The sequence below is a fragment of the Tachyglossus aculeatus genome, chromosome 4 (genome assembly GCF_015852505.1).
Source record: "Tachyglossus aculeatus isolate mTacAcu1 chromosome 4, mTacAcu1.pri, whole genome shotgun sequence".
NCBI classification, from domain to species: domain Eukaryota; kingdom Metazoa; phylum Chordata; class Mammalia; order Monotremata; family Tachyglossidae; genus Tachyglossus; species Tachyglossus aculeatus.
In genome coordinates, this window is record NC_052069.1 from 37,407,755 (window position 1) to 37,551,933 (window position 144,179).

The window sequence follows — 144,179 nt, forward strand, 5'->3', positions numbered from 1 at the left end:
GACCGTCTCTATATGTTGCCGACTTGTACTTCCCAAGCGCTTAGTACAGTGCTCTGCACACAGGAAGCGCTCAATAAATACGATTGAATCAATGAATGAATAAAAGTTAATGATTGATTGATACAGTCAAATGATCCATTACCAAAAACCTACTTGCTTACCTTAGCCAGATAGTACAAGCTATCCAAACTGTTTCGAGAATGGGATCTGGATAAATCACTTTAGTAAAGTGCTAAGCGCTTAGTACAGTGCTCTGCACACAGTAAGCGCTCAATAAATACGATTGAATGAATAAAATAAATGACTACAGTGGCATTTGTTAAGTTCTTACGATGTGCCAAACGCTTTTCTAAGCACTGAGGTAGATAACAGATATTCAGGCCAGATACGTCTCCATCCCACATGGGGCTCTATCAATTAATCATCCTATTATATTTATTGAGCACTTATTGTGTGCAGAGCCTTTGGGCAAGTCACTTCACTTCTGTGCCTCAGTTACCTCATCTGTAAAATGGGGATTAAGATTGCGAGCCCCACGTGGGACAACCTAATCACCTTATATCCCCCCAGCACTTAGAACAGTGCTTTGCATGTAGTAAGCGCTTAACAAATACTATCATTATTCAGCGCTTAGAACAGTGCTTTGCACATAGTAAGTGTTTAATAAATGACATCATTATTATTTCAGAATAACAGAGTTGGTAGATACATACATTCATTCATTCATTCATTCAATCATATTTATTGAGTGCTTACTGGGTGCAGAGCACTGTACTAAGCGCTTGGGAAGTACAAGTAGGTAACATAGAGAGACGATCCCTACCCAAAAACGGGCTCAGAGTCTAGAAGGGGGAGACGGACAACAAAACAAAACACATAGACAGGTATCAAAATCATCAGAATGGATTAAAGCTATCTGCACATCATTAACAAATTAAATAGTAAATATGCACAAGTAATAAATAGAGTAATAAATCTGTAAAAATTCATTCATTCATTCATTCAATCATATTTATTGAGTGCTTACTGTGTGCAGAGCACTGTACTAGGCACTTGGGAAGGACAAGTTGGCAACATCTAGAGATGGTCCCTACCCAACAACAGGCTCACAGTCTAGAAGGGGGAGACAGACAACAAAACGTATTAACAAAATAAAATAAATGGAATAAATATGTACAAATAAAATAGAGTAACAAATATGTACAAACATATATACATATATACAGGTGCTGTGGGGAGGGGAAGGAGGTAGGGCGGAGGGGTTACATGCTCTGCTCATAACGAGCCGGCTCTCAGTTGACGAGGGAGGGAGAACAAGGTATTGAATTCCCATTTTACAGATGAGGAAATGGAGGCACATAAAGAATTTACATGACTTATAAAAGGTTACACAACAGGTAAGTGGTAGAGCTAGGTTTCGATCTCAGGTCCTCTAATAGCACGGCATAGTGGATAGAGCACGGGCTTGGGAGACAGAAGGTCATGAGTTCTAATGCCGGCTCTGCCACTAGTCTACTGTGTGGCCTTGGGCAGGTCACTTCACTTCTCTGGGCCTCAGTTCCCTCATCTGTAAAATGGGGATTGAGACAGTGAGTCCCATGTGGGACAGGGACCCAATTTGCTTATAAACACCCCAGTGCTTAGTACTGTGCCTGGAACATAGTAACACATAACAAACACAATTATTATTATTATTGAAGAAATAACCAGTCAATGGTATATATTGAGCACTTACTGGGGCAGAGCACAATACTAAGGCCTCGGGAGAGTCCACAACAGTAGTGTTGGTTGTTGGCAATGTTCTAATCCCCACTTCGTCACTTGTCTGCTGTGTGATCTTGGGCAAGTCACTTCACTTCTCTGCGCCTCAGTTCCCTCACCTGTAAAATGGGGATTGAGAATGTGAGCTCCCTCTCTCTGATCATAACCTTCTCACCTGCCTCTGCCTCAATCAATCAATCAATCGTATTTATTGAGCGCTTACTGTGTGCAGAGCACTGTACTAAGCGCTTGGGAAGTACAAGCTGGCAACATACAGAGACGGTCCCTATCCAACAACGGGCTCACAGTCAAGAAGGGGGAGACAGACGACAGAACAAAACATGTGGACAGGTGTCAGGTCATCAGAATAAATAAAAATAAAGCTACATGGACATTATTACCAAAATAAATAGAATCACACTCCTCTCCCCTGTAAATCTACATTACTCCCTCACAGAGACCTCCGCTCTCTCGACCCCATCCATCTTTCTGAGCGCCTCACACCCCACCTTGCCTCCCTTTCCTCTCTACCCAATCTTGATGACCAGATTACTAGCGCTTAGTACAGTGCTCTGCACACAGTAAGCGCTCAATAAATATGATTGAATGAATGAATGAATTACTGCTCTCAACTCTACCCTCTCTACTCAGTTCAACTCGCTCGCTCCCCTTTCCCTTCGCCACTCTTGTACCATTAACCCACAGCCTTGGATCACTCCCACTGTCTGCCCCCTTCGCACTTATGCTCAAACTGCTGAACGCTGCTGGCAAAAGTCTAAACACCAAGCCAAGCTTGTTCACTGCAAGTTTATCCTTTCCTGCCTTAACTCTGCCCTCTCTACTGCCAGGCAAAACTATTTCTCCTCCGTTATTGACACCCATGCCCATCATCCCCGACAGCTCTTCCGTACATTTAACTCCCTTCTCAGGTCCCCTGTTCCTCCCTCTCCTCCATCCCTCACCCTCAACGATCTGGCCTCCTACTTCATTAGTAAAATTAACTCCATCAGGTCTGAGCTCCCCAAAGTCAATCCTTCCCCTTCTCCAAACGCCCCCCTCAACCCTCTCCACTACTCTCCCATCCTACCCAGAAGTATCTTCAGATGAGATCTCCTCCCTCCTCTCAAGTGCTTCTCCGGCCACCTGTGCTTCTGACCCCATTCCCTCTCATCTTATGAAATCTCTCGCCCCTTCCCTCCTCCCCTCCTTAACTTCCATCTTCAACCGCTCATTCTCCACTGGTTCCTTCCCCTCTGCCTTCAAACATGCCCACATCTTCCCCATCCTAAAAAACCCTCTCTTGACCCCACCTCCCCTTCTAGTAATCACCCTATCTCCCTCCTACCCTTCCTTTCCAAACTCCTAGAATGAGTCGTCTACACTCGCTGCCTCGAATTCCTCAACACCAACTCTCTCCTTGACCCCTTCCAATCTGGCTTCCATTCACTCCACTCCACCGAAACTGCCCTCTCAAAGGTCACCAATGACCTCCTTCTTGCCAAATCCAACGGCCCCTACTCTGTCCTAATCCTTCTCGACCTCTCAGCTGCCTTCGACACTGTGGACCACCCCCTTCTCCTCAACACGCTATCCGACCTTGGCTTCACAGACTCCGTCCTCTCCTGGTTCTCCTCTTATCTCTCCGGCCGTTCATTCTCAGTCTCTTCTGCAGGCTCCTCCTCCCCCTCCCATCCCCTTACTGTAGGGGTTCTTCAAGAGTCAGTTCTTGGTCCCCTTCTGTTCTCTATCTACACTCACTCCCTTGGTGAACTCATTCACTCCCACGGCTTCAACTATCATCTGTACGCTGATGACACCCAAATCTACATCTCTGTCCCTGCTCTCTCTCCCTCCCTTCAGGCTCATGTCTCCTCCTGCCTTCAGGACATCTCCATCTGGATGTCTGCCCGCCATCTAAAACTCAGTATGTCCAAGACTGAACTCCTTATCTTCCCTCCCAAACCCTGCCCTCTCCCTGACTTTCCCATCACTGTAGACAGCACTACCATCCATCCCGTCTCACAAGCCTGCAACCTTAGTGTCATCCTCGACTCCTCTCTCTCGTTCACCTCTCACATCCAATCCGTCACCAAAACCTGCCAGTCTCACCTCTGCAACATTGCCAAGATCCGCCCTTTCCTCTCCATCCAAACCACTACCTTGCTGGTTCAATCTCTCATCCCATCCCGACTGGATTACTGCATTTGCCTCCTCTCTGATCTCCCATTCTCCTGTTTGTACGCAGCTGCCCAGATCATCTCTGTGCAGAAACGCTCTGGGCATGTTACTTCCCTACTCAAAAATCTCCAGTGGCAGCCTGTCAACCTACGCATCCAGCAAAAACTCCTCACTCTTGGCTTCAAGGCTGTCCATCACCTCGCCACCTCCTACCTCACCTCCCCACCTCCTACCTCACCTCCCTTCTCTCCTTCTCCAGCCCAGCCCGCACCCTCCGCTCCTCCACTGCTGATCTCCTCACCGTACCTCGCTCTCGCCCGTCCCGCCATCGACCCCCGGCCCACGTCATCCCCTGGGCCTGGAATGCCCTGCCTCTGCACATCCGCCAAGCTAGCTCTCTTCCTCCCTTCAAAGCCCTACTGACAGCTCACCTCCTCTAAAAGGCCTTCCCAGACTAAGCCCCCTTTTTCCTCCCCTCCTCCCCATCCCCCTGCCCTACCTCTTTCCCCTCCCCACAGCACCTGTATATATGTTCGTACAGATTGATTACTCTATTTATTTTACTTGTATATATTTACTAATCTATTTTGTTAATGATGTGCATTTCACTTTAATTCTATTTGTTCCGACGACTTGCCACCCGTCCACATGTTTTGTTTTGTTGTCTGTCTCCCCTTTCTAGACTGTGAGCCTGTTGTTCAGTAGGGACCGTCTCTATATGTTGCCAACTTGTACTTCCCAAGTGCTTAGTACAGTGCTCTGCACCCAGTAAGCGCTCAATAAATACGATTGAATGAATGACAGGGACTGGGTCTAACCCAATTTGTTGGTCTCCACCCCAGAACTTAGTACAGCGCTTGGCACATAGTAGACACTCAGTAAATACCGTAATTATTAATTATTATTATTAGACCTTTTCCCTGTCTTCAGGGAGTTTACAATCTAGTGGAGGGGCTCACGTCAGCTTCTGAAGGGCAATCTCACAGGGCAGGCCTCTCCTTGTCAGTGCCACCTGACCTGAGGGCACACCTGGTTGTTTACCCGTTGTTGTGCGGAAAGTTTAGGAAATGTTAATGATTTCCTTTACAGTAGCCTCATTTGCTTTGGATGATGTAATATTTGCGCAGAGCCAGAGGGACATTTGGAAAACGATTCTGGTCACTGTGACCTCAGCTACGGGGCCATAACCTCACAGCCCATGTGCCCAAAACCTGGGCCAAAGGGGAGGCCCGGGAGAAAGAGAGTTGGGCCTTTAGGGACGGGAATGAGGTGACTTGTGAGGCCCAAGGCCTTTGGGAAGAGTTAACTCCAACGCCAAACTCCAACCCTGACTCTCACACTGGGTGGTATGGCTTTACCAGGCAACTGATCGCCGGAGAATGGCTATTAGCAGGTCAGCCCTCAAAGGATCAGTCAATCAGTCGGTGGCATTTATTGAGTGCTTCCTATGTGCAGAGCACTGTCCTAAGCACTTGGGAGAGAACGATACAACAGAACAAGCAGACTCGTTCCCTGCCCGTTACGAGCTAAAAGAAAAGTTCAAGTAGAGAAGCAGCATGGCGTAATGGACAGAGCAAGGGCTGGGAGCCAGAAGATCGTGGGTTCTAATCATCAATCATCAATCGTATTTATTGAGCGCTTACTATGTGCAGAGCACTGTACTAAGCGCTTGGGAAGTACAAATTGGCAACATGCCACGTGTCTGCTGCGTGACAACTTTGGGCAGTCACTTCACTTCTCCGGCCCTCAGTTCCCTCATCAGTGAAATGGGGATTGCCACCGTGAGCTCCATGTGGGACGGGGACTGCGTCCGACCTGATCTGCTCATATCCTCCCCCCACCTCAGCTCTTAGTACAGCGCTTGGCATATAGTAAGCGCTTAACAAATACCACAATTATTAAATCAATACAAATTCTCCAGGTGGTGCTGGGCAGCGAAGTCACAGGCCTGCCAGGAGGACAAACTCCCCCAACGCCAGAATGGTTTGGGTCATTTGGGGAAGAGGCTACCCCCCTACTAATAGCGGGAGAGCACCACCCCCATGGAGGTGGATCCAAAATCCCCCGTGGGCAGAGAAAAGAGAAATCAAGAAATGAACAGCTTCCCATTGGTCCCGAGGTGTTGCCTGCCTGCTTCTCTGAGATCCATCTGCAAGAGATCTTCATGGGGTAAATGCTTTTCTCTTTACCAAAATTATCCTCAGGGTAATTCATTCATTCATTCAATCGCATTTATTGAGCGCTTACCGTGTGTAGAGCAATGTACTAAGCGCTTGGGAAGTACAAGTTGGCAACATATAGAGACGGTCCCTACCCAACAGCGGGCATAAAGGAAGCTAGAGCAGACTAACGATGATCATTGTCATTGGGGATTCTTTTAGACTAAACCCGAGCCCACTGTTGGGTAGGGACCATCTCAATATGTTGCCAACTTGTACTTCCCAAGCGCTTAGTACAGTGCTCTGCACACAGTAAGCACTCAATAAAAACGATTGAATGAATGAATGAATCTTTTCCCCGAGACTGAGAAAATGACTAAACCCTCATTTTCCCAATCCCTTCTGCGTCGCCCTGACTTTCTCCCTTTATTCACCACTCTCCTTCCCCCAGCCCCACGTCCCTTATGTATATACAAGTAATTTATCTATATTTATTAATATCCGTCTCTCCCTCTAGACTGTAAGCTCATTGTGGGCAGGGAATGTGTCTGTTATATTGTTGTGTGGTACTCACCCAGCGTTTAGTAGAGTGCTCTGCTCACAGTAAGCGCTCAGTAAATACAACTGATTGATTGAGAAGAAAGCGCGGGGCACCTGCCTTCTGTTATTCAAATCTTCAGCTTGGCTCCAACCATCTCAACTCTTGGTAAACTTGACTTTACTACTTTCTGTCGTGATGTCTTTCCATTGGTGTGACTAATTAAATTCCGATTTTGATCATTACTTTGTTTGGAAGTCTGGTCTATTTATTTATTTATTTTATTTGTACATATTCATTCTATTTATTTTATTTTGTTAATATGTTTTGTTTTGTTGTCTGTCTCCCCCTTCTAGACTGAGCCCCCTGTTGGGTAGGGACCGTCTCTATATGTTGCCGACTTGTACTTCCCAAGCGCTTAGTACAGTGCTCTGCACACTGTAAGCGCTCAATAAATACAATTGAATGAATGAATGAACGGTGCTTTGCACATAGTAAGCGCTTAATAAATGCCATTTTTATTATTATTATCACCCTGGATGGAGTTCCCGAATTTCCTTCCTTTAGCGGTCCCAAATATAGGGCAGCTGATTCTGATCCTCGTTTTGCTTGCAACAAGAAAGAGTCCTAAATTTTGATCTCCTGAGGAAAAAGGCTTGGTGGAGTCTAATAGTTTGGGTCAGATTCCTTGCTCCTGAGATTAATCTGGATCAGGGAGGGGAATGAGATCACAAGTGCCAACAGAGGGTAGAGAATAACGCAAGAGGAGGTACAATGTGAGCCGGGGAGGGTATCCCATTCATCCTTAAACTATAGAAAGCCCTGGAAATTTAGGGATCCCACCTAAAGCGCTGACACTGGAACTGCTTTGGGGGTTCTGGTCCCAGAGATGAGAGTTTACGGTGAGTAGGGACTGTGTCTCCCCATTTTGTTGTATTCCCCAAGCGCTTAATACAGTACACTGCACACAGTAGGAACTTAGTAAATGTCACTGATGGATTGGTGAGAAGCAGCACGGCTTAGAGAAAAGAGCATGGGCCTAGGAATCAGAAGGACCTGGGTTCTAATCCCAGCTCTGCCACTGGCCTGCTGTGTGACCTTGGGTAAGTCACTTCTCTGTGTCTCAGTTCCCTCATCTGTATAATGGGGACTGAGACTGGGAGCCCCATGCGGGACAGAGACTATGTCTGACCCAATTCGCTTGTATCCATCCCAGTGCTTAGTACAGCTGGCACATAGTAAGTACTTAACAAATACCATCATTAATTAATTAACTGTTGTGGGGTGGGGGGAGTTCACTGCCTTACAAATAATGACCTTTCCAGTTTCCCCGATCACTGCTGAAAAACACCTATGGGAACCCCTGAGTTTGAAACTTTACAGATATTTATATCAGCACTTCCTCCCCCCATGTTAAAAGCCCCAAAGGAGGTTTGGGAGGGAGGGAGGAGGGAAGGATGGAAGGAGGGAAGGACAGAGGAAAGGAAGGAAGGAAGGGAGGGAGGAAGGGAGGGAGGAAGGGAGGGAAGGGACGAGGGAGGGAAGGAGGAGGGAAGGAGGGAAGGAAGGGAGGGAAGGAAGGAGGGAAGGAGGAAGGAAGGAAGGAAGGAGGGAAGGAAGGGAGGGAGGGAGGAGGGAAGGACAGGAAAGGAAGGATAGGAAAGGAAGGATAGGAAAGGAAGGAAGGAAGGAAGGAAGGAAGGAAGGAAGGGAGGGAGGAAGGGAGGGAGGAAGGGAGGGAGGAAGGGAGGGAGGAAGGGAGGGAAGGGACGAGGGAGGGAAGGAGGAGGGAAGGAGGGAAGGAAGGGAGGGAGGGAAGGAGGGAAGGAGGAAGGAAGGAAGGAAGGAGGGAAGGAAGGGAGGGAGGGAAGGAGGGAAGGAGGAAGGAAGGAAGGAGGGAGGGGGAGGGGAGGAGGGGAGGAGGAGAGGAAGAGAGGAGAGGAGGAGGAGGAGAGGAAGGGAGGAGGAGAGGAGGAGAGGAGGAGAGGAGGGAGGGAGGAAGGAAGGAAGGAAGGGAGAAAGGAAGGAAGGGAAGAAGGAAGGGAGGAGGGGAGGGAGGAGGGAGGGAGGAGGGAGGGAAGGAGGGAGAGAAGTAAGGAGGGAAGGAAGGAGGGAAGGAGGCTCTCTCTTCCCTCTTTGTCTCTCTCCATCTCTCTGCTCTCTATCTCTCATCTCTCGTCTCTCATCTTTCATCTCTCTCACCTCTTTATCCCAGACTGAGCCCCCTCCTTCCTCTCCCCCTCTTCCCGCCTTACCTCCTTCCCCTCCCCACCACACCTGTATATATGTATATATGTTTGTACAGATTTATTACTCTATTTATTTTACTTGTACATATTTATTCTATTTATTTTATTTTGTTAATATGTTTTGTTTTGCTGTCTGGCTTCCCCTTCTAGACTGTGAGCCCGCTGTTGGGTAGGGACCGTCTCTATATGTTGCCAACTTGTACTTCCCAAGCGCTTAGTACAGTGCTCTGCACACAGTAAGCGCTCTATGGAAGGAAGGAAGGAAGGAAGGAAGGAAGGAAGGAAGGAGAAAGAGAGAGACAGAAACGAAGAGGCAGCAAGGCCTAATGGAAAGAGCGTGGGCTTGGGAGTCAGAAGGACCTGGGTTCTAATACCAGTTCTGCCACACTGGTCTGCTGTGTGACCTTGGGCAAGTCACTTCTCTGTGTCTCAGTTCCCTCATCTGTAAAATGGGGACTAAGATTGGGAGCCCCATGCGGAACAGGGACTGTGTCTGACCCAATTCGCTTGTAGGACCCATGTGTGACCTGGGTATCTTGTAGCTACCCCAGTGCTTAGGGACAGTGCCTGGCACATAATAAGCACTTAACAAATACATTATTATCATTATTATCAGTTGAGCCCATTGTTGGGTAGGGATTGTCTCTATTTGTTGCCGAATTGTACTTCCTAAGAGCTGAGTCCAGTGCTCTGCACACAGTAAGCGCTCAATAAATACGATTGAATGAATGAGTGAATAGAATCACCGGGACAGGTCAGTGTGAACAAAGATGCAAAGGTCCTGCTCTGTACAAGATCATTTTTAATTATAATCCTTTAGAGAGGTTCCTCAAAATAAATCTCAATTCAACTCCTTCATTTGCCCATGCTTTACTCATACTTCACATTCTTAAGAAGTAGCGTGGCTCAATGGGAAAACCCAGGGCTTGGGAGTCAGGGGTCATGGGTTCAAATCCCGCTGTGCCACTTGTCAGCTGTGTGACTTTGGGGAAGTCATTTAAGTTCTCTGGGCCTCAGTTCCCTCATCTGTAATATGGGGATGAAGACTGAGCCCCATGTGGGACAACGTGATCACCTTGTATCCTCCCCAGTGCTTAGAATAGTGTTTTGCACATAGTAAGTGCTTAATCAATCGTATTTATTGAGCGCTTACTGTGTGCAGAGCACTGTACTAAGCGCTTGGGAAGTACAAGTTGGCAACATATAGAGACAGTTCCTACCCAACAGTGGGTTCACAGTCTAAAAGACTGTGATGGCTTAATAAACACCATCATTATTATTATTATTAAAATTTTGCTTTTAGAGCTCTCAGTAATGCAAGCAGTGACAAATACGTTTGAATTTCTTGGAACTGCATATTCACAGGTCAAAATTAACAATAATAATAATAATGATGGCATTTATTAAGCACTTACTATGTGCAAAGCACTGTTCTAAGCACTGGGGAGGTTACAAGGCAATCAGGTTGTCCCACGGGGGGCTCACAGTCTTAATCCCCATTGAACAGATGAGGGAACTGAGGCCCAGAGAAGTGAAGTGACTTGCCCAAAGTCACACAGCTGACAATTGGCGGAGCCGGATTTGAACCCATGACTTCTGACTCCAAAGCCCGGGCTCTTTCCACTGAGCCACGCTGCTTCTCAGCCCAGCGGAGACCTCCTTGTCTTTCTGACGATTGGAATTTGAAATTCGGGGTGGATTTGGGGGCACTGCGTCGTCGACACTCTCAGATAGACAAGTGAGCGTCTACGAGCAATTCGAATGAGCCTCCCTCAGCGCTCCCGTGCTCCTCTTTGTGAGCACTTCACACGGGATGCTCCTTTCACCCTCGGCCACTTTTCAAGGCGTCCAAACAGCACGCAACATACCCACCCTATCCTGGAAGCTGTTCTAAAGATTTCACATGTGGGATCCCCATACGAAGCTAGTAACACATCAATCAATCAATCAATCGTATTTATTGAGCGCTTACTGCGTGCAGAGCACTGTACTAAGCGCTTGGGAAGTACAAGTCAGCAACAGAGACGGTCCCTACCCAACAACGGGCTCGAAGTCCTTTGCACTTACGGCACCATAAATGGCAAAATTCGCCCATGAGCGAGTGTGGATGAAAAGGCCAATTATGTACTGAACACTTACAGTGAGGAGAATACAATATAACAGAGCTAGAAGACGCGCGTTCTCCGCACTGCACACGGTAAGTGCTCAAAAAATGGGATGGACCGATCGATTGCCCACAACGAGCTTACAGTCTACCACGGGGTGACAGACCTTAATATAAATAAGTAATGGATAAGTACATGTGTGCTATGGGGCTGAAGGAGGGGAGAATAAAGGGGGCCAATTCATTCAATTCATTCAATCGTATTTATTGAGCGCTTACTGTGTGCAGAGCACTGTACTAAGCGCTTGGGAAGTACAAGTCAGCAACAAATTGAGACGGTCCCTACCCAACCATGGGCTCACAATCCAAGTGCAAGGGCGACACAGAAGGGAGCGGGAGAAGAGGAAAACACTCCCGACGGCCCGGTGAATTGTGCGCCTGGTTGTGCCGATTTGCTTGTTTTCAGCATTTTTAGTTTTGCCTTCTACCCTCACGATTCTTAGGAAGGTTCTGCTCCTAAAGAGCCATTGCCATTCTTGGTTATACTGTGCCGTGCTGGTCTATCGGATGATGGACTCCCAGTTCTCAGCTGGGACGGAGCATTGTAAGAGGCTTTGTTTTACCGCTTTTGGTTTCCCAATTTCAGCTCATCGAGCTCTAATGTCCTTACCATCAGCTTTAGAGCACTGAATCGGTTCGCCTCCTCCTACCTTACCTCACCTCACTGTTTTACCACAGCCCAGCCCGCACAATTGGCTCCTCTGGCATCTGCTTGCTCACCGCTCCCCAAAATCGTCTATCTCGCCGCTGACCTTTTTCCCACGTCCTCCATCACGGGACTCCCTCCTGCTCCATATATTCCAGATCACCACCTTCAAAGCCGTAACATCGCATTTCCTTCATGAGACAGAAGTCCTGGCCCTGGGTTCTAATCCCACCTCTGCCACTTATCTGCTGTGTGAAACTTGGGCAAGTCGCTTCACTTTTCTGGGCTTCAGTCCCCTTCACTGGAGAGTGGGGATTTAGAGGAGTGTGAGCCCGTGTGGGACGGAGACTGTGTTCAACCTGATTACCTTGTATCCACCCCAGTGCTTAGAATGGTGCCTGGCCTTAAATAGCATGAAGAAAAACAAAAACCTATCCCAATTAAGTCTTCTCTTCCCAATTCCCTCTCCCTTTGGCATCATCTTTCCCTTCAAGGCCCTACTGAGAGCTCATCTCCTCCAGGAGGCCTTCCCAGACTGAGCCCCCTCCTTCTTCTCCCCCTCGTCCCCCTCTCCATCCCCCCGTCTTACTTCCTTCCCTTCCCCACAGCACCTGTATATATGTATATATGTTTGTACATATTTATTACTCTATGTATTTATTTTACTTGTACATATCTATTCTATTTATTTTATTTTGTTAATATGTTCGGTTTTGTTCTCTGTCTCCCCCTTCTAGACTGTGAGCCCATTGTTGGGTAGGGACCGTCTCTATATGTTGCCAACTTGTACTTCCCAAGCGCTTAGTACAGTGCTCTGCACACAGTAAGCGCTCAATAAATACGATTGATTGATTGATTGATCTTTGCATTTGGATCTGCCCGCTTTGAGAACTTGGGATTCACCCCACAGCACATATGTACTTAACCATAATTGATATATACTGTCTCCCCCTCTAGACTGTAAGCGCATTGTGGGCAGGGAGTATGTCTTCAAACTCTTGTGTTGTATTGTCCCAAGTGCTTAGTACAGTGCTGTGCACACAGTAAGCACATGATAAGCAGCGTGGCTTAGTGGAAAGAGCACTCATTCATTCATTCAATCGTAGTTATTGAGCGCTTACTGTGTGCAGAGCACTGGACTAAGCACTCAGGAAGTCCAAGTTGGCAACATCTAGAGACGGTCCCTACCCAACAGCGGGCTCACAGTCTAGAAGGGGGAGACAGACAACAAAACATATTAACAAAATAAAATAAATAGAATATGTACAAGTAAAATAAATAGAGTAATAAACCTGCACAAACATATATACATAAATACAGGTGCTGTGGGGAGGGGAAGGAGGTAAGGTGGGGGCATTGGGAGGGGGAGGATGGGGAGAGGAAGGAGGGGGCTCAGTCTGAGAAGGTCTCCTGGAGGAGGTGAGCTCTCAGCAGGGCCTTGAAGGGAGGAAGGGAGCTAGCTTGGCGGATGGGCAGAGGGAGGGCATTCCAGGCCCGGGGGATGACGTGGGCTGGGGGCCGACGGCGGGACAAGCGAGAACGAGGCACGGTGAGGAGGTTAGCGGTGGCAGAGGAGCGGAGGGTGCAGGTTGGGCTGGAGAAAGAGAGAAGGGAGGGGAGGTAGAAGGGGACGAGGAGATGGAGAGTCTTGAAGCCCAGGGTGAGGAGTTTTTGCCTGATGCGTAGGTTGATTGGTAGCCACTGGAGATTTTTGAAGAGGGGAGTAGCATGCCCAGAATGTTTCTGCACAAAGACGAGCCGGGCAGCAGCGTGAAGTGTAGATTGAAGTGGGGAGAGACAGGAGGATGGGAGATCAGAGAGGAGGCCGATGCAGTCATCCAGTTGGGATAGGATGAGAGATTGAACGAGCAGGGTAGCGGTTTGGATGGAGAGGAAAGGGCGGATCTTGGCGATGTTGCGGAGCTGAGACCGGCAGGTTTTGGTGACGGATTGGATGTGAGGGGTGAACGAGAGAGCGGAGTCGAGGATGACACCAAGGTTGCGGGCTTGTGAGGCGGGAAGGATGGAAGTGCCGTCAACAGTGATGGGAAAGTCAGGGAGAGGGCAGGGTTTGGGAGGGAAGATAAGGAGTTCAGTCCTTATCTGAAGATGTCCAAGATGTCCAAGAGCATGGGCTTGGGAGTCAGAGGTCGTGGGTTCTAATCCCAACTCCAACACTCGTCAGGTCTGTGACTTTGGGCAAGTCACTTCACTTCTCTGTGCCTCAGTTACCTCATCTGTAAAATGGGGATTAAGACTGTGAGTTCCCCCCCCCCCCCCAGGGGCTTAGAACAGTGCTTGGCACATAGTAAGTGCTTAATAAATGCTATCATTATTATTATTATTAATACCCTAGAGGGATCCACTCAGCACTTAATACCACAGATTGATCTATTCTTGTCACTGGTCTCAAAAATCAATCAATCATATTTATTGAGTGCTTACTATGTGCAGAGCACTGTACTAAGCGCTTGGGAAGTACAAATTGGCAACATATAGAGACAGTCCCTACCCAACATTGGGCTCACAGTCTAAAAACACTGCTGTGCTCACCCTCCTCCTCTTTCTGTGCGGCATCTTGGCCCACCAAGGCAGGGTGAGGTCCCCGGGAGACCGCGTTCCCTGACTTCAGGTTGTCCCCATCCGCAATGCGACCCACAGGGCATACGGGGCACCTAGAGAGAGTGAGGATGGCTCAGTGCGGGCCATCCCCGCTGCTGCAGCCCCCTTCCCGCATCTGCCCGGGTGCAGAGAGAGGAGCCTCGGAGCCTGTAGACTGGAAGCTCAGCGTGGGTAGGGACTGTGTCTATCGTTGTGTTGTCCTCTCCCAAGCCACTTAGTACAGCGCCCTGCACACAAAAAGCACCCAATAAATACAACTGAATGAATAAATGAGGTGACTGCAATGCTAGAAGATGGACCCTGTGGTCTGTGATTGTCTTACACTTTGCCACTGAGAATATCCCACTGGTGACACAGATGGAACCGTTCCAAGAGTCAGATGAAGCACCTGTCGGCAAGGGGGCCTGGTGCCTACATTTTCATTCATTCATTCATTCATTCATTCATTCATATTTATTGAGCGCTTACTGTGTGCAGAGCACTGTACCAAGCGCTTGGGAAGTCCAAGTTGGCAACATATAGAGACGGTCCCTACCCAACAGTGGGCTCACAGTCTAGAAGGGGGAGACAGAAAACAAAACACATTAACAAAATAAAATAGAATAAATATTTACAAATAAAATAAATAAATACAGTAATAAATACGTACAAACATATATACATTTCCCAGATTTAAGGAGGTCAGACAGCACCGCAAGCTCCACAGATCTGGTTTGGTGTGAAGCCTGATACCCCACTGCCACAGCGTTCCGAGTTTCCCACAGAATTTGATTCAACTACTTCCCAGGATTTATCTTCGGTCAGTACGTTTCCTGGGTAGTAGGACCATGGCAGCATTAACATTTAACGTGCCTGTTATATTGTTCTCTCCCAAGCGCTTAGTACAGTGCTCTCCACTTAGTAAGCGCTCAATACCATTGATTGGATTACACTCTATGTTGCCAAAACTGACTTTTGGTTGTATGAAAGGAGTCCCCTTCTAGACTGTAAGCTCATTGTGGGCAGGGAACATGTCTACCATCTCTGATATATTTGTACTCTCCCAAGTGCTTAGTACAGCGCTCTCCACTTAGTAAGCGCTCAATACCACTGATTAATTGGATTACACTCTATGTTGCCAAAACTGATTTTTGGTTGTACGAAGGGCGTTACCTTTTAGACTGTAAACTCATTGTGGGCAGGGAACATGTCTACCATCTCTGATATAGTTGTACTCTCCCAAGTGCTTAGTACAGTGCTCTCCACTTAGTAAGCGCTCAATACCATTGATTGGATTACACTCTATGTTGCCAAAACTGATTTTTGGTTGTACGAAGGGCGTCCCCTTCTAGACTGTAAGCTCGTTGCGGGCAGGGAACATGTCTACCATCTCTGATATATTTGTACTCTCCCAAGTGCTTAGTACAGTGCTCTCCACTTAGTAAGCGCTCAATACTATTGATTGGATTACACTCTATGTTGCCAAAACTGATTTTTGGTTGTATGAAAGGCATCCCCTTCTAGACTGTAAGCTTGTTGTGGGCAGGGAACATGTCTACCATCTCTGCTATATTTGTACTCTCCTAAGTGCTTAGTACAGCGCTCTCCACTTAGTAAGCACTCAATAAAAATGATTGACATTCCCCAGTGCATGCTGATTCAGCACAGCTCTTTGTAATTGGCATGTCTTGGGCATGTGCTTCTAATCAATTGTATTTATTGAGCGCTCACTGTGTTGTACTAAGTGCTAATTGGCATGTCTTGGGCGTGTGATTCTAATCAATTGTATTTATTGAGCACTCACTGTGTTGTACTAAGTGCTTGGGAGAGAACAAAACAATATAACAGACACTTTCCCTGCCCACAACGAGCCTGCAGTCTAGAGGGGGAGACAGACGTTAAAATAAATAACAGATCTGTACATAAGTACTGTGGGGCTGGGAGGAGGGATGAATAATAATAATAATGACGATGGCATTTATTAAGCACTTACTATGTGCAAAGCACTGTTCTAAGCGCTGGGGAGGTTACAGGGTGATCAGGTTGTCCCACGGGGGGCTCACAGTCTTCATCCCCATTTTCCAGATGAGGTAACTGAGGCCCAGAGAAGTTGACTTGCCCAAGGTCACCCAGCTGACAGTTGGCGGAGCCGGGATTTGAACCCACGACCTCTGACTCCCAAGCCTGGGATCTTTCCACTGAGCCACGCTGCTGATGCTAAATGCTAATGCTGCCACAGTCGAAGGGAGCAAGTCAGGGCGAAGCAGAAGGGAGTGGGAAAAGGGGAAATGAGGGTTTAGTCAGGGAAGTCCTCTCGGAGGAGGTGTGCCTTGCAAATGCTAGAAGAGCTTCTCGGGCAGAGTGGTCTCAGTACAGTGCTCTGCACATAGTAAGCGCTCAATAAATACGATTGATGATGATGATGGTCTCCATACGGTCATTCTTGAACATTTTTCACTAGTAAACGTTCCTCCCCCGCTCTATTCCCCCTGCCTTACCTCCTTCCCTTCCCCACAGCACCTGTATATATGTATATATATTTGTACATATTTATTACTTTATTTATTTTACTTGTACATATTTATTCTATTTATTTTATTCTGTTACTATGTTTTGTTTTGTTCTCTGTCTCCCCCGTCTAGACTGTCAGCCCGCTGTTGGGTAGGGACCGTCTCTATATGTTGCCAAATTGTACTTCCCAAACGCTTAGTACAGTGCTCTGCACACAGGAAGCGCTCAATAAATACGATTGAATGAATGAATAGTACTTTGGGTCGGGAGAGTTTCCCAAAGGAGCGACAAAACACACAGTTCATACAAGCATCACAAACATCTTAATTCCAAACCGCACAAATAATGTCTGCCCGGGCTTCAGTCCAGCTGCTCTGGCCTGTTTTGACAAACTCTTTTTCACCCCAGTAGCCCCTAACCTCCCCTCATCCTAAGCCCACATAATAATAATAATAATGGCATTTATTAAGCGCTTACTATGTGCAAAGCACTGTTTTAAGCGCTGGGGGGATACAAGGTCATCAGGTTGTCCCACATGGGGCTCACAGTCTTAATCCCCATTTTCCAGATGAGGGAAGTGAGGCCCAGAGAAGTTAGGTGACTTGCCCAAAGTCACACAGCTGACAAGTGGAGGAGCCGGGATTAGAACCCATGATCTCTGACTCCCAAGCCCGGGCTCTATCCACTGGGCCATGCTGCTTGGGGCATTTTCAGTTTGGATTTTGCTTTAAATGCTCAACCCGACCCCCTCGACATTTCCGTTTTCAAAATGAGATCTTGTATTACTCACGGCCCGGCCTCCAGCCATGTTGCAAATCCTCCACATATGAAAGCCAGTTGCTTAAATTCTTGGAGACGAGGCATCTGGGCCCACAGATTTCACTACAGGAGGTAAATCATCTCTTGGCCGACGGATCCGTGCTCTGGCTTGGTTTTCATTCATCATCATCATCAATCGTATTTATTGAGCGCTTACTATGTGCAGAGCACTGTACTAAGCGCTTGGGAAGTACAAATTGGCAACATATAGAGACAGTCCCTACCCAACAGTGGGCTCACAGTCTAAAAGGGGGGAGACAGGGAACAAAACCAAACATACCAACAAAATAAAATAAATAGAATAGATATGTACAAGTAAAATAAATAAATAAAGAGTAATAAATCTGTACAAACATATATACATATATACAGGTGCTGTGGGGAAGGGAAGGAGGTAAGATGGGGGGATGGAGAGCGGGACGAGGGGGAGAGGAGGGAAGGGGCTCAGTCTGGGAAGGCCTCCTGGAGGAGGTGAGCTCTCAGTAGGGCCTTGAAGGGAGGAAGAGAGCTGGCTTGGCGGATGGGCAGAGGGAGGGCATTCCGGGCCCGGGGGATGACATGGGCCGGGGGTCGATGGCGGGACAGGCGAGAGCGAGGTACGGTGAGGAGATTAGTGGTGGAGGAGCGGAGGGTGCGGGCTGGGCAGTAGAAGGAGAGAAGGGAGGTGAGGTAGGAGGGGGCGAGGGGATGGACAGCCTTGAAGCCCAGGGTGAGGAGTTTCTGCCTGATGCGCAGATTGATCGGTAGCCATTGGAGGTTTTTGAGGAGGGGAGTAACATGCCCAGAGCGTTTCTGCACAAAGACGATCCGTGCAGCGGCGTGAAGTATGGATTGAAGTAGGGAGAGACAGGAGGATGGGAGATTAGAGAGGAGGCTGATGCAGTAACCCAGTCAGGATAGGATGAGAGCTTGAATGAGCAGGGTAGCGGTTTGGATGGAGAGGAAAGGACGGATCTCGGCGAGGTTGCGGAGGTGAGACCGGCAGGTTTTGGTGACTGATTGGATGTGAGGGGTGAACAAGAGAGCGGAGTCGAGGATGACACCAAGGTTGCGGGCTAGGGCTTAGAAAAGTGCTTGACACGTAGTAAGCGCTTAAAAAGCATTAAAAACAGAAACAAAAAAACTTCAAGTCACTTCTGAGACCTTCTCTGTAAGTAAACTGACCCTAATCAATAGCCTCTGGACAGCACGGCCTAGTGGAAAAAGCCCAATGATGATGATGATGGCATTTATTAAGCCCTTACTATGTGCAAAGCACTGTTTTAAGCGCTGGGGAGGTTACAAGGTGATCAGGTTTTAGACTGTGAGCCCACTGTTGGGTAGGGACTGTCTCTATATGTTGCCAACTTGTACTTCCCAAGCGCTTAGTACAGTGCTCTGCACACAGTAAGCGCTCAATAAATACGATTGATGATGATGATGATGATGATGATCAGGTAGTCCCACGGGGGGCTCACAGTCTTCATCCCCATTTTACAGATGAGGGAACTGAGGAACAGAGAAGTTAAGCGACTTGCCCAAAGTCACACAGCTGACAACTGGTGGAGCCGGGATTTGAACCCATGACCTCTGACTCCAAAGCTCGGGCTCTTTCCACTGAGCCACGCTGCTTCTCTAACGGGCCTGGAGGTTAGGAGACCTCAGGCTCTGGTCCCGGCTGCACTGCTTGCCTGCTGTGGGACACTGGGCAAGACACATACCTTCTCTGCGCCTCCATTTCCTCATCTGTAAAATCAATCAATCATATTTATTGAGCACTTACTATGTGAAGAGCACTGTACTAAGCACTTGGGAAGTACAAATTGGCAACATATAAGATAAAATGAGAATAAAATACCAGTTCTCCCTCTCTCCTAAACGGGCATGTCTTAGAGCATGTGCTTCTAATCAATCGTATTTATTGAGCGCTTACTGTGACATCAGCAGATCAGGGAACATGTCTGCTAACTCTGCTGTATTGACTCACCCAAACGCTTAGTACAGTGCTCAGCACATAGTAAGTGCTCAATAAATAGCACTGATTGATTTGAACTCATATTGAGTTCTGTCCTATCCTTTCAACTCAGTGCTAGGCACTTAGTGGGCTGTGAATCTACAGCAACATTATTACTGACCTCCGAGCTGCAGAAGATAAAAATGGAACTAGCATAAAAATTTCCAACGGGTGAATTAGTAATACAAACATCTACCATGTTCAGTTTCGTGAATGTCTTTTGCACATTTATTGCCCATATATGTTCCCAAAGAGTTTGATCTTTGAACTGTAAATGTAGCAGAGCCCCAAACATCTGTAAACAGAATATCACCAAAGTTTAAATTGGCATTGTAAATTCTATCATTCTGGTTGCAGGAAATTATTTCATTTTACAGCATCTTACCGTGATCATGTACACCTATGTACAAACATACATAAAACCTCACCTAAGACATACGAAAGAGGTAATCTCAAACCGCACTAGACGAAATAAATAGAGCCTGTTTCGTTAAAAATCTACCGTGTACATTCAAGGCAAAACTTCCAATGCCGCTCACGCTTGACAAAATTAAACATTTACAATAATCGGTTTACTAAAAGTGCTACGTAATATATGATAAAAAGGAAACTCATTCTAGTGCTTCTGTTTCCAACTGAACTATTTCATACATTCCTTGTTTCGCAGAATCCAAGCTTCTGTTACTGAAATACCTATCCAAAAGCTTTCATTTCCCTTCAAATAGACTTTAAAGATTTGATTCTTTGGGGAGTAGGGTGGGGAAGCCGGGACAGACAACTCGCACACGACCCTCTTAGTTTACTAGAGATGACTGAGTTTATAAGACCCCGCTTCACCCTAAGCAAGCACATTTAAGAACGCCGAGACAACCAAAGAGCGTGTCATTCTAGGAGGTTTAAGGTAAGTCTTCTCTGTGCTCTCCGTGTGAATTGGCACAAAGAAGAGAATGTCGAGTACAGCAGCCTTCCTGGGATTCAAGCCTCGCAGCCACGTTCTGGATCTGGGTTGTAGACTCCCTTCGGCTTGGATTTGGTTTAGTGTCTTCGGTGGTTGCACTCAGAACACTGCTTGAGCTGTTAAAGTAAAAAAACATCAACTAAACACTTATAATGCAGACTGGATATTTCTTCTAAGCCTTTGAAATTCCTGGTCACGGTTGGCCTGTGCCCTGGCAAAAACTGGGCTGTGGAAACATTTCTGTGGGACAGGGCTGCCAACCCAATTGTTTGAATAGTACAGTGCTCTGTACTGTACTGTAGATACTGTACTCAGTATCTTTAGATGAGATCTCCTCCCTCCTCTCAAGTGTTACTCCATCCACCTGTGCTTTGGACCCCACTCCCTCTCATCTTATGAAAACTCTCGCCCCTTCCCCCCTCCCCTCAACTTCCATCTTCAACCGCTCACTCTCCACTGGTTCCTTCCCCTCTGCCTTCAAACATGCCCACGTCTCCCCCATCCTAAAAAGACCCTCTCTTGACGCCACTGCCCCTTCCAGTTATCGCCCTACCTCCCTCCTACCCTTCCTTTCCAAACTCTTAGAATGAGTCGTCTACACGCGCTGCCTCGAATTCCTCAACGCCAACTCTCTCCTCGACCCCCTCCAATCTGGCTTCCGTCCCCTACACTCCACCGAAACTGCCCTCTCGAAGGTCACCGACGACCTCCTTCTTGCCAAATCCAATTGCTCCTACTCTATCCTAATCCTCCTCGAACTCTCAGTTGCCTTCGACACTGTGGACCACCACCTTCTCCTCAACACGCTATCTGACCTTGGCTTCACAAACTCCATCGTCTCCTGGTTCTCCTCATCTCTCCTCATTTTGTCATCTCCTCCTCCTCCTCCCATCCCCTTACTGTAGGAGTTCCTCAAGGGTCAGTTCTTGGTCCCCTTCTGTTCTCTATCTACATTCACTTCCTTGGTGAACTTATTCGCTCCCACGGCTTCAACTATCATCTCTACGCTGATGACACCCAAATCTACATCACTGCCCCTGCTCTCTCTCCCTCCCTTCAGGCTCGTATCTCCTCCTGCCTTCAGGACATCTCCATCTGGATGTCTGCCCGCCATCTAAAACTCGGTATGTCCAAGACTGAGCTCCTTATCTTCCCTCCCAAACCCTGTCCTCTCCCTGACTTTCCCATCACTGCGGATGGCACTACCGTCCTTCCCGTCTCACAAGCCTGCAACCTTGGTGTCATCTTCAACTCTGCTCTCTCATTTACCCTACACATCCACTCCTTCACGAAAACCTGCCGGTCTCACCTCCGCAACTTTGCCAAGATCCACCCTTTCCTCTCCATCCAAACCGCTATTTTGCTGGTTCAATCTCTCCACCCATCCTGACTGGATTACTGCCACAGCCTCCTCTCTGATCTCCCATCCTCCTGTCTCTCCCTGTTTCAGTCTATACTTCACTCTGCTGCCCAGATATCTTTGTCCAGAAACGCTCTGGGCATGTCACTCCCCTCCTCAAAAATTTCCAGTGGCTGCCTGTCAACCTACGAATGAAGCAAAAACTCCTCCCCCTGGGCTTCAAGGCTGTCCATCCCCTCACCCCCTCCCACCTCCCCTCCCTTCTCTCCTTCTCCAGCCCAGCCCGCGCCCTCCGCTCCTCTGCCGTCGCTAACCTCCTCACTGTGCCTCGTTCTCGCCTGTCCTGCCATCAACCCCCGGTCCACATCCTTCCCCTGGCCCGGAATGCCCTCCGTCCACACATCTGCTAAGCTAGCTCTCTTCCTCCCTTCAAAGCCCTACTGAGAGCTCACCTCCTCCAAGAGGCCTTCCCAAACTGAGCCCCCTCCTTCCTTTCTTTCTCCCCATCCCCTCCACACCCTACCTCTTTCCCCTCCCCACAACACTTGTATATATTTGTACAGATTTATTATTCTCTTTATTTTACTTGAACATATTTACTACTCTAGTTTGTTAAGGATGTGCATATAGCTATAATTCCATTCATTCTGACAGTTTTGACACCTGTCTACATGTTTGGCTTTGTTGTCGGTCTCCCCCTTCTAGGCTGTGAGCCCACTGTTGGGTAGGGACCGTCTCTGTATGTTGCCGACTTGTACTTCCCAAGCGCTTAGTCCAGTGCTCTGCACACAGTAAGCGCTCAATAAATACAATTGAATGAATGAATGAATACGCAGGGAGTGCTCAATCAGTGAATCTCTTGATTTTTGTTGTCTGTCTCCCCCTTCTAGACTGTGAGCCCACTGTTGGGTAGGGACCGTCTCTATATGTTGCCAACTTGTACTTCCCAAGCGCTTAGTACAGTGCTCTGCACACAGTAAGCGCTCAATAAATACGATTGAATGAATGAATGATCCCATTCACACCACCGAAAGAGCATCTTTCAGGTTGCGAAACGGTGTAACTTTTTTGCTCTGACTGGGGAAACCTACTTAGTCATGGCTACATTCCCATTTTAAAATTTTGGAAAGAGGTGAGGAATCTTGTTAGAAAAATAATTTTCTCTAAATTCAATCCTTGGGTCACTTCTAGGTTTTAATTTTATTGCGCGATATTGTATTGCTCAAGACATGAGAATCCATAGCAACAAAAGCAAAAACAAATTCATTCATTCATTCAATCGTACTTACTGAGCGCTTACCGTGTGCAGAGCACTGTACTAAGCGCTTGGGAAGTACAGTGAGGGTTGGGGCTGAAGTATTAGAATAGGAGCCGATAGTCTAGAACATGGAATCTTGCCTTGTCATCTGATAGTTTGGTTTTATTTCTTGGCCATCATTGAGGTGGGCTTGTTTTCAATTTTTATATTACATAAGGGGCAACCGGCCATTACCCAACCCATAGTAAAATTCCTTTTTACACTTTTGAAGCGCTGTTGGAGAAAACCTCCCGAAAAGTCAGTTAGAAGAAATTAACCGAGATAGCGTTTGGCGACATTTAATGTGAACGAAGCAACAGGAGGTATTTATTTGAGGACTTATATGCCAAGCACCATACTAGATGCTTGGGATGGCGATGATGGTATTTGTTAAGCACTTACTAAGTGCCAAGCACTGTTCGAGATGCTGGGGTAGATATGAGGTTGTCCCACGTGGGGCTCGTATTTTATAGATGAGGTCCCTGAGGCCTGGGAATTAGTAGGTCATGGGTTCTAATCCCGGCTCCAGCACTCGTCTGCTGTGTGGCCTTGGACAAATCACTTCACTTCCCTGGGCCTCAGTTACCTCACCTGTAAAATGGGGCTTGAGACTGTGAGCCCAATGCGGCACAGGGACTGTGTCCAACCCGACTTGCTTGTATTCACCCCAGCGCTTAGTACAGTGTCTGGCACACAGCACGCAGAGAAGCAGCGTGGCTCAGTGGAAAGAGCCCAGGCTTTGGAGTCATAGGTCTCTGCCACTTGTCAGCTGTGTGACTTTAGGCAAGTCACTTCACTTCTCTGGGCCTCAGTTACCTCACCTGGAAAATGGGGATGAGGACTGTGAGCCCCCCGTGGGACAACCTGATCACCTTATTAACCTCCCCAGCGCTTAAACCGTGCTTTGCACAGAGTAAGCGCTTAATAAATGCTATCACTATTATTATTATTATTATAGTAAGTGCTCAACGAATACCATTATTATTATTATCAACTAAGACCTGCTTTTCTGCTTTCACTCGTTCCACCCTCACAAAAAGGACACCGGATTTTTTTTTTTTTTTTTGGAGGGAGGGGGCTATGTTTCCTTGCATCCAGGATTTTCAAAACTATTTTTAAGACCTATACGTCCACTTGCTGAATTCCCCTCATGGAAAGTCCTGCCACAGCCCCTCTGGTCAGGTGATAGTCCGTCACCTGCTTTTTCCGTGGAGATGCTACTTTGGCTCTAGGCTACGCTCCTCAATCAATCAACCAATCAATCGTATTTATTGAGCGCTTACTGTGTGCAGAGCACTGTACTAAGCGCTTGGGAAGTACAAGCTGGCAACATATAGAGACGGTCCCTACCGTCCCGATTGCTGGGCAGGCCACGCTCAGACCGGCCCGGGCCCCTTCCCGTTCACCGGGCCCCTGCATTGTACAAGGCCAGCAACCGCCAGGGCTGGGGTCGCTCCCTTTATTACAGGGAAATCATTACAATCAACATCATCATCATCATTGGTACTTATTGAGCACAACTTCTGGGGGCCACTTTCCTCATCTGGAAAATGGGCGACTCCAAACCTGCTCTCCCACCTCCTTAACCTGCAAGCCCAACGAGAGGCAGGGACTGGGCCCCGTCTGATTGCCTTGAATATACCCCACTGCTCAGCACAGTACTGAACGCTTAAATACCACAATAATAATAATGATGATGGTATTTGTTAAGCGCTTACTATGTGCCAAGCACTGTTCTAAGCACTGTGGGGAAACAAGGTGATCAGGTTGGGGCTCACAGCTGTCATCCCCATTTTACAGATGAGGGCCCAGAGAAGTTAAGTGACTCGCCCAAAGTCACACAGCTAATTGTTAGTCACAACTGTTACTAACCCCCTCACTGTTATCGTTCATTCATTCAATGAATGAAGCAGAGAAGCAGCGCGGCTCAGTGGAAAGAGCCCGAGCTTTGGAGTCAGAGGTTGGGGGTTCAAATCCCGGCTCCGCCACTTGTCAGCTGTGTGACCTTGGGTAAGTCACTTCGCTTCTCTGGGCCTCAGTTCCCTCATCTGTAAAATGAGGATGAAGACTGTGAGCCCCTCGTGGGACAACCTGATTACCTTGTATCTAGCCCAGCACTTAGAATAGTGCTTGGCACATAGTAAGCGTTTAACAAATACCAACATTATTATTATTATTCAATCATATTTATTGCGCGCTTACTGTGTGCAGAGCACTGGACTAAGCGCTTGGGAAGTGCAAGTCGGCAACATATAGAGACGGTCCCTACCCAACAACGGGCTCACAGTCTAAAAGGGGGAGACAGACAACAAAACAACAAAACACGTGGATGGATGTCAAGTCGTCGGAACACATAGAATTAAAGCTAGATGCACAACTAACAAAATAAACAGAATAGTAAATATGGACAAGTAAAATAGAGTAATAAATCTGTACAGCCATAGATACAGGTGCTGTGGGGAGGGGAAGGAGGTAGGGCAGAAGGGGGTGAGGGGGAGGAGGAGAAAGAAAACGGGGCTCAGTTTGGGAGGGCCTCTTGGAGGAGGAGAGCTCTCAATAGGGCTTTGAAGGGAGGAAGACAGCTAGTTTGGTGGATGTGTGGAGGGAGGGCATTCCGGGCCAGGGGGAGGACGTGGGCCGGGGGTCAACGGTGGGACAGGCGAGAACGAGGTACAGTGAGGGGGTTAGCGGTGGCAGAGGAGCGGAGGGTGCCGGCTGGGCTGGAGAAGGAGAGAACCCGTCTTGGCTCCTGGGCTGTTTTTCAAGTTCGTGATGGGACAGTCCAACCCTGAACAAAGTACATCTTTGTCTTGTCAAGCTGGCGATTCCATGGACACATCTCCCCAAGAAGACCCCACTCTCCATGGGCAATCGGTCTGGTAGGTTTTAAGGTAATCTCTCTCAATCTCAATCTCCCTCTCTCCCTTCCCCCAGCCACCCGGCCCCTGATTTGTCCACTCTTTTCTCCCATTAAAACCCAGATCACGCTCTTTGTTCTCTCAAGCTAACCTACTTACTAGGCTTCTTTCTTGTCTCTTCCACCCTGATCCGGTCCACTGCCTGTGAGCCCACTGTTGGATAGGGACCGTCTCTATATGTTGCCAACTTGTACTTCCCGAGCGCTTAGTACAGTGCTCTGCACACAGTAAGCGCTCAATAAATACGATTGATGATGATGATGTTGCCAACTTGTAGTTCCCAAGCGCTTAGTACAGTGCTCTGCACACAGTAAGTGCTCAATAAATATGAGTGAGTGAATGAATGTATCCACAGAGTTTTCTTGGTAAAAATACGGAAGCTCACCACAGTACGTACCCAAAGGAAATGTCTGACAAGAAACTCTCAGGTACTACTGATGGATTTTTGTCGAGGATTAGTGTGCGGAACTCAATGCTCACGATAAATGGGCAACTCTGGGGCCCGAAGCAAGCTGCATCACACCTCGAGGATTGAAATTCACAGCCCAGGGCCTTCTGCCCCTTCCTTCAATTTACACAGCTCACCGTCTCCTCTTTACATCACTTCAATCACTCCATCGGTGGATTTTACTAAGCGCTTACTGTGTGCAGAACACGGTACTAAGCTCCTCGTGGGCCGGGGACGTGTCTACCCACTCTGCTCTGCACACGATAAGTGCTCAATAAATATTATCGATTGATAAGTGCTTGAGAGAATAGAGTAAGGAGACAAGACACCAGCCCTCGAGGGGCTTACGATTTTCTCCGCAGAATGAAAGATGTGTATCTGACACTGAAGGACTCACTTCAAAAAGTGAAAATGTTTTTAACTCAATGGTTACGGTTCTACTGGAGTTCATTCAAAATTATTTTGAAACGGCTCTTAATGGTTACTCTCCAAAACCTTCCTTTGTGGTGAAGGTCAACTTGTCAACGACATTGAGGAAGTGTCATTTCTCGCAAGTACCTATTTTCCGTTGCGTGGTGGTGTGTCTGGAAAAGCTCGGAAGCAAGGGATGTAGTGAGGAGAGGCTTTGTGGGTTTCGATGTGCACGTCGGAGATCCACTGGGCACGCAGTGAAATTTCTTTTGCCGGGACCTGTAGCACACTGTTTGATTGTCCTGATCGGGACCTGTGAGCACAAACGACAATAAAAAAAAAAAAAGAGGCAGTAAGAAATGATAATCTCTTGAAAAGATTTCCAGGTGTCTCTATATGTTGCCATCTTGTACTTCCCAAGCGCTTAGTACAGTGCTCTGCACACAGTAAGCGCTCAATAAATATGATTGATTGATTGAGGTTAGGATAGATGCTCTCTCTCCAGACTGGCTTAGCTGTTTGTTGAGAAGCAGCACGTCGCAGTTGTATAGCATGGGTCAAAGGGTCATGAGTTCTAATCCCGGCTTGGCCACTTGTCTGCTGGGTGGCCTTGGGCAAGTCGCTTCACTTCTCTGTGCCTCGGTTACCTCATCTATAAAATGGGGATTATTATTAATAATAATAATAGTAATAATGATGGCATTTTACTCTATTTATTTATTTTACTTGTACCTATCTATTCTATTTATTTTATTTTGTTAGTATGCTTGGTTTTGTTCTCTGTCTCCCCCTTCTAGAATGTGAGCCCACTGTTGGGTAGGGATTGTCTCTATATGTTGCCAGCTTGTACTTCCCAAGCGCTTAGTACAGTGCTCTGCACACAGTAAGCGCTCAATAAATACAATTGATTAAGCGCTTACTATGTGCAAAGCACTGTTCTAAGCGCTGGGGGGGGATACAACGTGATCAGGTTGTCCCACGTGGGGCTCACAGTCAATCCCCACTTTCCAGATGAGGTAACTGAGGCTCGGAGAAGTTAAGTGACTTGCCCAAGGTCACACAGCAGGCATGTGGCGGAGCCGGGATTCGAACCCATGACCCCTGACTCCAAAGCCCGGGCTCTTTCCACTGAGTCACGCTGCTTCTCTAAACACCCCACGTGGGACAGGGACTGAGTCCAACCTGATTTGTTTGTATCCACCCCAGAGCTTACTACAGTGACTGGCACATAGTAAGTGCCTGACAAACACCACAATCATTATTATTATTATTATTGCTATTATCCCCCCTTTTAGACTGTGAGCCCACTGTTGGGTAGGGACTGTCTCTATATGTTGCCAATTTGTACTTCCCAAGCGCTTAGTACAGTGCTCTGCACACAGTAAGCGCTCAATAAATACGACTGATGATGATGATTATCCTCCTTCCTGGAAACAGGGGGGCTACAACATTTCTTCTGGCCCATGCCACTCTTGAGTTTTATTTTACTTTCCGTTGATTCTAGATCATGGGACCTGGAAGCTAAGAGACGCTCCTACCCCAGTTCTGCTGTGTGACAACCCCCTCTCTGGTTCTCGGCCTCCTTAAATATAAAATGGGGGGGAAACACGGTGAGATCTCTCTGGCTCTCAGCCTCTTGAAATATAAAATGGGGGGAACGCAGTGAGATCACTGACGTGAAAGCTCTTCGGAAGAACAGGAGCACTTCACAAATAAACTCACGTTACTACCAGTGTTTACGGTCTTCCATCGTGGACTGTTTCTTTTTGGGACGGAAGAACTCAATAACGACCAACTTTAAAAGCCTATTTAAATTGCATTTTTCAAGGGAGGTATGGAAAAACAATTCATTTCTTGGATCAAAGAGGAAAAACTGGGCAAGATATCTTTTCCATTTCAATAAAGTGCCTTTAGTAACATACTGCCGGCAGTATCTCTGAGATGCCGGGATAGATTAGGAATGCCAACAAGCATAATTACATATATTGAAAAATGAATCGGACCATTTCCGTTCAACAGACCGTAACCAAGTTTAAAAAAATATATACAGGCCTCATCATACCTAAGAGGGAATGGATTTTTAAGATTTACAAAAACCCATGATTTGGAGGACGATCACTGGGCTCTATTATTGTTGGGCTTTTGTTTTTAATTAGGTAGAGAAAGTTTAAATTCTCCAAATGTTCACGTTTGTTTGTGCCTACCTTGAGGCGTCTCTCATTTAGGAACCCCTGGAAAAATGGCCTGCAGAGGAGAGAACCAACGCCACTTTGCTGAGGGATGGGAGGATGCAAGAGGGGAACGGGGAAATCAATCAATCAATCGTATTTATTGAGCACTTACTGTGTGCAGAGCACTGTACTAAACACTTGGGAAGTACAAGTTGGCAACATATAGAGACAGTCCTTACCCAACAAAGGGCAGCTCTCATTCATTCATTCATTTATTCATTCATTCAATCGTACTTATTGAACGCTTACTGTGTGCAGAGCACTGTACTAAGCGGTTGGGAAGTACAAGCTAGAAGGGAGCATTACAGGAGGTGGGGAGGGAACATCAGGAAGTTCTTCACTCCACAGAAGTCCCTTCATCAAACTCAAAGTTATTTATTATAATGATAGCATTTGTTAAACGCTTACTATGTGCAAAGCACTGTTCTAAGCACTGGGGAGGTTACAAGGTGATCAGGTTGTCCCATGGGGGGGCTCACAGTCTTAATCCCCATTTTACAGATGAGGTAACCGAGTGACTTGCCCAAAATCACACGGCTGGCAATTGGCGGAGTCGGGATTTGAACCCATGACCTCTGACTCCAAAGCCCGGGCTCTTTCCACTGAGCTAGAGCACTTACTGGGTCCAGAGCACTGTTCCAACCACTTGGGAGAGTAAAATATATCTGAGTCAGTAGACATGTTCCCTGCCCACAAGGAGCTTCATCTCTCAACTTCTTAATAATCATCAATCGTATTTATTGAGCGCTTACTATGTGCAGAGCACTGTACTAAGCGCTTGGGAAGTACAAATTGGCAACATATAGAGACAGTCCCTACCCAACAGTGGGCTCACAGTCTTAAGCACTTATTAGGTGCCAGTGTTTTAAGCACTGGGGTGGATATAAAAAAATTGGGCTGGACACAACCCCGGCCTGTCCCACCAAGGGCTCACAATCTTCACCCCCATTTTACAGATGAGGTGACTGAGGCACAGAGAAGTGATACGGTGCCCAAGGTTGCACAGCGAACATGTGGCAGAGGCAGGATTAGAACCCAGATCCTTCTGACTCCCAGCCCGTGCCCTACCCACTAGGCAACGCTCTCCCCACTCCCCCAACCCTTTTAGGGACATGCTTATGGTTTTACCTTTGGAGAGGGGAAGAAGACTGTGAGCCCACTGTTGGGTAGGGACCGTCTCTATGTGTTGCCAACTTGGACTTCCCAAGCGCTTAGTACAGTGCTCTGCACACAGTCAGCGCTCAATAAATACGACTGAATGAATGAAGAGGAAGGGGGCATTGGGGCAGGGCTGCTGGAGGGGAGGGAGGAGGAGAAAGAAGCAGGGAGTGGCAAGGGAGGGCGATGAGCAGCCGACTCAGAGGACCACAGGGGCCTTGGGGCGAAACAAACATAATTCTGGGACTTTGTGGGATTAGTCTGAAATACGAGAAAAGCAATCATTCATTCATTCAATCGTATTTATTGAGCGCTTACTGTGTGCAGAGCACTGTACTAAGTGCTTGGGAAGTCCAAGCTGGCAACATCTAGAGACGGTCCCTACCCAACAGCGGGCTCACAGTCTAGAAGGGGGAGACAGACAACAAAACGAAACATATAAACCAAATAAAATAAATAGAATATGTACAAATAAAATAGAGTAATAAATACGTACAAACATATATACAGGTGCTGTGGGGAAGGGAAGGAGGGAAAGCGAGGGGGATGGGGAGGGCGAGGATGGGGAGAGGAAGGAGGGGGCTCAGTCTGGGAAGGCCTCGGATAGAAGTCAGGGAAAAATTTTGATAAACAGCAACATAAAAACGCACACTCCCTGCATTAATCTACCTGCTGACCAGGTAGTGACTTTCCTTTTTTATTTTGTTAAATAGCTCCTGTACTGAATCACTATTATCTTTTCCCAGTCTTTTCCACAATGAGCTAGACCATCGAGTTGAACCCTTTTTGTTCCTGCTCATCTTGTGTTATTCCATTTTCCATTACTCAATCTTAGTTAAGAAATCTTCTTGGAAACTAACCCTTCATTCATTTGGGGTTTTGACTTAAACTCCCTTCCCATTTTATTCATTCATTCAATCATATTTATTGAGCGCTTACTGTGTGCAGAGCACTGGACTAAGCACTTGGGAAGTCCAAGCTGGTAACATATAGGGACGGTCCCTACCCAAACAGCGGGCTCACAGTCTAGAAGGGGGAGACGGACAACAAAACAAAACATATTAACAAAATAAAATAAATGGAATAAATATTAACAACAAAATAAATAATCTGAAGACATAGAATTGTTACGGAAAGTTATCCTTGGGGGAATGCACTTTTCTTTATTACTTTTGGCACACATGGATGCTCCTGTTAGCAGATTCTCTTGTTCAAAGTGTACAGTTTGGGCAAGTGAAAATTAGGAGAGTGCGCACATAAATAAATAATAAATAGATAAATAAATAAATAAATAATGGAATAAATAAATAAATAGTACGTATTTATTACTCTATTTTATTTGTACATACAAATAAAATAAATAGAGTAATAAATACTTACAAACATATATACAGGTGCTGTGGGAAGGGGAAGGAGGTAGGGCAGGAGGGATGGGGAGGGCGAGGAGGGGGAGAGAAAGGAGGGGGCTCAGTTTGGGAAGGCCTCGGGTAGAAGTCAGGGAAAAATTTTAATAAACAACAACACAAAAATGCACACTCCCTGCATTAATCTACCTGCTGACCAGGTAATGACTTTCTTTTTTTTTTTTAAATAGCTCCTGTACTGAATCACTTTTCCCAGTCTTTTCCACAATGAGCTAGACCATAGAGTTGAACCCTTTCTGTTCCTACTCATCTTGCATTACTCCATTTTCCATTATTCAGTCTTGGTTAAGAAATCTCCTTGGAAACTAACCCTTCGTTCATGTGGGGTTTTGACTTAAGCTCCCTTCCCATTTTATACACGCACTCTCCTAATTTTCACTTGCCCAAACTGTACACTTTGAACAAGAGACTCTGCTTACACGAGCATTCGTCTGTGCCAAAAGTAATAAAGAAAAGTGCATCCCCCAAGGATGACTTTCCATAACAATTCTATGGCTTCAGATTATTTATTTTGTTGTATAATGGCCTTGGCTTGGATGAGATTTGCTAATGCATTCTGCTTTTCTAAAATATAAATTACAATAGTTTGGACTTTAAAAACAAATGATAATAATAATAATAACATTTGTTAAGCGCTATGTGCAGAGCACTGTTCTAAGCGCTGGGGGTGGATACAAGGTGATCAAGTTGTCCCACATGGGGCTCACAGTCTTAATCCCCATTTTACAGATGAGGGAACTGAGGCTCAGAGAAGTGAAGTGACTTGCCCAAGGTCACACAGCAGACATGTGGCGGAGCTGGGATTCGAACCCATGACCTCTGACTCCAAAGCCCGTGCTCTTCTCCACTGAGCCACGCTGCTCCTCGAATGAGTGCTACACCAAGCACTGGGAGTCAGAAGGACCTGGGTTCTAGTCCCAGCTCCGCCAGTGCCTGCTGTGTGACGTTAGGCAAGTCATTTAACTTCTCTGTGCCTCAGTTTCCTCATCGGTAAAATGGGGATTAAGACCGAGCCCCATGTGGGACAGGGACTGTGTCCAACCCGGCTATCTTCTATCTACCCCAGTGCTTAGAAGAGTGTCTGGTAATAATAATAATAATAATAATAATAATAATAATAATAATGATAAAGGAATTTTTTAAGCGCTTACTATGTGCAAAGCACTGTTCTAAGCGCTGAGGAGGTTACAAGGTGATCAGGTTGTCCCACGGGGGGCTCACGGTCTTAATCCCCATTTTACAGATGAGGGAACTGAGGCACAGAAAAGTTAAATGACTTGTCCAAAGTCACACAGCTGACTAGGCCCTCTCACCCTCCCTTTAACCTCCCCCCCTTAAACAGCTGATCCGTACCCCAGGCTCATAACTCTTTTGTACATATCCTAATTCTCCCCCATTCCGCTAACAGTAATTTATTTTTAAAGTCTGTCTTCCCCTCTAGATTGTGAGCTCCTTGTGGGGAGGGTTTACCAAATGCAGAAGGAGCCTGGGCTTGGGCGTTAGCGGTCGTGGGTTCTAATCCTGGCTCCGCCACTTATCAGCTGTGTGATTTGGGGCAAGTCACTTCACTTCTCTGGGCCTCAGGGACCTCATCTATAAAACATGGGATTAAGACCGTGAGCCCCATGTGGGACAACCTCATATCTACCCCAACATCTCGAACAGTGCTTGGCACTTAGTAAGTGCTTAACAAATACCATCATCATCATCCCAAGCATCTAGTATGGTGCTCGGCACTTAAGTCCTCAAATAAATACCTCTTATTGCTTCGTTCACATTAAATGTTGCCAAACGCTATCTCAGTTAATTTCTTCTGACTTTTTGGGAGGTTTTCTCCAACAGCACTTCAAAAGTGTAAAAAGGAATTTTACTATGTGTTGGGTAATGGCTGGTTGCCCCTTATGTAATATAAATTTTATCTGTACATATTTATTCTATTTATTTTATTTTGTTAATATGTTTTGTTGTCTGTCTCCCCCTTCTAGACTGTGAGCCCACTGTTGGGTAGGGACCATCTCTCTATGTTGCCAACTTGGACTTCCCAAGCGCTTAGTACAGTGCTCTGCACACAGTAAGCGCTCAATAAATACGATTGAATGAATGAAAACAAGCCCACCTCAATGATGGCCAAGAAATAAAGCCAAACTATCAGATGGCAAGGCGAGATTCCATGTTCTAGACTATCGGCTCCTATTCTAATACTTCAGCCCCAACCCTCACTGTACTTCCCAAGTGCTTAGTACAGTGCTCTGCACACAGTAAGTGCTCAATAAGTACGATTGAATGAATGAATGAATTTGGTTTTGCTTTTGTTGCTATGGATTCTCATGTCGTGAGCAATACAATATCACGCAATAGAATTAAAACCTAAAAGTGACCCAAGGATTGAATTTAGAGAAAATTGCTTTTCTAACAAGATTCCTCACCTCTTTCCAAAATTTTAAAATGGGAATGTAGCCATGACTAAGTAGGTTTCCCCAGACAGAGCAAAGAAGTTACACCGTTTCGCAACCTGAAAGATACTGTGGATTGGCAACAGTTTCCACTAAAATAGACACATGCATGTAAATGAAGCATAACAACTTACTAAAGGACTGAGATTGTGCGGTACTCACTTCCTGAGAAGGCACTTTGAGGTTTCATATTTTCTACGTTTCTGAAGTCAAAGGCGGTCATATGTAAGAACTGTTGCTTCAGCCAACCTGCTCTATCATCTTCAAATGCTTTTCTCTACAAAAGGATACACGGACATTGGAAACGAGACAAGAGATCAGGACGTTAAGGCAGTTCATACTGACTATCCATCTTGTTCTGAAGACCCCTCAAAGACTCCCAAATAATAATAATAATAATCATAATGGTATTTGTTAAGCATTTACTAAGTGCAAAGCACTGTTCTTAAGCGCTCGGGGGATACAAGGTAATCAGGATGTCCCATGAGGGGCTCACAGTCTTAATCCCCATTTTACAGATGAGGGAACTGAGGCCCAGAGAAGTTAAGTGGCTTGCCCAAGGTCACACAGCTGACAAGTGGAGAAGCAGCATGGCTCAGTGGAAAGAGCTCGGGCTTTGGAGTCAGAGGTCATGGGTTCAAATCCCGGCTCCGCCAACTGTCAGCTGTGTGACTTTGGGCAAGGCACTTCACTTCTCTGGGCCTCAGTTACCTCATCTGGAAAATGGGGATTAAAGCAGTGAGCCCCCCGTGGGACAACCTGATCACCTTGTAACCTCCCCAGCGCTTAGAACAGTGCTTTGCACGTAGTAAGCGCTTAACAAATGCCATTATTATTATTAAGTGGTGGAGCCGGGATTCGAACCCATGACCTCTGACTCCCAAGCCCGGGGTCTTTCCACTGAGCCACACTGCTTCTCCCAAAGGTCTTAAATTCACTGGAGTTCGGCCTGCGTTTATCCTTACCGTCAAAAGTTTGCCAGCCTGCCACTAACCCTACAAGCTAGCGTAACGCAAGTTAAATTCCCAGAAAAGGGAAAAATCCATTGCCCCATTCGAAGGCTTATCTCTTCTCCGAGCTCAGACTAGTTTAAAGTCTTCGGCACGTTTCAACTTGACAGTTTTGCTTCCCAGACCGAGTAATTACGACCATCAGTATGGCGGAGGATTATCGGAACTAAGTGGTTTAGAGCGGGAGCGTTTTCCGAGAAGACAACGGTTAGTAACGGGAAGTCGCATCAGTTACAGTGAAATACACGGATTGGCTTCGGCAGCTGAGCCGCTCTATATTTCAAGATACAAGATGAAATTAAGCTCTTCGAAAGCAGAAACGTTATCTCTCCCTTGCTGGACTTCTGAGGTTCCCCGGGTGGGAGAAAAGGAGAGGACAATGAAGTCGATCCTTAAAGTTGCTCTTCGGGTCATCCATGATGGGCCGAGCAGCTTCGAAGAAGGAGATGGGGAAGCAGTGTGGCTTTCGGTGGTTTTCTGGTTTCTTCTGAGCAGTGCTGCCTTTCCAACCAGGCTCCATTTCCAGGAGGAGTGGAGGTGGTGAATAATAATAATAATAATAATAATAATGATGGCATTTGTTAAGCGCTTACTATGTGCAAAGCACTGTTCTAAGCGCTGGGGGGGGGATACAATGTGATCGAGTTGCCCCACGTTGGGGCTCACAGTCTTAATCCCCATTTTTACAGATGAGGTAACTGAGGCTCAGAGAAGTTAAGTGACTTGCCCAAGGTCACACGGCAGACTTGTGGTGGAGCCAGGATTCGAACCCATGACCTCTGACTCCAAAGCCCGTGCTCTTTCCACTGAAACAATTTGAAAGCCAGTACTTTCTAACGTGTTCAGCTTTTACGTAGAATTTTACGAGGAAACGACTGTTCCGCAGTTTAGAATTCAAGCATGAATATTTCCGAATTGGAGAGGAAAGTGCTGTCACGTAAGTACTAGTACTTACTGAGTGTATCCACTCCCCTGCCCGCGAGGTCGCCAAGGCTTGGAAGTCCTCCTCCCCTCACCTCCGGCGCTTAGAACAGTGCTTGGCACATAGTAAGCGCTTAACAAATGCCATCATTATTATTATATACCAGATTGCAGTCCTCACCTTTGAACCCTCATGAAATTCACCTCCAATAAACCTTTCCTTAATGATCAGAACCTGAATCTTAACTCCTCAGTGACCTCTCCCACCCCTATATTTATTTCTACCTACCCAGTCAGTCATTGGAATTGATTGATATATATGTATACATGTTTGTACGTATTTATTACTCTATTTATTTGTACATATTTATTCTATTTATTTTATTTCATTAATATGTTTTGTTTTGTTGTCCGTCTCCCCCTTCTGGACTGTGAGCCCGCTGTTGGGTAGGGACTGTCTCTACATGTTGCCGACTTGTACTTCCCAAGCGCTCAGTACAGTGCTCTGCACACAGTAAGCGCTCAATAAATACAACTGAATGAATGAATGAAAGTGCAAAACACTTTACAACACGCTTTGGAAAACAACATAGTTAAATGTTGCATTTCCTGCCCTTAAAGAGGCCTATACTCTAATCCGAATTACAGTAGACAAAACTACTCACTGTGGATCATTTCAACTTGCCTATCTACAGAGGCTAATAAACTTAAAAATGTGTAGATTAAACGCACGCTACTTTTGAATCACAAGATTCAGAGCTGGTGAGCGGAGATTACACAAAGCGCAATGCGTGAAATCATACAAACGAGTAACTTAAACCTATCTTTCCGATAATAATAGTAATAATGATGGTATTTGTAAGCGCTTACTACGTGCAAAGCACTGTTCCGATCACCGACGGTGTGCATATTAGAAATTTCTGGATTGTAAAGTCCTTGAGCGTGTGGATCACTTCTATTAATTCGACTGTACAACCCCAAATGTTCACTCAAATACTGATTAAAATCCTTCCCCTCCGAATACCTCCATTCCTAGCTGAATGGCAGCTTCGGTGAAATTCCTTCGCTCTCTCTCGAAATTCTTTTTTTGTTCCTTAAACAGCATCCACTCTTCTTGGAGACGTTCTTTCTCCTCCAGCAAATAACAGTCTTGAAAAAGTGAAGATGTGTCATCGTCGATAGTGAGCTGCTGCTACAAATGGAGGCAGAAGATCTATTTAAGGCATAAACCACAAAGTCCTGCTGTTTTTCCGCAAATTGTTTTAGAAGGAGAAACCGGACTAATTTGGTCACTAACAGAGGGCTAGCGCTTAGAAATGATCAAAGCTGGAAATAATTCATGTGACTGCTCTCTCCAATCCTGCCGCACCATGCTTTATAGCCATTAAGGAGCAAAAGGAAGCATCATCAAGGGGGGTTTAATCATTTTTTTTAATTTTTTAATGGTAGCCGTTCAGTGATTACTAAGTGCCAGACACTGAACTAAGTATTGGGGTAGACAAGCTAACCAGGCCGGACACAATCCATGACCCGCATGGAGCTCACACTCTTAATATCCACTTTACAGATAAAGTAGCTGAGGCACAGAGAACTGAAGTGACTTGTCCACACAGCAGGCCAGTGGCAGAGCTGGGATTAGAAACCAGTTCTTTCTGACTCCCAAACCCGTGCTCTATCCACCAGTCCTCAAGACTTTAAGTTCATTAGGAGCGATTCTGCTGTACTGTAATCAATAACAACAATGGTATTTGTTAAGCGCTTACCATGTGCCCAGAACTGTTCTGAGCGCTGGGGGACGACGACAAGATAATCAGGTTGTCCTAAATGGGGTTCACAGTCTTCATCCCCATTTTACAGATGAGGCAACTGAGGCCCAGAGAAGTTAAGGGACCTGCCCAAAGTCACACAGCTGACAAGTGGCGGAGCCGGGATTAGAACCCATGACCTCCGACTCCTGAGCCCGGGCTCTTTCCACTGAGCCATGCTGCTTAGAATAGCGCTCTGTACGTAGTAAGCACTCAACAAACGCCACTGATTGATAATAATAACACAAGTGCGGTGTTGGCGGAGACACGAAGCGCGTCTGCAGTCAACGCCTCCTCTGGACCAGCCATGGTGAGTAAGGGACCCCCGGGTCTTATAATAATAACAATAATAATTCATAATAATGATGGTATTTCTTAAGCGCTTACTACGTGCCAAGCACTGTTCTAAGCGCTGGGGGAGATCCAAGGTCAGTGAGCCCGCTGTTGGGTAGGGACCGTCCCTATTTGTACATATTTGTATTTATTTGTACCTATTTATTCTATTTATTTTATTAATATCTTTTGTTGTCTGTCTCCCCCTTCTAGACTGTGAACCCACTGTTGGGTAGGGACCGTCTCTACATGTTGCGTGGCTCAATGGAAAGAGCCCGGGCTTTGGAGTCAGAGGTCATGGGTTCAAATCCAGACTCCGCCAATTGTCAGCTGTGTGACTTTGAGCAAGTCACTTCACTTCTCTGTGCCTCAGTTCCCTCATCTGTAAAATGGGGATGAAGACTGTGAGCTCCACATGGGACAATCTGATCACCTTGTATCCTCCCCAGTGCTTAGAACAGTGCTCCAGCGCTTAGAACAGTGCTTTGCACATAGTAAGCACTTAACAAATGCCATTATTATAAATGCAATTGAATGAATGAATAATAATAATAATGATGGCATTCTATTTATTTTATTTTGTTAATATGTTTTGTTTTGTTGTCTGTCTCCCCCTTCTAGACTGTGAACCCGCTGTTGGGTAGGGACTGTCTGTATATGCTGCCAACGTGTACTTCCCAAGCGCTTAGTACAGTGCTCTGCACACAGTAAGCGCTCAATGAATACGACTGGATGAATGAATGAATGAATTTATTAAGCGCTTACTATGTGCAAAGCACTGTTCTAAGCGCTGGGGAGTTTACAAGGTGATCAGGTTGTCCCACGGGGGGCTCACAGTCTTCATCCCCATTTTACAGATGAGGTAACTGAGGCCCAGAGAAGTGAAGTGACTTGCCCAAAGTCACACAGCTGACAAGTGGCAGAGCGGGGATTTGAACCCGTGACCTCTGACTCCAAAGCCCGGGCTCTTTCCACTGAGCCACGCTGCTTCTCTGCTTGATTGATAAGGCCAAGCTGCTTTACTGAGCGCTTACTGTGCATGGAGCACTGTACTAAGCGTTTGTGAGAGCACATAACAGAGGTGGTAGCTCTATTCCCTGCCCACAACGAGCTCTCAGTCTAGAGGTGAATGAATTTATTTTATTTGTACATATTTATTCTATTTATTTTATTTTGTTAATATGTTTTGTTGTCCGTCTCCCCCTTCTAGTCTGTGAGCCCGCTGTTGGTGGGTAGGGACTGTCTCTATATGTTGCCAACTTATACTTCCCAAGCGCTTAGTACAGTGCTCTGCACACAGTAAGCGCTCAATAAATATGACAATGAATGAATGAATGAATGAGCAGTCATCCAAGCAACTTGCCCCATTTCCTGCAGAGCTGAAGACCTAAACCAATGTTTTCCGACACCATAGTGCACAAAAAGGAAGAGAAAAAACAGGTGGCAGGCGCAGTAAAACTCAAGGTTTTGACAGCACGAGTAACTCAATAGCAATCGGACACCTACCTGTAAAAGCTGTTGCTGATTTTTAATCATTTCTTTGCACTGCTGAATTTCTAACTCCAGCTTTTCCGTTTCTTGTTCATGGTCCTGTCTTGAGATCACATCCTCATCGTTAAAAGCTCCTAAATGTACCTGTGACACTAAATTCAAAAACAAATACACTTTAACACGGGGGTATCACATGCGTATCTAAAATTCCTGCAGTTTCGAAAGACTCAAAAACTTCTTAAGGGCAATTTTCCGGAATCTAAAAGGATCTATAGTGCATCGAAGAATATTTAAAAATATGTACTGATTTGATTGTTCGACTTTTACCTTAAAGTTCAGCTTCTGAACTTGATAAAGGGGGAAGAAAAAGAAATCAACATCTTCAGGGTCGCATACATACACCATGAGTTACTTGGCAAGGATCAATGCAAAAAATTGGCTGCTTTGCCAAGTAATTACATCAGAACGTCTGCAATGTGCTACAGCTATAAAGTCTGATGTAACTGTCTAAATTGTACATTCAATGTGCTACAGCTACAAAGTCTGATGTAACTAAATTGTACACTCAACGAATCGATGTCTGCGCATTTTTCCCGCATGAATTATTTTTACGGTGACGTCTTCTGTAGGCAATTTTATCTTCCAGGACATTGGCATACCGAGCCTAAAAAAGTTGGCAAATGAACCATAAGCAGACTGTGGCCTCTTATTATTTTATTCAATCAATCAGTGGTGCTTACTGAGCACTTACTATGAGCAAAGCACTGCAGTAACCACTTGGGAGAGTACAAATACAATAAAGTTGGCAGACAGGATCCCTGCCCGCGACGAGCTTACAGTCCAGAGTGATTTGTTTCGATTACTACTTTCAACTCAATCAACAGTAAAATCAATGCCTACTATGTGCAGAGTGGTGTAGAAAGCATTTGGGAGAGTACAACGGATGTAATCAATCGATGCTATTTATTGAGCACTTACTGGGTAAGAGACACGATTCCGGCACAAAAGGATCTTACAATCTAAGGGGAGAGACAATGATTGATTATGTGAAGACTTCCTCTCCTAACGAGCGTGCAAGTTGAGATGCCCAGAAGGTTGTAAACACAAGACGCTGCAGCCAACTTTGGGAGGAGAAAAAGCTTTAAGGAGGTGGCTTTTCAGAAGGCTTTGAAGATGGAGAGCTGAACCTTGGTGGAAGTGAAGAAGGAGGGACTTGCAGGCAGGAGCAAGGCTGTAAACCAGTCCATCATATTTACTGAGCGCTTACTGTGTGCCAAGCACTGTACTAAGCACTTGGGAGGGTGCAAAATTAACTGTATAACAGGCGCATTCCCTGCCCAAAGCAAGTTCATTCATTCATTATTCATTCAGTCGTATTTGTTGAGCGCTTACTGAGTGCAGAGCGCTGTGCTAAGCGCTTGGGAAATACAAGTCGGTAACATATTTAGCTAGCTCTCTTCCTCCCTTCAAGGCCCTGCTGAGAGCTCACCTCCTCCAGGAGGCCTTCCCAGACTGAGCCCCTTCCTTCCTCTCCCCCTTGTCCCCCTCTCCATCCCCCCATCTTACCTCCTTCCCTTCCCCACAGCACCTGTATATATGTTTGTACATATTTATTACTCTATCTATTTATTTTACTTGTACATATCTATTCTATTTATTTTATTTTGTTAGTATGTTTGGTTTTGTTCTCTGTCTCCCCCTTTCAGACTGTGAGCCCACTATTGGGTAGGGACTGTCTCTATATGTTGCCAACTTGTACTTCCCAAGCGCTTAGTACAGTGCTCTGCACACAGTAAGCGCTCAATAAATACGATTGATGATGATATTTAGACGGTCCCTACCCAACAACAAAGGGCTCACGGTCTAGAAGGGGGAGACTGACACCAAAACATGTAAACAGGTGTCAAAATTGTCAGAACAAATAGAATTATAGCTAGATGCACATCATTAACAAATTAAATAGAATAGTAAATATGTACAAGTAAAATAATACACTTCTCCCTTCCTCTACTGTTTCTTAATCTTCTGTGTTTCTAATTTCCTTGCAGAGCAAAACAAAAATTTTAGAGATGCCTTCCTGAAATAGTTTTGTGACCCACCTTGCCCAGTATTCTGTTCTCGAAAGTGGAGAAACCATGTGAAGGTTGCCCTTTTGAAGTCGACACCACAGATGCACCATTGAATGTCCTGTGTAAACCTGCTGCCCTGCTGCCCATGAATTTACCAAAATTCTTCTCGACCACAGTCAGTGTTTTCTTGCCTGTGTACCTAATCAGTCATTAATCCCATATCCTTATTTTATGCTGTCCCTCTGCCCCCATCTCCTTTAATTCCAGGAATGGATTCACTGAAGGCAAATCCACCATAGTTATTCCAGAGTTTGATACGATCTGATAGCCGGACCCTTGAGTCAAGGTGACGCAAGTGAGAATGAGAGAGCAAGGTCAGGTCCTATTTGCTCCTGATCTTGATGCCCGATGTTTCCCCAAACAAATATTGCAAACTATAAGTTTGCAGTCTAGAGGGACCAGAGGTAATAATGATAATGGTATTTGTTAAGCGCTTACTACGTGCCAAGCACTGCTTTGGGAGAGGCGGAAACAAGGTACAGGGAGGTGAGTCGGGAGAAACGGAGAATGCGAGCTCGGGTGGAAGAGAAGAGTGAGGTTGGACACCCAAAGGTAAGAGGGAGAAACCCAATGGAGCCAAAAGATAAGAGTATCATGTTATGTTGCCATCTTGTACTTCCCAAGTGCTTAGTCCAGTGCTCTGCACACAGTAAGCGCTCAATAAATACGATTGATTGATTGACTGATGCGACGATGAATGGGAAATCACTGGAGGTTTTTGAGGAGTGGAGAGATTTGCGCAGACCGTTTAGAATATCCACGCAACAGGATGAATTACAGAATGGAGAGGAGCGAGGCCGGAGACGGGGAAACCAGGAAGGAGACTGAGGCGGAGGTCCAGCTGGGCCGTGACAAGGGGGTAGATGGGCGGGCAGGGGAGGATTCAGGAAGAGAGGCGGAAAAACCGACAGGATTTAGCAAAAATTAAAGGTGAAGGTTGAGAGAGGGCAAGAGCAGCGTGGCCTAGGGAGAAGAGCGTGGGCTTCAGAGTCAGAGGACCTGGGCTCTAATCATGATTTGATTAGAGGAAGTTAGGATGGAAGATAATAATAATAATCTTGGTATTTGTTAAGCGCTTAGTGCAAAGCACTGTTCTAAGCTCTGCCACTTGACTGCTGTGCGACCTCGGGCACGTCATTTCACTTCTGCGTGCCCCAGTTACCTCATCTGTAAAACAGCGATTAAATCCTCCTCCTGTGGTTGGACTGTGTCCAACCTGAGTCTCTCGTATCTAACCCGGAGCTTACTACAGTTCCTGGCACATAGTAAGTGCTTTTAAGAGAAGCAGCGTGGCTCAGTGGAAAGAGCCCGGGCTTTGGAGTCAGAGGTCATGGGTTCAAATCCCAGCTCCACCAACTGTCAGCTGTGTGACTTTGGGCAGCTCACTTAACTTCTTAAGTTAACTTAACAAATACCATCATCATTATTATTATTATTATTATTTTAAGTACCATTAAAAGGGAAAAAAAGAAAGAAACAAGAGCAAGGTCAGAGTGGTACGCTTTGGGAACAGAGAGGACGGTGATGAGGGGAAACAAGGGGAGAGGAAGTTAGAATGGAAGATAATAATAATTTCGGTATTTGTTAAGCGCTTACTATGTGCAAAGCACTGTTCTACGCTCTGGGGAGGATACAAGGTGATCAGGTTGTCCCATGTGGGGCTCACAATCTTCATCCCCATTTTACAGATGAGGTAACTGAGGCCCAGAGAAGTGAAGTGACTTGTCCAAAGTCACACAGCTGACAAGTGGCGGAGCTGGGATTAGAACCCATGACCTCTGACTCCCGAGCCCGGGCTCTTTCCACTGAGCCACGCTGCTTCTCGAAGGTGAACTCAGGTTGTGGGGAGTCCAGATCTCATAGCCACAGAGAGGATTTTCACTGTACAGCACTGCCAATTGCCGGTGGGAAACCTAATATCAGAGGGCCTCCACACTCTGAGAAGCTCCCAAATAATTTTGCTTCTATGGTATTTGCTAAGTGCTCTGCTGTATGTTAAGCACTGTTCTACACACTGAGGAAGATAATCACGGTGAATGTAGTCCCTGTCCCACTTGGGGCTTGCATTCTAAGTAGGAGGGAGAACGGACATTGAATCCCCATTTTAAAAATGAGGAATCTGAGGCATAGAGAAATTAAGTGACTTGCTCAAGGTCACACAGCAGAGCCACGATCGGAACCCAGGTCCTCTGACTCCCAAGGCCATTTCTAGACTGTGAGCCCGCTATTGGGTAGGGACCGTCTCTATATGTTGCCGACTTGTACTTCCCAAGCGCTTAGTACAGTGCTCTGCACACAGTAAGCGCTCAATAAATACGATTGAATGAATGAATGAACATGTACTTCCCAGGTGCTTAGTACAGTGCTCTGCCCACAGTAAGCGCTCAATAAATACGACTGAATGAATGAACATGTACTTCCCAAGTGCTTAGTACAGTGCTCTCCCCACAGTAAGCGCTCAATAAATACGATTGAATGAATGAATGATCTAGCCATTTGGCCATGCTGTTTCTCACTGGCCTTCGTGACCTACTAGTTTTGATTTTCCTTGTGGGCAGGGAACGTGTCTACCGATTCGGCTGTCTTGTACTCTCCCAAGAGCTCAGTACGGTCTTCTGCACACAGTAAGCCATAAGTACAAATCGATTGATTGATGATCTATTCCCTTACCTATTGCTGGCCGGCGCTGCTTAGGTAACCAAATTCCATGACCACACTCTGGCCTGGTGGCCACTCTAGCTTTTTGGTTCTCTGTCTACGCTTTCCTAATGCAGACCGCTACATTTCTTGAGTTATATCAGCCTGCGATGCCTGTTCGCTGCATGATTTCTTGGCTGTGGTCTTCCAGGGGGCAGCCAGTCCCCCCGCGTACAGCAATCCTGGCATGACTTCCGATCGATCCTCCTAATCAACTCTAAGGGCCTCTACTTTAATCCTCTTCCTTGACCTCTTCGCCCCTCCTTTCCCCTAGAAATGCTCTCTGCTCTTCATTCCTCCGACACAATGGACTGCTGATTTTCCTCCTTACCATTCTGCCTGCTGTTTCTTTGGCTGGTTCGTCGTATTTCTCACCCCAAGCCGTGGGTTCCTCTCAGATTCTGTTCCGAGTCCCCCACTCATTTCGCTTTGTAGTCAATCATATTTATTGAGCGCTTACTATGTGCAGAGCACCGTACTAAGTGCTTGGGAAGTACAAATTGGCAACATATAGAGACGGTCCCTACCCAACACTGGGCTCACAGTCTAAATGGATTCGGCTACCACCTCGACGCATGACTCCCAACTTATCGGGCTAGTTTGATCGTCGCTCTGCAGTCTTGCGTTTCCTCTCGCCTGCGGGATATGGCTACGAGGATGTCCTGCTGGCATCTTATCCTCGATCTGTCACCTGAAGTCTCACAAGTCTGACAGTTTCTCCCTCTACAGCACTGCCTAATACCCATCAGAAGGGCCACCCCCCAATCATCATCATCAATCGTATTTATTGAGCGCTTACTATGTGCAGAGCACTGTACTAAGCGCTTGGGAAGTACAAATTGGCAACATATAGAGACAGTCCCTACCCAACAGTGGGCTCACAGTCTAAAAGATCATAGCTCAGCTTGACTCCTCCATGAGCCACCTTCACTTGTCTCCCTTCTTCGGCCTGGGCTTCCCTCGTATACTCAGATCATCTTTCCAAAATGTTGTTCTATCCATCTCTCCGCCCCTCAAAATCCTCAATAGCCGCCCGTTTCCCTCTACCTCTTAAAAAAAAGATTCCTTACCATTGTCTCCAAGAATCTATTCCAGCTCCACAGTAAATAATAATAATAATGGCATTTAAGCGCTTTCTACGTGCCACGCGCTACACTAAGCTCTAAGATAAACAAAGATATTTAGGTCAAACACAGTCGTTGCCCCAACTAGGGTTTGTATTCTAAATCTGTGGGAGAACAGGTATTGAAACTCCAGTTTTAGATGATAAGCCCGCTCTGGGCAAGGATTGTCTCTATTGCTGAATTGTACTTTCCAAGCGGTCCCCTCCCCACAGCACTTGTGGGTATTTGTACATATTTATTACTCTATTTTATTAATGATGTGTATATAGCTATAATTCTATTTATTCTGATGGTATTCACACCTGCCTAATTGTTTTGTGGTGTTGTCTGTCTCCCCTTCTAGACTGTGACCCCACTGTTGGGTAGGGACCGTCTCTATATGATGCCGATTTGTACTTCCCAAGTGCTTAGTACAGTGCTCTGCACATAGTAAGCACTCAATTAATACAATTGAATGAATGAATGAATACAGTGCTCTGCACACAGTAAGCGCTCAAAAAATATGACTGAATGAATGAATTTTACAGATGAGGAAACTGGGGCACAGACAAGTTAAGTGGCTTGCTTAGAGTTACATAGGAGGCAAGTGGCAGAGTCAGGATTAGAACCCAGGCCCACACTCTTTCCCCGAGGCCATGTAAGTGCTCAGTCGAATACCACTGATTGATTGCTATTAGTTGTAATGCTTGTATATATTGGTATTTCTGTCTACCCATTAGTCTGTAAACTCCTTATAGGATTGGTACATGAATTGTGCTTTTATGGTAGTTTCTCAATAATGCCACCAATCAATGGCATTTGTTGAGCACTTACTAAGTGTAGAGCAATGTACTGAGCACTTGGGAAAGTACAACGGTTAGTAGACACATTCCACGCCAACCGAGAGTTCATAGTACAGAGAGGGAGAGAGACGTTAGAATATACTATACATAGGGACATGTGCTTTGGTACAATTTTCAAATCATTCATTCATTCAGTCGTATTTACTGAGCGCTTACTGTGTGCAGAGCACTGTACTAAGCGCTTGGGAAGTACAAGTCGGCAATATATAGAGACGGTCCCTACCCAACAGCGGGCTTACAGCCTAGAAGGGGGAAGACAGACAACAAAACAAAACAGGTGGTCAGGTGTCAAGTCATCAGAATAAATAGAAGTAAAGCTAGATGCACATCACTGACAAAATTCATTCATTCATTCAATTGTATTTATTGAGCGCTTACTGTGTGCAGAGCACTGTACTAAGCACTTGGGAAGTACAAGTTGGCAACATACAGAGACGGTCCCTACCCAACAGTGGGCTCACAGTCTAGAAGGGGGAGACGGACAACAAAACAAAGCATATTAACAAAATAAAATAAATAGAATAAATATGTACAACTAAAATAGAGTAATAAATACGTACAAACATATATACATATATACAGGTGCTGTGGGGAGGGGAAGGAGGTAAAGCGGGAGGGATGGGGAGAGGAAGAAGGGGGCTCAGTCTGGGAGCACTGTATGCACAGCACTGTACTCGTGGCTCAGTGGAAAGAGCCCGGGCTTTGGAGTCAGGGGTCATGGGTTCGAATCCTGGCACCGCCAATTGTCAGCTGGGTGACTTTGGGCAAGTCACTTCACTTCTCTGGGCCTCAGTTCCTTCATCTGGAAAATGGGGATTACGACTGTGAGCCCCCCGTGGGACAACCTGATCACCTTGCAACCTCCCCAGTGCTTAGAACAGTGCTTTGCACATAGTAAGTGCTTAATAAATGCCATTATTATTATTATTATTATTATTATTATTATTATACTAAGCGCTTGGGAGAGTACAATACGAAAGAGTTGGTAGAACGATCCAACAAACCACAAACATGGCAGCTCGGCAAGGGACAGAAAGCCTTTGTGTGAGCACAGTGGGGTCAGAATTGTGGAATTTGGATTGCCTTTTATAGCTACACCTGCTCCCAGAAGGGTCTTTCACTTTCATCTTTTGTGAGTATGACGAAAACAGTTAACGCACATTAAAGTACTCAGGAAAAAAAACTAACCTGGAACTCATCCACCTATGGCAGATTAGACAAAAACCCACCTTTCCAAAAATGGCAAAAATTCACGCAAATTTCGGCTTTGATGCGGCTTTAAATATTTACCTAGTTGGGCAGAAGAAAAGAGGCCCCGACAAAGTACTTGAAATATCACTCAAGATAGTTTTTCTAGGAGTTTGACAGAAAGGAGCTACTAAAATTTGTGGTGGACAGTGACCACTGGCACGCATTGTCACTTTAATATTTATCTACAGGAATAATTTCAGGTTTCCAAAACCTTACGTTCCCAGAAATTGAGCAGGGATCATAGTCACCTTGGTTGTCAAGCTTTTCCACGTGGCTTTTGAGAATCCTCCATTGTTTCCTAATGCTGTTGGTGAGCTGCTCTCGTGCGGTTTCACAAGAAAGTTCCCACATATTACTGTCCTTGCTTAGGTCTCCGGCATCTTCTTCCATATCTGATAGGACCTGCAAGGGGTAAAAAGTGAAACAACGAGGAAGAACCGGCACCCAAAATTGGTTTTTAACTAATTCGGACGGATAAAACCTGCGTCTGGTGGCGGGCACGCTGGATCATCTGTCTGACCTTGTTACAGAATTTATGTTCTGCCTCGCAACAGCTCTGGACATGCCCTAGTGTTTCATGACATGTCAAGCCCATTGTGGGCAGGGACTATCCCTCCTTATTGCTGAATTGTACTTTCTGAGCACTTAGCAGAGTGCTCCGCACACAGTAAGTGCTCAATAAATACAATGGAATGAATGCATCTATTATCTCCAATGCTTCCCCTCTACATTTCTATTTTTTTTATTTAAATGGTATTTGTTAACAATAATAATAATAATAATGGCATTTACTAAGCACTTACTATGTGCAAATCAATCAATCGTATTTATTGAGCGCTTCCTGTGTGCAGAGCACTGTACTAAGTGCTTGGGAAGTACAAGTTGGCAACTTATAGAGACAGTCCCTACCCAACAGTGGGCTCACAGTCGCACTGTTCTAAGTGATGGGGAGGCTACAGAGTGATCGGGTTGTCCCACGGAGGGCTCACGTTCAATCCCCATTTTACAGATGAGGTAACTGAGGCCCAGAGAAGTTAAGTGACTTGCCCAAAGTCACACAGCTGACAAGTGGTGGAGCCGGGATTTGACCCCATGACCACCGACTCCAAAGCCCGGGCTCTTTCCATTGAGCCACGTTAAGCGCTTACTATGTGCCAGACACTGTTCTAAGTGCTGGGATAGATACAAAATCATCGGATTAGACAGAGTCCACGACCCACATGGGGTTCACTGTCTATTTTTATTTAATGGTATTTGTTAAGCGCTTACTATGTGCCAGACACTGTTCTCAGGGCTGGGATAGATACAAAATCATCAGGTTGGACAGAGTCCACGACCCACATGGGGTTCACTGTCTATTTTTATTTAATGGTATTTGTTAAGCCCTTACTATGTGCCAGACACTGTTCTAAGTGCTGGGATAGATACAAAATCATCAGGTTGGACAGAGTCCACGACCCACATGGGGCTCACTGTCTATTTTTATTTAATGGTATTTGTTATGCACTTATTATGTGCCAGACACTGTTCTAAGTGCTGGGATAGATACAAAATCATCAGGTTGGACAGAGTCCACGACCCACATGGGGCTCACTGTCTATTTTTATTTAATGGTATTTGTTATGCACTTATGTGCCAGACACTGTTCTAAGTGCTGGGATAGATAAAAAATCATCAGATTGGACAGAGTCCATGACCCACATGGGGTTCACTGTCTGTTTTTATTTAATGGTATTTGTTAAGCGCTTACTATGTGCCAGACACTGTTCTCAGTGCTGAGATAGATATAAAATCATCGGATTAGACAGAGTCCACGACCCACATGGGGTTCACTGTTTTTTTTTTTATTTAATGGTATTTGTTAAGCGCTTACTATGTGCCAGACACTGTTCTAAGTGCTGGGATAGATACAAAATCATCAGGTTGGACAGAGTCCACGACCCACATGGGGTTAACTGTCTACTTTTATTTAATGGTATTTATATATGTTTGCACGTATTTATTACTCTATTTTACTTGTACATATTCTATTCATTTTATTTTGTTAATATGTTTTGTTTTGTTCTCTGTCTCCCCCTTCTAGACTGTGAGCCCACTGTTGGGTAGGGACCATCTTTATATGTTGCCAACCTGTACTTCCCAAGTGCTTAGTCCAGTGCTCTGCACACGGTAAGCGCTCAATAAATACGACTGAATGAATGAATGTTAAGCACTTACTACGTGCACTGTTCTCAGTGCTGGGATAGATACAAAATCATCAGGTTGGACAGAGTCCACGACCCACATGGGGTTAACTGTCTACTTTTATTTAATGGTATTTATATATGTTTGCACGTATTTATTACTCTATTTTACTTGTACATATTCTATTCATTTTATTTTGTTAATATGTTTTGTTTTGTTCTCTGTCTCCCCCTTCTAGACTGTGAGCCCACTGTTGAGTAGGGACCACCTTTATATGTTGCCAACCTGTACTTCCCAAGTGCTTAGTCCAGTGCTCTGCACACGGTAAGCGCTCAATAAATATGACTGAATGAATGAATGTTAAGCACTTACTACGTGCCAGGCACTGTTCTCAGTGCTGGGATAGATACAAAATCATCAGGTTGGACAGAGTAGGGACCATCTCTATATGTTGCCAACCTGTACTTCCCAAGTGCTTAGTCCAGTGCTCTGCACACGGTAAGCGCTCAATAAATACGATTGAATGAATGAATGTTAAGCGCTTACTACGTGCCAGACACTGTTCTCAGTGCTGGGATAGATACCAAATCATCAGGTTGGACAGAGTAGGGACCATCTCTATATGCTGCCAACCTGTACTTCCCAAGTGCTTAGTCCAGTGCTCTGCACACGGTAAGCGCTCAATAAATATGATTGAATGAATGAATGTTAAGCACTTACTACGTGCCAGACACTGTTCTCAGTGATGGGATAGATATAAAATCATCAGGTTGGACAGAGTAGGGACCATCTCTATATGTTGCCAACCTGTACTTCCCAAGTGCTTAGTACAGTGCTCTGCATCATCATCAATCGTATTTATTGAGCGCTTACTATGTGCACAGCACTGTACTAAGTGCTTGGGAAGTACAAATTGGCAACATATAGAGACAGTCCCTACCCAACAGTGGGCTCACAGTCTAAAAGACTGTGCACACAGTACTCTGTGTGCACTTACTCTGCACACAGTAAGTGCTCAATAAATACGATTGATTGATTGTTCACTGTCTTAATCCCCATTTTATAGGTGAGGTAACTGAGTCCCAGAGAAGTGCAGTGACTTGCCCATAGTCACAGACAGGTGGCCGAGCCGGGATTAGAACCCAGATCCTCTGATTCCGAGGTCCACTTGGCCCTGCTACTTCTCGTTTGGTTCATTTGCTTCGTCTGCATCGTTCCTCTGACCTTCTTGCTATTGAAATGAATAATCAAACGAACTCAAGTCTGGGCCTCTCCCGCACGTTCCCGAGCCCAGAACAAAGCGAAGAAGGAGCCTCTCGGCTGTTCTCCCTCCGCAACCGTTCCAAATTTCCCTTCCCCTCTCCAGCCATCCAAGAGTGCTGACCGCTTCCCAGCTTGTCCCGCTACTTTGAAGAGTCTTCCTCTAACGGCAAGGTGCCCCTCAAACCTCTCCTTCATCTGCCCAACGCCCCCATCCAGTTCTTGCCTACCGCTTTTTGGGATTCTCCATTCTCAATCTCCATTCTCAGTTACCTCACCTATAAAATGGGGATTAAGACAGTGAACAATCAATCAATCGATCGTATTGATTGAGCGCTTACTGTGTGCAGGGCACTGTACTAAGCGCTTGGGAAGTTGGCAACATATAGAGACGGTCCCTACCCAACAGTGGGCTCACAGTCTAGAAGTCTCCTCATCCAAGTGGGTCGTCGGCCCTTTAGAAGAGGGCTTCTTCCGCCCATCTGGCGATTTCTCTTCCTCCGCCAACTAACCGGGAGGGCAGTTGCTCTGGGATTTCACTCCCCTCTACAGCACCGACGTAATGATTCCTTCAATCGTATTTATTGAGCGCTTACTGTGTGCAGAGCACTGTACTAATCAATCAATCAATCGTATTTATTGAGCGCTTACTGTGTGCAGAGCACTGGACTAATCAATCAATCAATCGTATTTATTGAGCGCTTACTGTGTGCAGAGCACTGGACTAAGTGCTTGGGAAGTACAAGTTGGCAACATATAAAGACGGTCCAATGATGTGCACACAGCTTTAATTCTATTTGTTCTGACGATTTTGACACCCGCCTCCATGTTTTGTTTTGTTGTCTGTCTCCCGCTTCTCGACTGTGAGCCCGCTGTTGGGTAGGAACCGTTTCTATATGTTGCCAATTTATACTTCCCAAGCGCTTAGTCCAGTGCTGTGCACACAGTAAGCGCTCAATAAATACGATTGAATTAATTCCCTTCAACTTCAACTTGTTGGGTAGGGACCGTCTCCCTATGCTGCCAACTTGTACTTCCCAAGAGCTTAGTCCAGTGCTCGGCACACAGTAAGCACTCAATAAATACGACTGAATAAATGAATGAATCCAGGCCACTAAAAAATCAATCGTATTTACTGAGCGCTTACTGTGTGCAGAGCACTGTACTAAGCGCTTGGGAAGTAAAAGAGAGACGGTCCAATGATGTGCACCTACCTTTAATTCTATTTGTAAAAAGTGAGACTGTCTCACTTTTAGACTGTGAGCCCGCTGTTGGGTAGGGACTGTCTCTATATGTTGCCAACTTGTACTTCCCAAGCGCTTAGTACAGTGCTCTACACACAGTAAGCGCTCAATAAATACGATTGATGATGATGATGAAGAAAAGGGTGTCCTCTAACAGCCCCCAGGCAACCCAACCCTAGTGTCCCTCCCCCTCGGCCCCCACAAACACACACATCCTCCCACAACCTCAAGAAAATTCCTCACTCATTTCCTTTTCCAAAACTGGCTTCATTTCCTGTCTCTTCCCCCACCAAGAACACTAATTTCCCTCAAGATGCTGCCACCACCAAAGACTCTCTCGCACAGAAGCAGCCTGGCTCAGTGGAAAGAGCCCGGGCTTTGGAGTCAGAGGTCACGGGTTCAAATCCCGGCTCCGCCACTTGTCAGCGGTGTGACTTTGGGCAAGTCACTTCACTTCTCTGGGCCTCAGTTCCCTCATCTGGAAAATGGGGATGAAGACTGTGAGCCCCCGAGGGACAACCTGATCACACTGTAACCTCCCCAGCGCTTAGAACAGTGCTTTGCACATAGTAAGCGCTTAATAAATATCATCACCCTTCACGCCTCACACTCCCTTTAAAAAAAAAAAATGGTACTTGTGAAATGACACATGCCAAGCACTGTACTCCCAAACTAATCAGGATAGACCCACTCCCTGTTCCACATGGGGTTTACAGTTTTAATCCCCATTTTACACTCTTAATCCCCTCCTCCCCCTCTCCATCCCCCCCGCCTTACCTCCTTCCCTTCCCCACAGCCCCTGTATACATGTTTGTTCGTATTTATTACTCTATTTATTGACTTATTTTACTCATACATATCTATTCTATTTATTTTCTTTTATCAATATGTTTGGTTTTGTTCTCCCTCTCCCCCTTCTAGACTGTGAGCCCACCGTTGGGTAGGGCCCGTCTCTAGGTGTTGCCAACTTGGACTTCCCAAGCGCTTAGTACAGGGCTCCGCACACAGTAAGCGCTCAATAAATACGATTGATTGATAGATTGATTGGACAGATGAGCCAACTGAGTCACAGAGAAGCAGAGTGGCTTGCCCCCACTGTTGGGTAGGGACCGTCTCTATATGTTGCCAACTTGAACTTCCCAAGCGCTTAGCACAGTGCTCTGCACAAAGTAAGCGCTCAATAAATACGACTGATTGATTGCCCGAGGTCACACGGCAGACGAGTGGCGGAGCCGGGATTAGAGCCCAGGTTCTTCCCTCACCCGGGCCCCATGATCCATCCACTAGACTACGCTGCTTCCCTCTCCCCACTAACGTACTGGTTCCACCCATTCCCCGGAATCGTTATTCCTTTAGGCCAACACCAAATCACAATAGGAATTTAATACGCGCTTAGTACAGTGCTCTGCACACAGTAAGCGCTCAATAAATACGATCGATTGATTCATAAATTCCTCCTGTTACCTCTCTAGCAATCAGTGAGTGGGCTCGCAAGAGGAGCACACAATCACTTATTCTGCCCCGAATCCCACGAGTCTCTCAGCAAACCCACACGACGACAACGGAAGCCCCCTCACCACCACCACCACCACCACCCAACCCAGCCTTACCAGCTTTTAATTTAATTTTATGATCTGTCCGGCAGAATCTCCGTTAGCTTGAGCCCACTATTTGGCCAACATTTAACCACATAAAGTGCTTCCAGTTACACAGCCGTCAAGCCCCGGGGCTCTATAACTCTATAAAATTAAATTAATTTAATTTTATGATTTGTCCGGCAGAACCTCCGTTAGCTTGAGCCCACTATTCGGCCAACATTTAACCACATAAAGTGCTTCCAGTTATAGAACCGTCAATTCCCGGGGATCTATAACCCGAGGGCTGCATTCTCGCTGTATTAAGGAACGTTTGTGCTGTAATTCATTCATTCATTCAATCGTATTTATTGAGCGCTTACTGTGTGCAGAGCACTGTACTAAGCGCTTGGGAAGTACAAGTTGGAATAGAAGATGGATCGTGTGCCAGCACGCAGCATATAACGGACGCCACGCAGCTCCGTATCCGCACAAGCCCGGGATTGTCGGAAGACCGTTCCCTAATTCCCCCCGGTGCTCTTGCCAAAAACCCGTCCGGCGGGTCAGAATATCCCGAAAATAAACTCAATGTCCTCTACTATCTTTCCAACTACCACATTCTTGGTACATGGGTCCCTTGACCTTTATTTTGGGGCCAAAAATCACAGCAGGGATTTAATTAATAATTCAATAAATTCCTCCTGTTACCTCTCTAGCAATAAGTGGGTGGGCTCACAGGAGTAGCACGCTAAATGTGTCGCGCCAAGGTTTTCATTTATTTTTTGATGCCCAGGTCTAATGGCTGAAATATTCACAGTGAGGTATCGGTACTGTACTTTAATAATAACAATCAATCAATCAATCGTATTTATTGAGCGCTTGCTGTGTGCAAAGCACTGTACTAAGTGCTTGGGAAGTACAAGTTGGCAACATATAAAAATAATAATAATAATGATGGCATTTATTAAGCGCTTATTAGGTGCAAAGCACTGTTCTAAGCGCTGGGGAGGTTACAAGCCGATCAGGTTGTCCTACGGGGGGCTCACAGTCTTAATCCCCACTTTACAGATGAGGGAACTGAGGCACAGAGAAGTGACTTGCCCACAGCTGACAATTGGCGGAGCCGGGATTTGAACCCATGACCTCTGACTCCAAAGCCCGAGTTCTTTCCACTGAGCCACGCTGCTTCTTTAGCACCACTCGGCAGGCCTGGCAAGCCCCTGTGGTTTTCCGAGTCTTTTTTAGGCTTCCTGTTGAGTCTTTCCCATGTCACAGGATGCCCTAGCTGGCTATTTGGTCAGAAAGTCCGCTAGACTTCAATGAACTGTATCATCATCACTGGTTTATGGGAAGCAGCGTGGCTCAGTGGAAAGAGCCCGGGCTTTGGAGTCAGGGGTCATGGGTTCGAATCCCGACTCTACCAACTGTCAGCTGGGTGACTTTGGGCAAGTCACTTCACTTCCCTGGGCCTCAGTTCCCTCATCTGGAAAATGGGGATGGAGACTTTGAGCCCCACGTGGGACAACCTGATCACCTTGTATCTACCCCAGCACTTAGAACGGTGCTTTTCACATAGTAAGCGCTTAACAAATATCAACATTATTATTATTATTATTTATTGAGCGCTGCGCTGGAGAAGCAGTGTGGCCCAGTGAAAAGAGCCCAGGTTTGGGAGTCAGAGGTCGTGGATTCTAATCCCGGCTCCCTTTTTCCTCGTCTCCTCCCCTTCCCCCCCTGCACTACCTTAGAACAGTGCTTTGCACATAGTAAGCGCTTAATAAATGCCATCATCATTATTATTTTTATTATTACCTCCTTCCCCTCCCCACAGCAACTGTATATGTTTGTACAGATTTATTACTCTATTTTACTCATACATATTTACTATTCTGTTTATTTTGTTAATGATGTGCATCTAGCTTTATTTGTTCTGATGACTGGACACCTGTCCACATGTTTTATTTTGTTGTCTGTCTCCCCCTTCTAGACTGTGAGCCCGTTGTTGGGTAGGGACCGTCTCTATATGTTGCCGACTTGTACTTCCCAAGCGCTTAGTCCAGTGCTCTGCACACAGTAAGCGCTCAATAAATACGATTGAATGAATGAAGTCACAACTTGTATATATGTTTCTACATATTTATTACTCTATTTATTTATTTTACTTGTACATACCTATTCTATTTATTTTGTTAATATGTTTTGTTTTGTTCTCTGTCTCCCCCTTCTAGACTGTGAGCCCACTGTTGGGTAGGGACCGTCTCTATGTGTTGCCAACTTGTACTTCCCAAGCGCTTAGTACAGTGCTCTGCACACAGTAAGCGCTCAATAAATACGACTGATTGATTGATTAACTTGTCTGGGCCTCAGTTACCTCATCTGTAAAACGGCGGTTAAGACTGCGAGCCCCAAGTGGGACAACCTGATTACCTTGTAGAGCTTAGAACAGTACTTGGCACATAGTAAGCGCTTAACAAATGCCATCATTTCCATCACCGAAATTTGGCACTTGAGAGTGGACCGTCTCTATATGTTGCCAACTTGTACTTCCCAAGCGCTTAGTACAGTGCTCTGCGCACAGTAAGTGCTCAGTAAATATGACTGATGATTGATTACAGTGCTTTGCACACAGTAAGCGCTCAGTAAATACGATCGAATGAATGAATGAACTGAATCGGTAGACAAGTTCCCTGCTTTACAATGAGCTGTCTGTCCAAAGGGAGAGGTAGACATTACTTTAAATGAATAATTTAAAGATTTATACGTCAGTGCTGTGGCAAATACTCTCCCAAGTGTTTAGTGCAGAGCTCCTACACAAAAAGCGCTCAATAAATACTACACCCGACAGGTGTTATGTAAACAACTGGGATTAGAACGCAGGCCTCCAGGTTCCTACTGTCCTGCTCTTTCAATGGGGCCAAAAGTCATATATGTATTAAATTGCTACAGTTTCTACAGATTACTGTGTTCTGTAGCAAAAAAAAAAAAATTACAATGGCAGTATTAAGGTGAGTGGGTTCCTTCACACTTTGCACAGACACATTTAACGCAGAGATCTGTATCAATCAATCATATTTATTGAGCCCTTACTGTGTGCGGAGCACTGTACTAAGCGCTTGGGAAGTACAAGTTGGCATGGCCTAGATCATCAAGTATTCACTTTAAAACAATAACTTTTCCGAAAGGTAATAACAAATAACCATTCGCTACGGGCAATCTCACCTACAATATAGTGATTCGTGTAACAGAAAAGTAATTAAGTAGCAGAGTTTCATCCCAATATCCTTAATCCCAATATTGATGATAATGATGATGGCATCTGTTAAGCGCATACTATGTGCAAAGCACTGTTCTAAGCGCTGGGGGGGCTACAAGGTGATGAGGTTGTCCCACGGGGGGCTCACAGTCTTAATCCCCATTTTACAGATGAGGTAACTGAGGCTCAGAGAAGTGAAGTGACTTGCCCAAGGTCACACAACACATGTGGCAGAGCCAGGATTCGAACCCATGACCTCTGACTCCAAAGCCCGGGCTCTTTCCATTGAGCCACGCTGCTTCTTTGAAGGAGGTGAAATTAGATGTTACTGAATGTAGCCATGAAACTGCAGTGCCGTTTTTTTTTATTTTAAGTACTAAAAATACATTTGTAGCACCCTTCGCCCACACTGAGCATAACACAGATACCGTGACAAAGCTTTTTCTGATATTTTCTTTTCCATTTTCAACCTTGAAAATTGAACATTTCCCTTTTACAACTGACTCAAAAGTAACTGAACAGAAGTTACTAGACCGTGAGCCCACTGTTGGGTAGGGACCGTCTCTCTATGTTGCCAACTTGTACCTCCCAAGCACTTAGTACAGTGCTCTGCACACAGTAAGCACTCAATAAATATGACGATGAATGAAAGTTCACAGGACCTGAATTTATTACTCTATTAATTTATTTTATTTGTACATATTTATTCTATTTATTTTATTTGGTTAATATGTTTTTAGACTGTGAGCCCACTGTTGGGTAGGGACTGTCTCTATATGTTGCCAATTTGTACTTCCCAAGCGCTTAGTACAGTGCTCTGCACATAGTAAGCGCTCAATAAATACGATTGATGATGATGATGATGTTCTGTTTTGCTCTCCGTCTCCCCCTTCTAGACTGTGAGCCCGCTGTTGGGTAGGGACCATCTCTAGATTTTGCCAACTTGTATGTCCCAAGCGCTTAGTCCAGTGCTCTGCACACAGTAAGCACTCAATAAATATGATTGAATGAATGAATGAATTTATTACTCTATTTATTTATTTTATTTCTGCATATTTATTCTATTTATTTTATTTGGTTAATATGTTTTGTTTTGTTGTCCGTCTCCCCCTTCTAGACTGTGAGCCCGCTGTTGGGTAGGAACCGTCTCTAGATGTTGCCGACTTGTCCTTCCCAAGCGCTTAGTCCAGTGCTCTGCATGCAGTAAGTGCTCAATAAATACCATTGAATGAATGAATGAATGAATTTATTTCTCAATTTATTTTATCTGTACATATTTATTCTATTTTATTTGGTTAATATGTTTTGTTTTGTTCTCCGTCTCCCCCTTCTAGACTGTGAGCCCACTGTTGGGTAGGGACCGTCTCTATATGTTGCCAACTTGGACTTCCCAGTAGTTTAGTCCAGTGCTCTGCACACAGTAAGTGCTCAATATGATTGAATGAATGAATTTATTACTCTATTTATTTATTTTATTTGTACATATTTATTCTATTTATTTTATTTTGTTAATATGTTTTGTTTTGTTCTCCGTCTCCCCCTTCTAGACTGTGAGCCCGCTGTTGGGTAGGGACTGTCTCTATATGTTGCCAACTTGTACTTCCCAAGCGCTTAGTACAGTGCTCTGCACACAGTAAGTGCTCAATAAATACGATTGAATGAATGAATATACGAGAGAGGAACAAAGATGTTCCGAGACTGATAACATTTTTGCTTTACCTCTTCCTTGGTTGTACAATTCAAAGTCTAAAGAGCCAAGTCATCTAAAATTCATTTCATTCATTCATTCAATCGTATTTACTGAGCACTTACTGTGTGCAGAGCACTGTACTAAGCGCTTGGGAAGTACAAGTTGGCAACATCTAGAGACGGTCCCTACCCAACAGTGGGCTCACAGTCTAGAAGGGGGAGACGGAGAACAAAACAAAACATATTAACCAAATAAAATAAATAGAATAAATATGTACAAATAAAATAAATTAATAGAGTAATAAATTCAGTCATTCATTCAATCGTATTTATTGAGCGCTTACTGTGTGCAGAGCACTGTACTAAGTGCTTGGGAAGTACAAGTTGGCAACATATAGAGAAGGCCAAATTCTACAACTAGGCTTGGGCTGGGCCAGGTTAACCTCTGGCTTCGGAGGCTTTCGATGCGAGAGGTCAGAGAGCATTAGGGGTCTGACTTCAAACAAACCCGGGGCTGCCATTTGGTGGTCTCGGACTACCGGCCATCTCATTCATTCATTCATTCATTCAATCGTATTTATTGAGCGCTTACTGTGTGCAGAGCACTGGTCTAAGCGCCTGGGAAGTCCAAGTTGGCAACATCTAGAGACGGTCCCTACCCAACAGCGGGCTCACAGTCTAGAAGGGGGAGACGGAGAACAAAACATATTAACCAAATAAAATAAATAGAATAAATATGTACAAATAAAATAAATACATTAATAGAGTAATAAATTCATTCATTCATTCAATCGTATTTATTGAGCGCTTACTGTGTGCAGAGCACTGGACTAAGCGCTTGGGAAGTCCAAGTTGGCAACATCTAGAGACGGTCCCTACCCGACAGTGGGCTCACAGTCTAGAAGGGGGAGACCGACAACAAAACAAAACATATTAACCAAAGGCCTAGGAATCAGATGATCACGGGCTCTAATTCCGACTCCGCCACTTGTCTGCTGTGTGACCTGGGGCAAGTCACTTCACTTCTCTGGGCCTCAGTTACCTCATCTGGAAAATGGGGATTGAGACCGTGAGCCTCATGTGGGACAGGGGCTGCATCCAACCTGATTTGCTTGTCTCCACCCCAGCACTTAACGTGCCTGGCTCATAGTAAGTCCTTAACAAATACTAATTATTATTATAATAATGTGTGTTGTGCACTTAAAGAACCCAACGGAAAGAACTGCCACTGCTGTCAAAAATCCTTGTGTTAACCCTCTTCTGCTGGCTCAGTGGAAAGAGCCCGGGCTTTGGAGTCCGGGGTCATGGGTTCAAATTCTGGTTCTGCCACCTGTCAGCTGTGTGACATTGGGCAAGTCACTTCACTTCTCTGGGCCTCAGTTCCCTCATCTGGAAAATGGGGATTAAGACTATGAGCCCCCCATGGGACAGCCTGATCACCTTGTAACCTCCCCAATGCTTAGAACAGTGCTTTGCACATAGTAAGTGCTTAATAAATGCCATTATTATTATTATTATTATTATTATTCATTGAGTGCTTACTGTGTGCAGAGCCCTGTACTAAGCACTTGGGAAGTCCAAGGTTTTTTTTTTTTAATGGCATTTACTAAGCGCTTAGTATGTGCAAAGAACTGTTCTAAGCGCTGGGGAGGTTACAAGGTGATCAGGTTGTCCCACGGGGGGCTCACAGTCTTCATCCCCATTTTCCAGATGAGGGAACTGAGGCCCAGAGAAGTGAAGTGACTGGCCCAAAGTCACCCAGCTGACAAGTGGTGGAGCCGGGATTTGAACCCATGACCTCTGACTCCAAACCCTGGGCTCTTTCCACTGAGCCACGCTGCTTCTCAAGTTGGCAACATCTAGAGACGGTCTCTACCCAACAGCGGGCTCACGGTCTAGAAGGGGGAGATGGACAACAAAACACATTAACAAAATAAAATAAATAGAATAAATAGGTACAAATATGATAAATAAATAATGATGGCGCCAAGAAGCCACCATGCTAGTGTCCAAACCCTGCTCTGGGCTGAGTCCAGGCAAGAAACGGTTGAATGAGAGGAGCTAATATGCCCCCAGAAAGCTCGGCTCCCCAAATCTCTCCACTTGGAACCTGGAGCTCTAGACTCCAGTCTTACAGCCTCTGGACTTGTAAGCTCACTGTGGGCAGGCAATGTGTCTGTTTATTGTTACACTGTACTCTCCCAAGTGCTTAGTACAGTGCTCTGAACACAGTAAGTGCTCAATAAATACCCCTGACTGACTGGGGCTGCGGGCTAATGATGGCCCTGGTCTGAGCTAGCCAGCCTAATGTCCGGGCTATCAGGACGGAAGGATCCCCCCCTTCTGTGAGCCCGATGTTGGATAGGGACTGAGAAGCTGCTGTGGCTCACTGGAAAGAGCCCGGGCTTTGGAGTCAGGGGTCATGGGTTCAAATCCCGGCTCTGCCGCGCAGACTGAGCCCCCTCTTTCCTCTCCCCCTCCCCCCCGCCTTACCTCCTTCCCCTCCCCACAGCACCTGTATATATGTACATACGTTTGCACGGATTTATTACTCTATTTTATTTGTACATATTTATTCTATTTATTTTATTTTGTTAAAATGTTTTGTTTTGTTCTCCATCTCCCCCTTCTAGATTGTGAGCCCGCTGCTGGGTAGGGACCGTCTCTAGATGTTGCCAGCTTGGACTTCCCAAGTGGTTAGTACAGTGCTCTGCACACAGTGAGCGCTCAATAAATACGATTGATTGAATGAATGAATGAACTGTCAGCTGTGTGACTTTGGGCAAGGCACTTCACTTCTCTGGGCCTCAGTTCCCTCATCTGTAAATGGGGATTAAGACTGTGAGCCCCACGTGGGACATCCTGGTCACCTTGTATCCCCCCCAGTGTACTTCCCAAGAGGGAAGGGAAGGGAAGGGGAAAGGGAAGGGGAAGGGAAAGGGGAAGGGGAAGGGGAAGGGGAAGGGGAAGGGGAAGGGGAAGGGGAAGGGGAAAGGGAAGGGGAAAGGGAAGGGGAAAGGGAAGGGGAAAGGGAAGGGGAAAGGGAAGGGGAAAGGGAAGGGGAAAGGGAAAGGGAAAGGGAAAGGGAAGGGGAAAGGGAAGGGGAAAGGGAAGGGGAAAGGGAAGGGGAAAGGGAAGGGGAAAGGGAAAGGGAAGGGGAAAGGGAAGGGGAAAGGGAAAGGGAAAGGGAAAGGGAAGGGAAGGGACAGAGGGATTGCCAGAGAGGAGGAGGCAGAGAGACACCTCTCCAGGGTCATCCCCCTCCAAGAGATCTCTCACAAAAAAAAAAAATCAGTGGTATTAATGGATCACTAACTGTAGGCAGAGCACTGTACTAAGTGTTTGGGAGAGTACAATACAATAATAATGATAATAATGATGGCATTTATTAAGCACTTACTATGTGCAAAGCACTGTTCTAAGCATTGGGGTAGATACATAGTAATCAAGTTGTCCCACATAGGGCTCACAGACTAAATCCCCATTTTACAGATGAGGGAACTGAGGCACAGAGAAGTGAAGTGACTTGCCCAAAGTCACCCAGCTGACAAGTGGCGGAGCTGGGATTTGAACCCGTGACCTCTGACTCCAAAGCCCCGGTTCTTTCCACCGAGCCACGCTGCTTCTTTTAGAATAACATAATTAGTGAAATTAGAATTAGAGAATAGAATAGAAAATAACAGAATTAGTGGATGTGTTCCCTGCCCGTAACAATCCTACAGCCTAGCTTATACGCCAGTGAGAAGGAGCATGGTAGGAAAGAGTAGCCATCATCACCATCATCAATCGTATTTATTGAGCACTTACTGTGTGCAGAGCACTGTACTAAGCGCTTGGGAAGTACAAGTTGGCAACATATAGAGACAGTCCCTACCCAGCAGTGGGCTCACTTTTCCTGCTCCCAAAACCAGGTCCAAGTGACTGTGCGTTCCAACAGGAAAAACAAATTTTCCAAGGTTTCATGGCAGAATAACCCTGCACCGTAAAGTGGAGGGAAACGGAATCATGCTTTGTATTGCAGGCCACCCCACTAATATTTGGAAGAAACGCATATTTAGTTTTAGACACCGTCAACTAAAGGTCCTATGGCAAAGCATGTCTGAGCTAATCATGAAAAGAATTGTTTCGAGAACTGGAAAATTCACACAAGATCTGGTCAAATCAAAGAATGAACTTGAGTCTTAGTCCAGATTTCCCTCTCGTCTGTCTTCGTACAAATCCCCAGTTAAAACTAGGAAAAATGCAACTCTTCCCAAAATCTGAGACCGCTAACCAAAGACGCCCCTAAAGTATATACTGGTGACTATATACGCCTTTCGGTATCATGGGACCCTCTGAGTACTTTGAGTTCTTCAGGACTGGTGGAAAAAAGATAGCGAATGATTGTTTAAAATAAAATAAATCAAGCCAATTAAAACACTTACTGCTCCACAGCTCTCTTCAACTTTCCCTTTAGGTTTCTGCTTTTGTGGTGTGAGGACAGAAATCATTTCCTTTTTCATTTGCTGAAGAACTTTCTTGAGTTCGGCATTTTCCAGCAGAATTTGTTTCTGACGTTGCTCATAGTCGCTCAGCAGAACTTTATACATTTCATCTTCATTCCTAAAACAACCAGCCATCATGAAGTGCTGTACGGCTTGGAATGAAGTTGATAAATACCTAGATTCATTAACATCCAGTAAGTATTACCTGGCTTCGGTTTTGTCAGTTCTCCAGGCGCCTCTCTTTCCATCTGCTCTACCTACGTAATTGAGAACATCCATCGCTACCAAGAAAAGAAATAGATATATAAAAAATTGTCACCCTAGGTATGAAACCCAAATGGCAAACCAAATGTTGGCGAACGCAACTCTTAAGGAAATTTGCAAAAAAATTAACAGCATTCACTGAGCGGCTCCGTTGTACCTACGGTGCATCTTGCCTCCTTCCCTTCCCCACAGCACCTGTATATATGTATATATGTTTGTACGTATTTATTACTCTACTTATTTATTTTACTTGTGCATATCTATTCTATTTTATTTTGTTAGTATGTTTGGTTTTGTTCTCTGTCTCCCCCTTTTAGACTGTGAGCCCACTGTTGGGTAGGGACCGTCTCTATATGTTGCCAATTTGTACTTCCCAAGCGCTTAGTACAGTGCTCTGCACATAGTAAGCGCTCAATAAATACGATTGATGATGATGATGATTTGGTAATCCGTGTCTTTTTGTGTGCCTCATTAGACTTTGAGCTGCAAGACGGGGATTGGATTTTATTTGGTGATCCGTGTCTTTTTGTGTGCCTCATTAGACTTTGAGCTTCGAGACGGGGATTGGGTTTTATATTTTACTTTCCTCTCAAGAGCCTAGTACCCCACTTTCCGCTCAAATGATGCTGATCAAGGCAGAGAGAACAACTGAAATGTTCGGAGGGAGGCTGGAGCAAGTTGTGATGGTGAAGGTGCACGGCCTAGATTGGAACACTTTGGTCTGGATAAGTGAAGGTTCAGGGGAGATACGATTACGGTTCACCTCCCCCGGAAAAAAGGAAAAAAGGACAACTCATGAGAAGCATGAACGGAGCTCATCCCACACGCTAGGATTTAGAAGACACCTCGTGCAGCTCGAAAGGTTAGGTTCAAGGCAAACAAAAGAAAAATCATCCAGTGGGTAGAAGAAGTTGGAACGTACCAAAGAAAACTCTGCCTGCTGAAAAAAGTTTTCGTATTTTGAGGATGCAGCTGGATAAACTCATAGAAGAGTCCAGAGTGGGGGTTTTTTTTGAGAGGGGAAAGCTAGCTGTTTTAGAAGGTTAAGTTGAGGTGTTAAGGTGAATGTACATATACATTGTACATTTGTACGTCTCTATTCTATTTATTTTATTTTGTTAATATGTTTTGTTTTGTTCTCTGTCTCCTCTTTCTAGACTGTGAGCCCACTGTTGGGTAGGGACCATCTCTATACGTTGCCAACTTGGACTTCCCAAGCGCTTAGTACACTGCTCTGCACACAGTCAGTGCTCAATAAATACGATTGAATGAATGAATATCTGACGTGCGTATTTATTTGTCTGTATTTTTTTCTCTATTTTATTTGTACATATTCTATTTATTTTATTTTGTTAATATGTTTTGTTCTCTGTCTCCCCCTTCTAGACTGTGAGCCCACTGTTGGGTAGGGACCGTCTCTAGATGTTGCCAACTTGGACTTCCCAAGCGCTTATTACACTGCTCTCTGCACACAGTCAGCGCTCAATAAATACAATTGAATGAATGAATGAATATCTGACATGTGCGTATTTATTTGTATGTATTTTTTACTCTATTTTATTTGTACATATTCTATTTATTTTATTTTGTTAATATGTTTTGTTTTGTTCTCTGTCTCCCCCTTCTAGACTGTGAACCCACTGTTGGGTAGGGACCGTCCTAGATGTTGCCAACTTGGACTTCCCAAGCACTTAGTACACTGCTCTCTGCACAGTCAGCGCTCAATAAATACGACTGAATGAATGAATATCTGACGTGCGTATTTATTTGTACGTATTCTTTACTCTATTTTATTTGTACATATTCTATTTATTTTATTTTGTTAATGGGTTTTGTTTTGTTCTCTGTCTCCCCCTTCTAGACTGTGAGCCCGCTGTTAGAGACGGTCCCTACCCATGTCGCCAACTTGGACTTCCCAAGCACTCAGTGCAGTGCTCTGCACAGGGTAAGCGCTCAATAAATACGATTGAATGAATGAATGAATACAATTGATTGATTGGCACGGGAGACAACTTGTTGCCATGGTAGCGCCACCGACCTATAAATGTATACACAAACGCTACCTGTAAAAATTATATATTATAAATCATTTATTTATATTCACAACTGTCTTCCCCGCTAGAGTGTCAGCTCGTTGTGGGCTGAGAACGTGCTTACCAACTCTTTCGTTCTCGCCCAAGCGCTTCATACAGCGCTCTGTACACAAGCAGGCGTTCAACAAATACCACCGCTTGATGTTTTTTGCTGGGTTTTGGGCTGCCGCTTCAGCGGCTGAACCCAGACAGGCTGGCTGGGCAGAACACTGCCTGTGTACCCACAAAAATGAAAGACCACCAGAGGATAGTGCCCAGCAGCTGATAACCTCTTCATCATGGTTCTCTCCAGCACTTAGAACAGTGCTTGGCACATAGTAAGCGCTTAAATACCATCATTATTTTATTATTATTATTATTATTGCACTTTACCTGTTTTTTTATCCTTCTTGCTCATTACCAGTTGATGAAGCCGTTCCTTTAGCCTGTTGTATTCTCGCTCTTTTCTCTTCATGTCGTGATTATACTGAGTGGCCCGGCTTGCGATGATATTTTGTAATTTTTGTACCTGAAGCAGTTTTGCGGTTAGTACAGATTAAAATTCCCGAATTTACAGTGGAAAGAATAAGTACCAGTGCACTGTCACTCCAACGGTGCCCAACCTTAAGCCCATTCTACCGTCACAATAGATGGTATGGATGAGTACTTCCCAAGCGCTTAGTACAGTGCTCTGCACACAGTAAGTGCTAAATAAATACGACAATGAATGAATGAGTGATCCCATAGATCAATCGTATTTATTGAGCGCTTCCTGTGTGCAGAGCACTGTACTAAGCGCTTGGGAAGTACAAGTTGGCAACATATAGAGACAGTCCCTACCCAACAGCAGGCTCCCTGTCTAGAAGGGGGAGACAGAGAACAAAACCAAACATACTAACAAAATAAAATAAATAGAATAGATATGTACAAGATAAATAGAGTAATAAATATGTACAAACATATATACATATGTATACATATATATATATATATATATACACACACACACACATATATATAGATAAGCATAGAGAAGCAGCGTGGCTCAGTGGAAAGAGCACAGGTTTGGGAGTCAGAGGTCATGGGTTCAAATCCCGGCTCCGCCACTTGTCAGCTGTGTGACTTTGGGCAAGTCACTTCACTTCTCTGGGCCTCAGTTCCCTCATCTGGAAAATGGGGATTAAGACTATGAGCCCCACATGGGACAACCTGTTCACCTTATAACCTCCCCAGTGCTTAGAACATAGTAAGAGCTTAACAAATGCTATCATGATTACTATAATAAATAAAAGGCTTTCTGGAATACCTCAGTATAATAAAATAACTGCGTACGTAGTGACTAAACAACTGCAAACTAGAGAACAGAATAAAGTACACTAATCAAAAAGAATCTAAGTATAGAGCGATTACTAGGAATATTGTTTCCCAAATTGCCAGTTGAGCATTGATTAAAAAAAGCATCCAAGACACCCGGTGTTCAGGTTGTAGATGCTTTTAGTCAACAACTTAACCCATTTCTACTTCTAATTTCTTTCAGTAAGATGGCCAGGCTATAGGTCCGCCTAAAGCAACGCATTATTAGCAACAGGATGAGGTTATTTATAATTTGAGAGGCCAATTAAATAACTCAGGCCTCTTTTGAGTGTACTCCTGATGTTTTCAAAAGGGCTATGAAGTTACATGCCCCCCCAGACTAGCCGTTTTCCATAGTTAAGGTATTGTGGGCAAGCTGTAACTGGAGATAAGCACAGCGGCCTAACATTCATCCAGGGTCTTGCCTTACTGTTCCAGAGTAAGAGACCAAGCCAGCTTCATTGTATTGTAATCGAAGGTCAAAATAATAATAATAATAATAATAATAATGGCATTTATTAAGCGCTTACTATGTGCAAAGCACTGTTCTAAGCGCTGGGGAGGTTACAAGGTGATGAGGTTGTCCCACGGGGGGCTCACAGTCTTAATCCCCATTTGACAGATGAGGGAACTGAGGCCCAGAGAAGTGAAGTGACTTGCCCCAAGTCACACAGCTGACAATTGGAGGAGCCGGGACTGGAACCCATGACCTCTGACTCCAAAGCCCGGGCTCTTTCCACTGAGCCACGCTGCTTCCCTTTAGGATCCAATAATTTGGCTTGCCTGAATTCCAGCTAATCCCCGCCACGGGGAAGGTGTCAGGTTAGCAATTATAAAGCTTTTTGTTCAGGATTCATTGCTCTTCCAACCAGCTGTTACTAACAATAATAATATTAATGATGGCATTCGGTAAGCGCTTACTATGTGTCAAGCACCTAAGCGCTGGGGTAGATACAGGGTAATCAGGTTGCCTCATATTCATCAGTCAATCGTATTTACCTCCTTCCCCTCCCCACGGCACCTGTGTTATGTTTGTACATATTTATTACTCTGTTTTTTTTATTCGTACATATTTATTCTATTTATTTTCTTTCGTTAAATATGTTTTGTTTTGTTCTCTGTCTCCCCTGTCTAGACTGTGAGCCCGCTGTCGGGTAGGGACCGTCTCTATGTGTTGCCAACTTGTACTTCCCAAGCGCTTAGTCCAGTGCTCTGCACACAGTAAACCTCAATAGATACGATTGAATGAATGAATGAATTTATTGAGCGCTTACTGTGTGCAGAGCCCTGTACTAAGCGCTTGGGAAGTACAAGTTGGCCACATATAGAGACGGTCCCTACCCAACAGCGGGCTCACAGTCGGGAGCCTCATATGGGGCTCACAGTCTTAATCCTCACTTTACAGATGAGGTAACTGAGGCCCAGAGAAGTGACGTGACTTGCCCAAAGTCACACAGCTGACAAGCGGCGGAGGTGGAATTAGAACCCACGACCTCCGACTCCCAAGCCAGTGCTCTTTCCACTAAGCCACGTGTGCTAAGCATTGGGAACAAAACAGACTGGACTGTGAGCCCGCTGTTGGGTAGGGACCGTCTCTATATGTTGCCAACTTGGACTTCCCAAGCGCTTAGTCCAGTGCTCTGCACACAGTAAGCGCTCAATAAATACGATTGAATGAATGAATGAATTGGGAACAAAAACCGTAGGAAATGAAAAACTTTAGCAGTGGACACTGACAATCCAAAGTGGCTGCATGGTTACCGGTTTGGCTAACTCTCGTAGCCTTACTCCTCTGAAAAGAGAACTGGTTATCATTCTACAACTCACCTCATCCTTCTCGTTCTTAAGTAATTGGTGTAAATTTCTGTTCTTGCACTGTAGCTGTCTGTCCCGTTCTTGAAGTCCAATCATTTCCCTTCTTGAGGTTTCCAGCTGCTCCTAAAAAGACACAAATTCATGCTCAAACCCCGATGAAATTTCCCGTGGATAAGGCCATGCTGTTGTTTTTAGGAGATCCCGAAACTGGGTTTTTGCTATCTCAAATGCAAAATGACTGATAAAGCACTTGATATTCATCAAAATCCTTTTAAGATTCAAATCTCCTCCCAGAGGCCTTTCTCAGCCCTCTGTTGGGTAGGGACCATCTCTATATGTTGCCAACTTGTATTTCCCAAGCGCTTAGTACAGTGCTCTGCACACAGTAAGTGCTCAATAAGTACGAATGATGATGATGATGATTAGGCCCTCTTTTCCCCACCTCCCTCTCCCTTCTGTTTTAATAATAATAATTATGGTACCTGTTAAGCGCTTAACTATGTGCCAGGCACTGTACTGGCCCGCTGTTGGGTAGGGACCATCTCTATTTGTTGCCAACTTGTCCTTCCCAAGCGCTTAGTACAGTGATCTGCACATAGTAAGCGCTCAATAAATACAATTGAATGAATGAATGAATGAATAAGCGCTGGGGTGGATACAAGCATTCATTCATTCAATCGTATTTATTGAGCGCTTACTGTGTGCAGAGCACTGTACTAAGCACTTGGAAAGTACAATTCGGCAACAGAGACAACCCCTGTGTCGGGAACATTGTAAGCCCTTAACAAATCCTGCCTTTCCAATGCATCTGGCAAAAAAAACAATCAATCACATTTACTGAGCGCGTACTGTGTGCCGAGCACTGTACTAAGCACTTGGGAAGTACAAATTGGCAACATATAGAGACGGTCCCTACCCAACAGTGGGCTCACAGTCTAGAAGGGGGAGACAGAGAACAAAACAAAACATATTAACAAAATAAAATAGAAATGGACAAGTACATATGTATGTACAACAACCAAAAAACAAAATAATAATAATAATAATAATGTTGGTATTTGTTAAGCGCTTACTACGTGCCAAGCACTGTTCTAAGCGCTGGGGTAGGTACAAGGTAATCAGATTGTCCCACATGGGGCTCATAGTCTTCATCTCCACTTTACAGAGGAGGGAACTGAGGCCCAGAGAAGTGAAGTGACTTGCCCAAGGTCACCCAGCTGACAAGTGGCGGAGCCGGGATTTGAACCCATGACCTCTGACTCCAAAGCCCGGGCTCTTTCCAATGAGCCACGCAGCTTCCCCAAGTTTACTCCACCCTGGCCCCTAAACCATGGTGAAGTAGGAGACGGCCTCCCTTCAGACTGTCTCAGCCCAAGGAAAGGGTAATGAGAGTAGATATTACTCTATTTATTTATTTCACTTGTACGTATCTATTCTATTTATTTTATTTTGTTAATATGTTTGGTTTTGTTGTCTGTCTCCCCCTTCTAGACTGTGAGCCCGCCGTTGGGTGGGGACCGTCTCTAGATGTTGCCAACTTGGACTTCCCAAGCACTTAGTATGGTGCTCTGCACACAGTAAGCGCTCAATAAATACGATTGATTGATTGACTGATTGATAGATATCTCAGTGCATTTTTTGGTCAATCTGATGAAATTGCTCTTCAACCCCAAACGTTCATGTTATGGTCTTCTTTTAGCAGCATTTATGCATAATAAGGGAGTTTGTTAGGGAGTAGGTTTAAAATCACTTGAAAGTGTTGAGCCACTTGATAGCATATTTATTTGCTATTTATTTACAGCATATTTGTACATATTTATTACTCTATTTCATTTGTACATATTTATTCTATTTATTTTACTTCGTTAATACGTTTTGTTTTGTTCTCTGTCTCCCCCTTCTAGACTGTGAGCCCACTGTTGGGTAGGGACCATCTCTATATTCATTCATGCATTCAATTGTATTTATTGAGCGCTTACTGTGTGCAGAGCACTGTACTAAGCGCTTGAATGTTGCCAACTTGTACTTCCCAAGCGCTTAGCCCAGTGCTCTGCACACACTAAGTGCTCAGTAAGTACGATTGAATGAATGAATGAGAGAAGTGGGGAAGTGAGCAGAGAACTGCATGACATCATGACACTGCAAGCTGATGGGGTCAATCCCCATTTTACAGCTGAGGTAACTGAGGCCCAGAGAAGTGAAGTGACTTGCCCAAGGTCACACAGCAGACAAGTGGAGGAGCCGGGACTATGCACTGGGATCTGTACCCTTTGGGAACTTAACATTCACCTCATCCTCAGCCCCGTAACTCTTCGGCACATATCCGTAACTTATTTAAGGCAATGCCTTAAGTAGAGAAGCAGCGTGGCTCAGTGGGAAGAGCCCGGGCTTTGGAGTCAGAGGTCACGGGTTCAAATCCCAGCTCCGCCAATTGTCAGCTCTGTGACTTTGGGCAAGTTACTTCACTTCTCTGGGCCTCAGTTCCCTCATCTGTAAAATGATTAAGACTGTGAGCCCCCCATGGGACAACCTGATCACCCTGCAACCTCCCCAGCGCCTAGAACAGTGCTTTGCACATAGTAAGTTCTTAATAAATATCATTAAGTACAGCGTTTTGTACACTGTAAGCGCTCAATAAAAATTAGTATTTATTGAGTGCTTACTGGGTGCAGAGCACTGTACTATAATAATAATAATAATAATAATAATGGCATTTATTAAGCGCTTACTATGTGCAAAGCACAGTTCTAAGTGCTGGGGAGGTTACAAGGTGATCAAGTTGTCCCACGGGGGGCTCACAGTTAAATCCCCATTTTCCAGATGAGGTCACTGAGGCCCAGAGAAGTGAAGTGACTTGCCCAAAGTCACACAGCTGACAAGTGGCGGAGCCGGGATTTGAACCCATGACCTCTGACTCCAAAGCCCAGGCTCTTTCCGCTGAGCCATTCGTCTCTATATGTTGCCAACTTGTTCTTCCCAAGCACTTAGTACAGTGCTCTGCACACAGCAGACGCTCAATAAATACAATTGAATTGAATGAATGAATGCTGCTTCTCCAAAAGATTTCTCCAGCGAAGCCCTCATTTCCTCTTCTCCCACTCATCATCATCATCATCAATCATATTTATTGAGCGCTTACTGTGTGCAGAGCACTGTACTGAGCGCTTGGGAAGTACAAGTTGGCAACATATAGAGACAGTCCCTACCCAACAGTGGGCTCACAATCTAAAAGTGTCACCCTTGCACTACGATGTGCCCCCTCTACTCACCTCTCCCTCAGCCCCGTAGCACTTACATACTTAACCATAAATTAATTCAATTATATTAATGTCTGTTTCTCCCTCCAGACCGGAGCTCAGTGTGGGCAGAAAGATGTCTACCGACGCTGTTGTACTGTACTCCTCAAGCGCTTAGTACACAGCACTCAGTAAGAGTACGTATTTATTACTCTATTTTATCTGTACATGTTTATTCTACTTATTTTATTTTGTTAATATGTTTTGTTTTGTTGTCTGTCTCCCCCTTCTAGTCTGTGAGCCCGCTGTTGGGTAGGGACTGTCTCTATATGTTGCCAACTTGTACCTCCCAAGGGCTTAGTACAGTGCTCTGCACACAGTAAGCGCTCAATAAATACGACCAAATGAATGAATATAATGAATAAATAACTGAGTGATTAAGCAGCCAGAGAGATAGGAGGAGAACCGCCAATCTGTCTGTTGTGTAACTCTGGGCAACTTCTCTGGGCCTCAGTTACCTCATCTGTATAATAGGGAGTAAGTATTCAAGAGAAGCAGCATGGCTCAATGGAACGAGCACGGGTTTTGGAGTCAGAGGTCATGGGTTCAAATCCCGGCTCCTCCAATTGTCAGCTGTGTGGCTTTGGGCAAGTCACTTCACTTCTCTGGGCCTCAGTTCCCTCATCTGGAAAATGGGGATTAAGACTGTGAGCCCCCTGTGGGACAACCTGATCACTCTGTAACCTCCCCAGCGCTTAGAACAGTGCTTTGCACATAGTAAGCGCTTAATAAATGCCATCATTATTATTATTATTATTAAGACTGTGAGCCCCATATGAGACAACCTGATTAGCCTGTTATTATTATTATTAAGACAGTGAGCCCCATATGAGACAACCTGATTACCCTGTTAATCATAATAATAATAATAATAATAATAATAATAATAATAATAATAACAGGGTAATCAGGTAGTCTCATATGGGGCTCACAGTCTTAATAATAATAATAATAAAAATAACAGGGTAATCAGGTTGTCTCATATGGGGCTCACAGTCTTAATAATAATAATAATAATAATAACAGGGTAATCAGGTTGTCTCATATGGGGCTCACAGTCTTAACAACAATAATAATAATAATAAGACTGTGAGCCCCATATGAGACAACCTGATTACCCTGTATCTACCCCAGCACTTAGAACCGTGCTTGGCACATAGTAAGCGCTTAACAAATGCCATCGTTATTATTAGCGTAGTACAGTGCACGCGGTAAGTGCTCAATAAATACGACTGAATGAATGGACAGGGAGGCAGATATTAATATAAATAATTTACAGATATGTACCTAAGAGCTGCGGGGGCTGAGGGCGGGGTGAATACCAAATGCCCAAAGAGTACAAATCCAACTGCATGGGTGACAGACAAGGGAGAAGGAGTGGAGGAAATGAGGGCTTAGTCAGGGCAGGCCACATTATCTCAAAGGTCCCGAAAGGTGGTGGAAACAGACGATCAAACCACTCGGGGTTTTGGCTAGTTGAGTGAGAGTAGTTTGTGCGAGCAACCACTGCTTCTCTGCAAAAGACGTTCAAAAGATAGCTGATCCAGCGGGGAGCAGAAGGAAACAAGACATTTCAGCCCATACCACACCGAGGGAGGTGGTGGTCCCAAGGAGGGATAGAAGGGGTCAGAGAAGCAGCATCTGGGGCCTGATTACATCCATCAACCTGATACTACACATGGAAGAGACGCGGGGCACCCACGATATGCTGCATTTAAAGGGAATTTTTCCACGGAAGAGACACCAGCCAAGAAAAAGCTCTGTTTTGAGGTAGCAGACTGACAGTCCTAAGGAAAGTATTTCCTTTGATCACAGAAATAAGTCTACCTCACGTTTACCCTCACATTCTGGTCCCGGTTTCACGCTGAGAAGCAGCGTGGCTCAGTGGAAAGAGCCCGGGCTTTGGAGTCAGAGGTCATGGGTTCGAATCCTGGCTCCACCACAAGTCTGCTGTGTGACCTTGGGCAAGTCACTTAACTGCTCTGAGCCTCAGTTACCTCATCTGTAAAAATGGGGATTAAGACTGTGAGCCCCACATGGGACAACTTGATGACACTGTATCCCCCCCAGTGCTTAGAACAGTGCTTTGCACACAGTAAACGCTTAACAAATGCCATCATTATTATTATTATTATCTGAGGATCATCTGAAGGAAGTAGTTAATCTTGAAGAGCTGTCGCAACTTCTTTGCATGTTCTAATTACAGCTTTAGTTCCTTTGACTTGGATACCTTTTTCTCTTAAGATTGTTGGTCTATTGTCCCAAGAGCTGTATCTGTTTGTGGGGTATCTTATTTAAGAAAATATATTCCCTTTAAGATTATGATTTAATTATCCATTTGCCCTGCCCCCTGAAATTTCTTTCATTCATTCAGTCACATTTATTTGACGCTTACTCTGTGCAGAGCACTGTACTAAGCACTTGGGAAAGTACCACACAATAAAGAATAGAGAAGCAGCGTGGCTCAGTGGAAAAGAGCATGGGCTTTGGAGTCAGAGGTCATGGGTTCAAATCCCGCCTCCGCCACTTGTCAGCTGTGTGACTTTGGGCAAGTCACTTCACTTCTCTGGGCCTCAGTTACCTCAACTGTAAAGTGGGGATGAAGACTGTGAGCCCCCCATGGGACAACCTGATCACCTTGTAACCTCCCCAGTGCTTAGAACAGTGCTTGGCACATAGTAAGCGCTTAATAAATGCCATTATTATTATTATTATTAATAAACGCTGCCCACAACAAGCTCACAGTTTACAGTGAAGGAGACAGACATCAAAACAAGTAAATAAAGTTACAGATATATACCTAAGTGCTTTGGGGCTGGGAGAGGGACCAAAGGGAGCAAGTCAGGGAGACACAAAAGGGAGTGGGAGATAGTGGGGAAAAAAGTGGGGAAAAGTGGGGAAAAGTGGGGCCTTTTGGAGGAGATGTGCCTTCAAAAAGACTTTAAAGCGGGGAAGAGTGATTGTCGGATTAGGGGAAGGAGGGCACGCTTAGTACAGTGCTCTGCACACAGTAAGCGCTCAATAAATACAATTGATTGATTCCAGGCCAGAGACAGGACTTGAGATAGGGGCCGGGGGCGAGACAGGTGGAGATCGAGGCACAGAGAGGTTAGGACTAGAGGAGGTGAGGTAATAATAATGATAATGACGGCATTTGTTAAGCGCTTACTATGTGCCAAGCACTGTTCTAAGCGCTGGGGAGGATACAAGGTGATCAGGTTGTCCCATGTGGGGCTCACGGTCGCAATCCTCATTTTACAGATAACGTAACTGGGGCACAGAGAAGTTAAATGACTTGCCCAAAGTCACAGAACGGACAAGCGGTGGAGTTGGGATTTGAACCCATGACCTCTGACTCCCAAGTCCGTGCTCTTTCCTCTAAGCCACGCTGCTTCTCTGTGCTAATATAACAATAATAATAATAACAATAATGGCATTTGTTAAGCGCTTACTATGTGCAAAGCACTGTTCTAAGCGCTGGTGAAGATACAAGGTGATCAGGTTGTCCCACAGGGGCTCACAGTCTTAATCCCCATTTTACAGTTGGGGTAACTGAGGCACAGAGAAGTTAAGTCAATCAATCAATCATATTTGTTGCGTGCTTACTGTGTGCAAAGCACTGTACTAAGCACTTGGGAAGTACAAGTTGGCAACATATAGAGACAGTCCCTACCCAACAGTGGGCTCACAGTCTAAAAGGGGAAGACAGAGAACAAAACCAAACATGCCAACAAAATAAAATAAATAGAAAAGATATGTACAAGTAAAATAAATAAATAGAGTAATAAATATGTACAAACATATATACATATATACAGGTGCTGTGGGGAAGGGAAGGAGGTAAGATGGTGGGGATGGAGAGGGGGACGAGGGGGAGAGGAAGGAAGGGGCTCAGTCTGGGAAGGCCTCCTGGAGGAGGTGAGCTCTCAGCAGGGCCTTGAAGAGAGGAAGAGAGCTAGCTTGGCAGAGGGGCAGAGGGAGGGCATTCCAGGCCCGGGGGAGGACGTGGGCCGGGGGTCGATGGCGGGACAGGCGAGAACGAGGTACAGTGAGGAGATGAGCGGCGGAGGAGCGGAGGGTGCGGGCTGGGCTGGAGAAGGAGAGAAGGGAGGGGAGGTAGGAGGGGGCGAGGGGATGGACAGCCTGGAAGCCCAGGGTGAGGAGTTTCTGCCTGATATATATATATATATATATATATATATATATATACATATATATATATATATATATATATACACACACACACACACACACACACACACACACACACACACACACACAATAATCGAGCACATATATACTATAGTACACTTACTATAATCAGTTGTATATATACTGATTAGCTTCAATAAATTTCAAGTAAAAAGTTGAATATCCAGGTGCTGTGGGGAAGGGAAGGAGGTAAGATGAGGGGGATGGAGAGGGGGACAAGGGAGAGAGGAAGGAAGGGGCTCAGTCTGGGGAGGCCTCCCGCCCTTTGGTTCCCACCCTTGCCCCCTGCTTGCCCCCGGGCGGGGGTCCTCCCCGAGCCCCCCTCGGCTGGTCCAACAGGTCCCCGGTGCCGCCGGCCCCGCTCCACCAGGCACCGAAACCTGCCAACGTCGCCGCCGCTGCACCGCCTCCTCGCCCGCTTTTGCCCAGCGCCGGTGCCCTTCTCTGCCCATCGCTCCCTTCTAAACGCGCGGTCCGAGCTGCCACCCTTGAGGGGCGGGGACGTGGAGAGAGGGCAGCCCAGGAGGGTGGGGATGGATGTGTGGGGGGGGGGAACCGCCGCTTTGTTGGATGGGCAGGATGATCGCCATTCCTCCCCTCGCCATCCCATCACCGTGCCTGCTCGTTTCGGGCAAACTTTAAGTGACTTGCTCAAAGTCACACAGCCGACAACTGGCAGAGCCGGGATTTGAACCCATGACCTCTGACTCCCAAGCCCATGCTCCTTTCCATTGAGCCACGCTGCTTCTCTAATATGGAGTGCTTAGTATAGAGCCTGGCACACAGTATGCACTTAACAAATACCACAGTTGTTATTATTGTATTCCAGGAGTATCTAGATTCCACAGGGTTCCCTCTCCGCTCCTGCTGTTCCCCGTTCTCAATTTATCCCCCCCAAATTCTTCGGAATTATTAGAAACAGGAGAGCAGGTGTCAGATGTGTGTTCCCTTGTCTTTTTGAAATGCACAGAAGTGTCATTACCTAGTTATGAAACAAACAGATCATAAGGAAAATAACCTGTCAACACAAAAGCACATTAAATTAGCATTAAGGGCCGAGAAAAGGAATACAAGTGAATTTCTAAAACTTTATAAAAATCACCACATTAGCCTAAACGAAGAATATTTATTTCGAATTTCTGCAGTTCCTTGTGGTAGAATAAGTGGCGAGATTAAGGAAAATATGGACAGAGAGAGAGAGAGAGAGTGACCTTATTTTGCTGTTTTGGATTGCCCGGCGAAAGCCAAGCAGAGTGGATAGAGCACGCGCCTGGGAATCAGAAGGATTAGAAAATCCTGGCGACACCACTTGTCTGCTGTGTGACCTTGGGCAAGTCACTTCACTTCTCTGTGCCTCAATTACCTTATCTGTAAAATGGGGATTTAAGACTGTGAGCCCCATGGGGGACAGGGACTGTACCCAATCTGGTTGGCCTGTATCTACACCGGCACATAGTACAGTGCCTGGTTCATAGTAAGTGCTTAACAAATATCTTTTTTTTTTTTAAAGAAGGCTGAACTAAACTCGCATTCAGAAGATTTTCTTTTTAAATTAATTCAGGACCCTACCTCTCCTTATATAAGACACTGAGTCCCTTTTAGACTGTGAGCCCACTGTTGGGTAGGGACTGTCTCTATATGTTGCCAATTTGTACTTCCCAAGCGCTTAGTACAGTGCTCTGCACATAGTAAGCGCTCAATAAATACGACTGATTGATTGATTCAGTAATTTAATCTAAACAAGGAGCAAATTATAGCAGAAAAAGTGGTTCTTGAGGGCTTCAAGGAAAAGATTAAAGCTATCCATTCGGATATTCATGAAGGGTGCTTGATTTTTCTTTTCTACTTTCAAAAGCCCCTTTTTGAAATGAATATAGTAAGCAGATGTATGAGAGAAAAATAGAGGACAAAAGGTAGGAGGGGGCAAGGTGATAGGGTGCCTTAAAGCCAACGGAGAGGGGTTTTTGTTTGCTCTGGAGGTGGATGAGCAACAATGGGAGATTTCTGAGGAGAAGGGTGACATGTCCCGAGCGTTTCCGTAGAAAAATGACGCGGGCAGCAGAGTGAAGTATGCAGTGGTGTGGGGAAAGACAGGAAAGCGCTCAATAAATACGATTGAATGAATGAATGACTGAGGCTGATGCAGTAATCCATCATCATCATCATCATCAATCGTATTTATTGAGCGCTTACTATGTGCACAGCACTGTGCTAAGCGCTTGGAAAGTACAAATTGGCAACATATAGAGACAGTCCCTACCCAACAGTGGGCTCACAGTCTAAAAGGGGGAGACAGAGAACAAAACCAAACATACTAACAAAATAAAATAAATAGAATAGATATGTACAAATAAAATAAATAAATAGAGTAAAAAATATGTACAAACATATATACATATATACAGGCGGGATAGGGTGAGTGACTGTATTACCATAGCAGCAGTATGGGTGGAGAGGAAAGGGTGGATTTTAGTAACGTCGTGAAGGTGGGACCGACGGGATTGGGTGACGGATTGAATATGTGGGTTAAGTGAGAGAGAGGAGTCAAGGATAACTCCAAGGTTATGGGCTTCGGAGACGAGAAGGACGGTGGTGCCGTCTACAGTGATTTTACTTGGACATATTTACTATTCTATTTTGTTAATGATTCATTCAATCGTGTTTATTGAGCGCTTACTGTGTGCAGAGCACTGTACTCAGCGCTTGGGAAGTCCAAGTTGGCAACACATAGAGACGGTCCCTATCCTGGGCTCACAGTTTAGAAGGGGGAGACAGGCAACAAAATAATAATAATAATAATAGGCATTTATTAAGCGCTTACTAAGTGCAAAGCACTGTTCTAAGCGCTGGGGAGGATACAGGGTGATCAGGTTGTCCCATGTGGGGCTCAGTCTTAATCCCCATTTTACAGATGAGGTAACTGAGGCCCAGAGAAGTTAAGTGACTTGCCCAAGATCACACAGCAGACATGTGGCGGAGTCGGGATTCGAACTCATGACCTCTGACTCCAAAGCCCGTGCTCTTTCCACTGAGCCACGCTGCCAAACATATTAACAAAATAAAATAAATAGAATAAACATGTACAAGTAAAATAAAGAGTAGAGTAATAAATATGTACAAACATATATACAGGTGCTGTGGGGAGGGGAAGGAGGTAAGGCGGGGGGGAGAGGAAGGAGGGAGCTCATTCATTCATACGTATTTATTGAGCACTTACAGTGTGCAAAGCACTGTACTAAGCGCTTGGGAAGTCCAAGTTGGCAACACATAGAGACGGTCCCTACCCAACAGCGGGCTCACAGTTTAGAAGGGGGAGACAGGCAACAAAACATATTAACAAAATAAATAGAATATGTACAAGTAAAATAGAAAAGAGTAATATGTACAAACATATATACACATATACAGGTGCTGATGTGCATCTAGCTTTATTTCTGTTTATTCTGATGACTTGACACCTGTCCACGTGTTTTGTTTTGTTGCCTGTCTCCCCCTTCTAGATTGTGAGCCCATTGTTGGGTAGGGACCGTCTCTATATGTTGCCAACTTGTACTTCCCAAGCGCTTAGTACAGTGCTCTGCACACAGTAAGCGCTCAATAAATACGACTGAATGGATGAATGAATGAAAGAAAGTCAGGGGGAGGACAGGGTTTGGGTGGGAAGATAAGGAGTTCCGATTTGAACATGTTAAGTTTGAGGTGGCAGGATGATTGGCTTAATCTTTTAGACTGTGAGCCCACTGTTGGGTAGGGACTGTCTCTATATGTTGCCAACTTGTACTTCCCAAGCGCTTAGTACAGTGCTCTGCACACAGTAAGCGCTCAATAAATACGATTGATTGATTAATCAAGAGTATTTGAGCACCTACTGTGTGCAAGGCACTGTGCTAAGTAAGCACGGGAGTACAACAGAAGCAAAAAGGAATGGTCTCTGCCCTCAAGGAGTTTACAAACCATGATGTTCAGAAAATACATGCCTCAGTCTAAACATTAATGGAGAAACTATTACTTTACATAGTTTTTCAGAGAGCCTTAAAGAACGATCGAACTAATTATGCCAAGTCACCTGGTACGGTAAAACAAAAACTGAAAGTGGAAAGAACTGAATTTTACAGAACACAATTCGGAAGCAAACACAAAAATTCCTACCTTAAGTTTGGAATAGCAGTTTTGCAGGTGGTCCATGTCACTTCCTAGTTTCAAATTCTGGGTTTCGACATCTTCCTGAGTTCGGAGGTTCTTGTGTTGAAGTAAAAGCAGCTCATTTATACAATTTAAAACTGCAATTATACTTAATTCTCTCTTGGTCTCTTTACCTTTGGACTCTTCATATAACGAAGGAAAACCTAAAGTGGTCAACTCCTGGAAAGAGAGAGCCAACTGTTAACGAGAATTACTTGACGACGAAAATAAAGCTATTTTGCCATTATCATAAAGCTTGTTCAGAGCAAATCCATGATTTTAGCAAGGGGCTGTCTTTTCACCATTATTTCACACCAAAGAACTAAAAAGTTACCTGATTCAGATAAGAAACACTCTGTTCAACATTCTCCTCTGTGCAGAAGGCACTGAAAAAATTATGCACACTTTTTGCCAAAGGTATTGAAGAACACAGCACTTGTTGCGTATATGAACTCGACGGAGACATCTTTGTTTCTGAGGTATATTGAGAAATGCTTTTGCTATCTGAAACTTAATATCAAAATACAAAACCTTAGAAATGGTCATTACAACAGTGTAAGTGACATCACGACAATACAGAGCGTACTTAAAAAAAGGTTATGAAATCAATAGTACTTAACGAACGCTGTGCGGAGCGCTGTTCTAAACGATGAATCGATGATATTTATTGGGCACTTAATAGAGCACTGTACTGAGCGCTTGGGAGACTACAGTATAATGAAATTAGCAGGCACGTTCCCTGTCCATAATGAGCTTTCAATGTAGAGGGGGAGAAAGACACTTGGAAGAGGACAACAGAATTAGAATCTAGTGCTTAGAACAGTGCTTTGCACATAGTAAGCGCTTAACAAATACCATCAATCGTATTTATTGAGTGCTTACTGTGTGCAGAGCACTGTACTAAGTGCTTGGGAAGTACAAGTTGGAAACATATATCATTATTATTAATACCATGTTACTATGTGTCAAACACTCTTCTAAGCACTGGGATAGATACAAGATAAGTTGAACTCAGCCCCTGACCTGCCTGGGGCGTGCAGTCTAAACAGGAGAGAGGACAGATATCGAATCCCCATTTTACAGATGAGGAAACTGAGGCTCAGAGAAGTTCACTGACTTGCCCCAGTTCACACCGCTGGCAAGTGGCAGAAGTGGGATCAGAACCTACTGAGTTCTTACCGGCCTTGCTGAGCTTTTAATATAGTGGGCACTAAAATAAATTACAGATCGGGGGAAGGAATAGCGTGTAACGTGGAAGGGCTCGAGATATTTAAGCGCTTAGGGGAGGTAGGAGTGCTGAATCAATCAATCGTATTTATTGAGCGCTTACTATGTGCAGAGCACTGTACTAAGCGCTTGGGAAGTACAAATTGGCAACACATAGAGACAGTCCCTACCCAACAGTGGGCTCACAGTCTAAAAGGGGGAGACAGAGAACAGAACCAAACATACCAACAAAATAAAATAAATAGGATAGAAATGTACAAGTAAAATAAATAAATTAATAGAGTAATAAATATGTACAACCATATATACATATATACAGGTGCTGTGGGGAAGGGAAGGAGGTAAGATGGTAAGATGGCTGAAGTGGCAATGTGGGGGAATATACAGGTGTGAAGACACTACATGAATCAGGGAAGGCCTCTTGGAGGAAGAGCGACTTCAGAAGGGGGTTGAGGTTAGGGAGAGCAGTGGTCTGCCTGATGGGAAGGGACTGAATTAAAGCAGAAGGAAGAGCGTGAGCAGGAGAGACAGGAACAAGACACAGTGAGTAGGTTAGCTAGAGGAGAAAGACGAGTGAGAGCCACTGTTGGGTAGGGACTGTCTCTATATGTTGCCAATTTGTCTTCCCAAGCGCTTAGTACAGTGCTCTGCACACAGTAAGCGCTCAATAAATACGATTGATGATGATGATGAGAGGAGATGAGTGACTTAAAGACAACAATCAGAAATCTCTTTTTGATGCAGAGAGGACTGGGGAGTGATGGGGAGGCTTTCGATGAGCGTTGAGCGGTGTCCCGAAAGACGTTTTAGAAAAAGGACGCGGGCAGTGGACTGGGGAATTGACTGGAGAGGAGATAAGTGACTTAAAGACAACAGTCGGAAATCTCTTTTTGATGCAGAGAGGACTGGGGAGTGATGAGAGGCTTTCGACGAGCGTTGAGACGTGTCCCGAAAGACGTTTTAGAAAAAGGATGCGGGCAGTGGACTGGGGAATTGACTGGAGACGAGATAAGTGACTTAAAGACAACAGTCGGAGATCTCTTTTTGATGCAGAGAGGATTGGGGAGTGATGAGAGGCTTTCGACAAGCGTTGAGACGTGTCCCGAAAGACGTTTTAGAAAAAGGATGCGGGCGGTGGACTGGGGAACTGACTGGAGAGGAGATAAGTGACTTAAAGACAACAGTCGGCGATCTCTTTTTGATGCAGAGAGGATTGGGGAGTGATGGGAGGCTTTCGATGAGCCTTGAGACGTGTCCCAAAAGACGTTTTAAGAAAAAGGATGCGGGCAGTGGGCGGGGGAATTGACTGGAGAGGAGAGCTCACCTCCTCCAGGAGGCCTTCCCAGACTGAGCCCCTTCCTTCCTCTCCCCCTCGTCCCCCTCTCTATCCCCCCATCTTACCTGCTTCCCTTCCCCACAGCACCTGTATATATGTATATATGTTTGTACATATTTATTACTCTATTTATTTATTTATTTTACTTGTACATATCTATTCTATTTATTTTATTTTGTTAGTATGTTTGGTTTTGTTCTCTGTCTCCCCCTTTTAGACTGTGAGCCCACTGTTGGGTAGGGACTGTCTCTATATGTTGCCAATTTGTACTTCCCAAGCGCTTAGTACAGTGCTCTGCACATAGTAAGCGCTCAATAAATACGATTGATGATGATGATGATGATGAGAGGGGCTGCAGCCACAGAGGTCAGTGAAGAGGCTGAAGCAGTAATCAAGTAATTTCAAATAACTATCCAATCCTTTTCCTATGACTATGCACTCTCAACCCCACAATTTTCCCTCGCATCCACCCAGAGAAAGGGCAGGCTATCGAGAAGTGCTCTCATTTTCCCAAAAACCAAAATCTAAGTTACAAGGTTGAGCCGTAGTCTAAATCCTCTTCTCAGTTTAGGCCATGACAAATTTCAAAATCATGGGATTTTGTTGTAATTCAGGGTTCGAATCAAAGATGACAAAAACGGGGAAATCGCTAAATTCTCAAAAGGCACAATATGTCTTTCAAGCACAGTTGAGTAATTTTTACAAGTAACATTAATTCCACCACTTAGGAGAAGCGGCGTGACTCAGTGGAAAGAGCCCGGGCTTTGGAGTCAGGGGTCATGGGTTCAAATCCCAGCTCTGCCAATTGTCGGCTGTGTGACTTTGGTCAAGTCACTTCACTTCTCTGGGTCTCAGTTCCCTCATCTGTAAAATGGGGACGAAGACTGTGAAACCCCCTGTGGGACAACCTGATCACTCTATAACTTCCCCAGCACTTAGAACAGTGCTTTGCGCATAGTAAGCACTTAATAAATGCCATGATTATTATTACCAATCAAGCCTAACAATTATGGCCTTCTATAATACTGTCAGTAAGGTCCATGTAACATGACAAGTCAATCAATCTCTCTGCCAAGTTTTCAAATGATTATAAAAAGTTTAATGCAGCCAGTTATTTATTTATGGTACGCTTTAAGCATGATAGAGGAAATTTAAATCGGACACAATCCCTGTAACACATAGGGCTCTCAATCTAGAAGCTGGTTTAATGAGATTACTTATCTGCTTAATGTAATGCCAAGCACTGTGACAAATATTATTATTATTATGGTAACAAATACCATGTTACTGTGTGTTAAACACCGTTCTAAACAAGATAATCAATTGTATTTATTGAGCGCTTACTGTGTGCAGAGCACTGTACTAAGCGCTTGGGAAGTACAAGTTGGCAACACATAGAGACGGTCCCTACCCAACAGTAGGCTCACAGTCTGGGGGGGAGACAGAGAACAAAACAAAACATATTAACAAAATAAAATAAATAGAATAGATATGTACAAGTAAAATAAATAGAGTAATAAATACAGGTCGAACACAGCCCCTGCGTGCAGTCTCAGTAGGAGAGAGGACAGATACTGAATCCCCATTTTACAGATGAGGAAACTGAGGCTCAGAGAACTTTAAGTGACTTACCCCAGGTCACACCACAGGTAAGTGGAAGAGGTGGAATCAGAACCCAGGTCCTCCGAGTTCTTTCCATTAAAACATGCTGCTTCCTCTATAGATCCAAATATCCCCAATGTCTAACAAGCCTTCAAACCCCCAAATTAAGATCAGATAGAGACCACCCAAATGGCTTTAAGGAAATACACCATAGTCATTTCATCTCCATTTTATGACACAGCGACTGTTAAGTGGGAATTCAGCAGCAGGTTAGTGGGAATGCGGTAATTTAGTTCTTTTCCATAATTACCTGATGACAGTACTGGCACTGTAATAGTCTTCCAATCTCCCATAGCAACAAAGAATTCCAGGATCCCTGAGCAACTAATTCAGCGGTGAAGCATTCGGTTGAACTGCTGTTCAAAATCTCCACAGAGGCATAATCTGAAGGGGGAACACAGTAACTTTTTCAACTTACACCAAGACAGCAGAGGTAGGAAAGGAAGTTTCAAAATAAGCTACGTGGTATTAAAATAGGCGATAGGAAAGAAACATTTCCATATCCTGGAAATCACATTAAAGGACATCATGGTCTTTTAAAATTGAAAACAGCAGCGCCTGGCACATCTACACTCACTCCCTTGGTGACCTCATTCGCTCCCACGGCTTCAACTATCACCTCTACGCTGATGACACCCAGATCTCCATCTCTGCCCCTGCTCTCTCCCCCTCCCTCCAGGCTCGCATCTCCTCCTGCCTTCAGGACATCTCCATCTGGATGTCCGCCCGCCACCTAAAGCTCAACATGTCGAAGACTGAGCTCCTTGTCTTCCCTCCCAAACCTTGTCCTCTCCCTGACTTTCCCATCTCTGTTGACGGCACTACCATCCTTCCCGTCTCACAAGCCCGCAACCTTGGTGTCATCCTCGACTCCGCTCTCTCATTCACCCCTCACATCCAAGCCGTCACCAAAACCTGCCGGTCTCAGCTCCGCAACATTGCCAAGATCCGCCCTTTCCTCTCCATCCAAACCGCTACCCTGCTAATTCAAGCTCTCATCCTATCCCGTCTGGACTACTGCACTAGCCTTCTCTCTGATCTCCCATCCTCGTGTCTCTCTCCACTTCAATCCATACTTCATGCTGCTGCCCGGATTATCTTTGTCCAGAAACGCTCTGGACATATCACTCCCCTCCTCAAAAACCTCCAATGGCTACCGATCAATCTGCGCATCAGGCAGAAACTCCTCACCCTGGGCTTCAAGGCTGTCCATCACCTCGCCCCCTCCTACCTCACCTCCCTTCTCTCCTTCTACTGCCCAGCCCGCACCCTCCGCTCCTCCACCACTAATCTCCTCACTGTACCTCGCTCTCGCCTGTCCCGCCATCGACCCCCGGCCCACGTCATCCCCCGGGCCTGGAATGCCCTCCCTCTGCCCATCCGCCAAGCTAGCTCTCTTCCTCCCTTCAAGGCCCTGCTGAGAGCTCACCTCCTCCAGGAGGCCTTCCCAGACTGAGCCCCCTTCTTTCCTCTCCCCCCTCGTCCCCCTCTCCATCCCCCCGTCTTACCTCCTTCCCTTCCCCACAGCACCTGTATATATGTATATATGGTTGTACATATTTATTACTCTGTTTATTTATTTATTTATTTTACTTGTACATTTCTATCCTACTTATTTTATTTTGTTGGTATGTTTGGTTCTGTTCTCTGTCTCCCCCTTTTAGACTGTGAGCTCACTATCGGGTAGGGACTGTCTCTATGTGATGCCAATTTGTACTTCCCAAGCGCTTAGTACAGTGCTCTGCACATAGTAAGGGCTCAATAAATACGATTGATTGATTGATTGATTGATAATAAGCATTTAAATACCATAAAACTCCTCACCCTCGGCTTCAAGGCTGTCCATCACCTCGCCCCCTCCTACCTCACCTCCCTTCCCTCCTTCTCCAGCCCAGCCCGCACCCTCCGCTCCTCCACCGCTAATCTCCTCACCGTACCTCGCTCTCGCCTGTCCCGCCGTCGACCCCCAGCCCATGTCCTCCCCCGGGCCTGGAATGCCCTCCCTCTGCCCATCCGCCAAGCTAGCTCTCTTCCTCCCTTCAAAGCCCTACTGAGAGCTCACCTCCTCCAGGAAGCCTTCCCAGACTGAGCCCCCTTTTTCCTCTCCTCCTCCCCATCCCCCCGCCCTACCTCCTTCCCCTCCCCTCAGCACCTGTATACATATTTGTACAGATTTATTACTCTATTTATTTTACTTGTACATATTTACTATTTATTTTGTTAATGATGTGCATACAGCTTTAATTCTATTTCTTCTGACGATTTTGACACCTGTCCACATGTTTTGTTTTGTTGTCCGTCTCCCCCTTCTAGACTGTGAGCCCATTGTTGGGTAGGGACCGTCTCTACATGTTGCCGACTTGTACTTCCCAAGCGCTTAGTACAGTGCTCTGCGCTCAGTAAGCGCTCAATAAATACAATTGAATGAATGAATGAAAACATCAAATCCGCACATCTTCATCATCAACATCAATCGTATTTATTGAGCGCTTACTATGTGCAGAGCACTGTGCTAAGCGCTTGGGAAGTACAAATTGGCAACATATAGAGACAGTCCCTACCCAACAGTGGGCTCACAGTCTAAAAGGGGGAGACAGAGAACAAAACCAAACATACTAACAAAATAAAATAGAATAGATATGTACAAATAAAATAAATAAATAAATAGAGTAAAAAAAAATATGTACAAACATATATACATATATACAAGTGCTGTGGGGAAGGGAAGGAGGTAAGATGGGGGGATGGAGAGGGGGACGAGGGGGAGAGGAAGGAAGGGGCTCAGTCTGGGAGCGCACATAGCAAGCGCTTAACAAATACCTTAAAAAAAAATCCCTTATGTTTCTCTTAAATTAAACCATGGCACAAAAGTCAATTGGCATGAGAAGACACCTGTCATTTTTCCATATCAGAATGGCTTAAAGGAAAGTAGTGCGGATAAGTGGCAAGGAGAGTTTATTTTTGGCATTATGCTCCAAAAGGTGAGGATTTTTCTTTTCATGTGAATTTAGCTTCTGACGGATCCACAGTTCAGAAAAGGAGTAGTTCCCTCAGAAGCCCTGAGCGAGAAAAAGGGGCAAGATTCAATGACTGAACTCAGAGCAACCGACGTCCCCGGATATAAAAAAAAAAAAAGCGTCTCCACAAATGCCCACAATACAACGTTCTCAATTTCTGCAGAAAAGAGTTTTTATTATCAGTGACAGTTCAAGCCACTGCAAAGTTTCTACAGGAAACTTTATACAGCAATCCATCACGCTGTACACCGTGTCCAAAGGAAAATAAGAGTATCAGAGCTAGTTTTCATGAAAGGCAGAAGACATTGTGATATAAACAAGTATATGCTGATCTGTGCCTCAGTTACCTCATCTGTAAAATGGGAATTAAGACTGTGAGCCCCATGTGGGACACCCCCCAGTGCTTAGAACAGTGCTTGGCACATAGTAAGCATTTAACAAATACCATCATCATCATAGCATGAGCCCGTTGTTGGGTAGGGACCGTCTCTGTAGGTGGCCGACTTGTACTTCCCAAGCGCTTAGTACAGTGCTCTGCACACAGTAAGCGCTCCATAAATACGATTGAATGAATGAATGAATAGTGTTCTAGCCAGAGGGACACTGTCGGAAGAATTTTCCCAAGTTCTCCGGAGACAGTCAATCCAAAATGTATAGTCAGAACATCTTACTGGAAGAACAGAGTGAACTTCTACAGCCCAGTTAATGCTCCCACATGGCTCCATATTATCAATCAGTAGTGCTTATTCTGTGCAGAGCACTGTACTAGACGCTTGGGAGAATACTCAGTGTTAAGCAAGAGAGGGCTTAATAAAGCACAGGGTTTTGTTTTGGACTTTTGGGGGCGAGGGGTTGCTTTTTTATGGTATCTGTTAAGTGCTTACTAGGTGCCAGCTCTTCTGTGTGACCAGGGCAAATGGCTTTTTTTAAAAAAATGGCATTTATTAAGCACTAGCTATGTGCAAAGCACTGTTCTAAGCGCTGGGGAGGTTACAAGGTGATCAGGTTGTCCCACGGGGGGACTCGCAGTCTTCATCCCCATTTTACGGATGAGGGTACGGAGGCACAGAGAAGTTAAGTGACTTGCCCAAAAGTCACCCAGCTGACAATTGGCGGAGTCGGGATTTGAACCCATGACCTCTGACTCCAAAGCCCGGGCTCTTTCCACTGAGCCACGCTGCTTCTCTGAAGCTTCGGCTTAACGTCTGTATGCCTCAGTTTCCTCACTTAACTTCTCTGTGCCTCAGTTCCCTCATCTGTAAAACGGGGATTAAGACTGTGAGCCCCCCGTGGGACAACCTGATCTCCCTGTAACCTCCTCAGCGCTTAGAACAGTGCTTTGCACATAGCAAGCGCTTAATAAGTGCCATCATTATTATTATTATTATTAAGACTGTGAGCCCCACATGGGACAGGGGCTGTGTCCAACCCGATTACTTTATATCTACCCCAGAGCTTAACAGAGTGCCTTGTCGCATAGTAAAAGTTTAGTACTATTATTATTTCTATTAATAATTATTAATATAATTATGCATTGTACTTATATAATATATTATAATATAATTAATAATATTACTAGTTATTACTTCCGTCTAATCAAAGTCGGTCAAAACTTAAAGGAGGGAGGAAAGACGCTTAAAGCAGAGTAAAACTTTGCAGCCCTATTTGAGGGGAGAGCACCACGAAATACCAGCATGAGAATTCAAGTTACCTCAATAATAATGGCATTTGTTAAACACTTACTATGTGCAAAGCACTGTTCTAAGCGCTGGGGAGGGGGGGGGATACAAGGTGATCAGGTTGACCCGCATGGGGCTCACAGTCATAATCCCCATTTTACAGATGAGGTAACCGAGGCTCAGAGAAGTTAAGTGACTTGCCCAAGGTCACACAGCAGACATGTGGCGGAGCCGGGATTTGAACCCATGACCTCTGACTCCAAAGCCCAGGCTCTTTCCACTGAGCCAGGCTGCTTCTCCCGTGATCTCAAGAGAGCACTATAATGGGGGAAACTTTGAATAGTATTTCACAACTACCGCTTCAATTTCTTTCAGAAAAGCAGACTGCCATTCTGCTAGAGCTTGTCACTTTAACCAGAGTAAGTATAAATTGGGCACAGAACAATTCACTATGGGGCTTAGACTACAGAATCAATTAATCAATCAATCAATCGTATTTATTGAGCGCTTACTATGTGCAGAGCACTGTACTAAGCGCTTGGGAAGTACAAATTGGCAACATATAGAGACAGTCCCTACCCAACAGTGGGCTCACAGTCTAAATCCGGTCTTGATGGAATTTACATTCTAATGCGGGGGCGACAGGCAGATTACACATGTATAGAGGAATTAAAAGGGAAAGACACAAATACACAATAAGAACAAATTCCCTCCTGGCCAGTAACAACAATAGTGGCTTTTGTTAAGCACTTACTATGTGCCAAATACTGTACCAAGTGCCGGGGTTGATAAAAATCATCAGGTCAGACCCACATGAGCTCACTGGCTAAAGCCACCCATTGTGAGGAAATCAACATTTCTACATTACCTAATGTTACTTCTTCCAAAGGTTGAGTCTGTTTTGGGACTTCGGACACCACGGAAAAGCAGCGTGGCCCCGTGGAAAGAGCCCGGGCTTTGGAGTCAGAGGTCATGGGTTCAAATCCCGGCTCCGCCAATTGTCAGCTGTGTGACTTTGGGCGAGTCACTTCACTTCTTTGGGCCTCAGTTCCCTCATCTGGAAAATGGGGATTAAGACTGTAAGCCCCCCGTGGGACAACCTGATCACCTTGTAACAGTGGTAAGCGCTTAATAAATGTCATCATCATTATTATTATTATAATTTTTTTCAATTGGCCAAAGCAGCTCAAACTAACCTCTAGGCAGCTACTAATACTGAAACAGACTCCAGACGAATAGAAGAGAATAATATTTGTTAAGCGCTTACTATGTGCCAAGCACTGTCCTAAGTGCTGGGGAGGTTACAAGGTGATCAGGTTGTCCCACGGGGGGCTCACAGTCTCCATCCCTGTTTTACAGATGAGGTAACTGAGGCCCAAAGAAGGTAAGTGACTTGCCCAAAGTCACACAGCTGACCGTTAGCGGAGCCGGGATTCGAACCCATGACCTCTGACTCCAAAGCCCGGGCTCTTTCCATTGATCCACGCTGCTTCTCAGCCACGCTGCTTCTCAGAAAAACTGCTATTTATTGAGTGCCCGCTAAGTACAATTCGGTGTGCTTGGCAATCAATCCAACAGAAGTACAATGCACATTCATTCATTCAACTGAATTTATTGAGCGCTTACTGTGTGCAGAACACTGGACTAAGCGCTTGGGAAGTACAAGTTGGCAACATCTAGAGACGGTCCCTACCCAACAGCGAGCTTACAGTCTAGAAGGGGGAGACAGAGAACAAAACAAAACATATTAACAAAATAAAATAAATAGAAAATATGTACAAATAAAATGAATAAATAAATAGAGTAATAAATACGTACAAACATATATACAGGTCGGCCGGAGGCTCGGCCCCGGAGCCTTAGTCACATAGCCCCTTCTAGACTGTGAGCCCACTGTTGGGTAGGGACCATCTCTATATGCTGCCAACTTGGACTTCCCAAGAGCTTAGTACAGTGCTCTGCACACAGTAAGCGCTCAATAAATACGATTGAATGAATGAATGAATGAACAGGCCTTAGGCCTTAGCCCGGGCATTCCCTTAGTCACCTTACACTTTCGAGGGAAGATGCAGAAATGTTCAGGGAAGCAGCGTGGTGTAGTTCATAAAGCACAGGTTTGGGAGTCATCATCATCATCAATCGTATTTATTGAGTGCTTACTGTGTGCAGAGCACTGTACTAAGCGCTTGGGAAGTACAAATTGGCAACATATAGAGACAGTCCCTACCCAACAGTGGGCTCACAGTCTAAAAGGGGGAGACAAAACCAAACATACTAACAAAATAAAATAAATAGAATAGATATGTACAAGTAAAATAAATAAATAAATAAATAAATAGCGTAATGAATCTGTACAAACATATATACGTATATACAGGTGCTGTGGGGAAGGGAATGAGGTAAGATGAGGGGGATGGAGAGGGGGGCGAGGGGGAGAGGAAGGAAGGGACTCAGTCTGGGAAGGCCTCCTGGAGGAGGTAAGCTCTCAGTAGGGCCTTGAAGGGAGGAAGAGAGCTCCAGGTCATGGGTTCTAATTCCAGCTCCGCCACTACTGTGTGACCTTGGGCAAGTCCCTTCGCATTATCTCTGGGCCTCACCTCCTCTGTGAAATGAGGATTGAGCCCGTGAGCCCCGCGTGGGACAGGGACTGTGTCCGACCCAATTTCCGTTCATCCACCCCGGTGCTTAGCACAGTGCCTAGCACATAAGAAGTGCTTACGACAGACCACAATTATTATCATTCAGAAAGCGGAATCAAAATAACATTGAAAGTTTAAATATGGTTCCTCTCCCCGACCCCTGCAATCAGATTTCCACCCTCTTCACTCCATGGACCCTTTGAGTCCCCTCTCAAAGGTCACCAATGACCTCCTCCTTGTCAACTCCTAAAGTTGACCTCTCCTAAAATTTAATCCACGTGGCCCTCTCAGCGGCTTTCAACGCCGGGGCCACAGTAGCTGACCTTGGCTTCACCGCCAATCAATCAATCAATCACATTTATTGAGCGCTTACTATGTGCAGAGCACTGTACTAAGCTAACCGCCACTATCCTCATCTCTCTGGCCGCTCCTTCTCAATCTCTTTCGCCAGCTCCTCCTCTGCCTCCCACTCCCTCATGGGGGAGACCCTCATTCATTCATTCAATCGTATTTATTGAGCACTTACGGTGCGCAGAGCACTGTTCTAAGCGCTCGGGAAGTCCAAGTCGGCAACATCTAGAGACGGTCCCCACCCAACAGCGGGCTCACAGTCTAGAAGGGGGAGGCAGACAACAGAACAAAACATGTGGACAGGTGTCAAGTCGTCAGAACAAACAGAATTACACCTAATGCTCATCATTAACAAAATACATAGTAAATACGTACAAGTATTTATTTTACTTGTACATATCTATTCTATTTATTTTATTTTGTTAGTATGTTTGGTTTTGTTCTCTGTCTCCCCCTTCTAGACTGGGAGCCCACTGTTGGGTAGGGACTGTCTCTATATGTTGCCAACTTGGACTTCCCAAGCGCTTAGTACAGTGCTCTGCACACAGTAAGCACTCAATACGATTGATTGATTGAAGTAAAATAGAGTAATAAATCTGTACAAACATGTACAATACATATTTATTCTATTTTATTTTGTTGATATGTTTTGTTTTGTTGTCTGTCTCCCCCTTCTAGACTGTGAGCCCGCTGTTGGGTAGGGACTGTCTCTAGATGCTGCAGACTTGGACTTCCCAAGTGCTTAGTACAGTGCTCTGCACACAGTAAGCGCTCAATAAATATGACAATGAATGAATGAACTTAACTTCTCTGAGCCTCAGTTTCCTCAACTGCACAAAAGGGATTCACTACCTGTTCCCCCGCCTACTTAAGACTGTGAGTCCCACGTGAGACAGGGACTGTGACCGAACTGATTAACTTGTATCTACCCCAGCACTTGAAACACGGTAGACACTTGTCTGTTTGTTTTGTGGTATTTGTTAAGGCGCTTACTATGTTTCAGGCCCTATACTACGCACTGGGGTAGAAATAATAATAATAATAATAATAATGGCATTTGTTAAGCGCTTACTATGTGCAAAGCACTGTTCTAAGTGCTGGGGGAATACAAGGTGATCAGGTTGTCCCATGTGGGGCTCACAGTCATCATTCCCATTTTACAGATGAGGTAACTGAGGCTCCGAGAAGTTAAGTGACTTGCCCAAGGTCACACAGCAGACATGTGGCAGAGCCGGGATTCGAACCCATGACCTCTGACTCCAAAGCCCAGGCTCCTTCCACTGAGCCACGCTGCTTCTCTACTTGGCAAGCTAGTCAAGTTGGACACCGTCCATATCCCACATGGACTCATATTCTTAAACCCCATTTTACAGACTGCATAGTTGAGGCACAGAGAAGTGAAGTGACTTGCCCAAGTTTACTTAGGTGTAAGCTCTTTATGAGAAGGAACAGATCCACTAATCTTGTTGTACTGTTCTCTCTCAAGCGCTTAGTACAGCGTTCTGCATATAGTAAGTGCTCAAATTCATTCACTCATATTTATTGAGCGCTTACTGTGTGCAGAGCACTGTACTAAGCGCTTGGGAAGTACAAGCTGGTGACATACAGAGATGGTCCCTACCCAAAAACGGGCTCACAGGCTAGAAGGGATACGACTGATTGACTGAAGTGGTGGAGTTGGGACTAGAAGCCAGGCATTTAACAAATACCATTTAAAAAAAAAATGGAGAGAGTGGACTGTCGGAAATAAAGGGTGAAGGAATTTCAGGCAGGAGGAAGGAAGTGTACAAGATACAGGTAGAAGAGAAATCAGATCGAGACAAAGTGAGTAGTTCTCGTTTCCTTCTCGAGGCGGGCTGGATTGGAGTGAGAGAGGTAAGTGGGAAAATCCTCAAAAATCTCAAAAATCCTCAAAACTCTCCAGTGGCTACCAATCAATCTGCGCATCAGGCAGAAACTCCTCACCCTGGGCTTCCAGGCCGTCCATCCCCTCGCCCCCTCCTACCTCCCCTCCCTTCTCTCCTTCTCCAGCCCAGCCCGCGTCCTCCGCTCCTCTGCCGCTAATCTCCCCACTGTACCTCGTTCTTGCCCGTCCTGCCATCGACCCCCGGCCCACATCCTATGCCCTCCCTCTGCCCCTCCGCCCAGCTAGCTCTCTTCCTCCCTTCAAGGCCCTACTGAGAGCTCACCTCCTCCAGGAGGCCTTCCCACACTGAGCCCCTTCCTTCCTCTCCCCCTCGTCCCCCTCATCTTACCTCCTTCCCTTTTCCACAGCACCTGTATATATGTATATATGTTTATACATATTTATTACTCTATTTTACTTGTACATATCTATTCTATTTATTTTATTTTGTTAGTATGTTTGGTTTAGTTCTCTGTCTCCCCCTTTTAGACTGCGAGCCCACTGTTGGGTAGGGACTGTCTCTATATGTTGCCAACTTATACTTCCCAAGCGCTTAGTACAGTGCTCTGCACACAGTAAGCGCTCAATAAATACGATTGATGATGATGATGAAGTGGGAGACAGCTAATTGAGTGCCTTTAAGCAGCGTGGCTCAGTGGAAAGATGATGGGCTCTGGAGTCCGAGGTCATGGGTTCAAATCCCGGCTCCGCCAATTGTCAGCTGTGTGACTTTGGGGAAGTCACTTCACTTCTCTGTGCCTCAGTTACCTCATCTGTAAAAAGGGAATTAAGACTGTGAGCCCCCCGTGGGACAACCTGATCTCCTTGTAACCTCCCCAGTGCTTAGAACAGTGCTTTGCACATAGTAAGCACTTAATAAATGCCATTTTTATTATTATTATTAACTTGTACCTTCCCCAGCCCTTAGAACAGTGTTTGAGACATAGTAAGCACTTAAATACAATAAAAAAGGCAACCTCTTACCCCTTTAAACTTTCTCCCCATTGTGGGTTTTTCATTCATCCATTCCATCATATTTATTGAGCGCTTACTGTGTGCACAGCACTGTACTAAGCAGTTGGGAAGTACAAGTCGGAGAAATATAGAGACAGTCAATCAATCATATTTATTGAATGCTTACTGTGTGCAGAGCACTGTACTACGCGGTTGGGAAGTACATGTTGGCGAAATATAGAGACATTCCCTACCCAACAATGGGCTCAAAGTCTAGAAGGGCCAGAAGGGACAATTTTTAAATTATCTCATTTCCCCTCGCCTCTTCCAAATTTAGAACTGTCAAAAAATGCTGCTGAAACATCTTAAGATGTGGATTACCTACGTGTATGTTCTTCACGAGTCTCAAAAAAGAAAACATCTGGTCTAGTGGGAGTCAGTTGACCTGGTTTCTAGTCCCAACTCTGCCACAGTTGCTGTGTGACTCTGGGCAAGTCCCTTAACTTCTCTGTGCCTCCGTTTCATCATCATAACATAATGGGGATTCAATACCTGTTGTCCCTCCTACTTAGACTGTGAGCCCCACGTGGGACAGGGACTGTGTCCGACACCTCGCATCTCCCCCAGTGTGTGCTTAAATATCACACTTATTATCTTTAAGTCTAATTCACCTCATATGCACTAACACATCTGAACCTCTCTTCTTGAGTTATTACGAGATCCATAACAGTTGCAACAAGTTTTACAATCAAATATATAAACTGCATTACTTATTAAGAGAACCAAAGTTCAGCTTAATTGATTTTGCCTTCCCAAATTCCCTGGTGGTTTTAGAATGAGTATGTTATTCCTCTCAAGGTCCTGAACTATTCTCTCTCATATTCATTCAATCATATTTATTAATAATAATAATGATGGCATTTATTAAGCACTTACTATGTGCAAAGCACTGTTCTAAGCGCTGGGGGATACAAGGTGATCAGGTTGTCCCACGTGGGGCTCACAGTCTTAATCCCCATTTTACAGATGAGGTAACTGAGGCTCAGAGAAGTGACTTGCCCAAGGTCACACTGCAGACAGGTGGCGGAGCCGGGATTCAAACCCATGACCTCTGACTCCAAAGCCCAGGCTCTTTCCACTGAGCCACGCTGAAGCGCTTACTGTGTGCAGAGCACGGTATTAAGCGCTTGGGAAGGACAAGTCGGCAAAATATAGAGACGGTCCCTACCGAACAGCAGGCTCACATTCATTCAATCGTATTTATTGAGCGCTTACTGTGCGCTGAGCACTGTACTAAGCGCTTGGGAAGTACAAGTGGGCAACATATAGAGTCGGTCCCTACCCAACAGCGGGCTCACCGTCTAGAAGGGGGAGACCGACAACAAAACAAAACATGTGGACAGGTGTCGAGTCATCAGAATAAACAGAAATAAGGCTAGATGCACATCATTATCAAAATAAATAGAATAGTAAATATGTACAAGTAAATAGAGTAATAAATCTGTACAAACATATATACAGGTGCTGTGGGGAGGGGAACGAGGTAGGGCGGAGGGATGGGGAGGAGGAGAGGAAAAAGGGGGCTCAGCATTTGTCCAAAAACAGAACGCAAATCCAGACCAACACTAAACCTTTTGAAATCCTGTGGATATAAGTCAGTAATTAATCTCATTCATATACCACAAGGAGAATGGCCCAGTTACTGGAACACAAGTCTGGAGGTCAAGATTTCAGACACCTGCAATCTCGGCTTTGAGTCTGAGCCCATGTAACCTTGGGCAAATCAGTTAAACCCTTAATATGCTTTGGTTTACTCATTTACTTCCATTTCATATTTAAGATACAAGGGCCCAGACCAACTATCACAATTCTGCCCTCCCCAGACATTGAATTCTTGGGGAAGAAAAGAATAACGTTACTTGTATGGTTATCTTTCAAGAACACCTCAGTTATTTAATCCCCCTAACGGAAGACACTAGCTCTGCTGTACAGGTGGGAAAACAAAGAGGGAAGGGGTGTCGAGTGACTAAATATCTAGTGAGGAATCTAAAATATACATCCTATCCGTTTTGTATATAACACACAGCTTTGAAGGTCAAGTTACTATACACTTTACTCCTTGTTGGTCTACTTCTGTAAAAAAAAAATAAAAATCCCTGGAAATTTACCAGCTCTCGGGTTTGGTGTAGTGTCCCATCACACCGAACATCCAGGGTCTTTTTGCTTAATTCACTTAATCTACTCTTTGCTTCCTAAGCTTTACTTGGACAATACCCTGACAGATGCTAAAGACTTTAAATCTGTTCTTCCTGTCTGGTAGTCTAAAGGTTTCAAAATACATCATTCACTTTCGATCAGGATCACGTCCGAAACAGAACTCTGAATGTTCCCACCCTGTCCTCCTGACTTTCCCATCACTGTAGACGGCACCACCGTGCTTCCACTCTCACAAGCCCGTGGACTTGGCGTTATCCTCAACTCACCTTTCTCACAATCTATCGCCAATTCCGTCGGTTCAACCTTTACAGTGCTGCTAAAATCTGCCTTTTCCTCTCCATCCAAACTGCTACCACAGTAATCAACCATATTTACTGAGCGGGTTCTGGGCACACTGTACTAAGCACTTGGGACAGTACATTATAATAAAGTTGGTAGATATATTCCCTGCCCCCAAGGAGCTAGCAGTCTAGAGAGGGAGACAGATATTAATATAAACGAAATTACGGCTATGGACGAAAGTGCCTAGGGAGGGGTGAATAAAGATAAAAATCCTACCGCAAGGGCAATGGTCTAGTGGATGGAGCCCGGGCTTGGGAATCGGAAGGACCTGAGTTTTAATCCCGGCTCCGCCACTTGTCTGCTGTCTGTCCCTGGGCAAGTCACTTCACTTCTCTAGGCCTCCCCTGTAAAATGGCAGTGAAGACTGTGAACCGCACGTGGGACGTGGACTGTGTCCAACCTGATTACCTTGCGCTTAGTACGGTGTCTACCACATAGTAAGCACTTAAATACCATTTAAAAAAAAAAAAGAGGGAGAAGAGAAAATGAGGGCTTAGGGAAGGCCTCGTGGAGGAGGTTTTTTAATAAGGCTTTGAAAGAGGTGACTGTCAGACGTGGGCAAAGGGTCGGCTGTAGGAGAGACGAGATCGAAGTAGGGGGAGCAGGTGAAGTGTGTGGGCTGGGTGGCAGATTTTATTATTCATTTATTTATTTATTATTTATTATTAATAATAATAATAATGGAAGTACAGTGCTCTGCACACAGTAAGCGCTCAATACGATTGATGATGATGATGTATTAAGCACTTACTATGTGCAAAGCACTGGGGAGGTTACAAGGTGATCAGTTTGTCCCACGGGGGGCTCACGGTTTTAATCCCCATTTTACAGATGAGGTAACAGGCACAGAGAATAGTAATAAATAATGTTGGCATTTGTTAAGCGCTTACTATGTGCAAAGCACTGTTCTAAGCACTTGGGGGGGATACAAGGTGATCAGGTTGTCCCCCAGGGGGCTCACAGTCTTAATCCCCATTTTACAGATGGGGTAACAGGCACAGAGACGTTAAGTGACTTGACCAAAGTCACCCAGCTGACAAGTGGCGGAGCCGAGGTTGGAACCCATGACCTCTGACTCCAAAGCCCGGGCTCTTTCCACTGAGCCACGCTGCTTCTCAGTAGGCAATCAGGGAGGTAAAATACGAGGGAACGGTTCTATAAAGCCTTGGCGTTTCTGTTTGCAAAAGCGGATGGGCAACCACTGGAAGTTCTTGAGGAGAGGGGAAACGTGGACGGAACGGTTTTGTAAGAAAATGATCTGGGCAGTAGAGTGAAGTATGGACTGAAATGGGAAGAGACAGAGGTAGGGAGATCCGTAAGAAGGCTGACACAGTACTCAAGGCAGGATAGGAGAAGTAGCTTGGATTAACACAGCAGCAGTTTGGATGGAGAGGAAAAGGAGGATTCTAGTGAAGTTGTGAAGGTTGAACCAACGGGATTTAGTGATAGATTAAATATGTGGGTTGAGAGAGAGCAAAGTTGAGGATAATGCCAAGGTTGTGGGCTTAAGAGACAGAAAGGACGGTAGTGCTGTCTAGAGTGATGGAAAAGTCAGGGGGAAGACAGGGTTTGGGTGGGAAGGTAAGGAATTCTATCTCGGACATGTGGAATTTGAGGCGTCACATCCAAGTTGAAATGTCCTGAAGGGAGGAGGAAATATGAGGCTGTGAGAAGGGGAGAAATCAGGGCACCCAAGCACTTAATATATCTCGCTTTGATTACTGTATCAGCCTCACTGCTGACAGACCTCGCAGCCTCTTGTCCCTCGGCACTTCGGTCCGTACTTTGTTGCCTGGATCATTTTTCCTACAAAACCGTTCAGTCCACGTTTTCCCATTCCTCAAGAACCTCCAGTGGTTACTCATCCGCTTCCACATTAAATTCCTTACCACAGGCTTTAAAGCACTCAATCGCCTTGCCACCTAGCCTAGTTTAACTCCCTGACTTCCTGCTACATCCCAGCCCACATAGTTTGCCCGTCTAATGCCAACCAAGTCACCGTACCTCCATCTCGTCTGCCGGCGACCTCCCACCCACGTTCTGGAATGCCCTCCTTCTTCATCTCCAACGGGCCATCATTCTCCACACCTCCAAAGCTTTATTAAAAATAAAAACCACATTCCCAAGCGTCTTTCTCAACTAAATCCTCATTTCCTCTCCTCCCACTCCCTTCTGCATCGCCCTCGCAATTGGATTTGCTCTCTTTACCCACCCTCCCCTCAGCCCCATAGCACTAATACAGGCCCCTGAATTTATATATATTAATGTCTGTCTCTCCCCGCCACCCCAACTTCCCCCAGACTGTAAGCTCATTATGGGCAGGGAGCGTGTCTACCACCTGTTACACTGTACTCTCCCAAGTGCTCAGTACAGTGTTCTGCACAGACTAGGCGCTCAATACAACCGATCAACGTTTTCTCCCCATTTAAGATTACTTCGATTCTGTCCACAACGCTAGTACAACATCTACTACAAAATCCCCTTCCAGTCTCCCTACCATGTTCTTTCCAAAACTAGAATGCTTTCTGGAACATGAAACTCCTCACACTGAATTTATAACTTGAAGTTGCCGACAATCGGCTGTTTTCTCACACCCTTGACATCGACAGCCTGGCAATGGGCACGTTGGGCACGGAGGAGTTGGCCCGCTCTCTCCGACTCAAATATCCCTATTTGTATTTGAGGAAGGAATCGACTTGCACCCTTTTTTTACCATGCCAAATTACAGGGATGGGAATCGAGGAGAAAATGTGGAGGAACTGCACCTCAGAGTTGCAGGAACGAGAATCCCTCCGTAGGTCTCATTTTCCTGGGTCTCTCCTTTGAATGGTTGCATTGTTGGTCAGGCCCCCCTTTTCAGGGAGGAGAGTGAAGTGTGGAGAAAGCAGTTGTTATTAGGGCCATTCATTTGCAAATAAATTCCCTGTCAGGCAGGCTGTTCTCCCTCTGGCCCTTTCACTTTCTCCAAAGAAACCCCCGAGAGGACCCAACTCCTGCCCTAGTTAAATCTCCCGGGACAATGCACTTTACCCTCAGCAAAGACCACCACACTATCTCTGACAACGCAGCTCTCTGGCCCCTAATAACAACAACTGCGGTACTTGTTAAGCGCTCACTATGTGCCAAGCACTGGTCCTGGGGTAGATAAAAGATCCCTAGATCCCATATGGGGTTCGGTTTAAGTAGAAGGGAGAATAGGGATAGAATTCCCATTTTGCAGAGGAGGTACAGAGAGATTTAGAGCTCGCCCAGCGTCACATGGAGGACCAGTTTGGGGAGGTGGGATTTGAATCCAGGCCTTCTGACTCTCAGGCGCGTGCTCTTTCCATTACGCCGTGGTGCTTCCCTAACTCACTTCCAGTTCCAGATGCCAGGAACCCCAAAAACGCCCCCGTCGCCGCATCGATCTCACATCCACACCCAAGGGTGCCCTCCTTGCTTAGCGGGAGAAGCAGAAGTCCGGCCGGGGGAAAAGAGCAGAAGACGGGGAGTGGAAACATCATTTTGCCGCTGTGCGGAGGCCACCTGACTTCTGTTGTGCCTCTGTTTCCTCATCTGCAAAATGGGGATTAAATACCTAGTTTCCCTCCCCCACGCAACTAGTATCTATCCGTTCATTCATTCAATCGTATTTATTGAGCGCTTAGTGTGTGCGGAGCACTGCACTAAGCACTTGGGAAGTACAAGTTGGCAACGTATAGAGACGGTCCCTACCCAACAGTGGGCTCACAGTCTAGAAGGGGGAGACAGACAACAAAACATATTAACAAAATAAAATGAATAGAATAAATATGTGCAAATAAAATAGAGTAATACATACAAACATATATACATATAAACAGGAGCTGTGGGGAGGGGAAGGAGGTAAGGCGGGGGGGATGGAGAGGGGGATGACTGGAGCTCAACGAAAACACAATTACAAATTAATCGACGGTTTTTCACAGCATGTGTTAAACGCTTACTACATACCGCACACTGTACTAAGTGCTGGGGCAGATACAAACTCAAGAGTCTTGATCCCCATTTTACAGATGAAGAAACTGAGGCACGGAGAACGGTGACATAGCAGACGAGCGGCGGAGCTGAGAATCAGAACCCAGGTCCTACTGACTCCCGGGCCTGTGCTCCGTTCGTTCATTCGGTCATATTTACTGAGCGCTTACGGCATGCAGAGCAACGTATTAAGTGCTTATTCATCCATTCATTCAATTGTATTTATTGAGCGCTTACTGTGTGCAGAGCACGGTACTAAGCACTTGGGAAGTCCAAGTTGGCAACATAGAGAGATGGTCCCTACCCAACAGTGGGCTCACAGTCTAGAAGTTGCTTAGAACAGGGCTTTGCACATAGTAAGCGCTTAAAATATGCCATCATCATTGCAAAGTACAATTCAGCAGTGGAGAGAGACTCACACACCATTTTAAACACACAACCTCTCACACACACAGTTTCATAACGGTCTCATACACACACAGTCTCTCCCATACACACAGTCCTGTACACACACACACACAGTCTCTCCCATACACACAGTCCTGTACACACACACACACACACACACACACACACACACAGTGTCTCTCTCTCTCTCTCTCTCTCTCTCTCTCTCTCTCTCATACACACAGTCTCATATACACACAGTCCCATACACGCACAAGGTCTCATACACACGAGGCCTCATACACACACACACACACAGTTTCTCTCACACACACACACAGTCTCTCACGCACACACACAGTCTCTCTTGCACGCACATAGTCTCTCACACAAACAGTCTCTATCTCACAGTCTCTCACAGTCTCTCAGTCTCTCTCACACACGCAGTCTCTCACACACGCACAGTCTCTCACAGTCTCTCATGCACGCACAGTCTCTCAGTCTCTCATGCAGTCTCGCACGCACAGTCTCTCGCACAGTCTTGCACGCACAGTCTCTCTCATGCACACAGTCTCTCTAACAGTCTCACATGCAGTCTCACGCACACAGTCGCTCACACAGTCTCTCTCTCACACACTCTCACGCACACACAGTCTCTCTCGCACAGTCTCAGTCTCTCACACAGTCTCAGTCTCTCACACAGTCTCTCTCACGCACACTCTCACGCACACACAGTCTCTCAGCACGGTCTCTCTTGCACACTCTCACGCACGCACACTCTCTCATGCACGCACAGTCTCTCACACACACACAGTCTCTCTCACACACAGTCTCTCACGCCCACACAGTCTCTCAGCACGGTCTCTCTCGCACACTCTCTCACGCACGCAGTCTCTCACGCGCAGTCTCTCACACACGCACAGTCTCTCAGTCTCTGACGCACACAATCTCTCTCATGCACACAGTCTCTCTCGCGCAGTCTCGCACGCACAGTCTCTCCCATGCACACAGTCTCTCACACACAGTCTCTCTCTCACGCACAGTCTCTCTCTCCCACACTCTCTCACGCACACACAGTCTCTCAGCACGGTCTCTCTCGCACACTCTCACGCACGCACACTCTCACGCACGCACACTCTCACACACAGTCTCTCACACACACAGTCTCTCACGCACACACAGTCTCTCAGCACGGTCTCTCTCGCACACTCTCTCATGCACGCACAGTCTCTCACGCGCACAGTCTCTCACACACACACAGTCTCTCAGTCTCTCACGCACGCCGTCTCTCACGCAGTCTCACACGCACACAGTCTCTCTCATGCACACAGTCTCTCTCGCGCACAGTCTCTCACACACACAGTCTCTCTCACACACAGTCTCTCTCACAGTCTCTCAGCACGGTCTCTCTCGCACAGTCTCAGTCTCTCACACAGTCTCTCTCTCTCACGCACAGTCTCTCACGCACACTCTCACGCACACACAGTCTCTCAGTACGGTCTCTCTCGCACAGTCTCAGTCTCTCACACAGTCTCTCTCTCACGCACAGTCTCTCACGCACACTCTCACGCACACACAGTCTCTCAGTACGGTCTCTCTCGCACAGTCTCAGTCTCTCACACAGTCTCTCTCTCACGCACAGTCTCTCACGCCCACACAGTCTCTCAGCACGGTCTCTCTCGCAAACTCTCTCACGCACGCACAGTCTCTCGCGCACAGTCTCTCACACACGCAGTCTCTCACACACGCACACAGTCTCTCAGTCTCTCACGCAGTCTCGCACGCACACAATCTCTCTCATGCACACAGTCTCTCTCGCGCACAGTCTCTCCCATGCACACAGTCTCTCGCACACAGTCTCTCTCTCACGCACACACAGTCTCTCAGCACGGTCTCTCTCTCACACACACACTCTCTCACGCACACACAGTCTCTCAGCACGGTCTCTCTCGCACAGTCTCACGCACGCACAGTCTCTCTCACACACAGTCTCTCACACACACAGCCTCTCACGCGCACAGTCTCTCTCACGCGCGCACAGACACACACACACACACACACACACAGTCCCTCCTATACACCCACTCCCCCCCCCACACACAGTCCCTCACACAGGCTCTCTCTCTCTCTCGCGCGCGCGCACACACACACACACACAGTCCCTCTTATACATCCAGTCTCTCTCTCACACACACACACACACACACACACACAGTGTCCCGTCCCCCCCCCCCCCCGCGCGCACGCGCACACACACACACAGACGGCGCGGGGCGTGGCCCGGACAGGTGCGGCCGGGGGGGGGCGCGCGCGCGCTCTCCCATACCCAGCCGGGGGCGCGCGCTGGCGCTGGCGCTTGCGCGGACTGACCTCCCTCCCCCCGCGGCGCCCCCTGCCCCCCGGCCCCCGTCACAACCGGGGGCTGAGTGGGGACTGTCCGCCCGCTCCCTCCCTCCCTCCCTGACTCACCCTGCCTGCCGGCCGTCCGGCCAACCCTCCACCAAACAGGAGAGGGAGGAGGAGCCGAAGCCGGCCCTTCGGCCGCAGGTTTAAAGTCTCTCCGCCCCCCTCCCACCCCCGGCGGCCGGGCCCACCTCCCATTGGCTCCGGCGGTTGCTAGGAGACGAAGAACGGCGGCCCGCATTGGCTCGCTCCCCGCCCCGCCGCCGCGGCGGCCGGACTCGCCTCCCATTGGCCCGCGCGGTTGCTAGGAGACGCCGAACGGCGGCCCTCATTGGTCGCTCTATCCCCCTCCCCCCCCCATCGGGAGCGGAGTGCGCCTGCGCCCGCCGCACCTGTTCCGCCCGAGCCCCGCCCCCGGCCCCACCCAATTCCGTGCCCTAATCATTCATTCATTCATTCAATCGTCTTGATTAATAATAATAATAATAATAATAGCATTTATTAAGCGCTTACTATGTGCAAAGCACTGTTCTAAGCGCTGGGGAGATTACAAGGAGATCAGGTTGTCCCAGGGGGCGCTCACAGTTTTAATCCCCGTTTTACAGATGAGGTCACTGAGGCCCAGAGAAGTCAAGTGACTTGCCCAAAGTCACACAGCTGACAACTGGCAGAGCCGGGATTCGAACCCATGACCTCTGAGGCTCTTTCCACTGAGCCACGCTGCTTGATTGAGCGCTTACTGTGTGCAGAGCACTGTGCTAAGCGCTTGGGAAGGACAAGTTGGCAACATCTAGAGACGGCGGGCTCAGTCTAGAAGGGGGAGACGGACAACAAAACTGAACAGATTAATAAAATAAAATAAATGGAATAAATATGTACAGGTAAAATAAAAAGAGAAATGTGTACATATATACATTCATTCATTCAATCGTATTTATTGAGCGCCTACTGTGTGCAGGGCACTGTACTAAGCGCTTGGGAAGGACAAGTTGGCAACATAGAGAGGCGGTCCCTACCCAACAGCGGGCTCACAGTCTAGAAGGGGCAGACGGACAACAAAACTAAACAGCTTAACAAAATAAAATAAAATAAATGGAATAAATATGTACAAATAAAATAAAAAGAGAAATATGTGCAAGCATACATTCATTCATTCAATCATATTTATTGAGCGCCTACTGTGTGCAGGGCACTGCACTAAGCACTTGGGAAGGACAAGTTGGCAACATCTACAGACGGTCCCTACCCAACAGCGGGCTCACAGTCTAGTAGGGGGAGACAGACAACAAAACAAAACATATCAACAAAATAAAATAAATGGAGTAAATATGTACAAGTAAAATAAATAGAGTACGAAATATGTACAAACATATATACATATATGCATTCATTTATTCATTCAATCGTGTTTATTGAGTGCTGACTGTGTGCAGAGCACTGGACTAAGCGCTTGGGAAGTACAAGTTGGCAACATACAGAGACGGTCCCTACCCAACAACAACAATAATCATCATCATCATCATCAATCATATTTATTGAGCGCTTACTATGTGCAGAACACTGTACTAAGCGCTTGGGAAGTACAAATTGGCAACATATAGAGACAGTCCCTACCCAACAGTGGGCTCACAGTCTAATAATAATGGTATTTGTTAAGCACTTACTATGTGCAAAGCACTGTTCGAAGCGCTGGGAGGATACAAGGTGATCAGGTTGTCCCATGTGGGGCTCACAGTCTTAATCCCCATTTTACAGATGCGGGAACTGAGGCACAGAGAAGTGAAGTGACTTGCCCAAAGTCACCCAGCTGACAATTGGCGGAGCCAGGATTTGAACCCATGACCTCTGACTCCAAACCCCGGGCTCTTTCCAACAACGGGCTCACAGTCTAGAAGAGGGGGACAGAGAATAAAACAAAACATATAAACCAAATAAAATAAAAAAAATAAATACGTACAAATAAAATAGAGTAATAAATATGTACAAACATATATACATATATGGATTCATTCATTCATTCAATCGTATTTATTGAGCGCTTACTGTGTGCAGAGCACTGGACTAAGCACTTGGGAAGTACAAGTTGGCAACATATAGAGACGGTCCCTACCCAACAGTGGGCTCAGTCTAGAATGGGGGATGGACAACAAAACAAAACATATAAACCAAATAAAATAAATAGAATAAATAAGTACAAGTAAAATAAATAAATAAATAGAGAAATACGTACAAAAATATATACATTCATTCATTCATTCAATCGTATTTACTGAGCGCTCACTGTGTGCACAGCGCTGGACTAAGCGCTTGGAAAGTCCAAGTTGGCAACATATAGAGACGGTCCCTACCCAACAGTGGGCTCAGTCTAGAATGGGGGATGGACAACAAAACAAAACATATAAACCAAATAAAATAAATAGAATAAATAAGTACAAGTAAAATAAATAAATAAATAGAGAAATATGTACAAAAATATATACATTCATTCATTCATTCAATCGTATTTACTGAGCGCTTACTGTGTGCAGAGCACTGGACTAAGCGCTTGGAAAGTCCAAGTTGGCAATAGACAGAGATGGTCCCTACCCAGCAGCGGGCTCACAGTCTAGAAGGGGGGCACAGACAACAGAACAAAACATATTAACAAAATAAAATAAATAGAATAAATATGTACAAGTAAAATAAATAGAGTAATAAATGTGTACAAACATATATATATATATATATATATGTACATTCATTCAATTGTATTTATTGAACGCTTACTGTGTGCAGAGCACTGTACTAAGCGCTTGGGAAGTACAAGTTGGCAACATATAGAGACGGTCCCTACCCAACAGCAGGCTCACAGTCTAGAAGGGGGAGAGTGTCAATGACTCATAATCACTGATTATGAGTTTAATTCATTCATTCATTCAATGGTATTTATTGAGCGCTTACTGTATGCAGAGCACTGTACTAAGCGCTTGGGATGTACAAGTTGGCAACATATAGAGACGGTCCCTACCCAACAGTGGGCTCACAGGCTACTCATAACTCATTGAGAAGAGTTGTTATCGGTAGAGTACATTTGAAGACTTCATTTGCTTTGCACATAGTAAGCACTTAATAAATGCCATTATTATTATTATTATTCATTTGAAGTTTTTATTTTTTACTTATTACTGCTCATCTCGTTTATTCATTTTCTACTAGGAGTCATTACTCTGTTTGGGAAGCAGACTTCTAGGCGTATTATTGCTTAACTTCCATTTTCAGAAGATATATATTTTACTTCTTGTTATATGGCTCGAAGTCAACTTCCTGCAAATTTAAAATATAAAAAAATTACATTTGGAGAATTCCAAAGAAACTTGGAATTCTAGCAACAAAAACAAGTGTTTGTAGCTCCATCTGCACAGGAAGTCTTAACTGCGTCATTTATTCCTTCCAAGAACAATTGTACCTTTGAGGAGAAAAGTTTCTTGATCCACACGGTTGTACTTACTGGCCACCACATCGCAAAGAAAAAAACTTCAGAAAAACGAATCCCTGTAGATATTTCAAGACCGAAATTTCTAGTGCTATCAAAACTTGCATGTTATTTTTTTTATAAACAAGTTGCAGTTTGGCCCTCATGGGCATTGGCCAAGGGAAGTGAAGCCAAAACCGGTATGAAAGAACTCTCTTGTGATTTCGAACATTCATCTCTCCCCGTTTCTTGAAAAACGGGATAAACAGGAAAAAAGTTGGGATTAAATGGGGACTTAATACCCGTTTGCCCTCTTAAACTGTGAGCCCCATGTAGGACGACCTGATTAACATGTGTCTCGCCCAGTGCTTAGTCCACAGTAAGCGCTTAGCTACACAGTAAGTTCTTAACTAATATCATCATCATCATCATCATCAATCGTATTTATTGAGTGCTTACTATGTGCAGAGCACTGTACTAAGCGCTTGGGAAGTACAAATTGGCAACACATAGAGACAGTCCCTACCCAACAGTGGGCTCACAGTCTAAAAGGGGGAGACAGAGAACAAAACCAAACATACCAACAAAATAAAATAAATAGGATAGATATGTACAAGTAAAATAAATAAATAAATAGAGTAATAAATATGTACAACCATAATAAATATGTACAACCATAAATCATTATCCATACCATAACCATATCCAAACCATAAACCAATATCATTATTATTATTAATAAGATGTGTATCAGCAGTAGGTTCTTTGAAGTCCCTCTCATTCATTCATTCATTCAATCGTATTTATTGATCACTTACTGTATGCAGAGCACTGTAGTAAGCGCTTGGGAAGTACAAGTCGGCAACCGATAGAGACGGTCCCTACCCAACAACGGGCTTGCGGTCTATAAGGGGGAGACTGACAACAAAACAAAACATGTAGACAAGTATCAAAATCGTCAGAACAAATAGAATAAAAGAATTAAAGCTCTAGCCCCAGAATTGATAGCATTTTTGGAATATTCTACATGGGTGTGTGCACATATAGATATCCCCCCACCCCCCAGCCTCTACTGTTTCATTTTTTTTTCCCTCTCAGGTATTTTTTTTGTTTTTTGTTTTGTCTTTATGATATTTGTTAAGCGCTTCCCTTTGAATCAAGCACTGTTCTAAGCGTTGGGGTAGATACCTTCGCTTAGAACAGTGCTTGGCACCTAGTAAGCGCTTCACAAATACCATCTTCTAGACTGTGAGCCCGTTGTTGGGTAGGGATTGTCTCTATCTGTTGCCAAAGTGTACTTTCCAAGTGCTTAGGACAGGGCTCTGCACCCGATAAGCGCTCAATAAATACGATTGAATGAATGGACGAGTCATTATTATAGCGGATAATCAGTTGGACACAGTCCTTGCCCCACATGGGTTCATGCCAAGTCAGAGGGAGGTTGTTACCATACACGGCCAAGCCTCAAAGTTGGAAGAGGGAGAGAAACATTTGTGTGATTATCCTGTCTACCTTGTTCACGAAACTGTTGAAACCACTCTGCCTCACATTCTCGACCCTCGCTGAAACATTTGTCGTGAATAGGGAAGATGATGGCTGCAGACCAATCCATCGGTGGCATTTATTGAAAACTTACGGTGTGCAGAGCATTGTTCTAAGCACTTGGGAGAGTCCAACAGAGTTAAGACATTCTCTAAAAACAAGGCATTATTTCCACTTGCTCGTCCACCTAACTTCTAAGAGGTCATTTGAGTTTTCTCATTTATTTTATCCTCTTTCTTTTAGGCACTGTCATATCTTTGAATTTTTCCCTTATAAGAATGATGATGATGATGATAATAATAACGTGTTAAATGATTACCATATGCCGACTGCTGTTCTAAGCGCTAGGGTCAATAAAATACAAGCATATCTGACACAGGGCTCACAGTCTAATGGGGAGGGAGAACAGGTATCTTATCCCCGTTTTTACGAATGAGGAAACTGAGACCCAGAGAAAGTAAGTGACTTGCCCAAGGGCACACAGTAGGCAAGTGACAGAGATGGGATCTCTGATTATGATAATAATATGATGATAATAATAATAATAACATGTGTTAAATGATTATCATATGCTGACTGCTGGTCTAAGCACTAGGGTCAATAAAATACAAGCGTATCTGACACAGGGCTCGCGGTCTAATGGGGAGGGAGAACAGGTATCTTATCCCCATTTTTACAAATGAGGAAACTGAGACCCAGAGAAAGTAAGTGACTTGCCCAAGGGCACACAGCAGGCAAGTGGCAGAGGTGGGATCTCTGATTATGATAATAATATGATAATAATAATAATAGAATATGTTAGATGATTACCATATGCCAACTTCTGTTCTAAGTGCTAGGGTCAATAAAATACAAGCATATCTGACACCGGGCTCACAGTCTAATGGGGAGGGAGAACAGGTATCTTATCCCCATTTTTACGAATCAGAAAACTGAGACCCAGAGAAAATAAGTGACTTGCTCAAGGGCATACAGCAGGCAAGTGGCAGAGGTGGGATCTCTGATAATAATAATATGATAATGATAATAATAATAATAGCATGTGTTAAATGATTACCATATGGCGACTTCTATTCTAAGTGGTAGGGTCAATAAAATACAAGCATATCTGACACCGGGCTCACAGTCTAATGGGGAGGGATAACAGGTATCTTATCCCCATTTTTACAAATGAGGAAACTGAGACCCAGAGAAAGTAAATGACTTGCCCAAGGGCACACAGCAGGCAAGTGACAGAGGTGGGATCTCTGATTATGATAATAATATGATAATAATAATAATAGCGTATGTTAGATGATTACCATATGCCAACTTCTGTTCTAAGTGCTAGGGTCAATAAAATACAAGCATATCTGACACCGGGCTCACAGTCTAATGGGGAGGGAGAACAGGTATCTTATCCCCATTTTTACGAATGAGGAAACTGAGACCCAAGAGAAAGTAAATGACTTGCCCAAGGGCACACAGCAGGTAAGTGGCAGAGGTGGGATCTCTGATAATAATAATATGATAATAATAATAATAACGTGTTAAATGATTATCATATTCCAACTTCTGTTCGAAACGCTAGGGTCAATAAAATACAAGCATATCTGACACCGGGCTCACAGTCTAATGGGGAGGGAGAACAGGTATCTTATCCCCATTTTTACAAATGAGGAAACTGAGACCCAGAGAAAGTAAGTGACTTGCCCAAGGGCACACAGCAGGCAAGTGGCAGAGGTGGGATCTCTGATAATAATAATATGATAATAATATGATAATAGTAATAATAACATGTGTTAAATGATTACCATATGCCGACTTCTGTTCGAAATGCTAGGGTCAATAAAATACAAGCATATCTGACACAGGGCTCACAGTCTAATGGGGAGGGAGAACAGGTATCTTATCCCCATTTTTACAAATGAGGAAACTGAGTCCCAGAGAAAGTAAGTGACTTGCCCAAGGGCACACAGCAGGCAAGTGACAGAGCTGGGATCTGAATTCAGGTCTCCTGCCACCCCAGCCTGGCTCTTTCCACTAGGCCACGCTACTTCTCTAATGCTTCTTTAATTATTAATTCCATTTTGTTAAACTTCAATATTTTATACTGCAATAAAGAAAAACAACCTTCTTTTCTTCTCATCGTTTTTTTTCAATCTATCAATCGGTGGTATTTACTGAGTGCTTATTCATTCATTCAATCGTATTTATTGAGCGCTTATGTGTGCAGAGCACTGTTCTAAGCACTTGGGTGGGTAAAATACAGCAGTTAGCAAACACATTCTCTGCCCATAAGGAGTTTCATGTGTCACGTACCAACTACTGTACTAAGCGCTCGGGACAATAAAATACAAGCAGATCTCACACAGCCCCTGTCCCACACAGGGCTCACAGTCTAATGGCGAAGGAAAACAGGTATCATATGCCCATTTTTACGATTCATTCAACTCCATTTATTGAGTGCTTACTGTGTGCAAAGTACTGTACTAAGCACGTGGGGGAGTCCAATACAACAATATAGTGGAAAAAGCACAGGTTTGGGGGTCAGAGGACTTGGGTTCTAATCCCGGCTCTGCCACTTGTCAGCTGTGTGACCTTGGGCAAGCCACTTAACTTCTCTGTGCCTCAGTGACCTCATCTGTCAAATGCGGATTAAGACTGTGAGCACCACGTGGGACAACCTGATTACCTTGTAACTACCCCAGTGCTTAGAACAGTGCTTGGCACATAGTAAGTGCTTAACAAATGCCATTATTATCATTATTAATCAATCAATCAATCGTATTTATTGAGCTCTTACTGTGTGCAGAGCACTGTACTAATAATAATGTTAATAATAACAACAGACACATTCCCTGCCCACAAATAGCAGAGCAGTGCTTTGCACATAGTAAGCGCTTAATAAATGCCATTATTATTATTATTACTAAATCAATCAATCGTATTTATTGAGCACTTACTGTGTGCGGAGCACTGTACTAAGCGCTTGGGAAGTACAAGTTGGCAACATATAGAGACAGTCCCTACCCAACAGTGGGCTCACAGTCTATTAAAGGGGGAGACAGACATGAACGAATATATTGTTGCCCACTTGTACTTCCCAAGCACTTAGTACAGTGCTCTGCACATAGTAAGCACTCAATAAATACGATTGAATGAATAAATGAATGACTATAAATAAATAAATAACGGTAGTTTACAATCTTGAAGTGACTAAACCCTTACTGCCATTTGAGCCACGTAAATGGCAGGAGGCACCCCCTGACAAGAGAGGAGTGGGAAGCGAGAAGCAGCGTGGCTCAGTGGAAAGAGCACGCGCTTGGGAGTCAGAGGTCATGGGTTCAGATCCCAGCTCTGCCACTTGCTAGCTGTGTGACTTTGGGCAAGTCACTTCACTTCTCTGGGCCTCAGTTACCTCATCATCATCATCAATCGTATTTATTGAGCGCTTACTATGTGCAGAGCACTGTACTAAGCGCTTGGGAAGTACAAATTGGCAACACATAGAGACAGTCCCTACCCAACAATGGGGTTTAAGACAGTGAGCCCCACGGTGGACAACCTGATCACCTTGTAACCTCCCCAGCGCTTAGAACAGTGCTTTGCACATAGTAAGCGCTTAATAAATGCCATTATTATTATTATTAGAAGCAGATTTTGCCATTTTTTTCAGGGCTTTGAAAATCCAGTGGGTCTCATACCCCGCTGTACTTCCTATTTTGGGATTTCAGGCTTTTCCTCCCGTCCTGGGTTTTCCTCTGAGGAGGCAAGCTGGGCTCTCCCCTTCCTTGGAGACGGGGCGGGTTGGAATCCGGGGAGGGAGAGATGACCCTGAGTGGGCCTCCTGATCGGTTCTGAGCTGTTACACAAGCCAAATCCACCATCTGCTCCGAAGCTTTTCCCGGCAGCTGCTCCCGGGAGAAGCGGGCTGGGGCTGGGGTGAGGGAAAACTAGTGCTCACACACCCAGGAAGTATGGGACAAGGAAGATTCAGATGCTGGCGCTATCAAATATTTCTTTCTGCATCAGATATTTAAGAGACATCTATAAGACTGTGTTGAAAATACAATTGAGACTTTCTCCTCTCGGCTGGGTCAGCGCAACACTGTGTTAGGAAATATTTGGACAGTGTTAGCCTTTGGAAAATGTTTAGTACATATTTACCATTCTTTTTATTTTGTTAACGATGCACATCTAGCTTTAATTCTGTTTGTTCTGACGATTTTGACACCTGTCTACATGTTTTGTTTTGTTGTCTGTCTCCCCCTTCTAGACTGTGAGCCCGCTGTTGGGTAGGGACCGTCTCTATATGTTGCCAACTTATACTTCCCAAGCGCTTAGTCCAGTGCTGTGCACACAATAAGCGCCCAATAAATACGATTGATTGAATGATTGATTGATTGGGCCAGGGACCTTTAGCTTACGGGCCAGGAAACAAACAGCGTTGTTTGGAGGAAATAATAGAGTATAAGAACTTGTACTTCCCAAGCGCTTAGTACAGTGTTCTGCACATAGTAAGTGCTCGATAAATACGATTGAATGAATGAATGAATGGTGATTCTCTCTCCCGGGAGTCAGAACCCTCTCTTTGAAGGGCGAGGAGCTGGGGGGTACGATCCCAGATGCCATCCTACATCCTCGGGAGTCTCTCATCGCGGGTAGGGAATGTGTCCGTTTATCGTTATGTTGTACTCTCCCAAGCGCTTAGTACAGTTAATAATAGTTAATAATAATTTTGGTACTTGTTAAACGCTTACTCTGTGCCAAACGCTGTTCTAAGCACTGGGGTAGATAATAATAATAATGATGGCATTTGTTAAGTGCTTACTATATACAAAGCACTGTTCTAAGCACTGGGGGGGATACAAGGTGATCAGTTTGTCCCACGTGGGGCTCACAGTCTTAATCCCCATTTGACAGATGAGGTAACTGAGGCTTAGAGAATAATAATAATAATAATGATGGTATTTGTTAAGCACTTACTATGTGCAAAGCACTGTTCTAAGCGCTGGGGAGGATACAAGGTGATCAGTTTGTCCCACGTGGGGCTCACAGTCTTAATCCCCATTTGACAGATGAGGTAACTGAGGCTTAGAGAATAATAATAATAATAATGATGGTATTTGTTAAGCGCTTACTATGTGCAAAGCACTGTTCTAAGATCTGGGGAGGTTACAAGGTGATCAGGTTGTCCCACGGTGGGCTCACAGTTTTAATCCCCATTTTGCAGATGAGGTAACTGAGGCACAGAGAAGTTAAGTGACTTGCCCAAGGTCACACATCAGACATGTGGCGGAGCCGGGATTAGAACCCACGACCTCTGACTCCCAAACCCGGGCTCTTTCCACTGAGCCACACTGCTTCTCTATAAGATCATCAGGTTGGACACTTTCCCCATCCCATACGGGGCTCATGCTCTTAATCCCCATTTTACAGATGAGGTAAATTTTACAGATGAGTACCAGGACCCCCTCTCCCCCCACCATCCTTTCCCCCCTGGGCCTCTGTCCCCTCTCTCCCGCCCGACTTGTACTTCCCAAGCGCTTAGTACAGTGCTCTGCATGCAGTAAGCGCTCAATAAATACAATTGATTGATTGATTGGTTCTCCCATCTCTCTCCCCTCGTTTTTTCCCCCCGCTTAGTTTCCCCATCTCTCTCCTCCCCCTCCCCGTTCCCCACCCTTGTGATAATAGCTTATATAGTATTTGCCAAGTGCTTTCTAAGCGAAGCAGCGTGGCTCGGTGGAAAGGGCCCTGGCTTTGGAGTCAGAGGTCATGGGTTCAAATCCTGACTCCACCACTTGTCAGCTGTGTGACTTTGGGCAAGTCACTTCGCTTCTCTGGGCCTCAGTTCCCTCACCTGGAAAATGGGGATTAAGTCTGTGAGCCCCAAGTGGGACAATTTGATTACCTTGTATCTACCCCAGCACTTAGAACAGTGCTTTGCACATAGTAAGCACTTAATAAATGCTATTATTATTATTATTATTAACTAAGGCACAGAGGAGTGCCACGGGTCATACAGCAGACAAGTGGCGGAGCGGGATTAGAACCCAGCTCCTTCTGATTCTCAGGCCCGTGCTCTGTCCACTAAGCCACTCTGCTCTCTGAGCGCTCGACGAATACGATTGACTGATTGCCACTCCCCAGAGGGAGCCCAGACTAGACTGTGAGCCCACTGGTGGGTAGGGACCGTCTCTATATGTTGCCAACTTGGACTTCCCAAGCGCTTAGTACAGTGCTGTGCACACAGTAAGCGCTCAATAAATACGATTGATTGATTGATTGATTGATTGGGCCAGGAAACAAACAGCGTCGTCGTTACACCTGTTGCTCACAGAGGGACACGGAGTTCACAAATCATAGATGCTCAGGGAAGGGACTCTTAGAAACCCCCCAGTCCATCCTCTGGTCTCCTGTCAGAACACTACAAACATGATCTAGTACAGTGCTCAAGCGCTTAGTACAGTGCTCTGCACACAGTAAGCGCTCAATAAATACGATTGATGATGATGATCTCACATCTACCACACTCTCTCTTGTTTTTTGTTAAGTGTTTGTACGTGCCGGGCACTGTACTAAAAGCTGGGATGGAAACAATCAATCAATCAATCAATCAATCGTATTTATTGAGCGCTTACTGTGTGCAGAGCACTGGACTAAGCGCTTGGGAAGTACAAGTTGGCAACACATAGAGACGGTCCCTACCCAACAGTGGGCTCACAGTCTAAAAGGACTCAGTCTAAAAGGAATCAGGTTGGGCAGAGACCGTGACCCCCATGGGGTTCACAGTTTCAATCCTCATTTTACAGATGAGGTAACTGAGGCCCACAGAAGTTAAGTGACTTACCCAAAGTCACCCAGCAGACCCGTGGCAGATTAGAACCCAGGTCCTTAATAATCTTACCTCCTTCCCTTCCTCACAGCACCTGTATGTATGTATATATGTTTGTACATATTTATTACTCTATTTATTTATTTATTTTACTTGTACATATATATTCTATTTATTTTATTTTGTTAATATGTTTGGTTTTGTTCTCTCTCTGCCCCTTTTAGACTGTGAGCCCACTGTTGGGTAGGGACTGTCTCTATATGTTGCCAACTTGTACTTCCCAAGCGCTTAGTACAGTGCTCTGCACACAGTAAGCGCTCAATAAATACGATTGATGATGATGATGATGATATGTACAATATGTAATATGCAATAATATGTACAATAAATATGTACAAACATATATACCTGTATATATGTATATATGTTTGTACATATTTATTACTCTATTTATTTTATTTGTACATATTTATTCTATTTATTTTATTTTGTTAATATGTTTTGTTTTGTTCTCTGTTCTCCCCCTTCTAGACTGTGAGCCCACTGTTGGGTAGGGACTGTCTCTATATGTTGCCAACTTGTACTTCCCAAGCGCTTAGTACAGTGCTCTGTACACAGTAAGTGCTCAGTAAATATGATTGAATGAATGAATGAATAATAACAATAATAATAATAATAATGGCATGTATTAAGCACTTACTAGTAAGCGCTTAAGTAATGCCATCATTAACCAGACTATCCCTATTTCAGCATATCAGTGTCAGCCTCAGCAGCCATTCCAGTCCCAGTGGCCACAACCTGTGACCTCTGACCCCCAAGCCCGGGCTCTTAACAATAATAATAATAATAATAATAATAATAATAATAATGGCATTTATTAAGCCCTTACTATGTGCAAAGCACTGTTCTAAGCGCTGGGGAGGTTACAAGGTGATCAGGTTGTCCCACGGGGAGCTTACAGTCTTAATAAGAGAAGTAGCGTGGCTCAATGGAAAGGAGCATGGGCTTTGGAGTCAGAGGTCATGGGTTCAAATCCCAGCTCCGCCAATTGTCAACTGTGTGACAATAGTCCTTAACCAGACTATCCCTATTTCAGCATATCAGTATCAGCCTCAGCAGCCATTCCAGTCCCAGTGGCCACAACGCCCTTATTCATTCTTTACCCAAGACCAACCAGGCCGCTTCCCCTGTCTGTCAGAATGCCGATTCTCCAGATGGGAAAAAATCTGCAGCTTCATTTCCCGGACAATTTATCTGAAAATGAAGAGCTTCCTTTTTCAGGTATGAACCATGAGGTCCTGACTCTAGGCTTTGAGGAATGGAATCACGGTGAAGCCAATTCAGAGCTCAGTATACCCTTTTAGAGTCTTAATCTTTCGCGTGGTTGGTTTTTGGTGAGGTGGTGGGGGCCCTAAACTGTGAAGAATAATAATAATTACAATCTTGGTATTTAAGTGCTTACTATGTGCCAGGCACTGTTCTAAGCGCTGGGGTAGATACAAGGTTGTCCCACGTGGGGCTCACGGTCTTCATCCCCATTTTACAGATGAGGGAACCGAGGCCCAGAGAAGTTAAGTGACTTGCCCACAGTCACACAGATGAGAAGTGGCGGAACTGGGATTAGAACCCACGACCTCTGACTCCCAAGTCCGGGCTCTTTCCACTGAGCCACGCTGCTTCTCCAGTAGCCCATTGCAAGGGGCCGAAAGCCCCCGAAGCCATTTGGGCTGGACGTCTTGCCTCAGTCATCCCTTAACTGACTGGAACTGACAATTTCCGATCGGACAGACATCCACCCTCTAGACTGTGAGCTCGTTGTGGGCAGGAAATGTCATTGTTTATCATCAATCGTATTTGTTGAGCGCTTACTGTGTGCAGAGCACTGTACTAAGCGCTTGGGAAGTACAAGTTGGCAACATATAGAGACAGTCCCTACCCAACAGTGGGCTTACAGTCTAAAAGGACTCAGTCTAAAAGGAATCAGGTTGGACAGAGACCGTGATCCCCATGGGTTGCACAGTTTCAATCCTCATTTTTTAATCCTCGTTTATTGCTGTACTGTACTTTCTCAGGTGCTTAGTACAATGCTCTGCACACAGGAAGTGTTTAATAAATAATAAATAAATACTCTTAATCAATCAATTTATCTCTGGACATTTTCTCAGGCTTTGCAGGAGGCGAGGAGCAGTGCGCTGCCTCAGGGTACTGACTTTCCCATCCCCCGGCGGCCTATCCAGCAGATTCATCTTTCTAAACAACCTTTCTTCCAAAACCGCTCCACGGCCAAAAATAATAAGCCCTCATGCTCATGACGCACAATTACAAGGCGATAACCACGGCAGCCTCCTCTCCTCGCTCCCCGACTATGGCACATCATCTTGTTGGTAGCTTTTAGGGCAATTAAACTGCTAATATCCGCAATAGATGCAGCTGTCATCCTCGTTCATTTAAAGAAGTCTCAGCTGCAAGTGTTTGCAAATGCTGTTTCGAGTCAGGGGTCCCTTGGGAGGGTCTCTCTCAGACCCCTCAACTAAAGGCAGAGCGATAATGAGCGAGTTACCCGATCAAATGAAGACACCCCCTGACCCCCGGTTCCCTTAGGAATGACCTCAAGCAAAGGAGCTAATGGGGAATGGATGAATATAGCCATGATCCTATAATACTTAGCCCGTCCTGGGAAACAACAGGTCTTATTAGATCACAAAATCCAGGTCAAATGAATGATTCATGAGAATTTACGACATTTATCTTTGCTTAAATAAAGGTTTTTAAGATGGGAGATGAGTCACTCTGTCAACAACGGGAACAATCACACCGAAGACATCCATTACACAAACAGATGAGGTCTGGCTTTGGAAGGTTAAAGATTCAGAAAATATCCTGACAGCTAATATGAAGCACGGAGTGATCCTTCTAAAAAAAATCACTTAATACATGTTTTCAGAAATAGATCAGTATTTTACTCTGAATGATTTGGCGACCGCATATATATGCCACTAAAATCCATTTACGGCTCAGTTTAGCAAAGCGTATTTTCAAAAATCAAAGCTAAGTGGTTTCTCACCAGAAAGCAGAATGTTGCATTTTAGAGAAGCAGCGTGGCTCAGTGGAAAGAGCACGGGCTTGGGAGTCAGAGGTTGTGGGTTCTAATTCCGGCTCCGCCACTTGTCAGCTGTGTGACTTTGGGCAAGTCACTTCACTTCTCTGGGCCTCGGTCCCTTCATCTGTAAAAAATATCCTGACAGCTAATATGAAGCATGGAGTGATCCTTCTAAAAACCAGATCTGATTTAAAATGCAATAAGCCATTAAATAGACGCTTAGAATGGCGTTCTGCTGCATTCTGCTTTCTGGTGAGAAACAATTAGCTTTGATTTTTGAAAATACACTTTGCTAAACTGAGCCGTAAATGGATTTTAGTGGTGTATATGTGCAGTCGCCAAATCATTCAGAGGAAAATAATGATCTATTTCTGAGAACTTGTATTAAGTGGTTATTGTACACTTAACTCTGCTATAACACGTGATTCCATTACACACGATGGGGATATAACACATTTAGGAGCATTTTCTCACAAAAGGTGTCTCTCTGATATGGTTCACTCCTTTGATAGCTCAGTGTGGAGGCAGGGGACTGGACCATAACATTTCTTGAAGTTCCTTTCGATTCCATTATTCTATGTGCAGTTGTTGCATTGCCGGTAATGAGATTGGTTTTTCTCATAAGCAGTTCAGAAGGGAAGCATTTATTTCATGATTAAACCTAGTTGACAAATCCCTGGGGGGTAAAAAAAAAAAATAAATCCCTCTGGAGATTAGAGGTGGGAGCTAAGTACTTTGTGGTTGAGAGATGGTTGGATTAAAGAAACATTAATAATGATTTTCATGAGGGCCAGATGACACAACCAGTTGATTTAGTAATTTGACACAAGGTTCAGTGGGGAGGAGGGAATGCTTTGAATTAGGTTACTAAAGAACCATGTGCTCAGCACCAGTAAATCTATGGAAAATCAGATATTTCTTCCTTAAAATCAGAAATGATGAATTTCTGCTGCCTGGCAGAAATCTGTATATACCTGTAATTTATTTATCTATTTATTTATTTATATTAATGTCTGCCTCTCCCTCTGGACTGTGAGCTCATTGTGGGCAGGAATGTGTCTGTCTGTTGTTATATCATACTCTCCCAAGCTCTTAGTACAGTGTTTTGCACATAGTAAGTGCTCAATAAATACGATTGAATGAATGAATAAGGGAAGGATTTCAAGAAGGAAACTGTAAGTTTGTTGTGGGAAGGGAACATGCTTACTATCTGTTATACCATACTCTCCCAAGCACTTAGTACAATGCTCTGCCCACAGTAAGTGCTCAATAAATACAACTGATTGGTTGAGTGATTGAAACTCAAGTGTAGGGGAATAGATTGTGCTCTGAGGAGCAGAGTGGCCTATTGGAAAGAGCACAGAGGACCTTTGTCCTCATTCTGATCCTGCCAGTTGCCTGCTGTGGCACTTTGGAGAAGTCACTTAACTTCTCTGTGCCTCAGTTTCCTCATCTGCAAAATCCGGGTTCAGTGCCCGTTCTCCCTCCTATTTAGAAGGTGAGCCCTATTTGGTACGGGGACTGTGTCTGACCTGGTTAAGTTTTTTATCTGCTCCAGAGCTTAGAACAGTGCTTGACACCTAGTACGTACATAACAAATATAATAATAATAATAAAAATGATGATATTAAAAAGAATTTGAGCGGACTTGTTAATTCACTTCCCTCTGATAGCAAACACACTCTCGTGAATGAGCAGTTGACACTGACCTAAAGAACCACAGTGATGGCCTCTAAAGACTCCGCCTTCATACGTTGCTTTAATATGAAAACAAAAGCTGCTAATTCACCGTCCACGACCGTTCATTCATTCAATTGTATTTATTGAGCACTTACTGTGTGCAGAGCCCTGGACTAAGCACTTGGGAAGGACAAGTCGGCAACAACTGGTAAACTGTGTACAAGTTGCATGCAGGTGTGTTACATAAAGCTAGAGAGTCAAGCTTACTATTATAACTTCACAAAATCCATTGCCAGAGAGACACAGTCAATGCGGGGAATAAGCGGTAGTGGGGGGATTTTGATCAATTAATCATTCGATCAATCAATGGTGTTTATTGAGTGCTTGCTATGTGCAGAGCACTGAACTAAGCACTTGGGAGAGTGTGATAATAATAATAATAATGGCATTTATTAAGCGCTTACTATGTGCAAAGCACTGTTCTAAGCGCTGGGGAGGTTACAAAGTGATCAGGTTGTCCCACGGGGGGCTCAATCCCCATTTTCCAGATGAGGTACCTGAGGCCCAGAGAAGTGAAGTGACTTGGCCAAAGTCACACAGCTGACAACCGGCAGAGCCGTAATTCAAACCCATGACCTTGGACCTCAAAGCCCACGCTCTTCCCACTCAGCCACGCGGCTTCTCCGGATGAAATGGAGGCACGGTGCGTGGGTCAGTGTTAGCTGAGGGAAAGGGGAGGGATGGGCTGCTCTCGGGGAAGCGTGCAGATAGGTAAGAGGGTGAGAGGAGTTTGTTTAATGCCAAGAAGGATGGGCAACCTTCGGAGGTTTTTCAAGAGTGCGGAGATCAATCAATCAATCAATCGTATTTATTGAGCGCTTACTGTGTGCAGAGCACTGCACTAAGCGCCTGGGAAGTACAAGTTGGCAACATATAGAGACAGTCCCTACCCAACTGTGATGTAACAGAATTAGTAGACACGTTCCCTGCCCACTCTAAAGGATCATGGAGGGCCTTATTTTCCAACGGCCTCTATCGCCCTGTAACAGCCAGCTAACAGACAAACCACTTTTTGCCCCTTTTCTTCTTCACCCACCCTGTCCTCCCTCCCACCCTCATCCCTACGGCCATTTGCTTGCCTGCTGTGTGACCTTGGGCAAGTCACTTCACCACTCTGTGCCTCAGTTCCCTCATTATGTCCAATGGGGATGGAGACTTACATTCCCAGGCTGAGCCCTCCCTCCTTTTCCCTCTCCTCCTCCTCCCCTCCCCATCCCCTCCCTCCCTCTGCCCTTCCCCCTTCCCTTCCTCTCAGCCCTTGTGTATATTTGTACATCTTAATTTATTTATTGTATTAACTATGTGTCTATAGCTATAATTCTATTTATTCTGTTGGTATTGACGCCTGTCTACTTGTTTTGGTTTAATTTATTTATTTTATTAACTATGTGCATATAGCTATAATTCTATTTATTCTGTTGGTATTGACACCTGTCTACTTGTTTTGGGTTTTTTTGTCCGTCTCCCCCTTCTAGACTGTGAGCCCGTTGTTGGGCAGGGACTGTGTATGTTGCCGATTTGTACTTCCCTAGCGCTTAGTACAGTGCTCTGCACGCAGTAAGCGCTCAATAAATACGATTGAATGAATGAATGACAGGGACTGTGTCCAACCCAATCTGCTAGTACCCACCCCAGAGCTCAGTACAGTGCCTGGCATATAGTAAGCGCTTAATACCACAATTATTATTAATTATTATTTACTGCCCTAGAGAGACCCCACAACACTCTCAAAACCCCTTTTTTTAAGCTTGCCTCATCCTCCTCTTTTTGTCGCTGGCACACTGATTCCAACCTCATCGTTATTATCCTTATTAGCCTTTTAGACTGTGAGCCCACTGTTGGGTAGGGACTGTCTCTATATGTTGCCAATTTGTACTTCCCAAGCGCTTAGTACAGTGCTGTGCACATAGTAAGCGCTCAATAAATACGATTGATGATGATTAAGCGTATTTATTGAGGGCTTACTGTGTGCAAAGCACTGTACTAAGCGCTTGGGAGAGTACAATATAGCAGCAAGCACATTCCCTGCCCACAAGGAGCTTACAGTTCCTCTCCTCCTCCTCCCCATCTCCTCCACCTTATCTCCTTCCCTTCCCCACAGCACCTGTATATATGTATATATGTTTGTGCATATTTATTACTCTATTTATTTATTTTATCAGTACATATTTATTCTATTCATTTTATTTTGTTAATATGTTTTGTTCTGTTCTCTATCTCCCCCTTCTAGAGAAGCAGTGTGGCACAGTGGAAGGAGCCCGGGCTTTGGAGTCAGAGGTCATGAGTTCGAATCCCGGCTCCACCACACGTCTGCTGTGTGACTGTGGGCAAGTCACTTCACTTCTCTGGGCCTCAGTTCCCTCATCTGTCAAATGGGGATTAAGACTGTGAGCCCCACGAGGGGCAACTTGATCACCTTGTATCCCTCCCAGTGCTTAGAACAGTGCTTTGCACATAGTAAGCGCTTAACAAATGCCATCAATCAATCAATTGTATTTATTGAGCGCTTACTGTGTGCAGAGCACTGTGCTAAGCGCTTGAGAAGTACAAGTTGGCAACATATCATCATTACCATCATTATCATTATTATTATTATTATTCTAGACTGCGAGCCCACTGTTGGGTAGGGACCGTCTCTAGATGTTGCCAGCTTGTACTTCCCAAGCGCTTAGTACAGTGCTCTGCACACAGTAAGCGCTCAATAAATGCGATTGAATGAATTGTTCTGCAGCCTGGGAGCAGGAGCAGGAGATTGGGAATGTACTTGATCGGAAAAGAGGAATGCGTGACGATTTGCACAAACCACTAGCTGCTCCATGGGGTGACACGTTGACTGTTGAGGGAAAACCTTGGATAAAGAAGCGGCACGGCATAGTGGAAAAGGGAATGGGACAGGAAGTTGGGAGTCCTGTGTTCGAATCCCCTCTCTGCTCATGGTTTACCGTGTGACCTTGGGCCCTAGTCGTAATGTTGCCAACTTGTACTTCCCAAGCGCTTAGTACAGTGCTCGGCACACAGTAAGCGCTCAATAAATACGATTGAATGAATGAATGAATAGTAGTGGACATTATAGAATGTACTAAGCACTTCCTGGGTGCAGGGCACTGTACTAAGCACTGAGAAAAACTCCGCGGCAGAAAGGAATTAGAAACTGTCCCTGATCCCAGGATTTCCCCACCTAAGCCCTCTGTTTCACCAATCCACCCCCATTTCTGTGTCAACTGTGAGAAATAGCATGGCGCGTAGTGGACAGAGCACGGGCCTGGGAATCAGAAGGTCATGGGTTCTAATCCCGCCTCGGCCACTTGTCTGCTGTGTGATCTTGGGGAAATCGCTTCACTTCTCTTTGCCTCAGTTACCTCATCTGTAAAATGGGGATTGAAGATTGTGAGCTCCACGTGGGGGCAAATGGCTTCGCTTCTCTTTGCCTCAGTTACCTCATCTGTAAAATGGGGATTGAAGATTGGGAGTCCCACGTGGGGGCAAATCTCTTTGCTTCTCTTTGCCTCAGTTACCTCATCTGTAAAATGGGGATTTAAGATTGTGAGTCCCATGTGGGGGCAAATCCCTTCACTTCTCTTTGCCTCAGTTACCTCATCTGTAAAATGGGGATTGAAGATTGTGAGTCCCACGTGGGGGCAAATCGCTTTGCTTCTTTTTGCCTCAGTTACCTCATCTGTAAAATGGGGATTGAAGATTGTGAGTCCCACGTGGGGGCAAATCGCTTCGCTTCTCTTTGCCTCAGTTACCTCATCTGTAAAATGGGGATTGAAGAAGATTGTGAGCCCCACGTGGGGGCAAATCGCTTCGCTTCTCTTTGCCTCAGTTACCTCATCTGTAAAATGGGGACTTAAGATTGTGAGTCCCACGTGGGGGCAAATTGCTTCGCTTCTCTTTGCCTCAGTTACCTCATCTGTAAAATGGGGATTGAAGATCGTGAGTCCCACGTGGGGGCAAATGGCTTCGCTTCTCTTTGCCTCAGTTACCTCATCTGTAAAATGGGGATTGAAGATTGTGAGTCCCACGTGGGGGCAAATGGCTTCGCTTCTCTTTGCCTCAGTTACATCATCTGTAAAATGGGGATTGAAGATTGTGAGCCCCACGTGGGACAGGGACTGTGTCCAGCCCGATTTGCTTGTATCTACCCCAGCGCTTAGTACAGGACCTGGTGCATAGAAAGCGCTTAACAAATATCATAATAATAATTAAGAACTGTACACTTGGTTGTGTAACCCTTAGCACGACAATATTTATTTATTTTATTTGTACATATTTATTCTATTTATTTTATTTTGTTAATATGTTTGGTTTTGTTCTCTGTCTCCCCCTTCTAGACTGTGAGCCTGCTGTTGGGTAGGGCCTGTCTCTAGATGTTGCCAACTTGTACTTCCCAAGCGCTTAGTAGAGTGCTCTGCACACAGTAAGCGCTCAATAAATACGATTGATTGATTGATTGTACTTCCCAGTGCTTAGTACAGTGCTCTGCAGACAGTAAGCGCTCAATAAATACGATTGAATGAATGAATGAATGAATTCATCCCAGCTCCATAGTACTTATGTAAATGTTCATTCATTCATTCATTCATTCAATCGTATTTATGATGATGATGGCATTTGTTAAGCGCTTACTATGTGCCAAGCACTGTTCTAAGCACTGGGGGGATACAAGGTGCTCAGGTTGTCCCACATGGGGCTCACAGTCTTCATCCCCATTTTACAGATGAGGGAACTGAGGCCCAGAGAGGTGAAGTGACTTGCCCAAAGTCACACAGCTGACAAGGGGCAGAGGCGGGATTTGAACCCACGCCCTCTGACTCCCAAGCCCGGGCTCTTTCCACCGAGCCATGCTGCTTACTGCATGCAGAGCACTGTACTAAGCGCTTGGGAAGTACAAGTTCTTATACTCTATTATTTCCTCCATCCATAATCTATTTTACAGTCTATCTCTCTCTGTAGACTGTGAACTCCTTGTGAACAGGGATTACTTCTACCAATTCTATTGTATTGGACTTTCCCAAGCACTTAGTACAGCATTCTGCACAGAGTAAGTGCTCAATAAATACCACTGATTATTTGATAGTGGAAAGAGCACAGCCTTGGGAGTCAGAGGATCTGATTCTAATAATAATAATAATAATGATGGCATTTATTAGGCGCTTACTATGTGCAAAGCGCTGTTCTAAGCGCTGGGGAGGTTACAAGGTGATCAGGTTGTCCCACGGGGGGCTCACAGTCTTAACCCCCATTTTCCAGATGAGGTAACTGAGGCCCAGAGAAGTGAAGTGACTTGCCCAAAGTCACACAGCTGACAAGTGGCGGAGCTGGGATTCGAACCCATGACCTCTGACACCAAAGCCCAGGCTCTTTCCACTGAGCCACGCTGCTTCTCTGCTAATCTCCACTCTGCCACTGAGCTGCTGTCTCTTTCACCCCTTGTGTGCTGTGTGGCCTTGGGTAAGTCACTTCACTTCTCTGGGCCTCAGTTACTTCATCTGTAAAATGGGGATTGAGACTGTGAGCGCCATGTGGGACAGGGACTGTGTCCAACCTGATTTTCTTGTATCCACCCCGGCGCTTAGTACAGTGCCTGGCACATAATAAGAGCTTAACAAATACCACAATTATTATCATTATTATTTTTATTTTTATTTGAGCAAGTCACCAACATAGTCTAGTGGAAAGAGCACTGGCCTGGGATTCAGAAGGCCAGGGACTGTGTCCGACCTGATTCCTTTGTGATTACCCCAGTGCTCAAGACAGTGCTTAGCACATAGTAAGCTCTTAACAATTGACACAATTATTATTGTTATCCTCTGAGCCTCACTTTCCTCATCTGTAAAATGGAGATTCAATACCTGTCCTTATCCTACTTAGAGAGTGAGCCCCACGTGGGACCGGGACTGTGTCCAACCTGATTATCCTGTGTCCATCCCAGTGTTTAGTACAGTGCCTGGCACATAATAAGAGCTTAACAAATACCACAATTATTATCATTATTATTTTTATTTTTATTTGAGCAAGTCACCAACATAGTCTAGTGGAAAGAGCACTGGCCTGGGATTCAGAAGGCCAGGGACTGTGTCCGACCTGATTCCTTTGTGATTACCCCAGTGCTCAAGACAGTGCTTAGCACATAGTAAGCTCTTAACAATTGACACAATTATTATTGTTATCCTCTGAGCCTCACTTTCCTCATCTGTAAAATGGAGCTTCAATACCTGTCCTTATCCTACTTAGACTGTGAGCCCCACGTGGGACCGGGACTGTGTCCAACCTGATTATCCTGTGTCCATCCCAGTGCTTAGTGGAGGGTTTGACACAGAGTAAGCAGTTAACAAATACTACAATTATTATTAGTCCCAGCTCTTAGCTAATCAGAAATTGTAAATGTCTCAGTCATGCAAGGCTCAAAAAGTCAACAGGTTTATTAGCAGGGATATAACCTGAAAAAGTCAAGAATAATTATGGTGTTTGTTAAGCACTTACTACGTGACAAGCACTGTTCTAAGCACTGGGGTGAATGAAAGCTTATCAGGTTGAACACAGACCCTGCCTCACATTGGGCTCTCAGTCTTAGTCTCCATTTTACAGATGAAGGAACTGAGGCACAGAGAAGTTAAGTGACTTGCCTAAGGTCACACAGTGGACAAGTGCCAGCGCTTAGAACAGTGCTTTGCACATAGTAAGTGCTTAATAAATGCCATCAAAAAAAAAAAGTGGCAGAGTCAGGATTAGAATCTAGGTCCTTTTGACTCCCAATCAATCAATCAATCGTATTTATTGAGCGCTTACTGTGTGCAGAGCACTGGACTAAGCACTTGGGAAGTACAAGTTGAGCACGTGCTCTATCCTCTAGGCCATGTTACTTCCTGGTCAGAAGATTGTAGATAACTTAAGATGAATGTCAGAAACACAATTTATTTATAAACATCTAGCTCTTTGAATTTCTCTATTTCTCCCCCATCACCTAGTTCCATTTTTTTCCAACCTTCTGTTGCAAGCAGGCCTTGCCCCAGCCAACTGCTCACAAATGATGATTTTGTTAAAAGCAGAAATGAGAAGGAAAGGAAAGGAAAAGGAAAAGGAAAAAGGAAAGGAGAGGAGAGGAAAAGGAAAAGAAAAGGAACTATTAAAAGGCTTCATCTTTTCAGGTATCAGTCATCAATCAGCTTCTCATTCATAGTTATATTAAGGGACACCTTTGTCCCTGTCCTCTATCTTTCATCCAAAAAGAGTAATTCTTTTTAGAAAACTGGATCCTTAGGAAAAGTATTAAAAATAAAAGAAAAAGTATAACTTTATCATCTTGTAAAAAACATTCCACACCTGTTTTCCTGCATGTTATCAGATTCCTGTATCGTAAAGCACTTGAAAACCACAACTACAAAGAAGGGAGACTAAGTGAGCATGAGAGAAGAAACAGGTTTGACAGGAGGATAATCTGAAAAGATCGGAAATCTTCAGTCAGGACAGGTGAAATTGAGAGGGGAAATGAGTCAAGTTTACGAAATATAAAGGACAAAAATGAGTTTTTGTTCAACAAACCCCACAGTACCAGAATTAGAGGTACTAAGCTGGAAATGAATAGGTTCCAGACAAACAAAAGGAAACAGTTCTTCGATCTCCAGGTAGCAAACAAATAGAAATTCACTCTTCAGGAGACAGAAAATAGAAACAAGTTCAAGAAACTTGCGATAAATTCCTGGCTCTCAGACTCATATTGAGTTATCAAAGGAAAAAAAATTGAGTCCTACCCATGATTGACAGAGCCAGGATCGACTATTAAAAAGAAAAGGTAGAGATGTGAAAATATAAATCCTTACACATGTTGAAAGTGGATGTTCACTTCTTGAGGAAGCTTCTTGAGGAAGGGGATGGTTTTTCACTTAGCTTATTGTGGGCAGGGAACGTGTCTGTTATATTGTTAAATTAAACTCTCCCGAGCACTTAGTACAGTGCTTTACACGGAGAAAGCACTCAATAAATGACTGAATGAAAGCATTTTAAATTAATAGAACTTGGCTTAAATTTCCTTAAAATCCATTTTCAGAGACAGGAGAAAAAAGGAGAGGCGAGGAAACTCAAAATCATTCAATTCTGTTACTATAAATTCTTGTAAAGATTCATTCGGGAGGAGATTGCAATTAGTGACTAATAGGGCTTTATTTATGCTCTCCCTTCTCCTTTTAACCCAGTTAATCATTGAGCTGCATGTACATTTCCCAAACTGAAAGTTTAACACCAACTTGAACAGCTTGGCACATAGTAAGCGCTTAAAAAATACCAACATCATCATCATCATACCAAAATTATTATTATTATTATTATCTGGCCTATGTAATTTGGATAAAAGAACATCCCTGGAAAAAAATGAAAAGCACGTTCGCTCCATCATTCTCTCACAATAGCTTTTACAAGTTCCCTCTGTTCAACAAAGAGCTACGTGAAATCCTGTTACAATCAATCAATCAATCAATCAATCGTATTTATTGAGTGCTTACTGTGTGCAGAGCACTGTACTAAGCGCTTGGGAAGTACAAGTTGGCAACATATAGAGACGGTCCCTACCCAACAGTGGGCTCACAGTCTAAAAACTACATGTGGGTTAAAGGCAGAGAAGCCTTAAACTGAGTGAAATTTTTTTTAATACTATGTTTAATTAATAGCACGAGAAGAATTAATTTAAACTAAGTTTCCCCTTGTGTTTCTCAGTCCCACTACAGCAGACCGTTTCTCCTATCCGCGGAAGTCTGTAATCGACTCACTGTGGATAATACACATCTTTCTATCATGGGCACGGAATGAAGATTAACACGAATCCTAATGACTCACAGTTGGAAAACCCATTTTGCATTATCATCATCAATCGTATTTATTGAGCGCTTACTATGTGCAGAGCACTGTACTAAGCGCTTGGGAAGTACAAATTGGCAACACATAGAGACAGTCCCTACCCAACAGTGGGCTCACAGTCTAAAAGGGGGACGGCTTAGCCATGGAAGGCCTCTTGGAGGAGGTGTGATTTTTAGTAAGGCTTTGAAGGTGGGGAGAGTGGTGGTCGGTTGGATATTCATTCATTCATTCATTCAATCGCATTTATTGAGCGCTTACTGTGTGCAGAACACTGTACTAAGCGCTTGGGAAGTACAGGTTGGCAACATAATAATAATAATAATAATCATCAATCGTATTTATTGAGCGCTTACTATGTGCAGAGCACTGTACTAAGCGCTTGGGAAGTACAAATTGGCAACATATAGAGACAGTCCCTACCCAACAGTGGGCTCACAGTCTAAAAGGGGGAGACAGAGACCAAACCTGCTAACAAAATAAAATAAATAGAATAGATATGTACAAATAAATTAAATAAATAAATAAATAAATAGAGTCAAAAAATATGTACAAACATATATACATATATACAGGTGCTGTGGGGAAGGGAGGGAGGTAAGATGGGGGGATGGAGAGGGGGACGAGGGGGAGAGGAAGGAAGGGGCTCAGTCTGGGAAGGCCTCCTATAATAATAATACTAATGGCATTTATTAAGCACTTACTATGTGCAAAGCACCATTCCAAGCGCTGGGGAGGTTACAAGGTAATCGGGGTGTCCCTCTGGGGGTTCACAGTCTTGCACAGAGGTTAATACTAATTCACCTCTTAGAAATGGTTCTTTCCATTGCTCACTGCTCCATTTAGCTGTCCCCTCCGGAGAGTTTCCTGTGTGTATCATCACCCTCCGCCTCACTCGCTGACAGTAACCACAACTCGCTCCTCTCCGTAAACAGCCGTGAGTTTTGGAGAAATTATTTCCCTTTCTCAAAACGGTGGCCTTGAACTTGACGAACTCAACTCCGCTCATGACTGACACGTCCATCCGCTCATTGTAGAGCCCGCCCTGGGAGTCAGAGGACCCGGGTTCTAATCCTGGCTCCGCCACTTGCCTGGTGTGTGACCTTGGGCCGGTCATTTTACTTCTCTGTGCCTCAGCTACCTCATCTGTGAAATGGGGGTTAAGACTGCGAATCCCCCGTGTCCAACCTGATTAGGTGGTATCTACCTCAGAGCTTAGTACAGCGCCTGGAAACTTCATTTCACCTTAAACTCTATTCGAATTGTTCATGAGCAGGGTTTTAGAGGTACTCCATTGGTAGGGGATGGGTTAGGTAGTGTTGAATTTGGTATCCATCGAGCAATAGTATTTATTTACTGAACGTTTACTTCATCATCATTAGTGGAATTTATTGAGCACTTACCGTGTGCAGAGCACTGTGCTAAGCACTTGAGAGTGTACAATGCACCAGAGTTAGTAGACAGGTTCCTTGCCCATAAATGAGCTTATAGTCTAGAGAACAAGTTTTACATCATCATCATCAATCGTATTTATTGAGCGCTTACTGTGTGCAGAGCACTGTACTAAGCGCTTGGGAAGTACAAATTGGCAACATATAGAGACAGTCCCTACCCAACAGTGGGCTCACAGTCTAAAATGGGGAGACAAAAGCAAACATACTAACAAAATAAAATAAATAGAATAGATATGTACAAGTAAAATAAATAAATAAATAGTGTAATAAATATGTACAAACATATATACATATTTACAGTCTAGTGGAGCTTACAGTCTAGAAGAGCTTAAAGTCTAGAGGACTTACTCTATAATAATAATAATGATGGCATTTATTAAGTACTTACTATGTGCAAAGCACTGTTCTAAGTGCTGGCGGGGGGGGTACAAGGTAATCAGGTTGTCCCACGGGGGGCTCACAGGCTTCATCCCCATTTTACAGAGAAGTGAAGTGACTTGCCCAAAGTCACACAGCTGACAATTGGCGGAGCCGGGATTTGAACCCATGACCTCTGACTCCAAAGCCCCGGCTCTTTCCACTGAGCCACGCTGCTTCTACTCTATGTAGAAAGGGCTGTACTAAGTGCTTGGGAAAGTATGATGGAGTAAATAATAATAATAATAATAATTCTAGACTGTGAGCCCACTTCTAGACTGTGAGCCCACTGTTGGGTAGGGACCGTCTCTATATGTTGCCAACTTGTACTTCCCAAGCGCGTAGTCCAGTGCTCTGCACACAGTAAGCGCTCAATAAATACGATTGAATGCATGAATAATGATGGTATTTGGTAAGCGCTTACTATGTGCCAAGCACTGTTTGAAGAGCCGGGGTAGATACAAGGTAATCAGGTTGTCCCACGTGGGGCTCACAGTCTTAATCCCCATTTTACAGATGAGGGAACTGAGGTCCAGAGAAGTGAAGTGACTTGACCAAAGTCACACACCTGACAAGTGGAGGAGCCAGGATTAGAACCCACGACCCCTGACTCCCGAGCCCGTGCTCTTTCCCCTAAGCCATGCTGCTTCTCCTACATAGACTTGACCCTTGCCCTCAAGGAGCTTACAATCTAGCGAGGGAAGACAGACATTAAAAATAAATTCAAGGTAGAGAGAAGCGATAGTGCATGAAGATAGGCACCTAAATGCAATGAGCCTATCTCCCTCTTTTAGACTGTAAGCTCACTGTTGGGTAGGGACTGTCTCTATATGTTGCCAACTTGTACTTCCCAAGCGCTTAGTACAGTGCTCTGCACACAGTAAGCGCTCAATAAATACGATTGATTGATTGATTGATTGATTGAAAAGAGCATGAATATACAAATCTTAGGTGACACAGAACTGAAGAGGAGTGGACATAGGGTGGGGAGATGAAAGATTAATTAGGGAAGGCCTCCTGGAGTAGATGTGATTTCAGAAGGACCATGAAGATGGGGAGAGCAGTTATCTGCCAGATGTGAGTGAGTGAGAGTGTGTGTGTGTGTTTTGTGTGTTTGTGATTGTGTTTCCGGGTAGAAGAAATGAATGAACGTGAGATCAGTGCTGAGCGAGAGAGAGAGAGAGAGAGATAAGGAGGCAAAATGTATAGGTTGGCTTGACCAGATTGAAGAATGTGAATAGCGGAGGAAATTGTGCCAGTAATTATGGAAAATAGCACCACTAATAAAAAAATATTATGATAAATATCGCACATCCGCCAAGCTAGCTCTCTTCCTCCCTTCAAGGCTCTACTGAGAGCTCACCTCCTCCAGGAGACCTTTCCACACTGAGCCCCCTCCTTCCTCTCCCCCCCCGTCCCCCTCTCCATCCCCCCATCTTACCTCCTTCCCTTCCCCACAGCACCTGTATATATGTATATATGTTTGTACATATTTATTACTCTATTTATTTATTTATTTATTTATTTTACTTGTACATTTCTATCCTACTTATTTTATTTTGTTGGTATGTTTGGTTCTGTTCTCTGTCTCCCCCTTTTAGACTGTGAGCCCACTGTTGGGTAGGGACTGTCTCTATGTGATGCCAATTTGTACTTCCCAAGCGCTTAGTACAGTGCTCTGCACATAGTAAGCGCTCAATAAATACGATTGATTGATTGATTGATTATGAGCCCGCTGTTAGGTAGGGACCATCTCTAGATGTGGCCAACTTGCACTTCCCAACTGTGCTCTGCACACAGTAAGCGCTCAATAAATACGATTGATTGATTGATTGATAAAAGTAAAAATGCACTTGGATTTCCTGAAAAATAATCACTGTTGCTCTAAGAACATAAATAGTTGGTTCCGTGATACCTCTAGATTTGTGTACACATACATTTCAATATACACATATGCATACCTACCCACATGTGTACACAGAGAAAGAAGCGTGGCTCAGTGGAAATCAATATACACATATGCATACCTACCCACATGTGTACATAGAGAAAGAAGCGTGGCTCAGTGGAAATCAGTATACACATATGCAGACCTACCCACATGTGTACACAGAGAAAGAAGCGAGGCTCAGTGGAAATCAATATACACATATGCAGACCTACCCACATGTGTACACAGAGAAAGAAGCGTGGCTCAGTGGAAATCAATATACACATATGCATACCTACCCACATGTGTACACGGAGAAAGAAGCGTGGCTCAGTGGAAATCAATATACACATATGCATACCTACCCGCATGTGTACATAGAGAAAGAAGCATGGCTCAGTGGAAATCAGTATACACATATGCATACCTACTCACATGTGTACACAGAGAAAGAAGCGTGGCTCAGTGGAAATCAATATACACATATGCAGACCTACCCGCATGTGTACATAGAGAAAGAAGCGTGGCTCAGTGGAAATCAATATACACATATGCAGACCTACCCACATGTGTACACGGAGAAAGAAGCGTGGCTCAGTGGAAATCAATATACACATATGCATACCTACCCACATGTGTACACAGAGAAAGAAGCATGGCTCAGTGGAAAGAGCCCGGGCTTGGGAGCCAGAGGTCATGGGTTCAAATCCCGGCTCCACCACTTGTCAGCTGTGTGACTTTGGGCAAGTCCCTTCACTTCTCTGGGCCTCAGTTCCCTCATCTGGAAAATGGGGATGAAGACTGTGAGCCCCACGAGGGACAACCTGATCACCTTGTATCCCCCCCAGCACTTAGAACAGTGTGTTGCGCATAGTAAACACTTAACAAAAGCCATCATCATCATCATCATCATCATATATGTACACACGCTGAAACACAGTGTTGAGAGAGAGAGAGAGATGAGGAGGCAAAATGTATAGGTTGGCTTGACAGGATTGAAAAATGTGACTAGTGGAGGAAATCATGCCAGTAATTATGGAAAATAGCGTCATTATCATCATCAATCGTATTTATTGAGCGCTTACTGTGTGCAGACCACTGTACTAAGCGCTTGGGAAGTACAAGTTGGCAACATATAGAGACAGTCCCTACCCAATAGTGGGCTCACAGTCTAAAAGAGTGGGCTCACAGTCTAAAAGTCATTAATAAAAAATGTATGATAAAAATAAAAACGCACTCTGATTTCCTGAAAAATAATCACTGTTGCTCTAAGGACATAAATGAGTTGGTTTAATGATACCTCTAGATTTGTGTACACATACATGTCAATATACACATATGCATACCTACCCACATGAGGCCACTGTTGGGTAGGGACTGTCTCTATATGTTGCCAACTTGTACTTCCCAAGCGCTTAGTACAGTGCTCTGCACACAGTAAGCGCTCAATAAATACGATTGATTGATTGATTGTATGCAGAGATACCCCCCACATATATGTACACACGCTAAAACAAAGATCCGTGAACACACGCTCCCATGTCTATACACAGTTGTCTTTCGGGTTTGAATATGACACTTTCTGACGATGAGATTTAATCAGTGTGTGAGGGGATGTCAGGAAGATCGATACGAGACCTGTGCTTTCTTCTGAAACTTGCAAATATTGCAAATATGCAAATATTGCCTCAGTTCTGTTTGCACTATAATTCTTATATTTTTATAATATTTATTATATTATATTATATTATATTATATTATATCATATCATATCATATTATATTATAGTATAGTATAGTATAGTATAGTATAGTATAGTATAGTATATATAATAAATATATAAATATAGTATATAATATGTCATGATATAGTATATAATAGATTATATAATAAAACATATAATATATAATAAATAATGTAATAATATGATATATCGATATGATATAATAATATAATAATAATATAATGTATAATAATATGTATAATGATATTGTAACATTATAAATTGTATTAAATTAAATTAAATTATAAATTAAATATAATTATATATTTTTATATATAGTATGTTGTTTACCCACGATGTTTTGTTTCTCCTTCTGCGTCCCAGAACTAGTAGCACTAGACCTAAATAGAGCTGTGCAATAATTGAGTTCAAGTTCTCCAGATTGTTTAATTCAACAAAAAGCTGGCAGTGGTCCTGGAGCTGTCTAATTTCTGAGAGGAAAATTACCCTAGGGTTCTTTTCTGGTGCTTTACTCAATCCAGGCGCCACATATATCAGTCAGTTAGCCCTACTATTCATCCAGTCCTAATAAAAATAATAATAATAATGATTAATAATAATTATGGTACTTGTTAAGTGCTTTACAGCCAAGCACTGTACTAAGCCCAGGGGTAGATTCAAGTTAATCAGGTTGGACACAGTACCTGTCCCATATGGGGTTCACACTCTTAATGCCCATTTTACAGACAAGGGAACTGAGGCTCAGAGAAGTGAAATGACTTGCCCAAGGTCATACAGCAGACAGGTGGCAGAGCCGGGATTAGAACCCAGGTCTTTCTGATGCCCAGGCCTGGGCTCTGTCCACTAAGCCTTCTAGACTGTAGAAGACTAAGTCTTCTAGACTGTGAGCCCACTGTTGGATAGGGACCGTCTCTATATGTTGCCAACTTGTACTTCCCAAGCGCTTAATACAGTGCTCTGCACACAGTAAGCGCTCAATAAATCCGATTGAATGAATGAATGAATGAATAAGCCAGATTGCTTCTGACCCAGACCCCTGACTGGGGACTGGCGTGGCTCAGTGGGAAGGGCCAAGGCTCTGGAGTCAGAGGTCATGGGTTCAAATCCAGGCTCCACCAATCGTCAGCTGTGTGACTTTGGGCAAGTCACTTAACTTCTCTGTGCCCCAGTTACCTCACCTGTAAAATGGGGATGAAGACTGTGAGCTCCCCGTGGGACAACCTCATCACCTTGTAACCTCCCCAGCGCTTAGAACAGTGCTTTGCACATAGTAAGCGCTTAATAAATACCATCATTATTATTATGTGGCTTCAGTGTAAAGGAGATCTGCGTTCTAGCCTCAGCTTTATGAGGCTAGAATTCCAGCTGGGGATATGCACATATCTTTAAATTATGTATTATACATTATTTATTTACATTAATGCCTGTTTCCCCCGTCTAGACCATAAGCTCACTGTGGGCAGGGAACGAGTCTGCTAGCTCTTTTTTTCTTTTTTAATGGTATTTATTAATAATAATGATGATGGCATTTGTTAAGTGCTTACTATGTGCAAAGCACTGCTCTAAGCGCTGGAGGGGGATAAAAGGTGATCAGCTTGTCCCACGTGGGGCTCACAGTCTTAATCCCCATTTTACAGATGAGGGAACTGAGGTTCAGAGAAGTAAAGTGACTTGCCCAAGGTCACACAGCAGATATGAGGCGGAGCCGGGATTTGAACCCGTGACCTCTGACTTCCAAGCCCAGGCTCTTTCCACCGAGCCACGCTGCCTAGCCTATGTGCTAGGCACTGTACTGAGCGCTGGGGACAAGCAAATCGGGCTGGACACAGTCCCCTGTCCCACGTGGGGCTCGCAGTCTCACTCCCCATTTTACAGATGAGGTAGCTGAGGCACAGAGAAGTGAAGTGACTTGCTCAAGGTCATACAGCAGACAGGTGGTGGAGTAGAGATTAGAACCCTTGACCTTCTGACCCCCAGGCCCAAGCTGTATTCACTATTTATTCATTCATTCATTCAATCGTATTTATTGAGCACTTACTGTGTGCAGAGCACTGTACTGAGCGCTTGGGAAGGACAAGTTGGCAACATCTAGAGACGGTCCCTATTCAACAACGGGCTCACAGTCTAGAAGGGGGAGACAGACAACAAAACGAAACATGTCATACAGCTCTTCTGTACTGAACTCCCCCAACCACTTAGAACAATACTCTGCACTCAGGAAGCGCTCAATAAATAGCATTGGTTGATGATTGATGATGACACTATGGTGAAGGTGATGCATGCGCTCAATAAATACGAGTGAATGGATGAATGGTTTAGAGGATAGAGCTTGGGCCTGGGAGTGAGAAGGAGCTGAGTTTGAATCCCAGCTCTGCCACTTGTCTGCTGTGTGACCTTGGGCAAGTCATTTCACTTTTCTGGGCCTCAGTTACCTCATCCGTAAAATAGGGATTAAGACTGGGACAGGGACTGTGTCCAACCTGACTAGCTTGTACCTTCACCAGCGCTTAGTACAGTAAAAATAAAAATAATAATAATAATAATAATAATAATGATGGCATTTGTTAAGGTCCTACTGAGAGCTCACCTCCTCCAGGAGGCCTTCCCAGACTGAGCCCCTTCCTTCCTCTCCTCCTCGTCCCCCTCTCCATTCTCCCCATCTTACCTCCTTCCCTTCCCCACAGCACCTGTATACATATATATATATATATATATATATATATATGTTTGTACAGATTTATTACTCTATTTATTTATTTATTTATTTATTTATTTTACTTGTACATATCTATTCTATTTATTTTATTTTGTTAGTATGTTTGGTTTTGTTCTCTGTCTCCCCCTTTTAGACTGCGAGCCCACTGTTGGGTAGGGACCGTCTCTATATGTTGCCAACTTGTAATTCCCAAGCTCTTAGTACAGTGCTCTGCACACAGTAAGTGCTCAATAAATACGATTGATTGATTGATTGATTAAGTGCTTACTATGTGCAAAGCACTGTTCTAAGCGCTGCGGGGACACAAGGTGATCAGGTTGTCCCACGTGTACAATGTGTGGCACTTGGTAAATTCAATAAATGCTATAGAAATAAATAAATTGAAAGATTAGTGGTGATTGGAAGAGGAGAGGGTCAGATGCAGACAAACGCAGACAAGTTGATACGGGTACAGTGAGTTTTTTTTCTCGGAAACACTTGTGTCCTGCAGAGTAGGAAGGGGAGAAGAATAAAGAATACCAAGGATCATCATCATCATCAATCGTATTTATTGAGCTCTTACTGTGTGCAGAGCACTGTACTAAGCGCTTGGGAAGTACAAATTGGCAACATATAGAGACAGTCCCTACCCAACAGTGGGCTCACAGTCTAAAAGGGGGAGACAGAGAACAAAACCAAACATACTAACAAAATAAAATAAATAGAGTAGATATGTACAAGTAAAATAAATAAATAAATAAATAGAGTAATAAATATGTACAGACATATATACATATATACAGGTGCTGTGGGGAAGGGAAGGAGGTAAGATGGGGGGGAAGGATGCAGCTTTAACATGAAATCCGGATTAGGAAGAACAGGGAGGGTAGGATGGCCATAATTCACTGAATGCCTAGTCTATGCAGCCCCTGTAAAAGGGCAATAGACATAATAATAATGATCATTCATTCATTCATTCAATCGTATTTATTGAGCGCTTACCGTGTGCAGAGCACCGTACTAAGCGCTTGGGAAGTACAAGTCGGTGACATAGCGAGATGGGTTCAAATCCCAGCTCTACCACTTAGCTGTGTGACTTTGGGCAAGTCACTTCACTTCTCTGGGCCTCAGTTCCCTCATCTGTAAAATGGGGATGAAGACTGTGAGCCCCCCGTGGGACAACCTGATCACCTTGTAACCTCCCCAGCACTTAGAACAGTGCTTTGCACGTAGTAATCGCTTAACAAATACCATCATTATTAGTAGAGAAGCAGCGTGGCTCAGTGGAAAGAGCCCGGGCTTTGGACTCAGAGGTCATGGGTTCAAATCCTGGCTCCGCCAATTGTCAGCTGTGTGACTTTGAGCAAGTCGCTTCACTTCTCTGGGCCTCAGTTCCCTCATCTGCAAAATGGGGATTAAGACTGTGAGCCCCCTGTCTGACAACCTGATCACCTTGTAACCTCCCCAGAGCTTAGAACAGTGCTTGGCACATAGTAAGCCTTAATAAATACCAACATTATTGTTATTATTATTATTATTTAATTCAGGGTGGCCCAAGTGGAAAGCGCACAGGCCTCGGAGTCAGAAGACCTGGGTTCTAAACTCAACTTTGCCACTTACCTACTGTGTGACCTTGGGTAAGTCACTTAACTTCATGTTCTCACCTGCAAACTGGGATTCAATACCTGTCTTTGCTCCTACTTCAACTATGAACCTCATGTGGGACCTGATTATCGTGTATCTATCCCGGCACTCAGTACAGAGGTTCTAATCCTGGCTCCACCACTTGTTTATTCATTCATTCAATCGTATTTATTGAGCGCTTACTGGGTGCAGAGCACTGGACTAAGCGCTTGGGAAGTACAAGTCGGCAACGTGTAGAGACGGTCCCTACCCAACAGCGGGCTCCCAGTCTAGAAGGGGGAGAGAGACAACAAAACAAGACATGTGGACAGGTGTCAAGTCATCAGAATAAATAGAAATAAAGCTAGATGCACATCATTAACAAAATAAATAGAATAGTAAATATGTACAATGAATACATTTATTCATTCATTCATTCGATCGTATTTATTGAGCGCTTACTGCGTGCAGAGCACTGGACTAAGCGCTTGGGAAGTACACGTTGGCAACAGATAGGGGCGGTCCCTTCCCAACAACGGGCTCACAGTGTAGGAGGGGGAGACGGACAGCAAAACAAAATATATTAACAAAATAAAATAAATGGAATAGTAAATATGTACAAGTAAAATAGAGTAATAAATCTGTACAAACATATATACAGGTGCTGTGGGGAGGGGAAGGAGGTAGGGCGGAGACGGTCCCTACCCAGTTTATTCATTCAAACGTACTTATTAAGCGCTTACTGTATGCAGAGCACTGTACTAAGCTCTTGGGAAAGTACAACAGCAAACAGGGATAATCCCTGCGCACAACGAGCTCACAGTCTAGAGCGGGAGAGACAGACATCAGTACAAATAGACATCACATAATAATAATAATAATAATAATAATAATAATAATAATAATGGCATTTATTAAGTGCTTACTATGTGCAAAGCACTGTTCTAAGCTCTAAGCGCTGGGGGATACAAGGTGATCAGGTTGTCCCACGCCGGGCTCACAGTCATCATCCCCATTTTACAGACGAGGTAACTGAGGCTCTGAGAAGTTAAGTGACTTGCCCAAGGTCACACAGCAGACAGGTGTTGACAGAGAAGCAGCATGGCTCAGTGGAAGGAGCCCGGGCTTTGGAGTCAGAGGTCATGGGTTCGAATCCCGACTCTGTCACATGTCTGCTGTGTGATCTTGGGCAAGTCACTTCACTTCTCTGAGCCTCAGTGACCTCGTCTGTAAAATGGGGGTGAAGACTGTGAGCCCCCCTCGGGACAACCTGATCACCTTGTATCACCCCCAGCGCTTAGAACAGTGCTCTGCACATAATAAGCGCTTAACAAATGCCATCATAATTATTATTATTATTATTATGTGGCGGAGCTGGGATTCGAACCCACCACCTCTGACTCCAAAGCCCGTGCTCTTTCCACTGAGCCACGCTGCTTCTCATCACATCAATATGAATAAATAAAATGACAGATCTATAAACAGTGTTGTGGGGTCGAGGGGGGGGAGAGCAAAGTGAGCAAGTCAGGGCGACGCAGAAGGGAGTGGGAGATGAGGAAAAGCGGTGCTTAGTCTGGGAAGGCCCGTTGGAGGAGACGGGCCTTCAGTAAGGCTTTGAAGAGGGGGAGAGGAATTGTCTGGCGGATTTGTACATATTTATTACTCTATTTATTTTACTTGTACATATCTATTGTATTTATTTCATTTTGTTAGTATGTTTGGTTCTGTTCTCTGTCTCCCCCTTTTAGACTGTGAGCCCACTGTTGGGTAGGGACTGTCTCTATATGTTGCCAACTTGTGCTTCCCAATCGCTTAGTCCAGTGCTCTGCACACAGTAAGCGCTCAATAAATATGATTGATTGATTGATTTGAGGAAGGAGGGTGTTTCAGGACAGAAGGCGGACGCGGTTACCGCCACGGCCATCGACATTCGCTTTATCCGCATCACCAACGCACTCGCTTCGCTCCTCTAACCCCAGCCGCCTCGCTCTGCCCCGATCTCATCTGCCTCGCCACCAAAGCTTTGCCCACGTCCTACATCTGGCCTCGAACTCTCTCCCTCTTCATATCCGACAGAAGGTCACCCTCCCCACCTTCAAGGCTTTGCTACAAATCGCGTCTCCTCCAATCGTTCGTTCAATCGTCTTTATTGAGCGCTTACTGGGTGCAGAGCACTGGACTAAGCGCTTGGGAAGTACAAGTCGGCAAAATCTAGAGGCGGTCCCTACCCAACAACGGGCTCACAGTCTAGGAGGGGGAGATGGACAACAAAACAAAATAGATTAACAGAATAAAATAAATGGAATAGTAAATATGTACGAGTAAAATAGAGTAATAAATCTGTACAAACATATATACAGGTGCTGTGGGGAGGGGAAGGAGGTAGGGCGGAGGGGATGGGGAGGGGGAGAGGCCTTACCTAGCCCTCATTTCCTCTAATAATAATGGTATTTATTAAGCGCTTACTATGTGCAAAGCACTGTTCTAAGCGCTGGGGAGATTACAAGGTGATCAGGTTGTCCCACATGGGGCTAACAGTCTTAATCCTCATTTTACAGATGAGGGAACTGAGGCCCAGAGAAGTTAAGTGACTTGCCCAAAGTCGCACAGCTGACGGAGCCGGAATTTGAACCCATGACCTCTGACTCCAAAGCCCGGGCTCTTTCCACTGAGCCACGCTGCTTCTCTCCTCCTTCTCTCTTCTGTGCCACCCTTACAATCAAATAATCAGTTGTATTTAGCAAGACCATACTATATGGAGAAGCAGCGTGGCTCAGTGAAAGGAGCCCAGGCTTGGGAGCCAGAGGTCATGGGTTCTAATCCTGGCTCCGCCACTTGTCAGCTGTGTGGCTTTGGGCAAGTCACTTTGCTTCTCTGGGCCTCAGTTCCCTCATCTGTAAAATGGGGATTAAGACTGTGAGCCCTACATGGGACAACCTGATCACCTTGTATCCCCCCCCAGCTCTTAGAACAGTGCTCTGCACACAGTAAGCGCTCAATAAATACAATTGAATGAACAGTGCTTTGCACATGGTAAGTGCTTAACAAATACAATCATTATTATTATTATTATCATTATATGCAAAACACTGTACTAAGCGCTTTGGAGAGCACAATACCACAGAACTAGCAAACATGTTCCCTCCCTACAAAGAGCTTACACTTACATCTGCACACTTTATTCAATCCCCCCTCAGCACTTACGTACCTATCTGTAATTTATTTTCATTTCTGTCTCCCTCTCTAGACTGTAAATACCTTGCGGGAAGAGAACATGTCTCTCCCCATTCAAGTCCACCCTTGAGTCTGTTATCTGGATTCATTCATTCATTCATTCAATCGTATTTATTGAGCGCTTACTGTGTGCAGAGCACTGTACTAAGCGCTTGGGAAGCAGAAGTTGGCAACATATAGAGACGGTCCCTACCCAACAACGGGCTCAGAGTCTAGAAGATCATTTTTCCAAATAAGATTCAGTCCACGTTTCCCCACTCCTCAAGAGCCTCCAATCTGCCTTCATTCATTCAATCGTATTTATTGAGCGCTTACTGTGTGCAGGGCACTGTACTAAGCACTTACAAGTCAGGAGCTCCTTTTCATTAGTTTTAAAGCACTTGATCACTTTGGCCTCTCTTATATTACCGTCCTGATTTCCTACTACAACCCAGCACACTTACTTCACTCCTCTTACACCATTCGGTTCTCTGTTCCTTGATAACAGTAATAATAATAATAATAATGATAATAACGATATTTGTTCATTCATTCAATTGTATTTATTGAGTGCTTACTGTGTGCAGAGCACTGTACTAAGCGCTTGGGAAGTACAAGTTGGCAACATATAGAGACGGTCCCTACCCAACAGCAGCCGGGAGCTCCTTTTTATTAGTTTTAAAGCACTCGATCACTTTGGCCCCTCTTATATTACCTTTGTGATT

General features: G+C 44.9%; 1 protein-coding gene across 1 annotated transcript; it reads right to left on the minus strand.

Annotated features, from left to right (window-relative positions):
- Positions 1 to 19,824: 19,824 nt before the first annotated feature.
- LOC119926922 (SSX family member 2 interacting protein) lies at positions 19,825 to 105,025 on the minus strand. Its single transcript, XM_038745395.1, has 14 exons — positions 104,942 to 105,025; positions 85,238 to 85,371; positions 81,097 to 81,272; positions 80,730 to 80,942; positions 69,085 to 69,195; positions 66,298 to 66,433; positions 63,774 to 63,849; positions 63,509 to 63,686; positions 48,129 to 48,282; positions 39,853 to 39,989; positions 37,233 to 37,400; positions 34,440 to 34,554; positions 27,159 to 27,324; positions 19,825 to 20,693 (listed from the first exon to the last, which is right to left on the minus strand). The coding sequence occupies exons 2-14, from the start codon at positions 85,278 to 85,280 to the stop codon at positions 20,516 to 20,518; spliced, it is 1,851 nt and encodes a 616-aa protein (XP_038601323.1). The 5' UTR covers positions 85,281 to 85,371; positions 104,942 to 105,025; the 3' UTR covers positions 19,825 to 20,515.
- Between the last annotated feature and the right edge of the window lie 39,154 nt (positions 105,026 to 144,179).

Excerpts from the sequence above, each read along its gene's own strand:
- LOC119926922 (XM_038745395.1), bottom strand. The coding sequence starts at position 85,280 with ATGGGAGATTGGAAGACTATTACAGTGCCAGTACTGTCATCAG. Across the intron at positions 81,273-85,237 it reads AGTGCCAGTACTGTCATCAG|TTTCAGATAGCAAAAGCATT; the intron begins GTAATTATGGAA and ends TTTGATATTAAG. Across the intron at positions 37,401-39,852 it reads ATCAGCAACAGCTTTTACAG|CAGCAGCTCACTATCGACGA; the intron begins GTAGGTGTCCGA and ends CTCCATTTGTAG.